This window comes from Phocoena phocoena, chromosome 4 (assembly GCF_963924675.1).
Source record: "Phocoena phocoena chromosome 4, mPhoPho1.1, whole genome shotgun sequence".
Taxonomy (NCBI): domain Eukaryota; kingdom Metazoa; phylum Chordata; class Mammalia; order Artiodactyla; family Phocoenidae; genus Phocoena; species Phocoena phocoena.
Genome location: NC_089222.1, coordinates 47,209,043 through 47,353,221, shown reverse-complemented (window position 1 = coordinate 47,353,221; position 144,179 = coordinate 47,209,043). Strand labels below are relative to the sequence as shown.

The window sequence follows — 144,179 nt, the reverse complement described above, 5'->3', positions numbered from 1 at the left end:
CGATTTTGACTAGTATATTTATTTATATACTTATTGTACCAGTAGGTTAGGATAAAAAATATATCAAATTGAAAAATGCTAGAATAGTCCAAATCTGTATGTGGGCATTCAAAGGAAAAAGGTAATGTTAGACTTCTAAGACACTTAATAAAGTAAGTTACTAATTTATTCATTCTATCTATCGGACAATGAAATGCTAACAAACTAGTCCACTATATGGATAGATTATATAAGCTTTTCCAGATTCAATTTAAATTTCACGAAAGTATTTTATGCATTAGCAAATTTATAACAGGAAAGTAATTTTCCCTTCAGAAATTAGTGGTATAAGGTGCCACAAATATGTGAATTTTTTTAGTTTAGTTAAAAGCCAAAACAGAAAGATTTATTTTTTTGTAAAATATTTAATACTTTATTTTTTGATTGTTAGATTAATATTGTGGTTTTATAGTATATGGCAGTACTTTTTGAAGTATGGTCTAGGAACTCTTGAAAGTATCTGAGACTCTATGAGTCTGAACTATTTTCATAATAATATTATGAAGGTATTTGCCCATTTCACTCTCAGTCTCTCATGAGCGTGGACTGGAGTTTCAATAGGCTACATGCAAAATATATGATATTGCAACAAATTGAATGCAGATAGATACGAAACTATAGCTGTCTTCTATTAAACGAGATAAAAAAGGAGATATGAAAAATATAAACACCTACTACTCTTCCCTGTGATTGTTTTAAAATTTGGAAAATGTAGTTTTAAAAAATAAAGATACATAATTTATGTTAACATGTCATAGGTTTATTATTGCTATATTAAAATGAACTAATATAAATATTTTTAGAAATTGCTCAGTTTTATTCTTTAGTATGAAAAATATTTACCTCTCTGGTGTGCTCAGTGATTTTTAAGTGTGGAAAGATACCCTGAGACCAAAATTCTTGTAAACCCCTAGTATATATTTACATAGGCCACATTGATATGAGATGGTTAAAGCTTACAAAAACAAAAACAAAAAAATGAGATGACTGATGGGCGGAAGAAGTAGCAGCATAAGTCTGGGAACCAGGAGTGTATGGTAATGTGAGACAGGCACATCATAGAGATATCTACATAATGTGGGTAACTATTTCAAGTACTACTGTGCCCCAGCCCCCCAATTTTTTCTCATACCAGAAAAAGAAACAGAATAGCTATAAAATCCTTTACATGACTGCAGGACAGATGGACTGCAGAGCATGACTACAGAGCAGAATATAGGCATAGGAAGGGCAACAGACGTTAATGCAATTAAAAAAACTACGTGTGTGTGTGTGTGTGTGTGTGTGTGTGTGTGTTTGTATTTTTTCCTCTGAGGAAATAAAACATCATCGAAATTGTTTTGTAGAGAACATGCATTAAAAGAAGAGCAAGTCTCATCTTTATCTACCCAGTGTTTGCAGAGTTCTTTACAGGGTAAATTAGAAATTCAAGTAATGTTTAGTCAAGGCTCTCTGGCTACAGAAACCTACCATGCTGAAACAGGAAAGAGGTTTTATTTGAGGATGTAGGGATATTTTGATTACCAAGGGAGAAACTGCAGCCAAGTTTCAGGAAGGACAAGAAACTGGAAGTAACCAACATCAAGTGTTCAGGAGGTTATTAAAGCATTATCCTCTTTTTTTTGGAACACTATGGTTTCTCATCTTTGCTTCTCATTGGGATCCTGATAAATTCATTTGTCTCTGTAGATCAGCTTTTTTGCTGCTTTATGCATATGGTTAAGTATGAAGTAAGTTCCCACGTAAGTTTCCACATTTACAAGCCAACCCACCAGCAGAGGCTGGCTAGCATCACTGAATTCCGATTCCAGGTTATTCCAGCTGGCAATAATCTGATTAGCCCAATTTGGGTTATATGTTCAGCCCTGATTAACATAGTTATTGCTTACAGGTATTTAGGGGCTGATGTTCATGACGGAATATAAATTAGGTCTCAGAGGAGTGCCTTGAGAGCTGGACAAACACTGCCTTTTACTAGAAATAAGAGATATGTAATTATATGCTACAGATTTCTACTTATATCTAAGTAACTTAGTTACCATACCCAGAGTCTCAGTCAATCATGATATCAGCACGTAATCACTGCAGTTTTAGTAACTGGCATAAACCGCATTCTTTACACATCATTGTAGGTATCTGTTTTGGTGTTAAGTCCCCTGGACAGTTCTCTTTATGAAGTTTGGGCCTCCCTAAGCAATTGCTATGTTATAACGAACTTTCTCTCTTTGGGCACCAGACTCTCACTTAAATTAATCAGAACCTATATATAAATGCGGGCTGATGCAACCTGAGAAAATAACTGGTGATATCTGTAAGTCTGAAATGGAAGCCTGCGGTTGACTTTTAGCATTGGGATCCAATGCTAAAACGCTGTTTGTCAGAGTGCCTCATCACTGTTGGTGATGTTAGAATTACACCCAATTGCACTCATAAAATGGAAGGCCTAAACGCCATCCCACCCTTACAGCCTAAGTCAGCAGGACACGAACAATTTGGTCTGACATGCAACCATGGGCTTCTCCTGGAAGAGCCAAAACACTGTTTACGAATGCGACCTACTCCTCTTCAATCCTGCCTAGAGAATGCTGAAAAAATGTAACACCCAAATCTCTTCCTTGGCCATGCACTGTCCTTGATTCCTGTAGTTAAAGGGAGAAATTGGAAGTGGTATTCAGGCTTGCCTGTGTCTTATCAGTACCTGTCTTACACATGTCCCTGTGTAAGTACCCACTTAATTAAAGGGGAAAAAATCATTTCTATAGCTCTACACTTGGGACTAGAGAGTTAGATCTTAATTAGACTAATTTAGTAACTAGGGCAATATGACATATGCTGTAGTAATAGTTCTTTTTGTAAACAATTCTAAAATTCTCATTTCCAATGCTTATCCTAGCTCTGCCCCAAATTATTTCTTCCTAGTCTTTCACCAATCTTGGGAACCTGATTTGATGTGATCAATCCCCATGCCCTTGTATAACACAGCTCACAACTGATATACTCAAAAAGGATCCTTCCCCAAATGTTGAAATCAGGTGGCTGTATTAGGAAACAGGACCAGAACCCAACTTGCAAATCTTCTCCTGACTGCCTACCGCTGTCCTAGATTCACAATTAGTCCCAGGCAAGAGAGTTTGGGTCCCCTGTTATAAACCTCCTTTGATCAAGGAGCTAAAAATCTGCAAAACCAAGGGAATTAGTCCATCCAGAGCTTGGAACTCTCTCTTTTAGATCTTTTAGATCATGCTTTGGTTACCTGAATCCTAGAATTCACTTCCCAAACAGTCCCAAGCCTTCTTTCAACATTAGTGTAGGGCACTCCCAAGAGTCTGTTCTCTCTAGGAATTGTTGCACAGCTAGAGGGACCATCTTGAGACCCAAGAAAGGGCCAAAGGACTGGTATTTGCAGGGTGGTAGATGGAGCTTGGACTTACAGGTTGGGATGGGCATGCAACCACCCTCCTTCCAGAGTGAGCCAGAGGCAGGTTGAAAGCGAAAAGAGTGGGTTACTTCCTTCTGGGGATGAGGGGCTGGCTATCTTTATGCTGCCCTATTTTGCTAAAGGAACCCAATTAATTCAAGAATTCTAAATTCAAATCTGGCCTTCCAGGTTATTTTGAAGTTTTATTTATTAAAGTAAGAGAATAGACATATTTCCTTTAAATTTTTGGCTGGATTTATAACTTTAAAATACTTGGACATATGGTATGTGGGCCTCCATTTGACTCTTCCCAAGGACTTGCAAATATTAGCGGTCAGCATGCCCAGATTCTTAGGAGTTTCCAGACCAGGAAAATGCAAACGCTTTATTAATAATGACCTTTAGCCTTAACTCTAAAGTATTTTTTTCATAGGCTCAACTGGACAGAAAGAGACAAAAATGAAATCCTCTGGTTTATGACAGGGCAGCTTCAAATGGAATCAGATCAGGGAGAGCAGCTTGTTTATATCTCTCCCAAGCCCAGAGCTACCTATCATCCCGTTTATATTCAATCGTCCAAAGCAAGGGAAGGTGAATCTAAAAAGATGCCTGACAAAGAAGAGTGAAGGACTCTAAGACTCAGAGAACAGTAGACTAAGACCATCCTGTATCTTAGACTTATCCCTTGTCCTGAGAGACATTTTCTCTGTCTACACTTGGCTCTGATTTTAGTGAAGAGGCATTGAAAATTACCATCAAGATATTATTTGTATTTCTTGGGCATATAATAAGTCAAAAAACTGTAGGTTGAGTACGTTCTTCCATGACTTATTTTGCTGTTATTATCAAGTCCGGAACAAAAATCACTTTCCAGGGTTGTTATAGATGGATACCCAGACTTGGCAGACCAAATATACAACGGAAGCTAAGATTATTGTGTAGAGCAGATTAAGAAATGCTCTTAAGCAGTGTCCTTTAGAGAATAATGCTTAAATGAGGTCAGTGTTGCCCAGGTGTGCCCTAACTTATCGAAACACAGCCTTTGATGAGGCACCAGGGAGAGCCATGATTGCTTTAATACAGCATCCAAACAGTGACATGAATGTTAAAGATTCAAATTTCTTATTATCTTTCATCTGGTAAATTAATTCCACAGTATTTTTTTAATTAAGCCTATAGGTATCTCACCATTCCTGTAATTTTATGACACCTAATATTAAAGCACAGTTCAGAGGTCAGTAAAGTTAGTAATGTCAATGTTACTGCTGATCTTCTGATGAGCTGCCACATTTTCTGGCAGGTCAAAATGTGGATGCATTAGCCATATGGTCTTTTTTCTGGCTTGATATTATATCCATCAATGTAGCAGTAGTAGTTCTCATAAAGCCTAACCTTTGCAGGACTCACCCTGTGTGTAAGTAGGGTAAGTGGCTGCTAATGTGGCAGGATTTTAGAGGCTGTAAACCTTTCCTATTCCCAATATTTTAAAACATCTATTCTATGCAAACATCTATCCTATACCTACCATTGTACTAAAACCTGTGCTAAATGCTAAAGCTAGAAAGACATAGTTTTTTCCTTCAAATCATTAGTGCTGGGAGAGTAGCGGACATGGTTGACTTGCTAGGTGTGGAGAATTCTTGTAGTAGAGGTGCTATTTGTCATTAAGTAAATAGGTCTCTGGGCCACCTGTGTCAAAAATGCAAACGTGGGAGATGAAACTAACTGCTCTATTAACATCTGTATTAGTTAAGTAACGGCTAAATTGCTATTTAAAAAATGTAGGTCCTAAATACAATGACTTTAAAAGATCTGTCATTTCCTAGGAAATGTGTTCATCTCTGCAATAAAAGTTGAATTGCCGACAAGTCCATGTTCTGGCTGAAGGCAAGGGAAAAGGGCAGATGTCTAAGACAGGCAATTTTCTTTTAAACCAGTGAGGTAGAAATTGCACTTATCACTTCCATGCACAGTCCTTTGATGATAACTAAGTCACATCCCAGCTGTAAAGGAATCTGGAAAACATAGTCTCTAGCTAGATAGCCACATATCCAGTTTGAACCCTATTACTGTGGAAAAACAGGAATATGGATTTTGATAGACCAGTAGTAGTATCTATCATAGAATCATTCAGAACATTTTCTGCATAATTAATTCAATAAAGTAACTATTGCTTTAGTGAAAACTTGAAAGTATGGGACATACGACAAGAATATTTTTAATGGGGAGAGAGTGAATAAGCCCTCTGTAGGCTACCTGGGCCTGATTATGAGTTGGGTATGGAGTTGAGTTTACAGTTGCCTAAAATAAGCTTGGAGGAGAATATGGTAGCCAAAGATAAACGTGGAGGCACTATGAGGGACTGGGGCACAGTGGAGATGTTACACTGAGCTGGTGGTAAGACCAGGTCAAGATCTTCCCAGAACCGTCTGAGAGCATATCAGTAATTATAACACTCGGATATTGTTTTCATAAACCATATTGCACCTCTATTTGCCTCTCTGATTGGAAAAGTCATGTAGATACAGACATTACCTTTGGGCATTCCTTCTATATAAAAATGTTTTAGCATTAACTTTAGAAAAAAACTATTTTAAATTAATGTATTACACTTGAGAGATTTCATACTCTTTCTTTCTGGTATCGTTATTTGGGTTTTGTTAGAAAATTTTAAAAAATATAGTGAAAGTTGTACATTTATACTTATGCATTTGAAGTTTTTGAAATGCTTGATGCTGCTGGGATTCTGTAGTTATGTGGTGATCTGGCGCCACCCAGCAGACCAAGTAAACATTGACGTAGTGGCCACTTAAGGCAGAGAGTGGAGCAAACAGGCAGAAGGCGCTCCTAGTGGTGGACTGAATGGGAAAGCTTCCAGCTTCGCAAGCAATAGCCTGTCCTCCCCGTTCCTGTGTCAGTAGGCATACAGGCCGTTGAGGAGCTACTAGGAGAAAACTGATCTCTTGAGTTTGATTATTATTTTTCAAATGCTAAGTTCTACCCACAAAATGAAAACTTTTCCATCTTGCACAGTTTCCATTCCTTGCCTTCTTTTCAGGAATAATGTTAGGGCTTAGTTCTTGGTTGCCACTCCTCAAGGGCCTTCCCTCTCCCTTCCCCTTCCTTCCTAGAGTGGAAAAACTGAGAGAGCTCACTAATCTGCAGTGAAATCTGAAGTGTAAAACATTTTCCTAGATATATCCATGGTGCTCACATTGAGGACTATCCTAAGAAACATCTTATTAATGGGCCTACAGCTTAGTTTTCCCTTAACATTTACATCTTTTCCATACACACTTTCAATCTCATGAGCTCCCTGGAAAGTTTCTCCACTGTATAAATTACTAAGAAAGATGTGTTAAACTTTTCCACTGTTGGGAAAAATGTAAATTGGCTTTTGACCGAATTGCCTTTAAGCGTTTATTGATATTCTTCTTTATAAATGTATGCCTTACCTAGACCCTTCACACAGAAGTGGTGCTCATAAAAGCATATTATTAAGGGCTAATTATCTCTGAAGATGTCACTTAGGTTGCAAATCAACATAACATAAAGGGAGCTATGATAATCTCTTTTCCAGTTGGGAAGAATTTATTGGTTGCTTAAGTTGGAGAAAGCGCTTACTGCATCTTTCTCATCAGAGGCTTTTTCCTTTTTAACATCTTTATTGGAGTGTAATTGCTTTACAATGGTGTGTTAGTTTCTGCTGTATAACAAAGTGAACCAGCTATAAGTAAACATATATCTCCATATCTCCTCCCTCTTGTGTCTCCCTCCCACCCTCCCTATCTCACCCCTCTAGGTGGGCAAAAAGCACCGAGCTGATCTCCCTGTGCTACATCATAGGCTTTTTAATTGTTGGTGACAACGACTCACTGGAATGTCCTCTTCAATTACTAATTTCAGGTCAGGAGTTCCCATTCAGTTTAGAAGTTCAGGAAAGAAAAACCTATATTAATTTTTTCTTCACCTTCATCTCTCATTCTGTCTGCAATTCAGTGCAGTCAGTTTTCCATCCCACCTCTTCATGAAAATATCCTATTAGAGTTCGGGAGCAATCTTCTATTCCCCAAGTGCAATGAATGTGCTTCAGTCTTCATTCTCTTGCAGCATTTAGCTCCCTTGGACACTATCCTCATCTCGAATCAATCTCTTTCCTTGTTTTCTTTTTTTTGTGACATAGATTTTCTGGTCATCGTCTCATTCTTTCCTTCTCAGTCTCCCTCTCAGGGTCCTTATCCTTTGTCTACCTTTTCTATGACAGAGTTCAAGATTTCTGTATCATCTACCTTTTCTCATTGGGTTATTTCAACAATTCCAATGACTTCAGTCTCTGCCATTGTGTCTAACTTGATCTTTTTCCTGTTCTCCAGTACTCTATAAATGGCAGTTACTGTCCCTGTGCTGTATTAACAAAATAGTTGTTGTGATGAAGTATTCACAAGAGACTTAATGAGTGAGTGACTGAATGAATGAGTTCATGAGTGAGTGAATGAACAACAGCTGTCGTGATTTAATCAAACTTTCAGCAGCTTTAGCCTTTGCGTGGATTATCTCTGTAAGTTACCTTTTCTTGTATCTGATATTTGCTCATTTTCCTCAGTTTAACAATGGCTCTTAATTATCTACTCCTGTACAAGGTTTGGAATGAAGCCACATTGGCCTACGATAATACCCTGACTATTTAAGAACAATGTATTTCTGGTGTCTCACATGTCCTTAAATTTTGCTAAAAGGTTGCAAATATCAAAAACTAAACTTTCTTTCATGTGCTATCATAATTCTTTAGACAAAAAAGAGAAGGTTTTAGAGTAAATACCAACCAGCAGTGATTATAAACACTCATTAAAATTTTATATATTTGATTTGTACATATTACATAATAAATTCACTAGATATAGAAAATATTTCTTAGCTAATACAACATACATATCACAATTTGTGGCCTGTAATTTTAAAGTTCATAAAAATCCAGACAATATTTTTCTGAAGGAGGGGGGTTTTTATTTTCCACAGTAAAAGCATATTATTGACTATGTTATCCAGTCCTTAGAGAATCTTATTCCTTTTTATGTTTGTTGTAGATTGACAGTAGTATATCTGACATTTCAAGATAAAATAAATTTGCATTTCACAGTGATAGTCAAATTGTCCCTTTTTGCTGTGATAAAATATTGAAAAGGGAAAAAAAAAAACCTAGTAAGACATCCTTACGCATCTATACATTTCTGAAACATAAACAAAATGAAGAATTTGAGAGCCCACATTGTAGAGGTCCATTATCTGTTATCTTGCTTGACTGAAAGGCTGTATGACTGAGCAAGAATTAGAACTCATTCATTTTTTTATCTTGTAGCACACCCATGAAACAAAGTGCAAGGGTGAAATGGGCCCACTCTCAACTATGTGGATTTTTCTGTTGTACGTCAGGATGCCACCAGCCCAAAAGTGCTTTGTTTCTTTTCTCCCCAACCCTTCTGCTTGATTGTCCTCATCTGAAACTTGGAATTTGCCAAGCTTAAACTAATTCTCATTTTACATACAAACACAGCCTTCTTTTTTGCCAGTGAGTTTAAGTTTAGTATTTAGAAAAATTTCCCCCCCAAAGGCTGCTGATTCAGCAGGGCATTTTTCCTTTTGAAAGGCAAAACCATTTTGAGTGAAAGTTCTCCTAAAAATGATTGTTTTTTCTTAGCCTTATGAGTTCTGTCATCGTCTGCATTTTTCTCAGCATAAAGGCTCCCTCTTGCCTTTCCCTTTTATTTATTGTCTACTGTACTAACAATAGTTTTTCTGGTAGCAGGGCAATTTCTTACCTTCTGACTTCTTGCTGGTCAACACAACTCTCCACTTTGACATGTTATATTTGGGAATGAAATATTAATATATGAGACTAAGCAGTGTTTCAAGGAAGATAAAGTAAGGAAATAACACGTATCTGATAATTTTCTCATGACATGGAAGAGGAAAAGTGTGTGTGTGTGTGCACGCGTGCGCGTGTGTACTTATGTTGAAATGGGATAGGGAGTAATTTATTTATTTTCATGTCTCATCCATACAGTGTCTATGAGGTGACTTGTATACCTTTGCAAGCCTAGGGCAGTGTTCTTCCTTAGTCAAATGAAACTTAGCAATTCAACTGGTGGCTGAAGAAAAAACCTGAAAAGTGCAAAGAAATTGAAATGAGGGAAGTCAAGTGAGATGTAGAAAAAGAGTTTGTGGAAAGGAGCCAGATTTCTACCACGAAGAATCTCTGTGCTTAACGAATATCTCAACAATTCTGCAGGCGAGTAGCTGAGTTCTTCATGTTTATAAATGAGATACTCAAAGGATTTAATGATTAAGAAAGAGAAAAAAACAGGTAGGCAGTGTCATGATTACCATATGAGACTAGGGCACATCGCCTTTCTCCCTGGTCTTTCCTCTCCAGTGACAACAACCAAATCCGACATTGTGGTGGTATTTTATTTAAGTCCTGCGAAAAGCAGAGACAAATCGTGATTGTTTAAGTTCTCTGAGGTCATTTTGATATATCTCAGTCTTCCTTACCCTTTGCTCTTCGAAAGAAAAGGACACAAAAAATTTGCTAATGCAGTTTTTCCAATTAAAGTGTTCATTGACAAAACCTTTAGACTTCAGTGTATCATGATCGTTGTGTTTATTTTGCAAGGACTTTGTCATTTGCACACTCTCAGTCATATATCATAAATATTTATAACATGCCCAGGCATTCATGACCTGTTTCAACAAAAAAAAAGAAAACAAAATGAGCTGCTACTTCTTAAGATAGGTCACATCTAGGTATAAAGATATAACAAAAATCTCTAGGTTTGTGAATCTCAATTTTACCTACCTTTTGAAAGTTATGAGTCCATTTGGATACCACTTGGATATATAAGTAAATAAATACACACACACACACACACAATATTTCTTTTCTATACACATAAAATACATTTCAAATGTGACCGAATTAAGATTTTCATGGAACTTCCTAATGGCATATTTTTTTCAAATTTTGATTCGTGATCTATCTGCATCAGAATTATCTAGATCAGGGCTTCCTAAACTGTGTGTGATGAAGGTCCTTTTTTTCCTTAATCTGTGGAGGACTGACACTTTTGTTCTATGCTCTGTGCAATGAGACAAGTTCACTAATCGTGGGGATTGGATGTTGCAGCAATGTCGGATGGTTCAGAAAGCAATAAGCCTCCTTATATACCAAGTAAGCCAAACCCTCAAACCAAAGCAGGCCACATGGCTTTCTCTCTTAATTCCATACTTTTGCCTTCGCGCCTCCAAACTGGTAATTTATGATGTGTGTGGGCAGAAAGGCAAAATGGGCCAGAATCAAATAGAGAGAGATATAAGGAAAAGGAAAAAAAGTGTGCACCCTGATAATGGTGAATCTGGTTTAAGTGGCCTCTTAGGTGAGCCTCAGGCTGGGCCAGTACATGTAAACTTCACAATTATGTCGGCAAGGCAGGGTGAGAAGGATGGCAGGGTCATGGTGAGGGGGCAGGCGCTGGTGCTTTCCTCGTCCAGCCTGTACTGAGTGGAGGAGAAGGGAGAAGGTGGGAGCACGTAAAGCAAGGTGTTGACGTCTTAGCCATTTCAAAGCCTTTTAAAACATGACCCAAGTTGGTCTTCTATATGCTGGAGTTGGGAAAGGTGGTGCAGCTCTTTCTCTGTCCCAGAGCAAAGGGGGCCGGGAGAAAAATGAGGCATGGTGCCTGCTCTGAGGAAGCTCAGGGCCACATGTGAATGGAGGAAACCAACATGTAATTTTTCCTATTTCCTTCTACAGTGTCTGGCATGGGTGTGGTATGAGCTCTAAAGATGTCACTCGTAGGTTAATTGATGTTGTCATAAAAATAAGAAAGTAAAAACCTTACTCCTTTTGAATATTTATTACTGTAGAAGCACATATGTCATGCTCTCCAGACCAAATTAAATGCTTTTATTTTTTAGGTATGTCTTTGTCCACATTACTTCGAGCAAAGGTGTCCAGCACATAGCATCAGTGTGTATCATCACAAAACTCACCACTTACAGTGCTTGCTGCTGTTTCATGTATGTGATCTTGTCTTTCCAACTCTTTGACTGAAAGACTAATGATAGAATACATTACCCTTTGAAACCGAGAAATGAAATATTTCCTGCCATATCAATAAACAAAGCATATCACAGTCATCAATGATTGCAACCCTCCAACATGAGGCGAGGAAACTCAGGGCTGAAAAGAATCCCTGCCATCTAACAGCCATCAGACTGCAGCCACTCCCTGTAGTGAGCCCTGAGGAAATTCAGGATGTGCCAGGATACTGGCCCCAGAGAGCTGAGGTGCACATCAGAGGAATGATTTCAGTGAGCCCAGACTCTTGCATCTTCCCATACATAGAGAAGCGCTAAATTCCTTAACTTGAGATATCTGGTTTTCTTCAATTAACAATAATTTTTGACGTTCCCGACTACCTGTCCTTTGTTGAAAAACTCCTATATATCCCGGCTCGACTGCTCACCTTGAGCAGTTTTTCAGAGTTATCTGAAACGTGCTCTCCAGGGCTGCAGTCTTCATTTTGCCCCCAAAAAACTTAACTCGCAGCTCTCACGTAGTGCATGTATTTTTTTTTAAGTCAACAAAATGTTAAAGGGTATTGTCTCAGCAATACTTAACATTGTATAGGAGTTTGGAGAAAAGTGGCTTAGAAACGGTTTCCCAGGTTTCTATTTCTGATCATAACAATATCCTTGTATTTATTACAGAATACAGATTATCAGGTCTCCTGGAGATTCTGATTCACCTGGACCATGAGGAATATATCTTTTTTTTTTTTTTAGAATAGGTTCTTATTTATTTATGGCTGTGTTGGGTGTTCGTTTCTGTGTGTGGGCTTTCTCTAGTTGTGGCGAGCGGGGGCCACTCTTCATCACGGTGCGCGGGTCTCTCACTGTCGCGGCTTCTCTTGTTGCGGAGCACAGGCTCCAGACGCGCATGCTCAGTAGTTGTGGCTCACGGGGCTAGTTGCTCCGCGGCATGTGGGATCCTCCCAGACCAGGGCTCGAACCTGTGTCCCCTGCATTGGCAAGCTGACTCTCAACCAGTGCGCCACCAGGAAAGCCCATGAGGAATATATCTTTAATGGCTATATCAGAGTTGACATTGCACTGAAAACAGAAAGGGTGCTCAGTGTTGATTTACTTGTTCATTGATGAACATTTTGACAGACTCCCAGCCTTCAATTCATATGCATAGTTTACAGCCAGTGGTCTTTTGGATAATGACTTGGAAGTGTGAATATGTTGTTAGAAACAAGGTTATTGTGATTTACAAAACATTTCACAGCTTACAAAGTATTTTTATTATTTGCTCTCTTGAGAACTTCATCACAACCATCATGACGAAGTTGTTAAAGCACTATTATTGATATTTTACAAATCTGAAACTCATGGATGTCAAGAACCTACCCCTGTTTTACTCAGCTACTACGTATGGAATTAAGATTCAAATTCAGTTCTCAGGATTCTTTATGATCTTTCCATGGTGCCAGGCTGCTTTCTAACACTAGTAATCCTGCCTATACTTACTGCATACCCAGCAAAAGAAAATTCACAACCTTATTCCCGCATAAAAAGACCAGTACTACTTGTGAAATCAGCTAAGACCAAAATTGATAACCATTATATACAAACTGTGAGAAAAAAAAGCAGAATATTCAAGAACATTATCTTTTCCTAAGAAAGAATTTTAGTAATTCCTAACGAATCAAAGAAAATGCTTATCTAGAACAATCTGTAAATTCCTATATCTCATCATTTTCCCACTACAATCTTGGCCTTCATTCTTCTAAATGACATAAGTAGCTGGTGCATTTTTGAGAGGGTTGGGGAATGAACCCTAGGGAGCAAGTGAGAAAATTTTATTTCTTCCTTCAGAAGATGAATGAACGGAATTGGAGGGTTAATTGAGTCACAGGCCAGTTTTAATATGCCTCTATTTCCTCCCATGGCTCAAGACTGAGAACTAACTGAGGCCAAGTCCCCATCTTCTTTGTTCTTCCCTCAGGGTGGTGCTTTCACATGTGATCCTTGGACTATTGCAGGTACCTGTGAAATTCTTGAGATCCACCTCTTATGGCTAAATCAGAATTTCTAAGATTGGGTCCTTGATATTAATGCACAATTAAGTCCGAAATTCTGCCAGAGAGTGATTAACCTGATTGTGTATGCAGGTACAAAACTTTTTTTGAGAGCTTGTTCCTCAAGAATATGTAAAACTTTTGGCAACTTTCTGTAGCATGTATTAGAATGGATGAACATTAATGAAACCTTGCCTATTTGGTGTATGTAGTATTTTGTCTCAGAGGAGCTGCAATATCAGATGTTTACCTGTCTTTTTTTTTTTTTTTTGCTGTACGCGGGCCTCTCACTGTTGTGGCCTCTCCCGTTGCGGAGCACAGGCTCCGGACATGCAGGCTCAGCGGCCATGGCTCACAGGCCCAGCCGCTCCGCGGCATGTAGGATCCTCCCAGACCGGGGCACGAACCCGTGTCCCCTGCATCGGCAGGCGGACTCTCAACCACTGCGCCACCAGGGAAGCCCCTACCTGTCTTTTTTGATGGCAGAAAAAACATGAGTTTGAGAGGTGAAAAGACAGAGCAGCATTTTTTTTTTTTTTTTTTACCAAGCCAGTTGTTATTTTCTATTTAATCTCATTAATCTGCATATTTTTTGGAAAATAAGCAACTATATTCTTTGACAGGATTATTAAATTCTAAATTGCATGTGACTTGTATTAGACACAATCAGAAAAGAGAATAATGCCTAAACCAATAATCTCCAAACAATTTCTAGTTGGAATAAAATATTTTTTAGGTCTTCAAATAGCAACTATTGCTTAGCCATAAGCTATATAAAGACTGGAGAAAAAGTTAAAAAGACACAGTTGAGAAATACTTCGAAATGTTAAGCTATAGTACAACTCCACCCAATGGATTTCTGTTGAATTTCACTTGTGCTGAGAAACGCTATGTTTTTTAGATGCCATTCTGAATTTATATTTGATCACAATTATGTGAAAATTAAATGATTAGTGATATGGATGGAGAAAGGGCTGGAAAAAATACATCCAGATACAAACAGATTTGATAAGTGTGGAAAATTTGGAGTGAGTATATTTTCTATTTTAAAAATAGTTTCTACATCTTCACCTATCTGTCTATATCTATGTATATTTATGTAAACTTAATAGTGAAAAAGGTCAAGAAAATTCACTAAAAGAAACATTTTACAAACTGCTAATGGGCAGGTTTTTGGGGCCCATAGTTTACATGATAAACAGGTTATAATGCTTAGCTCTTACATCATGTTTTTAATTGGTTGTGACTTGTAATTCAATAGTTCAATAAAGACAGAAGTGAGGTAATTGCATTTTACTTCCACCTTCTCCATTAATTTGGTTTTCTTATAGGCAAATTATATCTCTACTTCAGTCTCCTCTTCAGTGAAATGAGGACAACCACGTTAGCTACCTTTTTTTAAACTAATTGCCTTTGACAAATTTTAATACTATTTATTAAACTTTAGCATCAAAAATTAATTGAGGCAATGACTGGAAAGAATTGCAGGTATATGAAGAAAATATTCATTAATATTCTGTAAGGTAGTATCTTTATTTCTTGGAGCAGTTTAGAAATACTAGCAACCTGATACTTTTTGAAAACTAAACCCAAATAAATAATGCTAAAAAAAAATCCCAAGATTGTGATAAAATCAATAAGAATGAATAAAATGAGTGGCAGTGGAGATTCATTTAGTTGAGCATAAGAAATAATTGGATATACTTCTTGAATCAGTTAAAACTTAAGCTGCTACAGTAATCTGATAGACCAGTTCCTGGCTATTGTTACAGTAAAATAAATTTTCTACCCCAAGGACAAATCCTTACTACAAAGTTAGATTTAATTTACTTGAGGAGGGAGGAAAATAGTGCTCTAATGTCCTTCTATAAAGTTGATTTTCAAAAATTTTATATCAAGTCAGTTATGGAACTTATTAAAATGAAGATTCTAGGAGACAGATTCAGTAAATCCAAGGTGAAGCCCCAAAATCTGTATTGGAAAAAATAAGAAGGATCTGTGGTGATCCTGATGGAAAAGCTCCTCAGAACTTAATAAAAGAAACACCAGGTCTACAACTTCCTGACTTCATAGTGAATTTTTGTCAGTATCCCAATTGTTTTACTCTTTGCCTTTGACAAATTTTAATATTATTTATTAAATCTGGCCATCTGATCCTGAAAATAAAAACTTAAGCTGCTAAAAATAAATTCAAATATAGTGGCTTTAAATAGGAAAGAAGTCAGTTTTTCCTTTTATAGAAGAGTCTGTCTGGGGATGGGCATCCAGACTGGAGATTCACTCACATTCTGTTGGTAAGAATTTAGTCATACAGCCACACCTACCTTTTAGAGAGTCTGGGAAATGTAATCCTTAAGTAGTTTACTATATTACCAGGTAAAAGGATTTTTTGTTTTGTTTTGTTTTAGGCTAACTAGCATTCTGCTAGCGATAGTTATATTTAGCTTGGGCTCTGAAAGCAGTTGGTGAAATCATTGCATCATCAGATAGAAACCATATCTTACACTTACTCCCTAGGGACTCTTATCTCATCCTATTGCTTTAAATTCCATCCATATGTTGATGATGCCCAAATTTATATTCTCAGCTTTGATCAGTGCTGGAAATATATCAGAGTGTTATAGTGAACAGTTTACTCATCCATCCACTTAAATGTCAAATCAGATAATGGCACCAACACCCATCCAAAATCTAGAAGCCAGATTAGACTTCTCCCCTTCGCATGAAGACAATCCCTGACATTTCCATCTTGACTTTCTTCCGTTGTAATAGAAACCCTGAGTTTTAGACAGATACCTGGTCTCCCAGATACAGACTATATTTCCAGCTTCCCTCACAGCCAAGTGTTGTCACATGACCAAGCCCTGTTTAATGGAATATAGATGGAAGGCATACATGCAATTTCCAGGTCATGCCCATAAAAGAAGTGGTGGCAAATTGAACTCTCATACTTTCACATAAGTATTTATAGCAACTTTATTTGTAAGAGACAAAAACTAGATACACTTAAATATCCATTAAAAGGTGAGTGTATAAACAGATTGTTGTATATCTATCCAGAAATACTTCTCAGCAACAGAAGGGAACAAATTGCTGATATACACATCAACATGGAAAAATTTCAAAAACATTATGCTGAGTGAAAGAAGATTTACACAAAAGAGAACAAACTTTATGTTTATAATAAATTTTAGAACAGGAAAAATTATTCCACAGTGGAAGATAGCAGATCAGCGGTTGTTTGGGGGTATTAACTGCAAAGAGGCAAGCAGGAACTTTTTGGGGATGGTATATATTTTCTCTATCTTGATTTTAGTGGTAGTTACATGTACACATTTGTTAAAACTCATTGGCTGTAAACTTAAAATGTGTGTAATCTATTGTATTACATTTTAAGTATATATCTCAATAATTTGGGTGAAAGAAAAGATGACCTTATTTACAGTAGAGACCAAATGGTAGCAATTAAAAATCAATCATGTTGAAAAGAAGCACTTTGCAGAACTAGAAATACAAATGGCCATTAGAAAATGTTTAAACTCACTATGAAGTAAATGCAAGTTTAAGATTTGAAAATTTTTATGATTGTCTCATATGAACTATTAAAAAAACAAACAGAGGATTCTGGTTTCTGGTCTGGTGAGCTTCTACTGGCAAGAAGGTTGGAAGTCACCATTCAGTCCTAACAACAAGTAAAAAGCTGAATAAACTGAAAAAATCAACAGTGCTTCTTAGATCCACAAGAGAAATGAGGTCACAGGGCCAACCACTGCCTCCAAATTATAGAGACCCGTAGGCAAATACAGAGAATTACAACTTTCTGGACCAGAAACATCCTGGGGAACCAGTGCCAGGGCCAAGAAACCTGAACTGTAATTGAAGAATTGAAGGAGGTGCAGTGTAGACAACTCAGAAAATTAAAAACTCCAGAAGGATCCAGTCATTGGAGGGACCACACACTTTTGTGTGTTTTGCCTCCTGAAATTCTACCAGGTTCTCACAGTGAATATTGGAGGAAAACCCTTTATGCTTTTGGCAAGGGGAGGGGAAAAAGTTGTTTTTAAATATACCAGAGCTTTCTGTTCTTCTTCAGAAGATTCACGCTTAGGAAAAATTATTTAATCAGAGTCTAACCTGCTGGGGTTTTAGCAGAGCCTAACTGACCTGGGGGAAGGGAAATACCCAACTCCAGCTTGCTTCAGTCATTCTGTCCCAGCTGAAGGGGAGGTGGAACAACTGAGAAGCATATGGGAAGATCACAGTCCAGAGGCTCAGGCTCACTAAAGGACTGAGACCTAGTCATAAAATGAACATTTCCGCTCTTCCCACACCTTTCAGTACATTACTAAAGGCCTACTTACACCAGTTCCTTTTACCGAGTGCATCATGCCCTGCTATCAGGAAGAACATTACAAGACATACTAAAAGGCAAAAAGCATAGTTCAAGGAGACAAAGCAAGCATCAGAACCAGACCCAGATATGTCAGGGATGTTGGAATTATCAGTTCAGAGGATATAAAGCATGACTGATATGCTGAGAGCTTTAATGAATAAAGAAGACATCATGCAAGAACAGATGGGCAATGTAAGCAGAGAGATGGATATTCTAAGAAAGAATCAAGGAGAAATGCTAGGAATCAAAAACATTGGGACAGAAATGAAGAATGCCTTTGATAGACTTATTAGTGGACAGTACATGGCTGAAGAAGGAGTCTCTGAACAGGAGGATATCTCAATAGGAACCTCCAAAACTGAAAAACAAATAGATTAAAGCCTAAAAAACCCCAGGATATCCAAGTGCTATGGGACAACTACAGAAGGTGTAACATACATGCACTGGGAATACCAAAAGGAGAAGAAAGAGAGAAATATTTGAAACAATAATGACTGAGAATTTGCCCAAATAAATGTCAGACACCAAACTACAGATCTAGGAAGGTCAGAGAGGATGAAGCAGAATAAATGCCAAAAACTTTACCTAGGCATATCATTCTCAAATTATAAAAAAATCAAAGATAAAGAAGCCAGAGGGCGAAACACCTTACCTAGAGGGGAAAAAAGACTGATTTCTGCTTAGAAACCATGTGAGCCAGGAGACAGTGGAATGAAATATTTAAAGTGTTGAGAAAAACATCCCACTGACCTAGAATTCTGTAATTTAAGAGTTAACATAGAATTATCCTTCAGGAGGGAAGGAGGAGTAAAGAATGTTTCAGATAAACAAAAATTGAGGAATTTGTTTATAGTAGACTTTCTTGAAATAAATGTTTTAAAAAAGTTCTTTAGAGAGAAGGAAAAAGGTATAGGTCAGAAGCAGATCTACACAAAGAAAGGAAGAAAACTGGAGAAGGAATAAGTGAAGATAAAAGAAAAACTTTTATGTTTCTTATTCTCAATTGAGCTAACAGACAACAGTTTGTTCAAAATGATAATAGCAACAATGTATTCAATGTTGTATATATATATATTCATATGTATATATAATGACGTGAATGATAGCAGTGATATAATAGAGGTGAGGGGAGAATTAGGATTATTTTGTTATTATAAGGTACTCATACTATCTGTGAAGCAGTTTAGTGTTATTTGAAGGTGGACTTGGATTAATTCTAAATGTATATGATAAATACTAGGACAACAACTAAAAAGCATTTTAAGAAAGGTAAACTAACATACTAAGAGAAGAGAGAAAATGGAATCATGTAAAGTGCTCAATTAAAACCAGAAAAAGTAGAAAAAAGTGGAAGATAAAAATAACAAAGAACAAGAGCAAAAAAAAAAAAGAAAAAAGTAACAAAGTTGTAGACATTAATTTAACTATATCAATAATTACTTTGAATACCAATGGACTAAATGGACCAATTAAAAGAGTGTCAGCGTGGATCAAAAACCAAAATCCAACTATACATTGTCTAAAAGAAACTCACTTTAAAATAAAGACCCATATACAAAAAAGTAAAAGGATGGAGAAATATAAACCATGCTAACACTAATCAAAAGAAAGCAGAAGTAATATTAATTTCAGACAGAGCAGACTTCAGAGCAAGGAAAGTTATCAGGAATAAAGAGGGACATTGTCTTATGATAAAGGGATCAGTTCTCCAAGAAGACATAACAATTCTTAATATTTATATATTATATTTAACAAGTGTTTAAATATGTGAGGCAAAAACTGGAAGAATGGCAAGCAGAAATATATAAGTTCATTATTATAGTTGCAGACTTCAACACTCCTCTATTGGAAATGGACAAGTCCAACAGGCAGAAAATCAGTAAGGACAGAGTTGAAGTCATCAATGCCATCAATCAACTGGATATAAAGTACATCAATAGACTACTTTATCCAACAAGAGCAGAATATACATTCTTATAAAGCTCACATGCATTTTCACCAAGATAGACCACATTCTAGGCCATAAAAAACACAGTAACAAAAATAATAGAAATCATATAGTGTCTGCTCTCAGGTCATAATGAAACTAAACTAGAAATCAATAACAGGATGATTGCTGGAAAGTCTCCAAATACTTGAAAATTAAACAACACACTTCTAAATAACACAAGGGTCAAAGAAGAAATATAAGAGAAATGAAAAAATGTTTTGAACGAAATAAAAAAGAAGACACAATTTATCAATATTTGTGGGACACAGTGAAAGCAGTGCTAAGGTGAGAAATTTATAGTATTGAATACATACATTAGGAGAAAAGATCTAAAATCAATCACCTAAGTTTCTACCTTAGAAAACTAGAAAAATAAGATAAAATTAAATCCAAAGTTAGCAGAAGAAAAGAAATAAGAATTAGAGCAGAAATCAATAATATTGAAAACAGGAAATCAATAGAGAAAATAAATGAAACCAATAGCTGGTTCTTTGAAATGATCAATAAAATCAATAAGCCTCTATCCAAGCCACCTAAGGCAAAATGAGAGAACAACTCTATGTCCACAGATCTGATAACCTAGATGAAACTGACTGATTTCTTGAAAGACACAATTTGCCAACACTTATGAAGAGATAGACTATCTGAACAGGCCTATATCTATTAAATAAACTGAACCAATAATTAATAAGCTTTTAAAACAGAAAGCACCAGGCCCAAATGGATACACTGGTGAATTCCACAAAACATTTAAGGAAGGAATTATACCAATCATGTACAGTTATTTTCAGAAGATAGAAGCAGAGGGAATACTTCCTAATTCATTCTATGAGGTCAGCATTGTCCTTATAACAAAACCAGAAAAAGACATTACAGGAAAAGAAAACTACAGACCAATATTTCTCATGAACATAAATACAAAAGTCCTGTCTTCAGGTCCATAGATACTAGGGATCACCCTTTATTCCTCAGCCTCTCATCTAATCAATTCCAAGTCCACTGATGAATTTTTCATATAAATATTGAATCCTTAAACTTTCTTTTAATCGTGCTATCTTGTCCTAGGCCACTAGTATCTGCCTGACTGTAGCAATGGGCTTTTATTCTCCCCTTTGTCAGAGTTGTGTGACTGTCACTACTTTTCTCCCTCTTCCCCACTTCTGCTAAGTCCCTTTCAAGTTTCAGTAATGCTGGACATTTTTAGATTCTCTAAACTTAGCCATATTCTAACTCATCGTGGGGATGTTTGCCTATGCTTTTTTTTCTACCCAGAATACCCCCTAATTTCACCCATTCCCCCAAACCAGTCTGGAGCTTCTACTCAACAACTGGGCCAAAACCAGATAGGGCATCACTTAGGCTAAGAAGTCTTTCTTGAACCTCAGCTGTTGGGTTAGGTTCCTTCCTCTTTGCTTCTAGACTGTTATTTCTCATACAGTTTTAGTAGTTAATATTCTGAGTTTCTTGTCTGTACCTCCCATCTAAACTGTCTTTTCTGCAAGGACAGAATACAAATCTGTCTTGTTCATCATTGTAGCCATTATTTATCCAAGTAACTGGGACATAATAGGTCCTCAAGAAGTATTTGGTGAATGTCTACACCTTCATGAAAGCTGGCTACATTAGATGCATATGGTTTTCTGAATTAATGTGAAGATGGATACATAGGTCATGTTAACTCACAGTGGGCATAAGAATGGTAAATCTAGTTTGTTCTGTAGTGGAGAGAGTTGTAACAGCTCTTCTGGAATGTTTTGGGAGCAACTTCTGTAAAAGGTAAGGCTGTTATAAAATATTTCACAAAATATGCTGAAAAATCTGCCCTTGGGGATCAGAGCTGTAGAATAAAGTTGATGAAAGAAATTTACTGTTAGATATCTCATGTCAAACAAACCTTATAACTCTTGTTTTGTGCCTCCCAGCTTGAGTGCATAAGAGAAAAAATGCAAATTTTCCAAATGAACTACAGCTAACAGTGCATAAATCTCAAGAAGACAGTACGGTACACTTATTAAAACTTGTCAAGGATCAAAATGAATGCCTTTTTCTCTGAAATGCCAGCCTTTTTCTTTTTAAGGTTAGCTTTTCCCTAAAGCTACATCAATTATAAATAACTGTCTGCTAGCAAAACTAGCGCAGCTACACTTAAAGTAAATAAACTAAGGAATTAAGCTGATTAAAAAATAAACAAGAGATTTTACCTTTTTTTTGATAGAATGGCTTCAAAAGAATGCCAAATGACCTTCCTATCTTTGTATATGTAGGAATATTAATTTAAAATTATGAGAGACATAGATTAATGTTCAACCATTGTTTAAAATAATTCTCTGGGAATCTAACTTTGGACTTGCCTTATAAAGGAAGTTACTTTAGTATTACAATTCTGACAGTCATCTTAGTCAAGATTCTTTTTTCTGTACAACTGAAATCAAGCCATGCCAGTTTAAGTAACAAAGGGAAATTTATTTTAAGGATATAAGAGTGTATCATGGAACCCAAAGGCTAGAATGTAGCTAGTCCTCAGGAAAGGGAAAGCTTCCATAAAATTCTCTCCCTTCTTCCTTTTTAAAATTACTTTTGTCCTTTCTTCCATTTTTTTTTTTGTTTTTCTTTTTCTAGTCGACATGGCAGAATATTGTTAACCCAAGAATCACTCTCAGAGTCTCAAATATACATTCTCATGAGAAAAAATGTTGTTTGAATGTATTCACTTATTTATGGACTCTGTCCACTACATCATTACAAGGGTGGGCTGGGTAGTGCAGGAAAACATGGCTGCCAAAGCTCACAGATTGTTGCCAGGCAAAGGGAGGGAAAAGAGGGTCAGATTATTGGTGCACTATAGGTGTTTATTCATCTCTGGATGGAACCAAGAAATACTAACCTCATATTAAATTAGAGGATATAGTAAAAAAAAAAAAAAAGAACATAATGTTATGTTCAAATAAAGTGCCTTTCTAGTTCACCTGAGTTCTATCTTCATCTACTCTGAACCTGTTTACCTAAGTTGTATGTAGGTGTAGGTGTATTTGTATTGGCAACACATGTTTCAGGGACCAATGCCTGTTCTTTTTTTTTTTACCACTTATGTAGTCCATGCTTCTCAGGGGTAAATATATGAATGACAGGATAACTGAGGATCACATTAATAAATTCATTCAGGGTGTCATGCTCATTTGTGAGGACCTTGCAATGAACACTGCTGGATAAAAAAGGCCAAGTATGAGTTTCATACCCATCTGTTTTAGCAATGTCGGATGAATGTCTCTCTCAAAACCACCTCCTCCATAGTTTTTTTCTTTTTTCCCCCTTTTTTTTGCGGTACGCGGGCCTCTCACTGTTGTGGCCTCTCCCGTTGCGGAGCACAGGCTCCAGACGTGCAGGCTCAGAGGCAATGTCTCACGGGCCCAGCCGCTCCGCGGCATGTGGGATCTTCCCCGACCGGGGCACGAACCCGTGTCCCCTGCATCGGCAGGTGGACTCTCAACCACTGCGCCACCAGGGAAGCCCTCCTCCATAGTTTTTTGAAGGCTCCTGGGACGTTTTCAAAACTCCTCCTTTAGCTTTGGTTACTCTATATATGCTGATGCCACTCTAATATACATGGCCGACCCCATCACTTTCCCAACAACTTGACCTATATTTTACTTTTTATTATTTCCAATTGCTATCTCAAAAGTAAAAACTTCAAAACTGAACTCATTTCTGTGCCATCTCTTCAATCCGCACTCTGAACTGTTCCCTGTTCTTCGACAACCACGTTTCTTCAGTCTTCAAATCCAGTTGGAGTTTATGAAATCCCCTTGAATCTATTATCTTTGGCCTGTGCCCTCTGCGTTGATTTATTCCAGACTCATCATTTCTATGTCAGACTAATATAACCACATTTTAAGCGTGTCACTTTGTCTCCATTTTCTCCTTTGGCTCTATTTTTACATTACCACCAGAATTATCTTTAAAAGATGCTGTTATAAGCATACTGAGATGATTAATTTCTGTTTTAAAAACAATTTTGTAATTTCCATTGTGAACAGTGTAATGTCTGAGGTGCTTTTAAATTTGACCCCAGCACAGCTTTTTATCCTATCTCCCTGCCACACATGGTATGTTTGAACCACCCAGAACTTCTGGCCATGCCACACACGTCTTGCTCCCATACTTTGTGAATATAATACTTGCTACATTACATATTAATTATTTGTTATCTCTCACCTCCCTCAATAGACAATGGGTTCCTCAAGGGCAGAGATACAGTCTTTGTTCCTATTTGTGTCCCTCTTAAGGGCAGCGTCTGCAATAGACGTGGTGTTGAATAAATGCTGGTTAAAAACACTATGCCCATCCAAAAAGCTTATACATTTATTTTTCAACTGGGAAACGACTGCACATTGCAGGAAGCAGGAATTTAGTATATGCCCTGATGATTTTCCTCCACTTTTGAAACATCAGTGATCATTGCCTTGTGTTATGGAAATTTATTTGCTGAAGAATTCTGTGTCATAGGTGACAGCCAGAAATTACAATGCTGAGAAAAATTATAAAAGGACAATCTCACCTCCTAACTACAAGTTTCTTCTTTTTCCTTTTTAAGTTTAGTCCTTAAGATATATTTAAATATATTTATATCATACTAATTTACATTTTTGAGAAATCTTTTTGTAATTTTATGTTGCGTCTAAAGCTTGGCTACCCTTGACAATATGAAAAATCCCATACATATGTAATAGGACACATAGTCAGTGTCTGCCAGGGCATGAAGAAAGTAGATGCTCCATTTCAAAGTAAAGCTAAATTTCAGGACGTGTAAAAGGGAGATGGTGGAAAACATGTTTTACAATCCTGAACTGACCATCAACTTCTAACTATAAAAAAGTTTGAGAAGCCAAGAGTGGAGTGAAGATTGAAAGAGTGCTTTTGGCCAGTTTCTGGTCTGCCTTGTGTCCCATCTCCCTTCAGAAGAGGAAGGCTTGGTACCTACTATCAAAATATAACTTCAAGAGTTAAGAACATGATGTTCTATGACTATAGAATTTACATGTTTCTTTTATTCATTGAGGACGGAACTACTAGGACGGTTCAAAAATCTAGATGCAAATGATGTGAAAATTGTAGATGAAAAAAACCCTACCGATTAACATGTAACTTCACAGAAACAGAGCTTTATGATTAGTAAAAGATGATCACACAAAGGTACATTTTCCTAGAGGATAAGATAACCTTTGAGTGGGCTCTTAGAGTGTATCTGAAAAGACATGTAATTGTTCCTTTAACTTATTTCCAGGTTTTGGATAATGTCTGTTGACAGTCCCTGACTATCATTTCAAGCCTGGTAAGATGTACATCAATGGGTCCCTGCAGCTGGGGACACAGTTGGCTGGGTTGTTACTCCATCTGAGGAGTCAGAAGTGCAATTGTTAGGCCGGTGGGTTGCTGGTGTCTGAGCCAAAGAGAGGCTGTCCTGCGTTCCCACAGCCTGGCAGGGCAAAGGATGAAAGAGCGTTTCTGTAGGTCTGACATGGGACATGCAAAAACGTAAGAGAAAATGGGTCATTTATAACTCTCTCCAGGAGGACCACTGATATCCTGCAGAGAGAAGTGAAAATGATCATTTGATGCCTAGGGGCTCATAAGCAAAAGTCTGAGGAGAATGTGCCACCTGCATCCAGAGCAATGCAGGTAAGAAGTCCCCACTGGATGGAGTGGAGTGGTCTTTGGAGAATGGGCTGCTTTAAACACCTGGGAGGCTCATACCAGGCAAGTTAAGACTGTCCTGTTTTAACCCTCATCCTTTCCTGCGATCCTAACATAGGCAATCAATAAGACTGAAACATGAGTGGATGATGAGGAATGAAAACGCAAGCTTTTCTTAATGGTTGCTTGACTCCGGGCTTCCCTGCATTCAGGAGGCCCAACCACTGTGAAACAGAACAGCCTTAATGTTAAGTCACATGCAGAGTTTTGACAATTATGCGGGACTGGACATTTTTATTACTCATCTAAGAACTTTTATTACCTGTGAGTGACTAAAAAGTCCTGAGACCAGCCACAGTTTCCCTCCAGGTAGTGTCTACCAAGTACAAAATAAGGTTACTTGATGAGCTGGGCTTACTTAATGGAAGTGTGTGTGTGTGTGTGTGTGTGTGTGTGTGTGTGTGTGTATGAGAGAAAGAATGTGTCTTTTTAAGCATGACCTTGCAGTTATTTTTTTGAATTCAGTAAGTCTGTGCTCTCAATTTCTTCATGGTTAGTTTTTATCTCTTTAAATTAAATTTCTAGTTCAGAAAACTTGCATTCAGATCTTGTCTTCAGACTGACACAATGAAGCATGGATTTGCCCAAACTCTCAGGAATACTGTCCTCCTGATACAGATGTGGTAACCTGTTTGCACAGTTGCTGGTGTGCCAGTTAAATGCATTCTGCTTCAGCAGAAAGGATATTTTATCTCTAGAGGTGTTACTGTTTCTACATGTTTCATTTTATTTTGTCACTAATCATGGTTTTGAAAAACAAGCACTTCATATTTTTCACTTTAGTATGTAACTTGGCATGGGATTATTTTTTGGCTCTGCTTTGTTTTGTATAAGTATGCATAAACTATTTCCCTAAATATAAGTATGATAATGTCCATTTAAGGCTTCTGAAAAGTGCCAGAATAATTTATACAATATTTTTATGAGTTTAATTTTCTATTGCGCCAGTCAATGCATTGTAAAAATTCTTTTCTGAAGTAAAAAAAGTGCTGTACAGAAGTCATCAGAGTTTTTATGCAACATACTGCTCTTGATTGAGTCAGAATTGAAGTTTGTTTACTGTTCCCTCTGTCTGGAATGTTCCTTGCTCTGACTGCCCCACGTCTTCCTCTATCCCTGCATTCAGAGACCTCTCTGATCATCTAACCTAAATTTGGGCTCAATTATTTTCTATTTCTTGATCCTTATTCTTCAAAGCCCCTGACCTATAATTATATGTTTGTTTATTGTCTTTCTGCTGGCAGTAAAATATAAGATGGACAGCAGGAGGGGCTATGTTTTCTTCACCGCAGTATTTTCAGAACCTGGAACAGTGGACTCTCAATAAATATTTGTTGAATAAATGAATCAAGGGATGCATACTGGAAATACCATTCCTGATCATTCAAAGAGCACAGCTGTCTGAGAAACACAGTCTTGCACAAGAAACTTCTAGTAGTATTACACATCCACTTGAAAGTTGTCATTGTATTAGATTTAAAAGAAAGACTTGGTGAATTTATACCATGAGCAGTAAGATAACCACCATAGCCTCAAAACCACCATATTTTTCAAATATTTAGCACCTACTGTTGGCCTGGCTTAGTGCCAAAGACTTAACATACATTGTTTCATTTACTCTTCCATGTTACACCATGTGTGAACTAAACGTATCCTTACCTCATTTAACCAATTAAACTGGGTCTTACAGCTTACCCAAGGTCGCACAGTAGGTGAGTTGTGGCAGGACCAGGACTCAAACTCAGGTCTGCCTTCATTTCAAAGCTCAGTCATAGCCACATGGCTATCATTGTCTTTCTTATCCATGCTGGTTATAATCTTATATAGCTGACTGCCAAGGGAAAATATTTGATGTGTTCTTAAATGAGTATTGGCAGGCACATTAATGTGGAAAGCAGTGGTGCAAGAGTTAGTGTCATAACTATAATACTTGAGATTATTAGTCCAGTAGAAGATAGATTCAGTGTGGAGAAGCATAGGAATTTTTTTGACTGACTGACTGCAGAACCAACCAGACATCCTACTTGCAGCATATATATAAACAGAGATTAAAAACGACAGCATATTTAGGAAGCCAAAAATAAGTTCACCACAGGTGACACTCTGGAAAAGTTGGAGAAGTGTGAGTTGATATTCTCTCTCTCTCTCCCCCCTCTCTTTATCTCTCTCTCTCTCAACTCTTAAACTCACATACCCCCATGGGTCCTGTATTTGATATAAGGAAAAGAGAGTTCTAGGCTTGTCAAAGACTTAGATTCTAGTCCTGACTTTGCCTATTGTGACCTTTGATGAGTGACTGAACAGTATGTATGTGGGAGTTCTGAACTACTTGGGTTAATTCTACTTGCGTCTGCCATTTGCTAGCTTTGTAATTTTGGGTTGTTATTCAAACTTTCTGAAATATGGTAGGGGCTCAGTAAGTGTTAGCCAAGTGTTACCCACTCCAGCACAATGCTCCGGCACCTTCCCTTTCCTTCTCTTCCTCTCTTCCTCTCCCTCTTCCTGCTTCTCTGCAGGGCTCCCTTGCTCCCTCTGCGGGCCGAGCGCCGCAGTACCAAGCCTTCTGGTTGCTATGGGTACTGAGGTAACGCGGTAACCAAGGAGACCAAGGCGGAAGCTCCAGACAGCTCTATGCGGCGGCGATGGTGACGCACACGTCTGGGGGCTCTAGGTGGGTCGGCTGGCTGCGGTGGCGGCGGGCCTCGCAGCCGGCGTAGCGGGCAGCACGCCGGGTCTGGGTGGTGCGGGGAGCGGGCCGGAAGGCGGGAAAGTGTACTGGGCCCCAGGGGAGCTGGGGGCGCCGGCCCAGCGGGTGTTTGTTGAGCTCCTGCCTTGTGCCGGACACAGTACCAGGCCCGCGGGCTGCAGGAAGCGGCCTAGACTGCCGGAGTTGGGAGTCTTATTTTATTACAAAGCAAAGACTTCCCAGCCCTTAATGCTAATGGAGACATGAACGAGGGTGAACCCTAAACAGTGAAACCAGGCCTTCGTCACATCACTTGTACCTCTTCTACAAGCCAGCCTTTTCGAATTAAGTATTTTTTTTTTTTTTTTTTTGCGGTACGCGGGCCTCTCACTGCTCTGGCCTCTCCCGTTGCGGAGCACAGGCTCCGGACGCGCAGGCCCGCAGGCCCAGCGGCCATGGCTCACAGGCCCAGAGTGTACGTTTAGTGAGGGTTCTGGTTTAGTGAGGTTTAGTGAGGGTTTAGTGAGGGTGAACCTGTGTGGTTCACCTTGTTCCTCATTGCTTAACCTGATACCTGGCACATGGAAAAAAGAAAACAAAAAGGTTTGTTGAAGTGGGTGTGTTTGTTTTAAATTCTTTTTTCATGGAGTTGATTATACAGTAAATTCAAAGCAGTAGAAAACTATTAAATGCTAAAACCTAGAACACTATTATTGACAGTACACTATGTGTAGACACTCTACTAATTGCTAGGGATTCAAAGATCAATGGTAGGACTACCCTCAAATATCTGGGATACTTGGGGAAATAACATCTATATAAGCAAAGCAGCAAAAATAACACAAGACAGAATATAGTAGCAAGTGGGTGTAATACACGTTATGTCCTTAAAGGAGAGAAGCTCGTTTCTGATGGAAGAAACCTTCATGGTAGAGGTGGCCTTTGAACTGGGCACTGAATAGAATAAAACTTGGTGAGCTGAGAATTGGAAAATAAAGCATAATGGATAATGGAGAATCTTAAGTACCAAGCTGAGTAGCTGGGTATTTTTTTTTCCTGTGTTTATGGGGAACTATTTAGAGGCAAAATACAGAGCAATCTGACACTCAAAAGGGTTTCAATGGTGTTTAAATAAATTGCTGTAAAATTTAGAAAATAGTTTTGGTAAAAGAGTTCTTACTCTAAATTTCCTTTTTATGATAGGTTAAGAGTATGAAAGCGGGGGAGAATCTGAATGATATGAATTAGTTATTTTAAGTATGTAGAACAATTTAGATTTTAAATCCTAAGAGGAGCTAACAGGACTGAGAATAAAATTGTAATTTCTGGCTTTGTCACCAATCTTGGATGGGTGCCTTAATTTTCCCATGCCTAAAATAGTCACAAGAGAGCACCTAGGATAACAGTAGATTGTATGAGAATGGATGGGAGAAATAAACTATAAATATATAAAAGGACTTAGGTTTCTAAAAGGTATGATTTATAAATTTAAAACTTGTATTTTTATAATCATATAAAGTTTTTAGTTGATAGAGAATAATAATTATATATTACTTTATTATTGTGCCTTTCAAACTTTTTTAAGCTCTAGAATTTCTTTAAGTCTGACCCAGAGGCTCATTATGTAAAAATAGATGAAATCAGGGCAGCTGTGGGTAAATCAGAGCCTTGATGCTCCCCTCATTTGCTTCTCAAGGTAGTTTCTAAGGCTGCCCCCTTCTCTAACCCTGAACTCTCTGAAGCCCTTTATAGGCCACGAATCAGAGACCTTTTGTTCAGTATTCTGCAAATTAGGGAGGGGGAGATCCCTACCTTTTTATACTGGATAAACAAACTGAAGTTCAGAGACCCTGTAACACAAAGGTCTTCTGAACTTAAACCCAGCATCTTTTAATATCACTTATCATTTTTATTTTATTTAAAACAATTTTTATTGAAATATAGATCATTCAAAATGTTGTATTGGTTTCAGGTGTACAGCAAAGTAATTCAGTTATATATATATATATATATATATATTCTTTTCCATTATAGGTTATTACAAGATATTGAGTATAGTTCCCTGTGCTATACGGTAGATCCTTGTTGGTTATCTATTTTGTATATAGTAGTGTGTATATTTTAATCCCAAACTCCTAATTTATCCCTTCCCCCACCCTTCCCCCTTTGGTAAACACAAGTTTGTTTTCAATGTCTGTGAGTCTATTTCTGTTTTGTAAATAAGTTCATTTGTGTCATTTTTTTAGATTCCATATATAAGCGGTATCATATGATATTTGTCTTTCTCTGACTTACTTCACTTAGAATGATAATCTCTGTCGATCCGTGTTGCTACAAATGGCCTTATTTCATTCTTTTTTCAGGGCTGAGTAATATTCCATTGTTATTCTTCATGGAACTGCTTATCATTTTTAGTCAGAAACTATCTTAAAAGGATATCTTGCCCCTTGATATTTAAAGCCAAACTTTTTCAGTTGTTCTCAAGGGAACTGGCACATAGAAGGTAAAAAGTGGGTGACTTGGGTACCATTTAGTGCCCTGAAGCAGTGTTTAATTATCAGATATTTTGGTTGGTTGAAAGATTGAATGCAGCCTGGATGTTAATCTCTGATTTACTTTCAGGGTCTATGGTAGGAGAAAATGACATATATTTATTTAGTAGGGCACTCAAGCATAAGATGTTATGCTAAGGACCACGTGTCCTTAGATTAGTCCTTTCCTTAGATTAAAAAAAATATATATATATACACATATATATTTAAAATAAGGATTATATCAGGCAGAGAAACTGTTAAAATTCTTTTATCAATTTAACTATTTTTAATTAAATGCATTTTCATTTAACATTTCTTGCTTAGGCCTTTGATTTCTAAATACTATGGTAAATACCCATCCCCAAAAGTTTGCTTATTAGACCCCTTGAAAGTATGTGCTAAAGTAAGGAAAAATCCTTATTTATTGGCTTTTAAGTTTTCAGCTCTAAGATGATCTGGGTTGTTAGAAGAATCAACTAACCTTAGATAAGTTTTCAGTTATATGAAAACAGTGGTTTCCCAAATATCCCATTCTGCCAATGGTGTGATGATAAATTCTCTGAGTCTAGGGCAGCTCTTGAATACTCTGAGTTTGTAGATTTATAGAGCATAAATTCCTTGTTTCCATTCTGTCGCAGCAGACCTTGATGCTTGGGTTGCTTTCGCAAAATGGGAACTTATATAGAAGGATCTTTCAAACCATCATGGGCAGTTCTGGGTCATATTGTGTGTATGTGTCTGGGGAAGAAGAAGGTTGGGGACAAAAATGATGCAGTCTAATAAATCAGGTAACTAGAAAATTTTCCAAATAACTACTGAACTTTTGGTATTCAATTATAAGAAGAAATTTATTGATCAAGGGACACATGGAATTATGAGGTTTGCATAACAGAGAGTATATCTGTATTTCCATGGTTCCATTAAGTGACTAAAGTTTTGTGCCTTGCTATTTTTCCTGCTGACATTGTTATATCCTTGCTGTCCCAAGAACGGTGACTAATTCTCTGTTGGTTTCAGGAAAGGAAACAGGCAGAAGAGCGCGACTCACAATTATAATCTTCCTTTTTTTCTTCATGCAAGAAAATTGGCCTTTGTTTGTGGCTTGATAAAACATTTAATTGAGAAGAAGCCTTACTAATTGCATTCAGTGAAGTGAAATGCCCCCTGAATAAGGCTATTTATTGGCTAAATCACATTATCATCAGAGCTATAAATCTGAATCATCTCATCCTAATGAAATTTACGGATTTTTCTTTCATTCATTTCAGTCCTTGTGTATCAGTTCAGCTTTATGCATAATGTACACACACATATAAAACTGTATATCTCAATGCATAAATGAAGTTAAGGCAATTTAAGTTATTTTAATTAATCAGACATATTAACTTTGGGGATTCTTTTATTTTAATTTTTGATGATAATGGTAATGATAACATTATGGAACTTTCCACGAAAAACTTACTGACAGTAGATGAGTGTCCAGCTGTTGGATTTCCTGATATAGGTCAAAAAGGGATACATAGACTCTCTGTTACTCTATGTCCTAGAAGTTTTTAAAAGGTGCCTTTTGTAGTCTCTGATAGAAATGAGACAAAGGTTTTACCTACAAAGAAGGGGCAGAAGCAAACCAAATTTTTTCATTCCTGTGGTATCTTTGGTTTTCTTTGACACTGATTTTAGCTTTGAGAGACAGGACTTGGTGGTTGAGAAATGAGTCTGAGTTAGACGTCTCCCCTAAGTACTTTCTTCTTTCAGAATGTCGCACGGTATTGTCTTTATTTGTGTGTTTTCCCCTTGACTGTGAGTCCTTTGAGGGAAGACACCATGTCTTATTTACCATTGTAACTTCAGTACCCACAATAGGGCTCACAAAGGAGCAGCTAAATAACTTGATTGAAGGCACAAATACACTTTGTCCTATGATGCAGCCATTACATTACTTACAGTATAAAATCCATTTTGGAATTCTCTTCAGAGAATAAATTCCCTTAGAATTTCCTCTAAGGAATTAAAAATCTACCCTTTCAGGCTAAATCTGATTTCTGGAGGTAGAGTAATTTGAAACTAGATTTGAGTAAACAAAGTAGTTGCTTCTGCTGGCCACCATCATTTTTAGTTTTGAATGAGGTATAGCAAAGTAGATTTGTGTGTTTGTTGGATATATGATGGACTCTGCAGACAGTCTCAAAAGAGGCATTCCAAAAATGTTTTGATCAGTGGTTGCATCGTTGGAATTGTAAAATAATCTCCCAGAGATTCGATTCATTCGATCGTGTTGACTTTAATGTCACAGTAGACTTATACTTGATTGCTCCTGTTCTGATGTCTTCTCTGCTTAAGTCTTTGAGCATACCTTCTAGGCTTATTTCCTGTTCTTCCTTCTAAAAGTTTCAGTGATTCTCATTAGCTACAGAACACAGTACAAATACTTTAACTTGGGATTTAACGTCACCCATTATTGGGCCTCAGCCTACATTTCCGAGTTTACACCTACTTTTCCCCCTCCATTCAAGAGCTGTTTTCTTCTAGCGGTGAGGAAAGTTCATCCCATCCATATCTTTATATATATTAGCCCCCTTCACCTTAAAGCCCCACTTTAAATGCTGTCCAGCTTGAATTCTCTTCTTTTGCTCCCCTCCTATATCTGTAAGTTTTATAGCCTTTGTAATTCCTACCTTGATTTATGGCTTTGATATATAGGTCTTATATGCCCTATTTGACTCCACACTATTTGAGCCCAGAGAACAGATCTCCTTGGGCCTGGACTCCTTCATGTCTCTCAGTACAGTGCTGTGCATATAGCAGAACCTTAATAAATATTTATAGGGGTTATGAGCACATGGGAGCACATACATAAAATGACGGTGTCAAATGGTTTGGGCATTTATGACTATGGACTCTATTATATTGCCTCATATTTAAGAGTGTTTGGAATTTGGAAATTTTGATTCATATAAAAACCTAATAGTTGTGCATGTGATTCAGCAGTTCAGCATTGCAGAGTAAATTATTGTAGAACCGTGAGTAACTGGGATACTCAGGAAAGAGGGTGTTCTGAATAATTTAATTTTCTGGCTAACTTGGAGTTAGGCAAAAAATCTTTTTTGTTTCATTTCTTGTTGAAAAATCCTTTCTAAATATGCTAATTTTTGATCTTAGGCAAAGAGCGTCATTAAATTTTTCTTTGATAAATGAGTATACTTGAATGCCTTTGGGTAATTATTGCATACCTTAGTTCTCATTTTACATTACCGTATATGTAAAAAAAAAAAAAGGTTTTCCAGTTTGGATTGTGTTTCTAAGGTTCTTTTCACTACCTACCTAGCTTTGGATATTATTTTTGGCTGGGAACAAATACCTGATATATATTGTTATAATCTTAATCATAGAAAGAGCCAGATTATGTGCTCTATTTGTCTTAAGGAATTCATTCTTCACTTTCAGTTTCCACAGTCTTTTGCTATATAATTATTGGTAAAATTTTAGTTCCGTCAGATATGTTATAGTTATAACTATATTAGCATATAAATATTTGTATAACATAATACATTTATCATTTATAATAATTTCTTGTTGTTTAACCATTGATTCGATTTTTTTCCCTCATAATGTTTTCTTGTTTAAAAATTTTCCTGAGTTATATGTATTTTCAAATTTGTAACGTTAACCACTTTATGTTGACGTAATTCTTTTGCCTTTGTTACTTTTTCAGAAGTTTCCGCCAATCACAATAATTTTTAGGCAATACTAAGACAGTAATCATGAACACCAAAGATTTTGTGGTTCTTCCATGGGGAAAAGCTGGAAATTCTGTAAAGCTAAAATATAAGTAAGTGCATATGTGTTTATTACTTAAATAGAATAGTTGCTAAAGTTTCTGTATTTTATAATTTAAAGTATTCTTTTCATATGAGGCTGTTTAGAGTTGAAATAAAATTTTGTGAATTCTCATCTCCATTTTCTTCACGTTGCTCTATTTTAAGAGAGTAGGTTTGAAATATTGTAAATCTATAATGGTTTAAAAATGAGGACTAAAATTACTTATGACACAAGAATCTATGCGAATTGGGTTCATCAACTATTGAAGCAATACAACAGAAAGTTACAAATATTTTTGTAACACTTATACAAAATTAGAAAAGAATCACCCTGAAGAAACTGAAATTTAGGGAGACTGTTAAAGTGAGAGACAAGACCTTTAAACAGGGAAGAGAAATCACTAACTACCCTTGCACTTTGCATCGTTAAAGGACTTTATGTTGAATTCACCTCTCCCAGGACAGGTATCTTCTGTCCTAGATTGCCTTGGAGATGCATTTGGACTGAGTCAGGCAATTCTGGGTATCCTAGAAATTTCAGGACATGGTAGGGGTACCAGAAGGTTCAATATACCATTTCCCTTTGAGATCATCTAGAGTCACTGGGAATTCCCAAGGCCTTCCTCTCAAATACGATTCAGGGCCAGCCATCATGGGCTGGGGGCAGACTGTCAATGTTTAATTTTAGTTTCTGAGTTCCCTGATCCAGATAAATAGTCCTGTGGGTACTCAGTGTCTTCAGAGCTTTTCTAATTCTCCCTTTGCTTTTGAGATACTGTGTGGAAAAGCATTTTGTCAACTGGAAAAAGTTATATGGCATTATCATTATTAGGTTTACTAGTTTTTGGTAGGGAGGGGAGCTATCCAATTGCTAGTATTACTAATTTTACTTTTTTAATGCAAAAAGAGAAGGGACAATGCATTTTGGTGATACGTTTTAAGTCTGTGTGTATATATCTATAAACATTCATCCAACAAACATTTGTTAAGTACACATAGTCTATACACTGTGCTAAGGAACAATGGGTACAAAAGAAGAAAGTCACAATCTTTGCCCTCAGGTAGCTTGTGGAGGATGTGAATAAGTAAATTTACATTTACAAAGTAGTGTGAAACATGGTGTGATATTAAAGCACAGGTAGCTATGAGAACATGGCCCAAACTGCTAGGCCAGGGGTGAGGAGGTCTCCAAGCTTTGCCTGAAAGATGCAGTTAGTTGGGTAGTTACTGGGTGAAACTTGTTCAAAGGCACACAGACACATAGTCTGGGGACTTTCAGACATATCCAGTTCACTAAGATTTATAGAACAAAATTGGTGAGAATGGCAAGTCATGTAGCTAATAAATTAACTTGTATGCCACACTAAGGAGTTTGGGATTTATCTTGGAGGTGAGGGGTAATCACTGTTCCCTGGCCTGCATGTCTCCCTGGTCCAGCCATGAACCACAACCCATAGAAACTAGGGCGGGAACACCCATTCTATGGTAATTGCTCTGGAGTTTCTTTTCTTGCCCTTTACTTCTTCCAAGTCTACCTTATTTGACATTGTCTCAGCAATTGTCTTAATGTTGTCTTATGTTTTGGTGTTCTCCAATTCCTCTCTACTCTTTTCCAGCCTCCACACCATTTCTGTGGGCTGTTTCTGCCTCTTGGATTTGTTGTGTTGACACGGTCCCTGTGGGATCAACTTTAGTTGCCCTTCTGGCTCTGTGTCTAAGGATGTCTCCAGGAGGAATCTTTTGTCTTGCTCCAGACCCATGGAATTGCACCATCAACTTGACCACTTGGTCAGTAGGCCAGTTGCTTTTCTTCAGTCGCACCCCCTTCCTCTACCGTAGTGGGGACTTTCAGAACATCAAAAGTTTTGTAAGCAAACAAATGACACAATCACATGTGTGCTTTTGAACTCTTCCTCTGGAGGCGATGTGGAAAGTGTTGTGGGCCACTGAGACTTTGGGCCACTAATCCTGAACTGTGTCCCCAGCCCACCCCAGAGTGAATTAGTTCAGGAAATGGCGTCACTGGTCTCCTGGTTGCTCTTGAGATTATCTCAGGTTCCTTCCTTGTCCCTTCCTTGGTCAGTTACCTACTTCTGGTCAGTCTCCAACTCCAGTTAATTCTATTTTCTTATATTTCTCAAATGTTCCCATTTTTCTCTCCAGTGTCTCTGTCCAGTCAGACCAGCACAGTCTCTCTGTTATTAGGATTACTGAGATAGTCTCCTAACTGGCTGCCTTGCTCTCAGCCTTACACCCTCTGATTAATATTCCATTATACAGCCAGAGTGAACTTTCTAAAGTGCAAGTATTATCAAGTCTCAATTCTCTCAAAACCTTTTAAAAATTCTTATTGCTAATAGAATACAAATCCCAATTCCTCATTATGGCCTACACAGCTCTTCATAATCTGGCCACTGTCCACCTCAGCAGTTCCATTTCTTGCCACTCTCCCCGTCCTGCACTTAATGCCTGGGCACATGAAACTTCTAGTTCCTGGACCCACAAATCACTCTTTTCTACTTGTACCCACACTTTTCTTTCTTCCTGGAACACTGCTCTCACCACTTCCCTTTGGCCGGCTAAGTCCTTTCATCCCTTGGGACTCAGCTTAGTCTTCACTTCCACCAGGTACTGTTCCTATGGCCCCAGGGGCTGGGTATGTGCCCTTTCTCTGTGCTCAGGTATCTCCCTGTACTTCTCCAATGAAAACACCATTATACTATACTTCAGTTACCTTCACGTTTGTCTACGTTCCTGTCTATAATGGAAGCTCCATTGGGTCTCACATCCTATCACTTACGACAGTGCTTGTTTGTAGTAGGGGCTGAATTACTCCTTGGGGAACAGATATAATGAAAATAATGCCTCTCTTTCTCAATATCTTCACCAGCTTCTCTGAACGCTCTAGACAGTTTTCGCCTCCTGTCACTTTCCATATATCTTCCTGGACTGTCCACTTGGGGACATATCTTTGGCCCGCTTGCTCTTTGGTGGATTGCTCACCACCTCTCAATTATTTCCCTCTCTTATCTTCATTATTCTTATTCTGGTTCCTTGCCATGGCACACATACCCAAGTAGCCCACACTACTTGATTATAATAAGACACTAATGAAATAACGAAAGAAGAGATTTAAACTCATGATAGAGAGTGAAAGCTAGAGAACTAGGTTGGTTTGCTTCTTGAAAGAGAGACTCAGTGACTGAGGCTGACAAGGGACCAGAATTGTAGAATGGAGAAAATAGCTTGTGTCAAAAGCTTGATGAACTTCAGATATTGTTACGAAAGCTCTTGTACAGGAATCTGTTAGGGGGCTCTGCTCTGTCCTCTGAAACTTTTCTTCTTGTTGCTTTCCTTCAGTGGAAACAATAGGTGATGCTTGGCTCAGTTCCCATTTATCCCTTTGATGGCTCCTGTTCCAAGACCCTTGACAGGGGTTTTCTTCCTAATAGGCTCCAAGCAGGCCCTTCTCTCTCTCTCTTTCTCTTTTTGTATTATACATACATGGCATAAAGGTAGAAATTTATCGAAGTTTTCCAAGATGATTAATTTAGCAAAAATGTGTATTCTGCCCATACAGAATAGTTATTTTAAACACTATGATTCAAAGTATTAATACTTGAATCCTTTAAGGACAGTATGAAAATTAGAAAATAATTTTTATTTTATTTTCTATTTGTGTGTCATGGATATTTGTACATATATAAAGACATAGCTCATGTATAACATGAATTATGATTTGAGACCTCTAACAATGTAATAAAACAAAAGTCTAAGATTTGGAGCGATACCTTGCTTCAGGAGAATATTAATTGAAGGCAAATGCTAACTTTAGAAACCATATTTCAAAGACTACAAAGGAAGTAGTTAAAATAGTTTTTCACATATTTATTATTCATAATTTTAATTAAGGGCAAACCATAATATAAACTTAGTTTGCCTTTTTTTTTTCTTTTTGGGGGGTTTGTTTGTTTACCCCAAATGAACATTTTGCATTTAAATCTTATTCAGAAATGCTCAAGAACTGAGAATGGAGAAAGTACAGTTAGAGTTGGAGAACCAAGAGATGGAAAAGAAACTACAAGAATTCCAAGCGACAAGGAGCAAAGAAAAGGAAGAAAGAGGGTGGGTGACATTTGTAGAGGATTTTAGAGGAATAAGATGAATTTTATTATAAACTGAAGTCCTTATGTCAAGAACTATTTTGTATATTATTGTCACTCCAATGACTGTCCGTCCTGAATGAATCATTTCTGGCTTTTCCTGATGAGCAAGCAATATTAAATTTCCCCTACTTTTTCTCTTTGTGTCCCTTTCCTCTGAACCTTATTTGGTCTTACATGTTCTTATTTCTCTTCTTACATTCCTCTTCTGAACCAGTTATAGTCTGGAATGTTGAGGACAGCAATGCAGAACTTGCCCTTTGCTCCCATAAAATTGCCATGAATAGGAGATTGCCAGTTTATGTGTAGGGCATTTTTATTTATTAAAAGACTTTTGGGGGGCAGGGGTTAACATGCACATAGATAAGAATCATTCAGACCCTCACGTATGTTTGAAATATTTTTAGCAAATGTGCTTTAGCTGAAATTTTATTAATGAGACTTCTCTAATATTATGCTTGCATATCTGTACTAATTTTACCGAGCATTTTGCTTTGTTGTAAAAATAATACATAAATATAATTAAAATCAAGTATAACTGATAGTTATATAATGAAAATTATCTCTTCTTCACTTTAGGCTGACTCCCAGCCCATTGTGTAGTACCACTTTTAACAATTAAAATGTTTCTTCCCACAAATGTCTTGTCTTTGTACAAGCCTATGTATATATAAGTGTTTGAATGTGTGTGTGTGTGTGTGTAGGTTTGTATCTGACATGTCTTTTACATTTTTCAAATGAGTTCATCTATAAAAGTCTGTGGATGGAGTCACATTCTACTTTTCTACTTGATATATCTTAGTGCTCTTGCCACATCAGTGCACAGGGATCTCATTCTTTTAGTGGCTGCATAGTATTTCTTTGTGTGGCTATAATAGCATTTATTTTTCATATCTTTATTAAGTTTTCAGTATTTTGTGATTATATATGCTGCCATGAATATGCTTCTACATATATTTTTGCTTACATCTATAAGAGTATCTATGGGATAAATTTCCACCCATGTAATTTTAGGTCAAAGTATATGGCAGTTTACATTTTGGTAGACATTGGAGAACTCCTTTCAAATAGGCTTCAAAAGTGCATAACTTTCTCCTACAGAGAATGAGTGGGCATATTTCATATGCTTTTGGTGGTACTAAGTATTACCAGACTCTTTGTGTATTAAATTTGCTTTTGTTTAGTATTCAAAATGATGATTCTCAAATATCTATAAAGTACCTTCTGAACCATTAAAGAAAATTCAAAGGTTTATTATAGTTTTAGTAGTGTTTGTCTTTAGAGATTAACTCTGTGAAAGAGTATTCATGAGCTATACACACAACCTTTCTAATAACCAGAGTATTGGTTTAATCAAAGTCATCTCAATGTAGTACATCCCAGGTGACAAAGTTTATTCTGTATCTTGCTGCTCTTATCCTAATGATCCAATGGCCAGTTCTCTTTTTTTATTGTGTTTTTTTTGGTTTTTTGTTTTCTTTCTTATTTTTTTAAAGATTTTTTTTTTTGTGTGGCATGCGGGCCTCTCACTGCTGTGGCCTCTCCCGCCGCGGAGCACAGGCTCCGGACGTGCAGGCTCAGCGGCCATGGCTCACGGGCCCAGTGGCTCCGCGGCATGTGGGACCCTCCTGGACCGGGGCACGAACCCGCGTCTCCTGCATCGGCAGGCAGACCCCCAACCACTGCGCCACCAGGGAAGCCCTCTTTCTTATTTTTTTAAACCTTCACTAATTTGGATTTAGTTTGGGCTTCTCAGTGGATCATGAATATATCTGTGAATCAGAGTTCCTGAAAGCAGCCCCCAAGAGTAAATGTTCATTAGTTGAGGAACCTTTTCTAGATGTTTTCAAAAATGTTCTAAAGCTTGACTGGGTTTTCAGAATAGTTAAATGCTTTTCTAAGGTCACACAGATAGTAAATGTCACAGCCGGAATGAGAACCTGCTAGTCACTGGTCAGGAAGACGGAAAGTCTGGTTATCCAATCTTGGTTTTATGATTTATTATTTCTGTGGCTTTGGGCAAGTTTTTCTCTCATTATTATTTAAAATGGGAATTGGCCTCCCTGCTCTGTTGACTTCAAAAGATTTTGTGAGGCTCAAATAAAAGTACTTTGAAAACTGTAAAGCGAAACAGTTTGCCTTCTTTGAAAGCTCTGTTACCTTTTGCTGTGGGAGCTAATTTGAAGTCTTAATAGGAATTCATCACATAGTAGATCTGCTGAATTTTGGGGGGTCTTGTTTTGCTTCCTTTTTCTCTTTGCATTTGTGAACACTTAGCTTTTAAAACTGCATGACAATCTGTAACATTTCCTATAAATCAGTAAAGCTATCTTTAGTCATTGTAAATGTCTAAAAAATGAAATTCTTCATCTGTGTTTGGACATTTCACTTTTATTCATTTCTTCTCAAAAATTCCAAATATAACAGAGCTATATTTTAGAATTACTGAGGATATTGTGGCATTCTTGATATTTCATTTTCATTTTGTGGTGGTCTGTTAAATGTTAACAACTGAATTTCCATTTTCTGAAACAGGGAAAATATATTTGTTTTCATTAAAAGGAGAAATATATTTAGTAATTACATTTTGTCTTCTGTTCATATATATTGAAGGTCAAGTGGATGTCGCTGGAAATCTGCACAAGTGGGCAGATTGGGTAATCAATCATGCATGATGTCACAAAATAAAGGAAATGTTATTAAGGTAAGAAAATACCATTTGATTCTTAGGCAGTTTGCTGAGAAGATATAAATTATTTTTTCAGATCTTGCATTCCCTTCCATACTTAAGAACCTCCTATTCTTGTTTTAACAAGTTTGCATGTTATTGGATTTCAATTGTATTTTATGGGCTAATATGCAACTTTCACTATTCAGATATGTTTTTGTTTTTCATCTGAAAGTTGATTTTTAAAAATTCATCTTCAGGTGAATTTTCTAAACTGAATTTTTCCATTCAGTTCAGTTCTGGTTTTTAGTATGTGAAATAGAACTATGTAGTTCTATATTAAGGTGAAAGCAAAATTATTAGATATAACAAAGGACAGACTTTTTTCTGCCTTTTTGTTATATCACATTTATTTAATGTATTTATGTTCTGCTGGAATAATAATTATTCATAAACTGTTGATTCCATATGTGAAGATACCCAAGGGAAAATGCTTTAAAATTCCCCAGCCATAGAATTGCTTTATCTTTACTGTGTATTGTAAAATATAACATTACATAATATTTAAGGTTAAAGGCAAATGAGTGTCCTTATGTAAAGAAAACTGTTTTGCTTCTGGATTCTTTAGTACAAAATCTGTGACTTTGTAAGTTTTAACTTCTATAGCTTTTTCTTTTTTATATACCTATCATTAAACTTTCATTGGGTCGGTTGGCATCTACAGACATCTTGGCACTTCTAACATTTTTGGCTTAGAAAAGGCATTTTATTCTTTAGTGTCATTCTCTTACTGAGATATGTTTCTTTAATTTTTGCATTAAAAGTTTTATAATCCACTTTGCATTTTTCATTATCTTTCTGAGACAGTGTTCCATACTTTAGATGTTGTTGTAAATATATTAAAAGTGCTGACTCTGTGATTATTGATTTATTTATTCAATAGCATTTATTAATGCTATTTATTTATTTATTTTTGCGGTACGCGGGCCTCTTACTGTTGTTGGCCTCTCCCGTTGTGGAGCAGCAGGCTCCGGACACGCAGGCTCAGCGGCCATGGCTCACGGGCCCAGCTGCTCTGCGACATGTGAGATCTTCCCGGACCGGGGCACAAACCCGTGTCCCCTGCATCGGCAGGTGGACTCTCAACCACTGCGCCACCAGGGAAGCCCTGCTATTTATTAATAGCATTTATTAATGCTTCTTTGTCTTATACTGAATTATCCTTGTTCTCAAGGATATCCTTACCTAATGTAAAAGATGATGCACATATGTAAATATTTATAGGAAAACTCACTATGTAATTTTTGCCCGGTAGTGTATTTGTGCTTGGGAAATACTAGTTTAGCTCTACAAATATTTGAGAGTGTACTAGATATATTTGTAAGGAAAAGTGATGAATAAGTCATAATGCCCATTCCCATAAACCTCATAATTGATGATGAAAGCATGAGGGGTTGGGGAGTTACAGAAGGTGGGAGTAGAAATAAGATTGGGCAGGAGGGTAGGAGGCCTGAATACCAGACTCAGGAGTGTTGACTTTTTCACTGGGTGAATAGAATTCCCTGACAACTTTGAAGCAGGAGAGTAGCAAGTTTAAGGTAATGATGTATGATGGTTGATCTTGTTAATATCCAGTGCATTTGAAGTTTATATAAGTAGAGTTTAGAGCAAATGATATTCAAACTCTTTTGATCATGTACCACAGCAATAAAGAATATATTTTGAGGGCTCCCCTGGTGGTGCAGTGGTTGAGAGTCCACCTGCTGATGCAGGGGACACGGGTTCGTGCCCCGGTCTGGGAAGATCCCATATGCCGCGGAGCGGCTGGGCCTGTGAGCCATGGCCGCTGAGCCTGTGCTCCGCAACAGGAGAGGCCACAACAGTGAGAGGCCTGCGTACCACAAAAAAAAAAAAAAAAAAAAAGAGAATATATTTTGAGAATGGACTTTCTATCCATGAATTTTTTATCTACTTATAAATATAATTTATTTATATACATACTAATATGTCATGTTCATTGTAAAACAAAATATGGAAATTAATCAAGGATGATATAAACATGAATAGATGCTTCTTTTCTTCTCTTTGATCTTTTCCGAGCTCCCTCAGGCATGCATACATGCTACTTTGGAGGCCACTGATATAGAAGCAGAGAGACTATTTATAAGTCTATTAAAAGGTCAGATGAGAAGAGTCTGAATGAGAACGTAGCAGAAGAAATATAAAGGAAACATGGACCCAAAACACAGTGAGAAAGGAAAAGAAGAAGTCAAATATATAACTGGTATTCCAGGATGAATTGCCTAGGAGATAGAAAAATAAAGGAGCTGGAAAGAAAAGTTCTGGTGTTTAGATTTAGAGCTAGATAGTTGGCTTCCTCCTTCTCTCCCTCCCTTCTACCCTCCTTCTCTTACTTTCTTTTCCCAGCTTTATTGTATAATTGACAAGTAAAGTTGTAAGATATTTAAAGTGTACAACACGGTGATTTGATATACATATACATTGTAAGTGAATTCCTTCTATCGAGTTAATTAACACATCCATATTTACCTTGTTTTTTTTTTAATAAAAACATTTAAGTTCTACTCTCTTAGCAAATTTCAAAGATTTCAGAGTTTTGTTTGCATTCTCATGTGTTAGTTGAAGCTGAGAGGGTAAATGTGCTCTCTAAGAATTTATAAAAAGGATAAGAAAGGTGTAAAGGATAAAGGGCAGGTATGAAGGATAAAGCCCAGAGAATATGGAGGCAAAGAGAACTTGAATATTTATTCACTATCTGTTTTATACCAGTCAACAGTGCTTTTCCTGTTACATCTCATTAAGTGCTTATATCACTCTTAAGAGGCAGTTGTTATTTTTTCCAGTTCCACAAATGAAGTAATTTAACATCAAAAAAGTTAAATAACTTGCTCACGTCAAGGGTCAGGGCCAAGATTTGAAATGCAGGCTTTCAGGCTAGTTCTAAGATAATTTGCCAGCTCTCCAGTAAAGGGAGCCTGAGAAGAGAAATAATGGGAGAAATAGAGTCAAAGTAATGTAATTTCATAGGAGATGAAAGTAAAGGAGGACATTTTTAGAAAAAAAAATGGAGAAGTCAACCTTGATTGATGTATTCGTAATGAAAAAGTTGGGTTTAGTTTTAGCAGTGTTTCTCAACAGGTGGCAGTTTTGTCCCCCAGGAGACATTTGGCAATGTCTGGACACATTTTTAGTTATCACCACTGAGAGGGATTTTTTTGGTTAATGGTGTGTAGTGGCTACAAGCCAGGGGTGCTGCTGAGCATTCTACAATGCACTGGGGAGACCTCACGACAAAGAATTATTTGGCCTAAAATGTCAGTGGTACCAAGAACAAGAAACCCTTTGGTAGACTATATAGATTAAAATCCTGACTCATCTCATTAGCTTTGTGATTTTAAACAAATGATGTAACCTTTCTTGGGCTACTGTTACCATATTTGTAAACATGCATAACAGTACTTGCTGACTACTCCACAGAGTTTTGAGCAAGGTGTGAGATAATATGTGTGAAACCAATTGTAATATTAACTGAAAATCACATTAAAATGTTTATTTACGGAGAATGAGAATTTTTAAAAACAATAAATTTGATTTGATGGTTGGATTGTTATCAGATGTAAAAATATATTTCAAGTGGTTGAAAAAGAAAGGCAGGTGGCAATGAGTAAAGGCTAAAGTTTCAGTAAACATGAGGACAGAGGGTGATCTCTCAAGGCTTTAATAGGATCAAGGAGACTTTATATATATAATACAAAAATATATAAACAAATACTATATATATAAATACTGTGTGTGTATATATATATATATATATATATGTGCATATATATATATATATATATATATATATTTAGAATCATGGGGAAGATGTGAGCCACTCTGTAGCTGAGGGATAGATTCACTAGTGGAAGAAAGATTGAAGATTCAAATGAGAGAGGTGCCAGTTGCTGAGGGCTTTGAAGAGGTAGCTCCTTGAGGAGAGCCTGGCCAGGGGAAGGAGGGCACATTTTCTCTGAGACAAGAAAAATGGAAGAGAAAACAGGTGGCAGTAAAGGTACATTTTTAGAGGTTGTTTTTGACAGGCGGTAAGGCAGGAAGCTGTGGAAAAATACTAATAGGAAGACCTTGACATTCTTAGTAAATTTGAAGGCAAGATCATCTGTTCAGATTAAGGAAAGGAAACGGGGTGGATCTGAGGTTTTTGGAATGGAGAAGATTTGGAGTAGCCAAATCATGTGAGAATCATGTTTGAGGTTTAGTAGCAAATGGATGAATGGATTGCTGAAGAGCCATAAGAACCCACAGGGCTTATTCAGCATGGATTTGTGGGGGACCCAGTTGTTATTATTTCATCACAATGGTTGGTAGATAATGGGAGGTCTAAGAGGAAGGAGGTAAGGAGATTGCAGTTTGCACTGAGAAACTCTGAGTTTGGGATTTTGAAAGTATGGCCATTCAGATTGCTGCTTAGGTCCAAGGTTTGGTCATAATGGTCAGGTGGCTGAGGAGGCACTTAGATGTTCATAGTAGTCAGCATGTCGGAGGGTTTTCAGCATCAGGATATCAGGTGAACATGGACAGTAAAGTCTCCACGATCATCACCCAGAAATGTGCTGGAGAGAAATACTGAACAGACTGCTGAGGTTTCAGGTGGAAGAGGATCCTGGGTATTGATAAAGGTGGTAAGTGGATGGTGGGGACCTTCAGTAGAGGCAACTTCATGTATTGGTGAAAGCGGACCAGTATTCTGGAAGCAGCACTGGGGAGCAAACAGGGAGAACATTTTCCTTCTCTCCTGGTGAGTGAAAGGGGGTAGAAATGGAGCTCTTTCCTCTGGAGAGTTCTGTGGAGAAGGTTGAGTGTGAGGAAAGGTGGGTCCAGTTACTGTGAACTTTTGGAAGAGATATTTTAAGGAAATTTTTAAGGCATAAGATAAAGGACTCTTTAATAAGGGCTTCATGGAAGGGCAGAGCAGCCTGGACGGAAGGACAAGTAGTGGAGAATGGCAAAGGTTGAGTAGCTAATTGGATTAAGAATGAGGATATTTGAAAAGGTGGCTTGTGGAAGGAGTGTGGGCCCAGCATGGTGGATTAGGACATTAGTGGCAGGATGGAGGCATTTGTGAATGCCAGGGAGGCCGATGAATACAACGTAGTCTGACCCCAAGGGCCCAGATGATATGTCTGCGTGGTAGAGACACTAAGCTGCCCTGACTCCTGATAGGACCCCTTCAGCATCTCCTTGTGGAGTCATAAGTGGGTTAATAAGGTATAGGCTTCAGTATATTGAATTCCTGGTGTTTTATATATACACACATATGCATATCCATATATCTTTATGGTGTTTGCCTGTGTGTGTGTGTATCCCTGGTCCAACCCTACTCCACCCTCATCTCTTTCCCCAACAGATAAAAATCAGACTTAGGAGGAAATTCTATTTGCCTAAAAATAGTAAGCTAGCAGTTTGTTCATTGAAATATTTGTATACAGTTTGATTCATATGAAGTAAATATGGCTATATTCATAGAGCAGAAAAATATTATTCACAGTAACAAGAACAAAGTATAACATGTCTCTAGTAATGAATTCATTTTGCTTTGGTATATGCATTCTGCCCAGGTAGCCTATAAACACATAGATCATGTTGCAATTCAGATGTATCATTAAGGTAATAGTATTGGATAATTTGGTTATAAAAAATAGGATTAAATTATCTGTAACTTGTACAACACTGCCAGTTTAAAAATAAAAGTGTGGTTCACATAAAAATTGATTATTTCAATTCTATTCTCTTGTCTGCTGTGTTTGGAACATAGTATTTCAGCAGCTCCTTAAAGAATGGGAACAAACAAATGCCCTTTTGAAGCAAAAGCACTAGATTCACTGAAAATAATTAGGCCTAAATTTTCAAAGATGACTGCAGTTGGTACAGCCATAGACATAGAGGCAACCATTATTCTCATATTCTCATGTACAAATTGGGCAATTGAGCATGCAAATTGAAAATTGAAAATGAGGCATGAATTGACAGTGTGTGTATAAGTGTGCGCCACGCTCCGTGAATGTCTGTGTACTTCAGACGTTGGTTTTAATAAGACCAAGGCAAGTATGTGCAATTGGAGAGTCTGTTTTGTTTCTTAAACTCTTAAGATCCAAGGATTTTAAGTGATTATTTATTTGAAATACCTATCCATAATTGTTACTTACTCAATTTTTTTGGCTACAACTTGGGAAAGTCAGGGATCACAAATAATATATTTGAAGGTTATGCCTATGATGCTTAAACATGTGGTTCTCTGATTTGGGCAATTAAGATAATAATATTAGCTTCTACAGTTATGTGAGCAGAATAGCTTAGTCAGAATTCAGCTTAGATTCAGTCTACACAAATATTAGGCTTTGTGTGTTTCAGAAAGATCAGAGATAGAAAAGGCTTACTGAGCCTTTACAATATCTGAATTCCAATGCTTTCCTAAAATCATTTCATGGTGATATGTAATTTTTGTTTAAAGATAATTTGTGACATTAAAAAAAAACTGGTTTATATATATTTCCAAAATATATTTTTCTTTTATGAATTTTCTCTTGATTTAATTAAAATTCCTATATATGCATTAAAGATCTCATATTATTCTTTCAAAATGTTTGTTTTGTTCAAGATGCACCAAAATGTTATGGCTTTATAATATTTTTATTAGTAACTTAAACTTTATTTGAGTTTGTATACCTGACATACAATATCTATTTTATGAATACAGCTTTCTGCTGGAAAAGTGAAATTAAAATTACTGAAGGAGCAGCTTCAAGGTAAACAGTTTACCATTGTATTATTAGATGCTGAAGGTATAATTTCTTTTTTTTACATTTGAATTACATAGAAAATTTAAGTGCTAGAACTGTTCATGCAGCATAAAGATTCTAAACCCCAAAATGGTGACTCTTTATCTTTGATACTCAAAATATATTTTATCTGTATTTTGGGGAGGGGTGCTTATTTTATGTCAAAAATCAACTTAGGATATGATCATAATAATAGTATTTTTGAAAAGTGAGGACTTTCATAGCATTGTTCCTTAAACTCTAGGAAGAAAATTTTAGCAGTATAAAATCATAGATTGAAATTTTACTCTGGGAAATTAAATGAATATTGAAAATTGCTTTATATTTTAATACATTATTTGAAAATAGCAAAAACCAAAAATAAAATTTGAATTTACAGTACTTCTAAAAGAAATAAGATTTTTAAAATAGAGGATAAACATTTAATTTGGATAGTTAAGATAATTTGATAGAACAAATTATAGAAATATATATAACATTTATTATAGAAGTTGTTCTGTGTGGGCTTTAGTTTGATCCAGAGATGGGGCAGAAGACTATGGGAATTCTATCCAAAGCATAGTTTTTAACATCTGTAATTTTACATGTCCAGTTCAACTGAGTTTACAGCAGAATGGATATGGGTGGATATGTGTGGCCCTGTGGTCACAGTGGGTGGGAGGGGGACTGTGGGCTCCCTAGTCTACTGGGAAGATTAGACTTGGCTACATGCCATTCTTATTGGGCAACTAATATTTATATACTGTTTGAGAATTTAGAAATGTGCATAATTTCCTTTATCAATCAGAAAACTGAACATTGTATTTTAATGTGATTGGTCTTTTTTTTCCCTTTCAGAGCCAGTGAAACAACCATCTAATTATAAAATGGCAAATTCTTCTGAACATGAAAAACCCAAGATAAAAGGGAAGGTTTGTGGGCAGTGTGAGAACAAAGCCGCTCTGCTAGTATGTACACTGGAGTAAGATCAGACTTTCACACGGGCTCATACACCTGTCCCGACTTAACCTGCTTGGTAGCCATGTCTTTTTCTTCATGATCATTACTAAGGGTGAAGTGTGCAGGCTGCCAGGAAAGGCTAATGCTACACGATGCCCTGAATCTCATCCTCTCATTCTTGTTTAAAGACACCACCTAACTTTTGTCCTCTCTCCCTTGGATCGTGCCTATCAGCACGAGAACATGCAGTATTTCTCGAACCAAAACTGGAACAGAAATTCTTCTTTGGTCCCCACATCTCCCCCTGTACCCCTTTTAGTAACATTTCTAGAGTTGTCTACACTTGCTGTCATCACATTATCTCCTCCCATTGTCTCTCTCTCTCTCTCTCTTTTTTTATTGAGGTATAATTTACCTACTGTGAAATGGACAAATCTTAAATGTATACACCCCCATCAAGATAATAGAATACCCCAGAAGGTTCCCTTGTGCCTTTTCCAATTAACTCCCACTACAAAACCAACTACTATTCTGATTTTTAGCAGCATACATGTAGTGGTGCTAAACCTATTGAAATTTATATAAATGGAATCGTATGGTATGTATTTTTCTGTGTAGGGCTTTGTTGTTTTTCTGTATTCTTGACCCCTTAACGTTGGAGTGCCACAGGGCTTAGTCCTCAGGCCTCTTCTCTAGTCTGTTTATACTTGTTCTTTAGGTAGTTTCATCTATTCTCTTGGCTTTAAAGCCCATCTTTAGTTTGATGGTTCCCAAATTTACATCTTTAACTCATATCTCTCCCCTGAACTTTCAACTCAGACTGCCTAATCAACACTTCTACTTGGATTTCTAACCAAAATCACTAATTTAGTGTGTTCAAAATTCAACTCTTAATATTTCCCCATCAAATTTTCTCCCCCCAAGGTCTCCTCATATCAATAAAGGTCAACTCAAACATTGCCTGTCCTAACAGCTCTTTATAAAACAGCAACAGCTGAGATGACTCTATAGTTTTGTGAAGCTGCCTCATTCATCTACATAACATTTATCACCCTTTAGTGTATGTTTATTTGTTTATTTTCCACTCACCCACAATGTAAATTTCATGAGAGTAGGGATTTACTTTTGTTCCCTGCTGTGTGCTTACCACCTTGAATTATGCCTGCAATTTAATAGGTACTCAGCAAATGTTTGTTGAATGAGTCATTTCTTTAAAGCGTTTCTGTTATTGAAAACACTGTTATCATTGAAGCTAACTGAAAGGAAGATATCCAATATATTTTGCAATTAAAATATTATACATACCTAGGAAGCAGTTTTCCCCCAAAGAATTTGATTATAACTAATGTTTGTGGATCACTATAACTAATATTTATTAAATTTCAGAGAATTTAGTTATAATCACTTCTGGTTTAAGATTGTATTACTAGCCTTATTTCATGGCAGTTTTAACTGAGCTCAGAGAGTTAGAGTGCTTTAAGTCTAATAAAGCACTAATAATATTAAATGTAAAACCCTGGCTCTTGGAATAATGCTCTTACTTTTACATCATACATCATACTATTTTTCTCCTTACTTGATATGATGGTGGAATTTTAACAAGTTATACCTATCCAGAAAAGTTAAGAAAATATAAACAAATGCTAATATTCCTGAAGTTTGAAGTATGAAAGCTAAAAGGGTCTTATGGCAGAATTGAATTGTTGGATTCCACTGTTCATGATCTGAAAAAGTATTTGCATAGGAGCTATGAGTTAATATTTCTTATTAATCCTCTTCTATGTTGAGCACTTTTTAAAGGCCATGGAGTTCAAACAATATGGCATATGTAGATAAGATTTGACTTGGAAATAAAGGATCTGTTTTTCCAGAGAGAAGGAAAAGCAAGCAAAGGACATTCCCGGACAGTATAAATGGCATGTGCCTTGGCTGGAAAGCAGATGGGAGTGATGAAGTGTGCAGTGATTACAAAACTGATTTGCCTGAAAACTGTTGTAAATAGAAGTCAGGGTTTAGGCCCTAACCATTCTTAAAGAATTTACTAAGATTTTAAGAAAAGATGTTCTTTGATCTGAAATGAAAATAATATCCCATGATATTTGTTAAAAGCACAAAAATTATTTAAAAACTCAAGCTCGGTAGATGTAATGAACTCTATAGTGTTGAACTCTGAGGTTACCTTGTGTTCTTAGCTTCCATCATTCTAGATGGTCATGCTGACTGGATAATCAGAGTCAAGCTTTCTATATCTTATGACAGGACCTTAATCAGGGAAAATTGTACAGGAATGGGAGGTAGGGAGTAAGAGCTTACATTTTGGGGGTTTGAGTCTCAACTTTACCTGTTGTTAGCTATGTGAACTTCAGCAAATTACTTAATTCTTTTGTTTCTGTCTTCTCCTTTGTAAAATGGGACAAAGCGGGTAACAGTAGTATAATGAACTTAGAGTTATTGAGGATAATGGTTAATGCATGTGAAGTATTTAGCATTGTGCCTAGCACACTGAGAAGAGATAGTAAATTGTATGCCTTTTGTTGTTGGCACATTTTATATATGTTGCATTCATATATGTTGGTGGTAAAAATAAAACCCCAAGTTTGCAGATTTCTTATTTTTAAAAGAAATTCCAGTGGCTTTAGGCTGTTTCTACATAACAAAAGTGAAATGGATAGTTAAAAATTACATATTAATTTGGCAAATGTGGATACTTTAATTAAACTCAAATGGATTCTGAAGGCTTAGCAGAAGTGATCTAACCTTGAACAAATTAAAAAGATATTTGCTAAAACAGCACTTTAGTACTCCATCGTCAAAGAAGCATCTGTGGTGGAATGGCGTCCTTATCCTCATTTTTAGTATGTTCCTGCCAGCTATACAAACTACCTAAAAAGATTTTCCAGTTGGTGGTCATTTTAACCCAATTTAAATCCAAATATGCTTGTATAACAAAATATATAAGCTTACTCTGTGACTCCAGCTTTGATCTTCCAGTATAACATCTGTTTGGCTACTTTCATTGAAAGTCTATTGTTAGCAAATATTTGGCTTAGAATTATATGCTGAAACTGACTCTCAGTCCTCTATATTACATTGTAAAAATGGTGCCGAACATTTATGAGAAATTCATTAAAATATTAGCTGGCATGTTGTAGAATACATTTTGAAGTCTACGTTAATACAATAATACTTCCATATGTGTATGTGAAATTATAGCTTTTAATTTTTCACTTAAAAATTATGGATTTAGATAATGTTTGTATCATCATTTCTCTAAGAGACTATAGCTCTTGAAACAGGAGTTGAAAGGCTAGGATTAGTTCCCGTACTAGGGATAGTATTTATTTTTCTTCCACTAAAATTATAAATCCAGTTCTGTGTAGCTGTAATCACATTTGAATAATAATTTGGATTTTGATAAATACCAGACCATGCAATCATTTGACATTTTGGCTTTATTTTGTTGCAGATTTTATGAAGGTTTTCTAATAAATGATTAATACTGAAATTAATGGTCAATGATTATTAGTAATGTGGGTCTTGGGTAAGAGCTTAAGCTTTGAACCAGACTCTGGGGTTGAAATCCTGGCTCCATTAGCTGTATGACTGGACACATTCTCAATCATTATGTTCCTTTGTTGCCTCATCTTCACAATGGAGGTACAATGGTCATGCTAACCTTATGGGGTTATTGTGAGAATTAAATGAGATGGAACATACGAAGCCCTTAGAACAATGAGTAAGTGCTCCCTGAATGTTGTGGATATTGTTATTGTTATTTGACCCTTCCTTTTTAGTTTCATTTTAGTTATATACAACTTCCTACTCTTTTAACCTATTTTTGGAGTGTTGTCCTAATCATTTCATATTTAATAAACATGGCTACATTATTGTAGGTAACTGCATCATCATGTGGGAACTTGCAATACAACTTTAAAAAATTAATGGACTCTTATTGGGTTTTATTTAATTTTTATTGAAATATAGTTGAATTACAATGTTGTGTTAATTTCAGGTATACAGCAAAGTGATAGATATATGTATGTATATATATTCTTTTTTTAAAAAATAATTAAGTTATTTTTGGCTGTGTTGGGTCTTTGTTTCTGTGCGAGGGCTTTCTCTAGTTGCGGTAAGTGGGGGCCACTCTTCATCACGGTGCGCGGGCCTCTCATTATCGCGGCCTCTACCGTTGCGGAGCACAGGCTCCAGACGCGCAGGCTCAGTAGTTGTGGCTCACGGGCCCAGTTGCTCCGTGGCATGTGGGATCTTCCCAGACCAGGGCTCGAACCCGTGTCCCCTGCATTGGCAGGCAGATTCTCAACCACTGCGCCAACCAGGGAAGCCCTGTATATATATTCTTTTTCAGATTCTTTTCCCTTATAGGTTATAAAAAAATATTGAGAATAGTTCTCTGTGCTATACAGTAGGTCCTTGTTGGTTATCTGTTTTATATATAGTAGTGTGTATCTGTTAATCCCAAACTCCTAATTTATACCCCCCTAAATTTAGTCTCCTTTTCTTCATCCAATACACTCTAGTGCATTCTTACTCCCTGTGTGGTCTGCACCCAGCAGCTGCATGGGCGTCACCTGGGATCTTATTAGAATGCAGGATCTTGGGTCCCATTCCAGACTTCCCAAACCAGCGTGTGCACCGTAAGGAAATCCCAGGAGATTTGTATGCATGGTACAGTTTGAGAAGTGTCACTGAATTGAGCATCAGGTCACCAGTGACCCGTACAAGGCAGAAGAACCTGGTCTGTCTCTCCCCAGTCTGCCCCAGCTGCTTTATGCTTATTATACCCTGAGAGAGGGGAGAGGAAGGAGGGGGAGAAGGGTGGTGGGCACCCTAAAGGGAGAGGAAATGAAAGAGAGCTAAAGGGAGTGTGAGCTCCCTGGCACAGACTTTCTGACACTGTCTCTCCAGGCCTCATGCTTTCTTATTTGTACTACTGGATGTTCTCAACCTAGGCCAAACTCAAGAAAAGGGGGGCTACTAGCCATTTGCACTATTTTTTTTTTATCATACTGTAAAGGGTGTTAGAGTGGCTGTACGTCTGCACAGTAGTAATTACTCTTGCAGTAAAAATTCCATTTCCTTTTCTCACTTTCACCCTTGCTTGGCACCATCATAGGTAGAGATATATCACATTTTCCAACTTATCCGCAAATTTAAAGAATGACATTTTAGCACCATAGAGAACTTGCAAGACAAATATACACTTGTCTGTAATCATTTCACCAATCATAAACATTGCTGACATGTTGATGAAGATCCATCCAGTTTTTTTTCTTACACTTTTTTTCCTTTGAGTAATCTCCTAAGAATGCTTTAAAACAACATTTTGAGAATCACCAGTGAAGTAGTGCCGTTCAAAGAAGACTGTGGGGAATTTTGGAGACAAATAGTATACACATCCTTTGAAACTAATTTTGTCATGTAAATCAATACAGAAAGATAAAAGAACTCATAATGAAATAGTTTTGACCCAGAGATATTGCTGTTAATTTTTACCAGGTTAAGAAGTTTGATCTGAGGGTGCCGTTTTTTTAGTGATTTATTCAGAAATTGTACATACATACATGCACCTAACACATATATCTAAAACCTACTTACAGCTATTATATTTATTTTGCTATGAGAGTAGTTGAAGTTTATAAGTTAATTTTTCTCAAAGTTACATCTTAACTGAGACAAACTCAGTTACATCTCTTAACTGAGAAGCCCGTTTCCTTGGGCTTCTCAATTCGGCTGACATCTAGGTGTGTAATTGGAGAAGTAAAGATGAGAGCAATGAATTTTTTATGCAAGTATTTTCTCAAAGTCATATTTTATAAGACTGTATGATTTTTCAATATCTTTTAAGGTATGCCTTGAATGTGGAGAAGATTATTGTTCAGGATGCTTTGCTAAAATTCATCAAAAGGGGGCACTGAAACTCCATAGAACAACTCTTTTGCAGGTATGACTGTTTAAAACTCTTTACTTGTAGTGTATTTGTAAAATGTTTCCACACAAAGACATATAAAACATGTTTAATTATCTAGAATTTAGGATGATTTGCATTAATTTGTAAAATTCTATTATCTACAGTCTTTACATATAACTTAAAATTATTTTACTGAATGCTAATCTGGATTTTATTTTATTGTTTAAACTGTGCTTTAATATAGCTCCTGGAACACTTAGCTTGATTAGAGTTTTTACATTACACATTCTATCTGTGAACTTGACATTTAAAAATTAGACAATATTTTTATCTATTGTGGTTTCAAATGAACACATGATTTGTTTTAAGTATTACTTCTATCTAGTTTATAAATAGAAGTCTCTTGTTTTCTTCTCATGTTTATTTTTTTTAAATTTGTCTTTTATTTGTCCTCCCCCACTATTTTTAATTTTATTTTATTTATTTATTTATTTATTTTTTTTGCGGTACGTGGGCCTCTCACTGCTGTGGCCTCTCCCACTGCAGAGCACAGGCTCCGGACACGCAGGCTCAGCGGCCATGGCTCACGGGCCCAGCCGCTCTGTGGCATGTGGGATCCTCCCGGACCGGGGCATGAACCCACATCCCCTGCATCGGCAGGCGGACTCTCAACCACTGTGCCACCAGGGAAGCCCCCCACTATTTTTTAAATAAGCTTATCTCTCAGGTTTCTACTTTTCCTCCTACATATCACAAACTTTTATTTATCCTCATATAGTTGTTTTTTGAAATGCCTAAACTCAAATGCTGTCAGATGGCTTTAAGATTCTAATACTTAAACAATAATTATGGTTAAATATTGATATAACATTATACCAGTTATGTTTGATGATGCATTGTTTTGTCATAGATTTCATTCATTGTGCAGGGTCAGTGCTAGGCAGTGACCCTACACAGATGAATAACACTAGGATCCTCCTCTTAAGGACCTGGAAATAAAAGTGAGAGTCGAGTACCTTGTATAATGGATTGAAGGGTTAAATATTATCTTGTAAATTTTAATATTGATATCTGTATTTAGAAAGGTCACTGGTAGACTTCAATCTTTACATGTTGCTTCAACATATATAAATAAATATTGGTAGCTCTCACAGATGCTAATGACCCACGTCATGATAACCACAAAGCATAAAACTGACCTTACTTTTTTATCAGTATTTACCGAAGTCTGTTAACTTTTGAGTGGCTAGTCAGTGTTGAGAGCCTTCTAGAGGCAGAAGTGATGGAGGGAAAACAAAAGGAAATCCACCAACTACTCCCCTGCCTCAGGAAGTATCCTAAGACTGGACAGTCACAGGAAATGAAAATTAATGTATACAAAAGTGAGTGTAATTGTTAATATGCAAATAATACAGAATTTAACTAAAGGTACTCCACTGTAAGGGTAAGGAGTGTAATTTCCCACTGTGAATTCTTGTTAGAGTTTTCCATTCAATGATTTATTCAGCACATTTTCTGAATTACCGCTCAGTGATTTTAGGCACTGTGCTAGCTGGTGTGGAGGATACAAAGAAGAATCAGACATGGCTCCTTCCCTCAACTTCAGTATTTGACCTTCAAGGTTTATCTAAGTCTGATTCTCTTTTCTCTCTCCCTTCCTTCCCCTCTCTTTTCCAGACCTCTGTCCCTTTCTGCTTCTCTCTCTCAGTCCTCCCCCACCCCCCACATTCAATTTCAAAACACAGTCAGACTTTGCCATGATATGGTTTATTGTAATCCAGAGGCAGATATGACATGGGTCAAATCATGCTTACTAAAAGTTATGTGACATAGCATATGTATAGTAAACATTGAGTATTTTTCTATTCCATGTTATTGTCATTAAAATGGATATATTAGATATCTTAACATAGAAGATGATTTTTGTAAATTATATTCTTATAAAATTCTAAATGTGGAATTGATGCTGAAGTGAGAGAATTAATACTTACTGAGTATAAGCTTCATCTCATCCCAGCATCACATTTTCTAGTTTTGGTTGCAGGGAAGGAAAGGTTGGTAAGCCAGAAATAGCAGAATGGTATTTAAGTTCCTAGTGAATTTCTAATTGTAGAAGATGCATTCATCTCTAGAAATTAACATAAATGAATTTCATAATATGTATACAAATCAAAGAACATAGCAAGTAATAATGAATCCTTGAGAGTTTTTTTCAAACACAGGGATTCTCTTATGTATATATTTTAAAGTTAAATAATGATAAATAGCTATATATCTTCTATATTTATGTTACTCTTCTGGATTGCCCTCTAGTCTGTGGAGACCAAAGTTGCTACTTGATGCTATCTTGAGGATTTTCCTGGGAAGTTCATTGTCTGCTGGGGAAGTCAGATTGTGAGGCTGACCCTTAGAAAAGAGCAGACAGAGACCACCTGTATTGGGAGCTAAACATACATGGTTACTACTCTCTTTGTATATAGCATCATTTTATGTACCCGGATTGCTAAGTAATGAAATACTTTGAAGGAGCTATCGTTTTTTAGGTAATTCAAGTAAATTTGAGCCTTTATTTTATTCAACTAAAATTTTAAAATTGAAAAAAGTTTTTTTTAAAGGAAGCTATTTCAAAATATATAACCTACGCCCTCCGATCTTAGTAAAGTGTACAGTGGACAGAGTCTCACTATATATTGGTGACTCCTGCCCATTATGTTGACCAGTAGCTGTTATAACAGTTAATAGGAGGTCTCAACTAGCTGATGTAATATGTGTCACTACACATTCATCCTCAGAGATTTGCTTTTCCGGTTAGTACTTTATTTTTGCTCCTCTATCATGGCCTTACCCATTCTGTTATCCCATCTTGAATTTAATCCATTGTCCCGTTATCTATCTGCCATTTTCTTATTATTTCTGTGCACTGTTTAGCCCTTTGTTGTTGTTGTTTTTTTCAGTCATCTTGCTTTTTTTCTTCTTGTTTCCATCATTCTTCCCTGTGCATTAAGGTAAGGTTCTTGATGCTGTTGTGTCTTGGCCTGATGGCCATTGTTCAGCAGCGAGTGGATACCTCTTTCTGTTTAGCCCTCATTAACCAGCCATAGCATTTTTAGTTTTCCACCACTTTGGTAACTGTCAAAGTCATGAGATTTTCTTTTGTACACCTGTAACTTATATAATATTGTACAGCAGCTGTATCTCAATTTTAAAAATATGCAAACTGTGAAGACAAAGAAAAAGAAGTCATGAGATTTTTTTTGTTGACTGTTGAATTCATACCTAATCTGAGAAGTTAGAGCAGACATCTTATATCTGAATATTAAGCATTACTATATAAAAAGCAAGCATTCTAGGCTAATGACTGCTATACTTTATATTATTTAACCTATGTTGGCATTTCTGGTTATTATGAAGAATAGCTTATTTTGAGTGTTGTTAATCATTTCAGCCCCCAGCCTACATACCAGTGAGTCTTTACAAAGTTCACAGTCAGTAGGGACTATTTTGTCCTGGCATATTTTGTTTCACTTAAGAGATAAATCCCTGAAAGATTGAAGACAAACTATTACCATTTCCATGTTGACTAACATAATTTCAAAGGGTCTTTCTTTTGATTTACAATTAATACTTGGAAGTGATTTCAGCACAAGTTTTTTTTTTTTTTTTTTTTAACCTTCTCTAACCTCTGTGAAATAGTTAATTATCTGCAAAATGATGTGTAAATTCATGAGGGGAATTACCAAGGATGAAAATTCTACTTCTGTATTTAGAATGATTTTCAACACTAAGGGTTAAAACAAAAGGTTTTTTCACTTGGTAAGCCTCACATTGGTGAGAAATAAGGCCTCAATATATCAGGAATTCCTATTTCCTTTTAACAACAAAAGATCAAAGAAGAGACAAGGTTAATCAGAGATAAGGGATAACGGGGGGTGGGGGGGTGGGGGGGTGGGGGGCGGGGGGTGGACAAACAAAAGGCATTTCGTTGTGAGGTGTGACATGCGCAAGGGGAGGCTGGATTAAGAAAATCATTAATAGATTCTGGTAAATATATTTTCTTAATTAGAATGGAGATTTTCTTAACTGGAAAGGAGAGACCTTGGGAAGAGGGGTGGTTAGTAATGAGAGAAGAGATAACTGAGGTAGACTTTCTATGTTTTCTAATATGAGGCATCTATATGCAGCCTCTTCACTTTTTTAACTATGAAGTAAGGTATACCTACATAAATATGGATTATAAGTGGGAGTATTTGTTTGCTTGAACATACCTACAGGAAAATAATTACCAGGCAGAACCTCAGTTATCATAATACTATTTATGCTTTCCGACTTCGGTAGAAAAATGGTCGATTTTTTTTCTTTCATTTGACAATGACCAGTATCAGCTTTTAGGCTCACACTACCATTATCCTGTTAATGTTCAGGATAATACAGTAATTTTAGGCCATAGCTGGTCCTTTGGATAATATCGTGGTTGCTTACTTGGATGATCCTAATGTACCCGTTTTAAATGCTGTGTACACACATAATGTAGATGCTATGTGTGCCACCCAGATCTTCCTCTTTAGAAATGAGACACTCACTACCCTAGCTGCCTGGAATGTTGCCTGCATTTGTATCATAGTTGAGTCTCTCCCCTGGAATTGCCTTTGTCCAAAGAGAACTGCCACCTCCAAGCTTACACTCCATCCCTGGAGGCAGCCCATCCTCTGGGCCAATAACTGCTCTATGTTAGGGTACAAATTCCCAGCTACTTCTTGCCTCAATTGGGGACAACTCCGATGGGCCATCACAGCTCCTCCCTTGGGATTGGCAGTTGCATAAAATTCAACTCTCTTCTTTGCCCAATTCTGCTTCCTTCACTCGCCCACAGGTGTTCTTCTCAGAGAACTCCCCAGTAAAAGTCAGGCAGGCAAATCTCAGAATTGGTTTCTTGGCCAACCTGACTTGTGACAATATGTAATTCAGAATGAGATTACAGTATAGATAATTGTTGGCCAGTTTCAGAGTGTACTGCAATTTTTGAAGAGCAATATATAACATCTCTTTCTTCACTTTCCATGTTCTAAACCAATTGAGAAATAGGTATTAGAGTCAGAAGGTAGAAATCAAAATATCAGTTTTATTATCGATACAATCAGAATTGGTGGTTGTAGCATGGGTGTTCAGACAGATCAGCTTCCTGCTATTTCCTGGAACTGAACTTTTTGCCCTCCCCGCCGCCCCAGTGTTATAGACAGGGCAGGACCTACCCAGAAAAACTCCTTAATGGAGATCTAGACTGGAATACATCCCTCTCTGGACAGGTAGCCCTTGAAGAACCCAGAAAGGGCAGAGGTCAGCACACTCACTTTCTTCTCCCAAAGTCTCACAAATAAGATAGAAATATAAGGATGGGGAGTAAATGTTCCCTCAAAAAGGAATTATCATAAATTCCCATGATTTTAGAGTCCAGGTAATGTCAATATCCTAAAAAATTTATAAATTTGCTATTTATAAATATTAGTGTTACACATAAGAAAAAATAAAATATTTAAAAAATATATAAACAACTGAGTATTGGCATGCTTTTCTTTCTTAAATATAAATAATTCTGTATGATTCAATATGATTATAACTTTGAACTTCTGTCAAGGGATTTTTTTAAACTATATTGTTATTGACTTTTTACTCTTTTATCTCTTCTGATAAATTTCAAATCTTGTAAGGAGAGGAACTATTTCTGTCATGTTCATCACTGTATTCTTAGTGCTTAACATTGTACCTGGCATGTAAAAATCTCATTTTTGAATGAGTGAAAGCATGAATAAATCCTGAATGATATGAGCAAGCTCGTGAAATAATTTAAAATTACATTTTAAATGGCAAAGTTTATTTCTCTCTAAATTTTGAAAACCAAAGATTGGACAATTAAAAGAACGTATGGTATGTTAATATGTTGGTGAAGGGTTAAGAAAAGCTTTTCCTCTTGTGTCTGAGAATTTGACCTTTAGTTAACTTTCTAGCTCTTTTCCTGGGAAACAGATAAAGGTCCTAATGTCACCTATGTTCCTAGACAACATATTCATGGTAAACGTGACTCCTCATTGGCAAATTGCGTCTAATGGGAGGACTATAAATACTTGGGGTAAGCCACAGCTCCCTGAACGTGGTGAGCTTTGTAGCTGGCACGTGGGCTGTGGGGCTCTGGAAACCTGCAGATGGGGATTGACTCTGGTGGGAAATAAGGCTTCTAAAACAGGTCTGTCCCTCATCTATCTGAGCTGTACTTTTGCGTGAACTATTGCAAGACTCCCAAGAATAACAACTGATGCTGTCCCATTGGTAAACTGTTGTTCCTGTTCTTACCCTTGTGAGCAGACTGTTGCCAAGAGTGGTTTGCTGACAGCCTGGTGAGTCTGAAAGTTTAGTTTACCCAGGTAGACTCCTTGGAGGGCATTGCAATTAAGTCTTTGATTAACCAAAATTTCTAAAGACAGAATGATGGCTTACCCAAAAGATAGATCAAGAGCACTTATAGAGGCATCATAGACAAGAATTTTTTAAAAACAGTTTTATTAAGATATAACTCACATACTATACAACTTATCCATTTAAAGTTTATAATTCAATAGATTTTAGTACATTCACAGGTATGTGCAACTATCACCACAGTTAATTGTAGAACATTTTTATCACTTCAAAACGAAATCCTGTACCATTTTGCTACTATTCCCATCCCCCCTACCATCCTCCCTGTAATCCCCTGGCAACGACTTATCTACTTTCTGTCACTATGGATTAGCCCATTCTAGATGTTTAATATAAATTGAATCATACAATATGTGGTCTTTTTGAGTAGCTGCCTTTACTTAGTATAATGTTTTCAAGTTTCATCCATGTTGTGGCATGTATCTGTGCTTCATTTATTTATGGCCAAATAACATTCCATTGTATGGATATATCACATTTTATTTATCCATTCATTGTCTGATGGACATTTGGCTGTTTCCACCTTTTGGCCATTATGAATAATGCTGCTGTGAATATTTATGGACAGGTTTTTGTGGGCATATGTTTTAATTTTTCGTTGCTATACCTCTAGTAGTGGACTTGCTGGGTTGTATGGTAACTCTAGTATTTAATTGTTTGAGGAACTGCCAGAGTGTTTTCCAAAGTGGCTGCTCCATTTCACACCTATCAACAGAATATGAAAGTTCTGGTTTCTCTGTGCCCTAGCCAACAGTTATTAATCTCACTTTTTGACCTAGTGGGTGTGAAGTAGTATCTCATTACGGTTTTCATTTGCATTTTCCCGATTACTAATTATGTTGAGCATCTTTTCATGTGCTTATGGCCATTTTGCAGTGCTAGGGTTTAATGCAGAGGTGGCCTGAATTCATCTCAAAGGGAAAAGAGGGTGTTTCTGTAATATTTATGCTAAAAGAATCTTTAAGATAAAACTCATATATGCAAGCTCAGAAGCTTGCAGAGATGTTGTGAGGATCTGATTAAATGACAACAAATATAAAAGTATTCTGCTCATAGCAGGTGCTCCATGCATTAGGTTTTATTATTCAGGATATAGTATTTGTAAAAATTCAATGCAGTTCTTAGACCATCTAAATTTAGAATCTAGAAAGCAAAGTATTTTAATGATAATGACTCTAAAGAATTAATGAAATTGTTACTTTTGGTTTTAGGGATTTTTAAAAAGTGTTATAGTAATACATATTTTGGAAGACTTTTGTGAAAATACAGTGAGGTAAAATTTTAGAAAAATACAGACCTCTTCCTTATCCAAATAGGAAATAATAGAAGGTCAATATTAGAGGGGACCATAAAGATCATTAGTCTGAGAACCTGTGACTTGCCAATAGAATGTGACAAAGGTCAAGGGGTTTTGCAGATGTAATTATGGTTCCAAATAAGTTGATTTTGAGTTATCAAAAAGGAGTTTATTCTGGGTGGACCTGGCTTAATCACATGAAAGCTCTTAAAAGGGAGACCGAGGCCCTCCCTGAGGTCAGAGAGATCCTCTAGTTGGCTTTAAAGAAGTAACCTGCTCTGTAGTGAGAGGACCTGGGAGAGGGAGAGGGCCACATAGCAAGAAAGTGTGGGCAGCCTCTAGGAACTGAGAGCAGCCTCAGGCTGGCAGCAAGCAAGAAAACCGGAACTTCAGTCCTGTAGCCTCAGGAACTGAATTCCGTCAACAACCTTGTGAGCTTGGAAGAGAACCCCAAACTCAGGAAGGAATGCAGCCTGGCCCACACCTTGCCTGCAGCCTTCTAAGATCTTGAGCAGAGCATCCAGTTAAGCTGGAACTAGACTCTGACTCATGGAACTCATGAGATAATAAATGTGTGTTGTTTTAAAAAAAATCATTAGTCTAACCACATGTCTGACCCTTTAATCAATCACATTGATGCTGATTATTTGAGGAGTCTTTATAATTTACAGGTGCTACCCATATTATCTTACAGGTTTCTCATGGAGTCTGACAAATTTTACAGTAGTTTTTTCTTTTTTTTTTTTTTTACTATATTTTATGTTCATTGGTATTTATGGGATAAAAATTGTCAATTGTGATGTACTACTTATACATAGTAGTAGCGTTACTATGTATAAGAAAACGAATGAAAAACTCTTGATTGTTATTTATTAGTGAGTTTATTCTGCTATGCCTAAAAATCTGTAATTCAAATCATTGCATATTAAATCATTTGTTCTTCATGTATCTCAAATATGTATAATTGCTAAAAGCAGCTAAGTCATCTGGATACATTATACATGTAATATTAGTTGAAAACAGTAGTAAGTACTTGCTAAGATAATTAATATAGTGTATAATTATATGGCATCAAAACTGCAAATAGAAAGCAGATTGCAGGTGTGAATTTCCTAGGTGGTTTTCTTGTTGCTATTCTGGCTCACTTTTAAGATTGCTCTCTAAATAGAATTTTTAATGTTGCAATAAAATTTGAAAGGCTGAGATCACATTTTGTTATTTTTCTTAATAGCAAGTGATTTAAAAATTTTGACAATATATAATTTTTTAGTTATTACATTTATATTGTCTTATTTTTAAATAGTTTAATGGCATTAAGTGTGTTTTATTTTGTTACTCTCACGTTACTTTATGATAGTACTAAATATTGAGTCCAGATTACTTTTATTTGACATTTACTGTCTATTGAATAGTAAATTGCATTTATTATCTGAGGCCTGTGTCCAGGTACTTGCTTATTTTTTTATCCCTTATGTGTCAAGGAGGAATAGTAACACATAAATCTTTGATTAATAAAACCTGTGGTTTCCATTAGATGTTTAGAGGAAAGGTAAATCTAAGGGTCCTTTAAGTTCTACTTAAAGTTATATTGAAATGATGCTGGAATAAGCAATAAACTTCAGTCAAATGAATTTCACACTTCCAGGATTTGATTCCTAACTAGCTTGCAATAAGTAGTTCTTTATACCATTGACATTTTTGTACTACTCATGCAAATTTCGTATCTGTTTTTAGAAATGATGAGCAGAACTGGATTTGAAACATGATTCTGTTGTGAGTTTCTCTGTTGCAATTTTCTTTCATCCTATAAATATTTAGTTTTCTCCTGTTTCTTCATGTATTTATATGGGGACTTTTAGTCAAACTCTGTTTTTCTTTCTGGTGTCTGCTATATGGAAATTCCTGTCCTTTTTTCTTTACCTTTCAGCTGGCCTGAAGTTGACATTTTTCTTTCTTTCTTTTTTTTTTTTTTTTTGTGGTACGCGGGCCTCTCACTGTTGTGGCCTCTCCCGTTGCGGAGCACAGGCTCCGGATGCGCAGGCTCAGCGGCCATGGCTCACGGGCCCAGCCGCTCCGCGGCATGTGGGATCCTCCCAGACCGGGGCACGAACCCGTGTCCCCCGCATCGGCAGGCGGACCCCCAACCACTGCGCCACCAGTTAAGCCCTCTTTCTTTCTTTTGATCCTAACAGTAGACGAAAACTTTGGTCAAGTCCTTTATTTATGGATACCTTTTACTTTGATTTTCATGGAAAATTCAGAGTTGACCCTATGGTAAAGCCTCTTTTTAGGGAATAAATTTGTACTAAGACTATCTGTAAAGGTGGATTCATCAGAAAAGCAAAATAACAATTTGCTTTAAGAATAGAGTATATATTTTAATAATGTGAAAAAATTGAGAGATGAAGCTCCATCTTGATCTCAGAGAGACAGCAGCAGGGTCTTAGTTCCCTGCCCAGGAATCGAACCTGGGTAGCCTGAATGAAAACCAGGAATCCTAGCTACCAGGGGCTAGAGGCTAGAAGCAAAGTTCCCCCGGCTCCTGCCTCATTTGAAAAATCAATTTCTTAAGGAGGCAAAGACTGTAAAAACAGGTACAAAGTTTATTATTAGAGACACAGTGCAACATGTGGGGGAGAACACAGAGAAACTGTTTTTTAATTTAAGACAGAAGCAAGGCAGAAATACACACCTGGAGAGAAAGGGTGTGGGCATCCTCCCTAATGAGGAAGAGTGTAGTAAAGAGATGGTTAAATCATTTGTACAGGGCAGTTAGTCCAGGTCATTGTTTACCTTTGACCAATGATCTCACTTCTCTTCCCACATCTGACCTGTTCTAGGACACTCCCCAACATGCCTGCACATGTTGCGTTTTACCAAGATGGATTCCAGCACAGAGGCTAGTGGGAGGTTTGACAGCACCTATTATGGGGTGGCGCCCCTCCCTTTTGACCCCCAAGGAGCCTTTCTGCACATGTGCAGTCGGGGAGGTCTCCTTGACCTCAAGAGTGGTCATCTTATCTCTTTACTCCAGCAGAGCTCAGCTCCTGTCATTAACTTGGTCCTTGAAGTGTCTAGGGAAAACAAAGCTCCAATTTTACTCCGCTTGACAAATACCATCTGTCCAGCCCAGGGGTCCGTCCACCTCTTACCTCAGTCTTTTTCATTCTTGTTTATTGGGTTAGGATGTTCATAGTTATGTATTTTTATAAATAATTTTTACTCTGCAAAGATAGTTTTACTAGGTGGAAATTTCATGGGCTTATTGCATCTTATCATAGATACATGATAATTTGAGAAAATTTATCTGCTCGGTATGTTTAGTATTCCTTCTTTTCTATGTAGCTTCCAACTCAGAGAGATTTAGTATGGTTTGTTATTGTTGATTTTAGTTAACAGGTTTATCATCATGTACTGTATTTAATATATATATATGTATATATATAAATATATAAATAGAAATACGCTAGCAAAATAATCTGTGGAGGTTTCTTTGGATAAATATACCTTTAGCAAATGTTTTGATGAGTTTTAATAAAAAAGTCTATTTTACTATAAATTAAAGCACAGTTCTTTAGTGTACATGTATTACTGCCGTAACAATATACAATTTCTGAAAAACTTCCCATTCTGGATAATCCCCTACCTATCTAATAGGGCTCCAGGAAAAATTAGGGTTAGGGGAAGGCCACTCAAATCCCATGGCACTTTGTAATCAGAGCCCTAACAAAAACAGTTAACCATCCTTATAAAACCACTGGCACATGTTCCTTGAGGACTTGTGTTTCCTTCTCTGTGATACAGGTCCTGGTAGTAATTCACTTCTAATGACATCATTTTTGTCAAAAACGAAAACTCTGAATCAAACTGTTGCCTCCTTTCTTAATCCATTGTTTTAAATCAGAGAGTATCTTTATTACTTCTTTATCTGCACTCACATTTTTTCCAGATAGCTTAACTTAGTGGAATGCATGGTCATTAAAGTCATTAAAGTAGTCTGTACTTGCACTGTGGGGAGGCATTTTTATAGATTTTCAGCTTTTTTTCCCCCTAAGATCTTTATAAATTGCTAAGATTTTGGCTTTAATTGTGAGACAGCTTGCCCCCGATTGCCTTAAAACAGTAATGTGCCGGAAAAGAAAAACTTAAGAATCAATAAAACTCCATAGTTTTATGCTGACATCATCCCCTTATTTACCAATTGCATATGAGTTAATTCACATCAAAGAAACCAGAAAAAACTGTACTTGGGAAAATATTCTCTATATGGGAGGGAAGTGTTTTCTCAAAAGTAAGGCCAAAAAACCCTATATACCTATACATATATATATACATATATATATATATATATATATATATATATATATTCCTTTTTAAAAAATTCCATTAGTGCATAATTTCATCTTCCTGAAATGACTTTTATAGTTAAAAGCTATCCAAATTCCAACTGTGTTCAACAGTCATTGTAACCAGTGAATTCATAATGTTTCTTGGGTTCTGTGTATATGTAACACAATTTTTTCTGTGTATGTGTATATGTGTACACCTCTGTCTCTACCTCTATTATCTATTTGCCTAGCAAGTACCAATAAAATAACAAAACTCTTCTACGGGAATTAGAGTTTTCCATTTTTTAAATGTTTATCTATTTATTAGTCATCCATTTTATACACATCAGTAGAGTTTTCCATTTTTAATACAAGGCTGTGGTTGCAGTAAATCTCTTCTAAAATTTTGCAGCTGGAAAATCAGTGAAAGTTAGGACCATGAAAAGAGACATTTCAACATTTTGTTTCAAACTTAGGAAGTAACCGTCGGTCTAAATCACATGTGAACTTCTTTGAGCTGGAACTTCTGGATCATATAAGGATGCATGGTTATGTCAACATGATTATTAATGTTGCTGGATAGCCAGGGTTTGGGATGATGGTGCTAGAGTTTTGAAACACTGACACTACCATAAAGTGTATCATTTTTCTAACTAAACTAGAACTTTTACTGTTGGATCTTAACTTCTATAAGGTGCCATCCATTCCAAAATGCTATAAAATATCAACCCTCTTTACTTTGATTAATGATACATTGTCAGAGTGATGAATTCTTCTAGAGTGTAATTTGAAAGATAATATCATTCTAGGGAGAAAAAAAAAGTTCAGGCGAGAAGTTAGAACAGTTATCCGACGAAATCCTACCATCATGCAGTGTAGTGAAGGCTGTGGGGAACTCTGGAAATGCTGGTAGTAAATCACATTCTTTGACTTTAGTTTAAGCCTCTCTCTTACAGTGAGATATATGATTTACTATGTGCCCTGAAGGCTGTCTTGTCTTGATTTTTAAACATTTTTGGCATGTAGAGAAGTTACACAGGTCATTTTATTCAATTTTAGTCCCCTCTGCCTCCTATTAGTTGCTACCTATGAGTACTGCTATATGTAAATTTTTATGAAGATGGAAATGAAATTCTCTTCGAGTTTAAAAAATTTTTTTTTATTGTGGTAAAAGTCACATAATATAAAACATACTATTTTAACCATATTTAACTGTGTAGTTCAGTGGCACTAAGTACATTTACATTGTTGTGCAACTCTCGCCATCATCCATCTCCCGAATTTTTAACCTTCCTGAAAGTGAAACTCTGTCCCCTTTAAACACTAACTTCCCATTCTTCCTCCCCAACCCCTCCCCACCCCTGCCCTTCGGCCCCTGGCATCGACCAGTGTACTTTCTGACTCTATGAATCTGACTATTCTAGGTACCTCGTATAAGTGGAATCAACAGTATTTGTCTGCCCCTAATGTATATTGAAATGTATTTCTAAGGTTAACTTAATAAATGTCCTGCAAACAGATTGTACCTTCTTTTTTTTTTCCTGTGCTATACACATTTACCATTGCAACCAAAGAATAAAATACCTAGGAATAAACATACCTAAGGAGGCAAAAGACCTATATGCAGAAAACTACAAGACACTGATGAAAGAAATCAAATATGACACAAATAGATGGAGAGATATACCATGTTCTTGGATTGGAAGAATCAGCATTGTGAAAATGAGTATACTACCCAAAGCAATCTACAGATTCAGTGCAATCCCTATCTAATTACCAATGGCATTCTTTACAGAACTAGAACAAAAAGTTTTACAATTTGTATGGAAACACAAAAGACCCCAAATGGCCAAAGCAATCTGGAGAAAGAAAAATGGAGCTGGAGGAATAAGGCTCCCTGACTTCAGACTATACTACAAAGCTACAGTAATCAAGACAGTATGGTACTGGCACAAAAACAGAAATATAGATCAATGGAACAGGATAGAAAGCCCAGAGATAAACCCATGCACCTACGGTCACCCAATCTATGACAAAGGAAGCAAGAATAAACAAGGAGAAAAGACAGTCTCTTCAGTAAGTGGTGCTGGGAAAACTGGACAACTACATGTGAAAGAATGAAATTAGGACACTCCCTAACACCATACACAAAAATAAACTCAAAATGGATTAAAGACCTAAATGTAAGGCTGGACAATATAAAACTCTTAGAGGAAAACATAGGCAGAACAGTATTTGACATAAATATTTAAGTTTTAAAATTTGAAAATATCTTATAATACATATTAGACAGTGTTATGACACAACATTTATAGTTATCTATTTTAAATGTTTTATAACAATAACCTTTACATTCTTGTTCATTGGTTACTTATTACTTAAAATGATAGTTGATATATTTTTAAGTGAAAGATAATGTGTTTTGTGTTGAAAATCTACATGTGTTCTTCTAAGGAAAGACAAAAGCTGCAGGGATACACACCAAACTGTTAATAGTGGTTACCCTTGAGAAGTAGTATTCATGAATTGGAAGGAACCTCTGTTTCTTACTTTTTAGTGTGATGGCATGATGATTTATTTTCACTGGGTTTCTGTAATTTTTTTTTAAATGTTGCTAGTGTAAGTCTAGGTCTGTGTTACTATTCCTCAATGGGAATCTCTTGAGTGTTTGGGGCAGGAACTTTTCTTGAGGTGGACCATTCCTCACAGTTCAGAATATGTATTAAACCTGGTTATCATCCATTAAATGTTAGTAATGCTCGTGAAAACCCAAAACACCTCCCCACTCTTCAGATTTCCTTGCCTCAATTGGGAAGCACTGATCCTTGCATTAGTTAGGACTTTTTACACTAACTTAGTCAAAAAGAATTTTTTCTTGTTATTAAAGACCTCACAGATGTCTCATTGTATGAGAGTAGGGGTCATGTAGCTGAATCATGGTAAGAACCAGGACTGGATTTTGGAAATTGTTGAAAGACTAGGCAGACTTCTTCTTCCACTTTTATTATTTTTTCCTGTATATCTACTTTTTTTTCTTGTAATTAACAAATTATTAACAAATTATAATAGAGGATCAATGACAGAGAGATCAATGTTGCTTTCTTGATTTCTAATCTAAATCTTCATGAGCTCAACCTGGTGCCCACTTATTGTCCAGTGAACCGTGGCCCAGAGGGCAGAAATATGTTGAGCAGTTGTATTTTCCATGGTGGGGCTGGTGAGGATGAGCACTGCTGTGGGTCAGGAAGAAATTACGATAGAAGAGGACATGACAAGAGACTGAACATTCACCCTAATACAAGTTTCTGCTGCAGTCAGCCCAGTCTTGTCTATTGTTTTATTGTTTAGTCTAAATTCCTTTTATTGAGGTTTAATTTACATACTCTGAAATTCACATTATAACTGTACAATTTGATGACTTAAAAAAAAAAGATTTATTTTTTTGGCTGCGCTGGGTTTGTTTTTCATTGCTGCACACGGACTTTCTCTAGTTGCCGTTAGCGAGGGCTACTCTTCATTGCAGTGCACAGGCTTCTCATTGCGGTGGCTTCTCTTGCTGTGGAGCACAGGCTCTAGGCACACGGACTTCAGTAGTTGTGGCATTCAGGCTCAGTAGTTGTGGCTAGTGGGCTCTAGACCGCAGGCTCAGTAGTTGTGGTGCACGGGTTTAGTTGCTCCGCGGCATGTGGGATCTTCCTGGACCAGGGCTCGAACCCGTGTCCCCTGCATTGGCAGGCGGATTCTTAACCGCTGCGCCACCAGGGAAATACCAATTCAATGATTTTTAAAGTAAATTTACAAACCTGTGCAATAATCACTACAATTGAGTTTTAGAACATTTCTATCACACCAAAAATTTCCTAGTACTTTTTTGCATTCAATCCTTGCTACCACTTCCAGCCCTGGGCAACCACTGGTCCGTTATCTGTTGCTATAGATTTGTCTTTTCTAGAAATTTCATTTAAATGGAATCATTCCTATGCAATCTTTTGTGTCTGACTTATTTCACTTAGCATAAGATTCCTGAGGTTCTTCCACAGTGTTGCATGTTCATTGTAGTGGTTCATTGCTTTCCAGTGATGAATAATATTCCATTGTATGGATATATCATATTTTGTTTATTCAGTCATCAATTGATGGACATATAGATTTTTCTTTAGACTTTTGGCTGTTAGGATAATGATGCTAGGGGTATTTCTTTGTGTACAGGCGCTTGTGAAGACATATCTTTACTGCTCTTGTGTAGGTACCTAGGGGTGGAATTGTTGAGTCCCAAGGTTAGTACTTGTTAACTTTTCAAGAAACTATCAAACTATTTTCCAAAGTGTCTGTGCCATTTAACATTTCCTTTTTGTTTTTTGGGGGGTGCTGTGTTGGGTTTTCATTGCTGCGCACGGGCTTTCTCTAGTTGCGGCGAGCGGGGGCTACTCTTCATTGCGGTGTGCGGGCTTCTCATTGCAGTGGCTTTTCTTGTTGTGGAGCACGGGCTCTAGGGCACGCAGGCTTCAGTAGTTGTGGGACGTGGGCTCAGTAATTGTGGCTTGCGGGCTTTATAGCACAGGCTTAGTAGTTGTGGTGTATGGGCTTAGTTGCTCCGTGGCATGTGGGATCTTCCCTGACCAGGGCTCAAACAGTGTCCCCTGCATTGGCAGGTGGATTCTTAATCACTGCACAACAGGGGAAGTCTGCCATTTTACATTTCTCACCAGTAACATGTGAAGGTTTTATTTTCTCCACATTTTTGCCAAAGCTTGGTACTGTCAGTATTTTGCATTATAGCTGTTCTACTATGTGTGTAATGATGTCTTATTGTGGTTTTAATTTGCATTTCTCTAATGACTAATGAAGTTGAACATCTTTTTATTTTCTTATTAGCCATTTATATATCTTTGGTGAAATGTTTATTCATATCTTTTGACCATTTTAAAATTGGGTTATTTGTCTTTGTTTATTGAGGTTTGAGTTCTTTATGTATTCTAGATATATGTCTTTATCAGATATATGATTTTCAAATATATTCTCCTAGTCTATGGCTCAACTTTATTTTTTAATACAAATTGAAAAATTCAAATTCTAGGTCTTTTACATTTCCATATACATTTTAGAATAAGTTTGTCAATTTTAGGATAAGGTTGTCAATTACTACAAAAACAAACAAACACAAAACTCGATAGAATTTTGGTATAGAATATATGACATTCTCAGATCAAGTTTCATTGATCAAATTTCATAACAAAGCCTCTATTTATCTTTCTTTCATGGGTCATGTTTTTTTTTTTTGTTTTTTTTGTGGTATGCGGGCCTCTCACTGTTGTGGCCTCTCCTGTTGCGGAGCACAGGCTCCAGATGTGCAGGCCCAGCGGCCACGGCTCACGGGCCCAGCTGCTCCGCGGCACGTGGGATCCTGCCTGACCAGGGCATGAACTCGTGTCCCCTGCATCGGCAGGCGGACTCTCAACCACTGCGCCACCAGGGAAACCCCGTGGGTCATGTTTTAAGTGTCATCTTTAAAAATTTTGCCTGATCCAAGGTCCTTAAACTTGCCCCCTATATTTTATTTCATAAGATTTATAATTTTAGCCCTTGGATTTAGAGCTACAATGCATTTTATTTTGTATACGGTGTGAGGTAAGTGTTTGTAAGTTCATATTTATGCATATTGCACTCTAATTGGCCCAGTACTATTTGTTACAAAGGCTATCATTTCCCATTGAATTTCCTTGGCATCTTTGTTAAAAGTCATTTGAACATAAGGTCTTATTCCTGGACTCTGTATTCTGTTCTTTTGATCTATTTACCTAGCCTTATGCCAGTACTACACTGTCTTGATTACTGTAGCTTTATAAGAAGTTTCGAGATCAGGTGGTATAAGTTCTCCAATTTTTTTCTTCTGTTTAAAATTATTTTGGCTCTTCCAGATCTTCTACATTCCATATACATTTAAAATTTTTAAATTGTGGTAAATCATACATAACATAAATTCTACCATCTTACTCATTTTTAAGTGTATAACTCAGTATGTTCACATTATTGTGCAATCAATCTCCAGAACTTTATCTTGCAAAACTAAAACTTCATCCCCATTAAACAACATTGTACTTTGTTTCTATGACTTTGACTATTCTAGATACCTAATATAAGTGGAATCATACAATATTTGTCTTTTGGTGACTGACTTATTTCGTTTAGCATAATTTTCTCAAGTTCATCCATGTTGTGGCATATCAGTTTTCCTTCTTTTCTAAGGTTGAATAATATTTCACTGTATCTATATACCACATTTTATTTATCCATTCATGCACTGATGGACATTTGCATTATTTCTACCTCTTGGCTACTGCCAAGAGGTAGAAACAATGCTGCTATAAACATGGGTATGAAAATATCTCTTCAAGATATTTTGGATATATACCAAGAAACGGAATTGCTGGATCATATGGTAATTCTATACTTAATTTTTTGAGAAACCCCCATTTTCCATAGCTGCTGAACCATTTTACATTCCAATTAATAGTGCATGAGTGTTCCAATTTCTCCACATCCTCACCAACACTTGCTATCCTCTGTTGTTTTGATAGTAGCTATCCTAATGGGTATGAGATGATATCTCACTGTGTCCATATACATAATAGGATAAGTTTGTCAATTACTACAAAGAAAAATCTTGATGGGATTTTTTTTTTTTTTTTTTTTGCGGTACGCGGGCCTCTCACTGTTGTGGCCTCTCCCATTGTGGAGCACAGGCTCCAGACGCGCAGGCTCAGCGGCCATGGCTCACGGGCCCAGCCGCTTCGCGGCATGTGGGATTTTCCCGGACTGGGGCACGAACCCGTGTCCCCTGCATTGGCAGGCGGACTCTCAACCACTGCGCTACCAGGGAAGCCCCTTCATGGGATTTTGCGGAGTCCGTAAATCAATTTGGGGAAAATTGCCACTTAACAATATTGTCTTTCAGTCTATGAACATGATTTTGTTTCATTTATTTAGATCTCATTTTATTTCCTTTGTCAATGTTTTGTGGTTTTTAGTCTTAAGTTCTTGTGCTTTTCTGTTAAATGTTTTCCCAAGTATTTTATTCGTTTTGAAGTTACTGTGTATGTAATTCTTTTCTTAATTTTATTTTCAGGTTGTTCATTGCTAGTATATAGAAATAAAATAGATTTTTGAATGTTGATCCTGAGTTCTGTGACCTTGATGAACTCACTTATTATAATAGTTTTTTTTTTTAGGTACCTTGGGATTTTCTACATAAAGGATTGTATCCTCTACAAATAAAAGTAGTTTTACTTTTTCCTTTCCAACCTAGATGCCTTTTATTTCTTTTGCTTGTCTTAATGTGTTACCTAGAGCTGCCAGTAAATGTTAAAAAGAAGTAGTGAGTGTTTACTTCCTGGCTTTTTTTCTGATTAAGGGCAAAGCATATAGTCTTTCACCATTAATTCTGATGTTAGTTATAGGTTTTATTGTAGATGCTCTTATCAGTTTGAGGAAGTTCCTTTGTATTTCCTGTTTGTTGTGTGTGTTTCCTGCTCTTACTGAAATAATCATGCTGTTTGTCCTTTATTAACATGGCTTATTACAGTACTTGATCTTCAGATGTTATGATTGCATTAGTGGGGTATAATTTCACTTGGTCATGCTGCATAAGTTACATGTTGGTGGATGGAATTTGTTAATATTTTGGGAAGGAACTTTGTATCTACATTCATGTGGCATATTAAGCTGTAGATTTGTTTTCCTGAAATGTGGTTATCTACTTTGGTATCAGGGTTGTATTAGCCTTATAAAATTCATTTAGAGGTATTTCCTTGTCTATTTTCTGTAAGTGTTTGTATTGGATTGGTTTAATTTCTTCCTTAAATGTTGGATAGAATTTGCCAGTGAAGCAATCTGAGTCTGGGATATTTTTCATGGGAAAATGTTCAGTTACTAATTCAATTCCTTTACCTTATTATTCTACTTTTCTTCTTTTTCTTGAGTCAATTTTGGTAATTTGTGTCTTCATTGAATTTGTCCATTCAATCTAAGTTGTCCATTTGTTGGCGTAAATGTTTCAAATTCCACTATAATCCAGAAATTACTGTAGGTCTATAGCGATGTTTTTTATTTCATTATTGATTTGTTAATTTGTATTTTACTCTGTTTTTTTTCTTGGTCAGTTTAGCTAAAAGTTTATAAATTTTTAAGTCTTTCCAATTTTAGTTGCCTTGATTTTTTTGCAGTTGTTTTTATTTGATTGATTCTACTCTGATCCTTATTTTGTGAATTCTACCTCCTTTTGAACTTTTTTCTTTTCTTTTCTGCCTTCTTGAAGTGAAGCTTAGATTATGATTTTAGATTTTTCTTCTTTTCCAAAATAGCACTGAAAGCTATAACTGTCACTTTAACCACTGCTTTTACTGTATACCATTCATTTCTATATGTTGTGTTTTTATTTCCAGTCAATTTTCTAATTTTCTTTGTGACTTATTTTTCATCCAAACATGATTTAGAAATGGGTTGTTCAACTTCTAAATATTTTATTATTTCCCAAAACTATTTGTTCCTGATTTATATATTTTTGTTGAGATCAGAGAGCATACTTTCTATGATTTCAATTCTTATGAATTTATTAATACTTATTTTATGTGGAGCATATGTCTGTCTTGGAGAATGTTCCATGTAATCTTGAAAAGAATTTGTAATCTGATGTTGTGAGGTTGAGGATTCTTTAAATGTTATTTAGGTCAAGTTACTTGATGTCGTTAAAGTTTTCCATGGCCTTACTGATTTTCTGCCTAGCTGTTTCATTAATTTCTGAGAAGGAGGTATTGAAATTTCTAATGGAACAGCTAGGCAGAAAATCAGTAAGGCCATAGTGTTAATGATAATGCTAATGATGTTGCTATATATGATTTTATGCTTCTGAAAGAAATTAAGAAAATAAAAGAGAAAATAAATACTTAAGCATCTTTTCTATTTACTCATGTATTTATGCTTCCAGGCCTCTATCTTTCTTCTGGTAGATTTAATACCTTTCAGCCTTAAAACCTTTCTTTAGTATTTCTTGTAAGGCTGATATGCTAGAAATGAATGATCCTCTTTCTGAATATAAAATTATCTTTGGCAGTTTTTCCTTTCAGCACTTTGTATCATTCCATTACCTTCTGGGTCTCCATTTTCTCAGATGTGAAATCAGCTTGTTATTCATACTGATGTAGCCTTATATGTAGTGAGTCATTTTCCCCTTTTTCCTTTCAAATTTTTCTATTTGTCTTTGGCTTTCAGTAATTTGATTATGCTATGTTTTGGTGTGGATCGCTCTATGTTTATCTTTCTTGGGACCTGTTGAGCTTTGTGGATTTTTTTTTTTTATTTTTTTTTTATGCGTTACGCGGGCCTCTCACCGTTGTGGCCTCTCCCGCTGCGGAGGACAGGCTCCGGACGCGCAGGCTCAGCGGCCATGGCTCACGGGCCCAGCCGCTCCGCGGCACGCGGGATCCCCCCAGACCGGGGCACGAACCCGCGTCCCCTGCATCGGCAGGCGGACTCCCAACCACTGCGCCACCAGGGAAGCCCGCTTTGTGGATTTTTGAAGTGATAATTTTTCATCAAATATGAATATTTGGGGCCCTCATTTCTTATAATTTTTATGCTCATTTCTCTCCCTCTGATATTCCCACTAAATGTATGTTGGATGCTTGATGCTGTCCCATAAGTCTTTAAAGCTGTGTTCTTTTTCTTTAATCTTTTACATTTTTCTTTTCAATTTAGATGATTTATCTTGGTCTGTCATCAAGTTGATTGAATCTTCTTCCTTTCATATCAAATCTATTGTTAGTTTATAGAAGTCATACTCAAGAATTTTCACTTGGGTTTTTTCTGTGATTTCCATTTATAATCAGCGCTTATATAGATCTCATTTTCAGGATCATTCCATTAAGTGTTTGTCTGGTCCACTGCTCTTCCCAACTGGGACCAAAACCTCAGGCTGTCAGAACCGAAGGTTTTCCCCATTCATTTATAACCAAATTTTCTAGTTCACTGATAATGCCAATGTAACTTCAAGACTCTGTCCTCCCCTGGCAATCAGGCACACTCCCTGTTCAGCAAGGCCAGTCTTGCCTTAGTAATTGACAGACTTGGGAAGGGACATTTAATATAGGAATAGCCCCATGCAGGGAAGCCTTACACTTTTACTGTTCTTCATTAATTTCAGCGTAGTTTTTCTTGAATAAATATTTCTTAATTTGTTTGCTTTTGGTTGGTTTCCAGAGTTCTGAAATGGTTTTTAACAAATTTATCCAGTTTAGCATTTGTTGTATGGTGATAGAATTATTTACTGACCTCTTCATTATACCGTCGTCAGAGGTCTATTGAATTTGGCAGGAATTCTATTTTCTGGATATCTAAACTGTTTATCTTATTTACAGAGAAGTAGTATGCTATCATGATGTAGATAAAATGATAGCAGTCATTTGAATGCATTTCTTTATGTCATCACTCTGCTAGGTGTTTTTCTTAAAAGATATGTATTCACAACAGCCCTGCAAGGTAGAGATTGTCTTCATTTTACAGGTGTAAACATTTAGGCTTAGAGAGGTAAATGATTTGCCCTTTTGTGCTGTTATTAATAGTGCCACTTATTTTGTCTGTGTTGACATTGACTCAGCTTGGGTATAAGGAATGAATATTCAAATGGAATTTTTAGTTATTTTTATCTCAGTAAGTCAATTAAATTAGATTCAACCAATATTTCTCAAGTACTTACCCTCATCAAACAATGTTCTAGTTGCAAAGCATGAAGGACAGGGCTGCAGGGAGGAGAATTTTATATATATATGTGTGTGTACACATTTATATATATGACGTCGTCCCCCCTCTCAAGGAATCAAGGAATTCATCATCACAAAAGAGAAGATAGATATTTTCAAACAACTGTAACACATGACTAGGTGTTCTGACATAGTGATTCTCAAACCTTAATGTATGTTAAATTACATATTAAACTGCAGATTCTGATTCCGTGAGTCTGAGTGGGACATAGATTTCATATTTTTAGCAAGCTTTCAGGTGATGATAATACTATTGATATATGGATCACACTGAAAAGCAAAGCTCCAGCATAGATGTAAGCTGGGAGTTATAAGAGCACCCAGAAGACATGAGGTTTTTTTGCTGTGGTTAGTTAAGGAAGAAAACATCATCTCAAAAGGATAAACAGTTTGCTCTTGGAGTGATGTCAACATCATGGTAACATGAGATGCTCTGTCTCTCTCCTTCAGTCTACAACTAGTAAAACATCCATAACTCAGCAAAGCTTCCTCTGTCCAACACACTAGGATGCCAGAGAGTTCTACACGTCTGTACATCTGGAAGTGAGTGGACTGGAGCACAAAGAGGAGGCAGAACTGTTGGAGCATTGGAGGTGGTACCCATGATCCCAGCCTGCTGACCATGGCAGGTGATCCCACAGCCCCAGAGAACCCAGTAGCAGAGCACATAACTCCAGAATCCCAACTGCAGTGGCACCCATGGTCACAGGGGACCAGGCAGCAGTGCTGGCGGCAAGGGCCCACAACCATGGTCCCTCTATCCATGGTGGGTGCCTGTGCTTCTGGCCTCCCCCTACCTTTGGCAGTGGCATCCTTGAACCTGACAACCCCAGATGCAGCAGGGGTACTCTTGACCCATGCTACTCTCCCCACAATCCGGGTGACCTTGGATGCGGTGGGGTGTCTATTACCCTGGTGTCCCCAGTGGCAAAATGCTAGCAACAGCAGTGACACTGGCACAGCAAGGCACCAGCAACCCCGGAGACCCAAAGAGTGACAACTTGGATACTGAGGACACCTCTGACAGAGGCAGTGGAAGGTGGAAAGTGCCCATTCTCAAACATAGCCAGAGGCAGCTCAGGTAAGAGAAACCAAAAACTTGTGCTGTAGTGCCACCTACTGAAAAACAAAAGAAAGGCTTCTAATATATACCAACTTGTTTAACTGTTAGAATCAAAGCTAAAAAGCTTTATCTAAATAAGACAGGTGTTTGCTACTTCAAATGCGCTGGCAGAGGAACAACTCCTCAAGCACCATGAAAAACCACGATAACACAGTATCATAAAAAGAAAATGACAATTCTCTAGAAATCAAACTTAAAGTCATAGAATCATGCAATCTAACTGATAGAGAATTCAAAATAGCTGTCATGAGGAAACTCAGTGAGTTACAAGAAAACTCAGAAAGACCGTTCAAATGAGCTCAGGAATAAAATTAATGAACAGAGGGAATACTTTAGCAAAACTGAAACTCTGAAAAACAGAACAAACAGAAAATCTAGAGCTGAAGAACTCAATAAATGAGATGAAGAAGGTATTAGAAAGCACTGGAAATAGAGACAATATGGAAAAAAGAATTAGTGAACGCAAAGATATAAATATAGAAGTGATTCAGGTAGAAGAGAAGAGAGAACTAAGATCTTTTAAAAATGAAGAAATTCTATGAGAACTATCCACCTCCATTAGGAAAGGCAGCATAAGGATAATGGGTATCCCAGAAGGAGAAAAGAGGGAGAAGGGAGCAGAGAGTTTATTTAAAGAAGTAATAGCTGAGAACTTCCCAAATCTGAAGGATCTGGAGATACCAGTCCAGGAAATTAAGAGAACATATTATTATCTCAGTGCAAAAAGACCTTCTCTAAGACACATTATATTAAAACTGTCAAAAGGCAATGATAAAGAATTTCTAAGGCAACCAGGAGAAAAAAGATAGTAACTTACAAAGGAACCCTCATTAGGCTATCAGCAGAAACTCTACATGCCAGATGAGAGTGGAATGACATTCTCAAAATATTGAAAGATAAAAACTATCAGCAAAGAATACTCTACCCAGCAAAGTTATTTTTCAGATATGAAGGAGAAATAAAGCATTTACCAGACAAACAAAAGCTGAGGAAGTTCATCACCATTAGACCTGCCTTACCAAAAATGATAAATTAATTAGGTTGTTAAACAATTATAGCATAGAGGTTAAAGGGGAAAAAGCAGTAAAAATAAGTATAGACACTTCAATTTGGTTACAAACTCACAACATAAAAATGGATAATTTGAGACAACAAAAACATATAAAGGGGAAGAGGACAAGAATGGAACTTGAATAGGCAAATGAAGATAATATGCTATCAGCAGAAAAAGGACTATTTTATCTATGAGACTTTTATATAAACCTCATGGTAACCACAACACATAAATCTAGAGCAGAGGCATAAAATATAAAACAAGAGGAAACTGTGAAAAACATTGTAGGAAACTACCAAAGTAAAGTGGCAGATAGAAACACAAGGAAAAAGAAACAATGGAGATATAGAGCAACCAGAAAACAAGATAAAATGGCAGTACTAAGTCCTTATCTGTCATTAATCATCCTAAATGTGAATAGATTGAACTCACCAGTCAAAAGACACAGAATGGCTGGATGGATTAAAAAACAAGAACCAACTCCATGTTGCCTCAGGAGACTCATGTCAGCTCTAAAAGCAGACATAAGCTTAAAGTAAAGGGATGGGAGATGATATTCTAAGAAAATGGTAGCCACAGGAAAGTGATTGTAAACATACTCATATCAGTTAAAATAAACCTCAAGCTAAAAAAGTAACAAGAGACAAATATGGACATTATATAATGATAAAGGGAACAATTTATCAAGAATATATAACATTTATTAATATATTTGCACCTAACATAGGAGCACCAAAATATATAAAGCAATTATTAACAGACCTAAAGGGAGGAATTGACAGCAACACAAAAATAGTTAATAGTAGGGAACTTTAATACCCTGCTTACATCAGTGAATAGATCATCCCAGTCAGAAAGTCAACAAGGAAACAGCAACCTTAAATGAAACATTAGACCAGACAAATTTGATAAATTTGTACAGAACATTCCATCCAAATGCAGCAGAGTACACATTCTTCTCAAATGCACATGGAACTTTCTCAAGAATAGACCATACGTTTCGGCACAAAACAAATATCAATAAATTTAAGACAAGTGAAATCATGTCAAGCACCTTTTCTGGTGACAGTGATATGAAAATAGAAATTAATTATAAGAAGAAAGCTGGAAAAGTCACAAGTGTATGAAGACTAAACAGCTTGCCAATGAACAACTGTTGGGTCAATGAAGAAGTCAAAGGAAAAATAAAAAAATACCTGAAGACAAAAATGAAAATACAACCTACGAAAATCTATGGGATGCAGCAAAAGTGGTACTATGAGAGAAGTTTGTAGCATTACAGGCCTGACTCGAGAAACAAAAAACCTCTCAAACATTCTAACCTTACACCTAAAGGAACTAGCAAAAGAAGAACAAATGAAGCCCAAAGTCAGTAGAAGAAAGGAAATAATAAAAATCAGAGTGGAAATAAATGAAATAGAGACTTTAGGCAATAGAAAAGATCAATTAAACAGAGGTCATTCTTTGAAAGGATACAGTTGACACACTTTTAGCTAGATTCACTAAGAAAAGAGGAGGTTCAGATAAATAAAATTAGAAACAAAAGACTAAAAATTAGAATGGATACTACAGAAATACAAAGGATCGTAAGAGAATGTTACAAATAGATATACACCAACAATAGGACAACCTAGCAGAAATGGACAAATTCTTAGAATCAATCTTCCAAGACTGAATCATGAAAAAATAGAAAATGTGAATAGACCAATCACTAGTAAGGAGATTGTAACAGTAATCACAAACCCTTCAGAAAGCAAAAGTCCAGGCCTAGACAGCTTCATGAGTGAATTCTACCAAACATTCAGAGAAGATTTAATACCTATCCTTCTCAAACTCTTCCAAATATTTGAAGAGGTGGGAATGTTTATTTTACAAGACCAACATTACCTCGTTACCAAAAACCAAACAAGGACAGCACAAAAAAATAAAATTACAGGCCAATATCGCTGATGAACGTAGATGTGAAAATTCACAACAAAATATTAGCAAACCAGATATAATACATTTAAAGGATCATGTACAATGATCAGGTGGAATTTATTCCAGGGATGCAAAAATGATTCAACATTCACAAATCAATCAACATGATATACCACATTAACAAAATGAAGGAGAAAATCAAGTAATCATCTCAAAAGACGCAGAAAAAGGACTTGACAATATTCAACACCCATTTATGATAAAAACTCTCAATAAAATATGTAGATAAGTAATATACTTCAAAGTAATAAAGGCCATATATGACAGATTCACAGCTAACATCATACTCAATGATGAAAACCTGAAAGCTATCCCTCTAAGATCAGGAACAAGACAAGGATGCCCACTCTTACTACTCTTATTTAATATAGTATTGAAAGTTCTAGCCAGAACAATTAGGTAAGAAAAAGAAATAAAAAGCATCTAAATTGGAAAGGAAGAAGTTAAATTGTCACTATTTGTGGATGACATGATTTTATTTACAGAAAACCATAAAGACTTCATTGAAAAGCTATTAGAATAATAAACAAAAACCATAAATTTGCAATCAATATGAAAAAGGTTGTGTTTCTATACACTAGCAACAAATTAGAAGAGAGAGATATTAAGGAAAAAATTCATTTACCATTGCAATAAAAAAATAAAATATCTAGGAATAAATTTAACCAAGGAGGTGAAAGGCCTGTGCATGAAAACTATTAACAATATTGCTGAAAGAAATTGAAGAAGACACAAACAAATGGAAAGATATTCTGCAATCATTGGAAGAATTAACATTGTTAAAAATAACATATGAGTGATATATTTTTCACATATGTAGGAACTTTTAAGTATTATAAAATAGCATGTAATAGTATTGTGAATTTCTAATCTTAATGATTCTGTTAAATTTTATACCTCTTAGTTAGGGGATAGATGGCTTAAGTTTGTTGTATAATTCTACTCTTAAAGAATACTTTTAACTTTGTTGCTCAAAAGTTTTGTTTTTTCAAAGTTCATGTAGCCCTCCAATTCCCCTCTCTCCTGCAATATGTAGGTGAGATGAGTGAAAGGAGTATCTCTATTCCTCCCTTCAATGTGCTAGTGCTTGGTCAAACATGAAAATAAATAAGCACAATAAATGTAATTAAAAACAAGGACTTAACAATCTAATCTCTGCACAAGCAGTTGTATATATCAATGTTATATATGAAAGTTGTTAAGAGAGTAAATCATAAGAGTTCTCATCATAAGGAAAATTTTTTTTCCTATTTCTTTAATTTTGTATCTATATGAGATAATGGATGTTCACTAAACTTATTGTGGTAAACATTTCATGATATATGTAGTTTTGTTTTGTTAAATGGAAGGAACAATGTTCATATCCATTATTAGAGATACAATTGAATAATTTTAAGTTTCAGAAAGTCAAAAGTAAAACACATTTCCTGTGTTAACATAATTTGTTAGGGAAAAGGGATTAGGCTGGAAGAAGGAAGACCTTGATTCTAACTCAGGCCGCAGCGTTTTGTATCCACTTGGCTTTGACCTAAGCTTTATGAGCTTGGGTTTTCTTGTCTAAGTAATGGGGATCACAATTCTGTTCACTTTCCTTGTAAAATTCTTTTAAGAATGAGAAAAATGAGTATACATATACACTCTAACAACCAAGAAGAGTAATATTTAAATGTAAGGTGTCATGGGAAAAAAAATTCACATTTATTGGCATTTTATTTATGTTGAATTAATGGAATCTTAAGACATTTAGATATAGGATTCCAATTTATCAGTTATTCATGATATTTATCTTATTTTTTAGCACTAAATTTATTTATTTGTTTGTTTTTATTTTTGGCTGTGTTGGGTCTTTGTTGCTGAGCGCAGGCCTTCTCTAGTTGTGGTGAGCGGGGGCTACTCTTCCTTGTGGTGCGCGGGCTTCTCATTATCATGGCTTCTCGTTGCAGAGCACGGGTTCTAGGTGCTCAGACTTCAGTAGTTGTGGCATGTGGGCTCAGTAGTTGTGGCTTGCAGGCTCTTGAGCACAGGCTCAGTAGTTGTAGCGCATGGGCTTAGTTGCTCTGCGACATGTGGGATTTTCCCGGGCCAGGGCTCGAACCCGTGTCCCTTGCATTGGCAGGCAGATTCTTAACCACTGCACCACCAGGGAAGCCCACTAAATTTAACTTAAGAATAAAAATCATTTTTTTGGCCATTTAAGGGTCTCTTAATATGCTACCTAAAACTGTTATAAAAATTACGGAATCATTGATAGCAAGATTCATTTTAGGACAGAAATAATCTTTGTTCTATGCTATTTAAATATATATATATATTTGAATGTTAATTCTATCTTGATAATTTTATATAAAATACTATTGTTTTTTGATATTTTTTAAAATATAAACTAGAAATTTTAACCACCTTTGAAGTCAATAGTACTTTATTCTAGGCAATTTAAAATCAGGTTAAATTGGATTACTTCTCTTAAAAAAATATTTGTTAAAATGCAGATGTTTCTGGAAAAATGAAACATTACCATTGGCTTAATTTCCTTTTTTTCTTGATAAATCAAGTTTATTCAGGTTTAATTTATGAACAATATAATCACACGTTATTTCTGTGTCCACATTGTTTAAAAATTGTGGTAAAATACAAAAAATGTAAACATAATCATCTTAACCATTTTTAAGTTCAGCAGTGATAAGTATGTTCACATTGTTGTATAAAATGCACTCCTTTGAAGTGTGCAGCTTGATTAGTTCTGAAAATACATTACAATACACGTGTGTAATCTTCAGTATAAATAAATACACAGTATTTCTATCACTCCCCAAATGTTCCTTTGTGCCTCTTTATAATCTCCACTAACCCCAAACCAAGTAATGTCCTCAAGAAGACAACAGGTGCTGGCAAGGATGTGGTGGAAAGGGAACCCTCGTACACTGTTGGTGGGGGTGTAAATTGGTGCAGCCACTATGGAAAATAATATGGAGTTTCCTCAAGAAATTAAAAATAGATCTACCATACGATTCAGCAGTTCCAGTTCTGGATATATAGCCAAAGGAAATTAAAACAGGATTTTGAAGAGATAGATACACTCCTATATAGCATCATTCACAATATCTAAGATATAGAAACAACCTAAATGCCCACCAATAGGTGAATGGATAAAAAAGATGTGGTATATATGCACAATGAAATATCATTCAGCCATGAGAAAGGAGGATATCCTTTTGCTATTTGTGACAACATGGATCGACCTTGAACACATTATGCTAAGTGAGATATGTCAGACAGAGAAAGACAAATACTGTATGATATCCCTTCTATGTGGAATCCAAAAAGTCAGACTAATAAAAAACAGCAAAATGGTGTTTACAGGGGACGGGGCCATGAAGGGGATAAGACTGGTGTTTAAGGGTACACACTTGCAACAAGTAGTAAATAAGCCATGGAGATCTAATGCACAGTATGAGTATAGACAACAATTTTGTATTATAAATATGAATTTCTTTTAAAAATAAGGACTGCTTAGGTCTGTAAAGGCTTTTTGATGATCTTTGGGAAAATTTGGAGCAGATGCCATAGGTTTGTATATGGACAGCAATATGTGTGCATAGGTCATTTTAGTCACTTTTCCTAGATAAATTTATTAATTCAGTATGAAGTAACACTAGTTAATTTGATGTTCACTGATTTATTCCAGAATCAGATTGCAGTGAATCTTAATAGATTTACTAAAGATCATAACTGGAAAGTAGTCTTAGCTATTTAAATAGGTAGCTAGATGAAAATTTTAAAATAGGCACATTTTCATGGGAGAGTATAAAATAATCATTTCTGACCCCTGCTGAAGTTTTCCTCTATCTTGAGAACATTTGCTAAGAAGTAAGACCTATTACTTGTGTTCCTAATGTCAGGTTTTCAGAGAGTCTCCGAAGTGCCTGCATCTTCCCTCTGGAGTTTGTTTGGTTCAAGCTCAGATGGGATCCAGAATCCTGCAGGGTCTCCTTGGGCAAACCAGGCTTATTGCCGATGGGAAGTCCTTTAGAGAATAGGGCCTTCCTGAGATTTGCCTGTTCTTTTCCGGCCACTCTGAAGGCACTTGAAAAGGCTTTTTGAATTCTTGTTTCCCAGTTATTTATTTTAATTCTGTAATTCTCCCTCTCCCTCCCCCAGCACCTTATTTTTATGTTATTTTGCCATATGCTATTTACCAGGCACTGTGGTAACCACACAAAGATCGAAGAAGACATGATGTTTTTCTTCTGTGAACTTTTATGGTGTAGACAGACATCAAAAGATGATATAAAATCAATACTGTGTGGGCTGGTAGGAATCTCCACAGTGTAGGAAGAGGGTGCAGAGAATGGGCGCCTCATGCATCTGTGGGAGGGCGGCAGGGAGAGATGCCTAGACCCATGGGAGTAACTTGGGGTGAATCTAGCAGGAGAGGTAGGAGTGTGCCCAGCAAAGAAGATAATAGAGGAGGGAGGGCCTTCCTGGTAAGTGAAACTCATGAACAAAGACATGGCGAGAAGAACAACTTGGAGTTTGCCAGGGCACTTCTGGATGTGCACTTTTGAGTAGTTGATATTTCCTAAAGATGTTTTATCACCAACAAAATACTCATTACGGCTTATTCAGGCTCCCGCTAGATTATACTTAGTTCTTTAGCCATGATGTGCGCAAAATAGCACAGCTACCTATTTAGGGTCGATATGGTGGAAAGGCTAGGAGTCATTAGAATTATACACACCTGGGGTCACTTCCCAGCTCTGCCACCCACTCACCATGTGACCAAGGGCAAGTTATTTAAACCCTCAAAACTTTCCTTTCTTTATCCCTAAAACAATGATAAAAATAGTTATGCTTTAGAGCTGAGGATTAAATAACATGTTTTTAAGATACTTAGGATAGTATGAGCTCAAACTAGCCCTTCAGTAGATGGCAGCTGTCACTATTATATGGTTGATGTAAATGGCAATTTGTATTATTAAATATTAAATAAAATGCATTGAATTTTATTTATTAGTCATAGAATAATGAAAACAGGATTTAATATATCTAAATTAGTTAAGATGACATATTAGGCTTTTTATTCCTATTTTGTTTACTTATAGGCAAAATCTCAAATATTATCCAATCTATTGGATGTTGCCCATCAGTTTATAAAGAAAGTTAATCCGGATGAACCCAAAGGGGAGAATCATTCTACAAAAGGGATTAGTGAAAGTCAGCATAAAAACAAATCTCTTCTTCTTCAGGGGAGCAGCTCTGAGGTAAGCTGAGGAAAATATAGTAGACATTTTCTGTCATACATGATCATGGAAACTGTCATTCATATACTCAAGTAGAGCTGTAGAGTTTTGGAGATTATTTGATCACATTGTTGGTTCATATGAATTTGTTTTTTTATTAATCAGAAACACTTTCACTGTAAAAATCCTTTTAAAGAGATTGCTTTGAGTTCTCTGGCTACTAGTTTTTTGATGAATGATCCTTTGATCATATTGCTTTCCAGGCATTTTCACCACATCAGGAAATGAATATTTGGGAGAAATATAAAAAAAAAAAAACCACAATGCAATATAACAATTTTATATTAATCAGGATCTCAGAGAGGCTAAAAATACAAAACCTTGCCAAGTGTTTTAGGTGAGAGGCAATTTCACAGTTATTTAAAATCAGATTTATACCAAATTGTGTGGTCATTCAGATTGATTACTGACCCTATGATATACTAGATAAGCTTTCATCAGCTCATGTTTGTGTTTTAATAATAGACTTGTTGTATTGATTCTTTAGCAAGAAAGAAACTTCCTCAAATTTTGATCCTTGTAATTAATAATCCTCATTCTTTTAGATGCCACTAGCCTTTTCACTGTAGTTCAGAAATAGTAACTTGGCCAGAGTCACACAGCTTGTTACTTTGTGACAGAATCAGACTTGAACTTCAGTCCCGTGAGTTCCTAACCTTTGCTCAGAGAACATAAAAGAAAACATGCACTATGGTAGTAGGCCCTCTTTACAGCGGAGAAACTATACTTGAATTGTCCAGGAAGGTTAGCAGTTTGGCATGAATTTCACTAATAGACCTGCCAAGGGTGCTTGTGAATAATCACTGAATGAGTTACAGTCTTATTAGAATATTAATGTACTGAGGACCGACTATGTGCCAGACACCATCCTACATATTTCACGTGTATTATCTCATTTTCCCCTTTTAAAATTTTTTTCTTTTTTTTCAGATGAGAAAATAGTGGCAAAGCGTTTTTTTTAATTGCCCAAGATATCATTGATAGTGGAACTTCAGTTTGAACCCAGGCCTTATGACCCCAAATTACCTGCTTTTAACCATTACCCAGAGGCTATGGTTTTAAGGGTTTCTCCTTCATGCCTGCCATTTTATCTAATTTATCCTACCAATAAAAGTAGTGATAAATCAACAGCTAACATTTATTAAACACTGTATGCTAGGCTTAATCCTTTAATTGCTTTATCTTATCCAATAATCAAAATAACCATATAAGTTTTACAATATTATCTCACTTAACAGATGAGAAAGCCAGAGAGGATTTAAGTAACTAGCTCTACTAGAAAGCTACAGAGCTACTCTTTTGCCTGCTCTTTTAATCCCTAAAATAAATGCTGCCTCTTGTCCCCATCGGTAACTGTGTATGCTGTATAGACCCTCCACCCTCCACCCCTGGTCTTAACTTAAAGCCGTTAATTCAGTGGTTTCATCCAGGAATGCACATTATAATCAACTGGAGAAACATTAGAGAAACACACATGACTGAGTTTAGCATCTCTCTGGGTGGGTCCAGATGTGTGGTTTTAACACCTGCTCAGTCATTCTGGTGAGTAGTCCTGCCTGGGCATCCCTGCTGTCGACCCTCAGGTGTGCACCTGTACACAGTGCACACACTAAAGAAATATCCCCCTCATATGCTTGGTACTACTCTGTGCTGAAGAGCAGAGGTTCTCCAACTGCAATAAGCATCAGAATCACTGGGTAAGTTTGTAAAAAATGTGCATTCCTGGCCTGCCACTCAAACTTCGATTTTTTTTACATCTAGGTTGGGCCCAGGAATCTGATTTTTAATTGGCTTACCAAGCAGTTTGAATGCCTGGAAGAGTCAAAATGTTGCTAAAGCCTGATATCTGTCTTAGGACTTTTCTTATGGATTCAAGCCAGTGGATATCCTTGGGAATGGGTGCAGTTCATGAAAGAACTTTCATTTTAGAGACTGAAACCTGGGTTTGAAATCCTGACTCTGGCTTTCTAGCTTTGTAACATCGGGCAGTTTACTTTAGCCTTTTGATCCTCTGTTTCCTTTTCTGGAAAGTGGGGATATTAAAACGTATTTTGTGGGGTATCATGTAGCCTACGGGGTAATGGATGCACAGCATTGGATTCCATGTGCTTCTTCAAATTTCCTAGCCCCTGTAGAATCGGGCAGGGTCCTGATGTGCTCTGAGTGGAAGTGAAATATGACAGTTCTGAGCTGAAACATTTAAGAGCCAATGCACTATCCTCTGGCTTTTTCCTATCCTGCCACCGCTGCGTGGAAGCCAAGTATTCCATAGGCATAGCTGTAAAATGCAAATGTCTCTGATTCATTGCTTGGAAAGGAGCTGCCCTGGAAAGCTGCTAGAATCACCAGAATACTTGACTCATTTTGTATTAAGCACTGAGTTTTCAGTGCATCTTCATGAGTGCAGCATACATACACACACGCATTCACCTGTTGCTTACTGAGTACCTGTAAATACCTTCCCACATACTTCTAAGACTCGGTATTTCCAAACGAAATTCATCATGTCTTCTCCAAAACCTATGGATGTTACAGTTGGTGGCAGCCTCTCTTCTAGCTTTCCAAGCCAGCAGGAACATTTCTTTTCTTTCTTTCTTTTTTTTTTTTTGCGGTACGCGGGCCTCTCACTGTTGTGGCCTCTCCCGTTGCGGAGCAGAGGCTCCGGACGCGCAGGCTCAGTGGCCATGGCTCACGGGCCCAGCCGCTCCGCGGCATGTAGGATCTTCCCAGACCGGGGCACGAACCCATGTCCCCTGCATCGGCAGGCGGACTCTCAACCACTGCGCCACCAGGGAAGCCCAGGAACATTTATTTTCTATAGTCATTTCTCTTTCTCCTTTGCATATCCAGTCAGTTACCACATCTCATCTTAAAACCATCTGAAAACTCTTGAATATTTGGTCACTTCTATTCTTATTGTTATTCCAAATACTGAAATTAGCTTTTGCTTAAAGTGCAAAAAGGTCTATAAAGTGAAAAGTGCATTTTCTTCTCTCGCCTTCTAGAAGTTAATAATTATTCTACTTTTGTATGTATGTATTTCTTAACACAAATATTAGTATGTTGCATACTGCTCTGCAAACATGCTTTTTACACTAAACAGTAGTTTTGCTGTCCATATAAGTGTATTCCACAGCCTTCTCATTCTATATAGTGGTTGTAAAATACTCCATGTATTGGATATAAAATAACTTTTAAACTATGTTTTCTCTGATCAGCATTTATATTGTTTTGTCTTTTGCCAGTATAAACTATAGTATAAAAATAATTTTGAAAAATATTGTTTTGCATATATATGAGTATATCCATATGCTAAAATCCTAAAATTCTTAGGTGAAGAGGGTTATGCATTTGTAATGTTGATAGATATTGAGAAATGGATGTAAATTTTAATTGGTTTCCTTGCATCCAAACTCACTGTTCTCCAAATTCTTTCTCTCCCACACTACTGTGTGGGACTCTTCAGTAGCTACTGGGTGGGGCTCTTCAGTAGGTTTGCATTTCCAATATGTTTAAGTGTAATTTTCTCTGGATGGCAGGCAGGATCCTTTACAATCTGCCCCTACTTGTCTTTCCACCCTTTATATTTTCTCATATCCCACTTTTTGCTATAGCAACACAACTGCATACAGTTCCATGCCACTGTGTTCTTTAACTCCATGCCTTAACATATATACCATTCTCTCACTCCGGAATACTGCCCCTGCCACTTTTTTGTCCATAGGATTCTTGTTTATCTGAGTTAAATTCCTGCTCTTTGCTTCTATTTCTATTTCTGTGTTTCTGTGTCAACGACTAGCATAGTGTCTGTAGGTTCCAGATGCTTTTTGTTTATACTGAATTTTATATATGCATATATTTAACGATTTTCTCTCAGTTGTCCTCTGACAATCTGCTTGGTTTTTTGCAATTAAGGGCTGAACACAGAGGATTCTACTGTTGTATCTAGAAGATACACATGGAGATTTAGCAATTTCATCAGTGTAGGTAATCCACATTTGATAATTCAGCATTGGCGTGGAACTTATAAATAAATAAAGCTGAAATAAAGTTTCCTAATTTGGCTGTTTTCTCTGATTCACTGGATAACTGCCAAATCCTACCTTTATTTTCTTCTGTGTGTTCACAGTGGATCTATATTTTGTATGGAATTCATCTTTTCCCCCCGTCATTACATTGAGAAGCAGGCAGTGTTTCATCTGCATTCATTAATTTGTCCATTCATTCAGCTAACTTTTAATGAGCACCTACTTTGTGCCAGGCACTACTCTTGGCACTGAGGAAACAGACAACATTCCTGATCCTATTAACATTCTAATGGGGAGAGACCAGCAATAAACAAACATGTAGAGTAAATTCCCATGGAGATAAGTTATTGAGAGAAAAATAAAGCAGATAAGAGATTGGAAAGTCGGGGAGAAAGGGGCTTTGTCTTTAGGGTCGTCAGTAGCGTCATCACCTATTCTCTGAGTATGTGACATTTGAGCCAAGACCGAGTTAAATGAGTGGAATGGCTGTGTGAAGATATGAAGAGGGACCATTCCAGACATTGGATATAGCTAGCACAAGGCCCTCGAGTGGAATATGCTTGATGAGTTCCTAGAACTGAAAGAAGATAAGTTTAGCTGGAGCAGAGTGAATGAAGGGGAGAATTAAAGGAAGTGAAGTGAAAGGCAGGGGCGTGCAAGGCTGTGTACAGCCTTGTAAGTCCTAGTAGGAACTGAGGGTTTCACAGGGAGTCATTGGAGGGTTTGGAGCAGAGAAGTGACATCAGATTTACATGTTAAGAAACTGTTCTTTCTGCTGTGGGGAGGTTGCAGGGAACAGGCGACTGGAGAAGTAGGATTAGATACAAGTTTATCACTGCTTTCCAGGGAAAACACTGGTGGATAACTTAATGATAAACCCTCAGTCCTGTAGGCTCTAGTTTTAGTACTTTCTGAAGAGACCGTTTAAAACTGTCTATAGTTTTAAAGAAATCAGTAAAGCACATAAATAAGTACAACTTAAAACCATTCTATTCTAAGTTTAAAAATAATGTGTGATTCACAATGCTCAGTAATTAATGCTACATGTATTGTAAGATACAAAACATTTAGTAAAGCATACTTAGATACACTATTAATTGTTTTAGGTAGAACTTTCAACAACAAAAGAAGAAGAATGTGCAAATACAGGAGATAGGCTCTTGTGTGAAGGGCCATTTGTTGAACAAGCTCCTGCCCAATCCTTTCAAGAAGTTCTAAAGCAATGGAGAACTGGGCATCATGATGACAATGAGAAACAGAAGTTACATGCAGCAAAACCAGGTACCGCTTTTTTTTTTTTTTTAAATAAAATGAATGCTTTAAAATAAAGCTGAATTTATTTTATCTCCATTCTCCATGAATATAAATGCAGTGTTCAGAAACACTGAAACATTGGGATAGTAGTTTGATATAACTCTTCAAAGGAGTAGTCACTCTATGACCATTGGTTTAGTGGTTTAATATTTATAACCCCCTGAATTGGGCATTGGGGATATATTTGCCTTTGTTTCCTACGTAAATTCAAGCTGTCAAATGAATAGAGAATTAGATTCTCTCAGCTCCTCTTCTAGCAGAAAGTTTTGTCAGAACAACTATTCCTTTTTTGAACTGTAATTACAACCCATAAAACAGGGTGATCTATGAGATGAGAGGAATAGAGAATTTTCTTGTATGTGTCTTGAGAAATATATTTCAGGGACTGCTGTGAAGTTCAGGGGGATAATTAATTTGTCTTTTGTTTTTCTTTCTTTTTGAAGAAATATTTGTTTTTATTTTTCCTTGGTAATTTTCACACCCATATTCTAGACATTGAAGATCTGGATGACCGAAGCGTACAGTGTCTTTTCTTTGTTTCCCAGTACCTTTTGAGGGAAATCATACCTTTAGAAGTATTCATTTATTAATTTTATTACTCAGAATCTTGTTGAGGCTTCCAATTGCTTTTCATTAAAAATAAAATATTAGATAATAAACTTAAATCATGTAACTTAATTGACAGCATTCAATTTTATGATTTTTATTTCATTTTTTCCCAGTGAAGGACCTCTCCTGATTAGTCCTCTTTTGTAACATAGTGTAATTCCTAATGTCAAGATATCACACACCTTATTCCCAATTAAAATCTGATTTTTTACTAAATAATATTCTCTCTTTCAAATATTTTTCCTACATTTGTTCATGATACATCAATTTTGTTAATACTTCCAAGACTTTATTTGTATACCCTGTTTTAGCATGTACATCAACATAACTCTCATTGACTATGTTATTTTATGTGCTCTTTTATTTGTGCTTTCACATTTTAATGTATTTTTTACTCTGAAAAGGATTAAGTCTTCTATAGAAATACCTTTTTGATTGTCCACTTTGAAGACATAGTATTTAAAAATAATGGAAGAACTGATATGTTGTAGCTTTCCTCTATAGGCTGAAGATTGTGGATAAAGATGCTTAAATGGAATTGAACTGCCTGATTTCAAAGGAATCATGGAAACCTGGAATAGTAGAGGCCAGATGTTGGCATATAATTATCAAAGTTATAGTGGAAAAATTACCAAAATAAGGGGCAAGGAAGACCAGTAATTAGATTGTTTCAGTTCACAGAGATCTATGGTACTAATTGGAGTACATAAGAATGAAAAAGTTTGTATAGACTCCTGTTTTTCCTATCTGAGTAGAAAATTTCCATCCTGATGCACAGAGACCCAACTTGAGCTACCATACTGGGAATTCAGAGTTTATTATAAAGTTCTCACCCCTAAGCCACACCACAAATCTGAAGCCCCTTGAGGTAGAGGCTGGGTCCTTTTGCAGGATTTTGTAGTGTGGTCACAGGGTACACTATGAATCTTCCTCTAAGCTTTCACTACAGAATTTATGGCTATTTACCAGGATAAACATGCACTGAGGAAAGGCAATGCCCAGACCTTCAGAGGGGTTATTAGATTCTGGGTCTGAACTGACAGTTAGACACCCTGGAGACCCTAAGTGCCACCATAATCCACCAGTCAGTCTTAGAGATTTATGGAAGTGGAATGATAGATAGAATCTTATCTTTATTCTGTCTCATAGTGCCTTGGGACTGTGGGACCATTATGTGGTTATTTTTCCAGTCTTGATTCTTGTGAACGGATGTACTTAGTAACAGGAATAATGCCTATGTTGATGGTCTGACCTGTGGCATGAAGGTTGTTATGGTAGTACGTAAGTAGAAGACCCTAGAACTGTCTCCCTCCCTTGCCAATGTCCATGCTAATAAAATACCATGCCAGAAGCAATACCTGGGTATTGCAAAGATTAATGCCAGCATCAAAGACCTGAAAGATGCAGGAATACTGCTTTTTATTATATTTCCATTTAACTTACTTATTTGGTACAAAAGCCAATGATCTTGGAAAATGACTACAGATTAAACTTGATCTGATGATGATGATACAGGTCACAGTTGCTTTTCTGGATGTAGTGTCTTTGCTGGAGAAAACCAACACATTCTCCATGGTTGGAGGAGGGAGACAGCTATTGACCTAGCCTAGGGGTTGATTTTTCTGTAAAGTGACAGATAGTAAATACGTTAAGCTTTGAGGGCCATTCAGAAGGGCCATACAACTTTGCCACTGTATCATGAAAGACAATATATAAACAAACGAGTGTGACTATTTTCTAATAAAACCTTGTTTATGGATACAAATTTGAATTTTACATAATTTTCACATGTCACAATATATTATCCTTCTTTTGATGTTTTTTCAGCCATTAAAATATGTAGAAACCATTCTTAGCTTGAAAGCCATACAAAAGCAGTGGGCCAGATTTGGCCCAAGGGCTATAGTTTACTGCTCCTTGACATATCAGATGTATTCTTTTCCATTTCTATTAATAAATATAGCCAGAGATCGTTGATATCATATGGGTTACAGTATACCTTCACAGTCTTGCTTCAGACCTACATTAGCTCTCCAGCTTTCTAGCATTATATAGTCCCAAAGAACCTTGATTGTCTTGCTATTGCACAAAAGATAATGTTCGCCCATTAGATTGATGGCATGATGCTAAGTGGATTTTGTGAACAGGGAGTATCTGTTGCAGAATGATTATATTGGACCCTTTCCATCATGGGTAGGGCAGTAATTTGTCCTCATGGGAAAAGCTACATATTTCAGAAAAGGATTTGCCTTCTCTTCCTGTAGTGTATCTGCCAGCAGAAGCTTTATTTGTCACTGTGGTGTCTTACACAATGAGTGTCTTAGATCAAGACACTCATTTTATTATGAAAAAGGTATAGGAATAGGCTCATACTCATGGAATTCACTCATCTTACCATGTGCAGCACTATCCAGCTAGCTTGATAGTTTTGTGGAATGGCCTGCTGAAGGTTCAGTATGGGTTCCAGCTGAGAAACAACATCTTGTGAGTTTGGGTGCTTTTCCTACAAGGGGCTCTATATTACATGAAACTCCGGCAAAACTTCCATTAAACAGGAAGCTGAGACTACCCACTGCCATTTGGGGCTCATCAGCACTGAGTTAATAGTCAGGAAGGGTCGCTGTACTGACCATGTTGTTTGAGCACAAGTATGAAGGAACAATTAGATTGTTATCATACAATAAAGAAAAGATAGACTTCATCTGCAAACCATTCAGTGGCATACTTAATTTTTCTGTGTCCAGTAATAATGTTCATTGGAAAAATGTGGCAAGCCAATGAAAAGAGGGCTTCTACGGTCTTGAATCTTTCGAGAATGAAGATTTTAGTCACTCTACTAGGTAAAAGGGGTTGGCAGACAGTAAGGTAAACAGAATAGGTGGTGAGAGAAGGAAGCTATGGTAAACAAATCAAGGTAGGCTTCAAAACCAGCTACAAAATGAAGAACCGTGGCAGCTAAGTTTTATATTGAGTAATTGTTTTTTTTTCTCCTCTCTTTTTCCTGATACCTAATATGACACATACTACTGGTATCTAACATTTAAATTTAGTTGGGAGTATCACTAAATTGAAATCTCCCTCTGATACATAGTGGCTGTAGAACTTTGTGTTCCCTGTGCTTCAGACATGAGTTAGTTTAGTTTTGTTTTGTTTTGTTTTCAGAGGAAGAGACAGACAGACAAATGGATGCTTAGATGCAAACTAAGTAGACTCTGTCTCTCCAGATCCGTTCTTTCCCATTTCTGCCCTACTCTGTGCCCCTAGAGGTTGATCTTTAGAGGCTGCATCACGTGAACTCCCTTGTTCTCTGGCTTCTGGTTGGGTTTGACCAGTTGGAGACACTAGCAGAACATTGAAGGGTGAGAAGAAGGAGGTAGAGGTATTCACTCTCCCTCTCCTTTATGTGCTGAGATTTTGCAGTTACTGCTTTGTCTGCATATATCATTAGCTCCACTCAGATGACCTTTCATCCACAGCCATTGCCTTCCATGACTACTTACAACACTTGCCTTACTTTGTCCTCTCAAGCCTAGGGTTGGTAACAGCTCTCCACTTTTTTAGTCTCTGAGTGCTTCAACATCACTTGTTCCCTTAACCTTAACATGATTATAAGTTAGTCCCTTCATTTGATCTTCTTCAAATTACCCCTTTGAGTTTTTTCTTTCCTGTCAGAACCCTGACTGATAATTAAAAAGGGATTTCTAAGAAGCCAAGATTCAAGTTGAAGTCTAGAAAATGAGTTGGAGAGTGGAGACACATTAGAATGTACAAAGGCTCCATGATGAAGAGAGCATATCGTGTTAATGGAACAGAAGGTAGATGTGCATGGACCTCAGAGAGCAGTTAAAGTGTTGTGACCTCAGAGAGCAAGGTTGTAGCACAACAAGCTAGAGAGGAATTACATTTAGTGGCTTGGAAAGACAAGGCTACAAACAAGGCAAAGTGTGGCATAGATATAGGAGGAAAGTTGGTAAAGTGTATTATCATAAAAACCCATGGAGGACAGTGTTTTTAAGTAAAGAAATGAGGTCAACAGTGCGGTTGCCATGGAGAAATCATTAAGATGAGGACTTCAGTTGATATAATATGTGATTTTATTTTGCCTCAGAGTATTATAAATGTGATTGTTTATGTGCGTGTGTATTATATGTATGTGTCTGTAAATATTTTCCTTTCCCTAAGATATTAAGCAGATGAAGAGAACATTTATAAAATTTATATACCTTATGGAGAAAAACAAAACAATAAGAACCTGTTCTCTTCCTCTTCCCTCCCCTCTAAGTGATTATCACTAGCCTGGATTTGTATTTTTTCATTCCCTTGATTTCCTTGCAGTTTACTGCATGTGTGTATCTCTAAACAATATATTGTTAAATTTGCATGTATTTAAACATTGTGTAAATGGAAAACTAGTATATGTACTCTTTTTCAACCTGTTTAACTTATTCAACATAATTTACTGAGATTTACCCATAAAGATGTGCATAGTTGTATTTCATTCATTTTCCCTGCTTAAGAGTCTTATGCTTAAAAGTCTTCTTTATATGACTACACCACTGTTTACCTGTGTAAATATTGATGTTTGTTTAGGTTGATTCCCATTTGGGGTAAGAAAGAGGTAGAAGTACTTACTTTTCCTCTCCTTGATATGCTGAGATTTTGCAGTGACTGCATTTTCTACTTATGTTACAGAGCAGCACGTAGATGACCTTTCATCCACAGCCCTTGCTTTCAATGACTTCTTACAAATTTCTCCTACTTTGTCCTCTCAAGCCTAGGGTTGGTAACAGCTTTCCATTATTTTTAGTTTCTGAGTGCTTCAACATCACTTATTCCCTTAACCCTACCCAGCAAACACTGCTGTTTTGAATATTCTTGCACAGGTCTCCTAATACACATGTGTACACATTTCTAGGTGTCTCTTCCTGGGAGCAGAATAGCTGGGTCATAGGGTGTCTGTGTTTTTAACTATACTAGGTTAACCTGAATTTTTTTACCAGAGTATTTGTGTTAGTTTATACTCCTCTCTGCAGTATATAAATGGTTTGGCTGCTTCCCATTATCACCAACACTTTAACTGTCAGTTTTTAAAAATTTTTGCTGGTCTGATAGAGATGAAATTGTATATTTCATTTGTGTACCTCATTACAAATGACATTGAGTATGTTTTCCTGTGTTTCTTGGCCATTAGCTTTGAATTTTCAAGTGTTCTAGTGATTTCTGTTATTGATTTCTAACTTGATTACGTTTCAGTGAACTGTAATTTCATTTCCTTCAGTGTGAAAGGCAAATACTTACAATGGCCTAGAAGGTTCAATGTAATCTGAAGTCCCTATCTCTGTGATCTCACTTCCTATTACTCTCTCCCTGGCTTGTTCTGTTTCAGCCACACTGGCCTCCTGGCTGTTCCTTAAATACCTTGGGCAAATTTACCTTAAGACTTTTAAAAGCATTGTCTATTAAGGAAAATACCCATCATCCCTTACAGAACTTCACACAAAAGGTAGCTAGAGAACCATTAAACAAGGGAGCAAACCAGAACCTCAGTTCCATAGCTTGTGTGGCATTGTTCAGGGAGACATGACTCATGAATCCATGTGTTCTAGATTTGTTTTATGTAAGCAATTTTAAACAAAGCTTATCCTGCTGAATGCATTACGTAGTTAAAGTCTCTCTTTCTAGAAAATATCATTAATCTGTTTGCCAGAAAGTCTAGTTATTAGCATATTCACAAGCAAGTTAACCCAGGCTACTTGCCGTATTTATTTCCTGGGAATGTGCCATTGGTGATGGGAGAAGAGTGAGTCCCAGGTCAGCTGCTTCATCTCCTTCCTCCTCATCACCCTTCTAGACTTGGGGGTTATCTCTCAAGCCAAGAGACTCTTCTCCATGACCTGGACAGAAAAAAAAGTGAGTCCTCATTTTTTTTCTCTTTCAGCTTCCCTGCCGGGAAATATTTTGTTTTCTTATGAAAAGGAGGACTCACGGTGGAGGGCTCTCCTTTTTTCTATGACTTGCTCTTGTCCTTGACTCCTACTCTTTCAGTTCCTGCATTCTGATGGTGGTTCCCAGAACATCCTCCAGTTGCTTTCTTCAGCACTGCTCTACACTTTGGGAGGAATAGGAGTGGATGACTTACATTCTTTTGGTTTATTTCTATTGCTGGCATTTGGCTGTTTCTAAAAGCTATTTATTAAAGGCTGCAGTATGAGCTTGGGATTATTCTCTAGTTTCAGTCTATAAAAAAATAATTGTTTCCCTCTTTACTACTTCTCTATCTTCTCCCACATTTTTCCTCCTGTTGTGGTCATTATGGAAAGAGGGCTAATATCTAGGAGGGTGGAGAGACTAGTAACTCTGTATTTATGCTGCTTTCTTTCCCAGAAATCTCCATCAGTTCTAAATATCTTTGAATGGTGGTTTTAATTTAGTAGTACTTCAGAAACATCTTAAGCATCTGGAAGTAAGTTGCCATGTAGATATAAATTCATGAGGACAATTGTCTCCTCCAGGTGCCATTTTGAGTTATTTATTTTCTGTTTCCCATAATGTGTAAATATTATTGTCAGTGGCTCTAACACGTACCTTTATGTGTGTGTGCATTTATAGAATATATAATGAATCCATTTGTATTTATCTTTATCGTGTAAAATAATTAGTTGCTTTAAAAAACCTTGTGAATCATAAGATTTTTTTTCATTTCAAGAAATTATTGAAGAAAACTATACAGTAATATAATAAATCACCAATATTTAACACTTTTGCATCATTTAAACCTAGAACTATTGATTATACAGACAAATATCAAAGCACATTTGCCTCAAAAATGGTGAGTTCTATATCTTGAGAGAAGATGTGCTAATTTGTAGACTAGGTTACCTTAATTATGCATATTATGTTTATTTTTATAGAGTCATTGGAAGAATGTGAAGTACAAACTAATCTGAGAATTTGGACAGAACCACTTACGATTGAATTTAAAGAAGACAGTCTATCCTACATGGAAAAATTATGGCTTAAAAAACACAGAAGGTATTTTCTGATTTTTTGCATTATTAGTAAGAAATGTAAAAGCTATTTACGATCCGTGTGTGACATGCTTTTTTGTAGCACTGTTATTTTTGCACTTCACATTTGCATAAATAATTTTAAAGCAATATTAAATCCCTGTGAAGCTTCTACCGTTCTGATAAGAATTTTAATTCTATTTATGTATGTAATGTGTGATTGATTTAGGGTTTGCCTTGAGAAGTGGAAATGTGTATGTGGGAAACAAGGCACAAATATGGTATAGAATTTAAACATAATAGCAAAAATAATGTGATAAATGAAAGCTTACTTTGAAGAGGTAATTTTTGAGCTGTACTCTTCAGAAACTTTTAAGTTACTTTTAAAGTTACTTTTAAGTTAAGCAGACCTTTGATTTTATAGTTTTATTAATAGTATTCAAATATATTTTATTCAAAGCCTATATCAATAGATGTAGCATTTCATAAGTGGTTTAAAAGTTAAATATCAAACCAAATCGATGACTGAGTACATGTTGGAGTCATGCATAATTTTACCATGATATAAGAGCCTTTAAAGGTACCTTTAAAGGCCATGGTCTCAGTTTCCCCTATAGCAGTGCTACTCACACTTCATTGTGCCTATGAATCAGCTAGAGACCATGGCAAAATACAGATTCTTCTTCAGTAGGTATGGGTGGAGCCTGAGATTTTGCATTTCTGAATTTCTGATAGCTCCCATGTGATACTGCCGTGGGTAATGCTAGTCTCTGAACCACATTTTGAGGAGCAGGGTGTTAGAAAACCTGTCTAGAATGTACCTGAGGAGTGGTTTTCGAGCCCTTGCTTCATTCACTTCCAGTCATACAAAGCCATCTCCCGAGATGACCCACTCCATCCTTGGAACATTCTGTCTCCTGTGATATCTCCTAGTGAGCTGCAATTTTTTCTGACTAGTTGCTAACTTGGCCCTAATTCTACCAATTAAACCAATACTGAGCCAATTGAATCTCTCCTCTTCATGGTATCCCTTCATATTTTTAAAAATCAGCCCTCATGACTTCCTTGAAGCTTCTGTTTGACAGGTTACCATCTGCCCCCACACCCCTTCAGCTGTTTTTCATGGGCAGATTTCTTTTCTTTTAATTTTTTTTTAAAATTTTGAAATAAGACATGCAGTCAAGAGTTACAAAACAACACGAAGAATTTCCACTTGCCATTCATTCAGCTTTTCTAATGGTAACATCTTACATAATCATAGTGCATGTATCAACACCAAGAAATTAACATTAGTACAATATAAATCACTAAACTACACACTTTATTTGGATTTCACCAGTTTTTGTCACTAACGTCCTTATTCTGTTTCAGGATTCAATTCAGGATCTCACATTGCAGTTTTGTCCTATCTCCTTATCCATTGCAATTCCTCAGTCTTCCCTTGTTTTCATGACCTGGACATGAGCACTTGCTGGATATTTCATAGAATATACTCAGTGTGGGTCTATCTGGTGTTTTTTCATAATTAGATTGAGGTTGTGCATTTTGAGGAAGAATGCCACAGAGAGGACGCACCCTTCTCAGTGCATGATATCACCCGATCATACTATCAGTATATCTCGTCACCTGGATGTTAACCTTGAACACATGGTTAATGTGGTACTCACCAAGGTTCCCTGCTGCAAAACCACTCTTTTCCTTTCGTAATTAACATTGTGGTCTGTTCAAGCTGTCAGAATACCATAGACTGGGTGGCTTATAAACAGCACACATTTATTTTTCACAATTCTTAAGGGTGGGAAGTTCAAGATCAAGGTGCCAGCAGACTTGGTGACTGGAGAGACCCAGCTTCGTGGTTCATAGAGGGCTGTCTTCTCACTGTGTCCTCACAGGGCAGAAGGGGTGAGAGGTCTCTCTTGGGGAGAGACTAATCCCATTCATGGGGGTGCTACCCTCTTGACCTAATCACCTCCCAAAGGCTCACCACCTAATACCATCACCTGGGAGGTTAGAATTTCAACATACGAATTTTGTGGGGACACAAACATTCAGAAGAGAGCTTTCTGCTCCTTGCCCTCCACCAGTTTATGTCCTGCTCGCATGCAAAATATGTTCATTCTATACCAATAGCTCCAAAAGTCTTAACTCCTTCCATCATCAACTCAAAATTCTGAAGTCTTAATTCTAAAGTCTTATCTAAGTATCATCTAAATCAGATATGGGTGAGATTCAATGTCTGATTCATTCTGAGACAAATTGCTCTCTAACTGTGAACGTACGAAATCAAACACGTTCTGTGCTTCCAAAATACAAAAGTGGGACAGGCATAGGATAGATATTCCCATTCTAAAAGGGATAAATTGGAAATAAAAAAGAAGTAACAGGTCCTGAGCAAGTCTGAAACCTAACGGCGCAAATGCTATTAGACCTTAAATCTTGAGAGTATCCTCTGCTGTCCAGGCCCACTGGGATAGAAGCCCCACTTCCGGACACACTGAGGCAGCAGTTCTGCCCCGAGCTTTGCCTGGCAGGGGCTGGGCCCCCAAGGCTCTGGTTGGCTCTGCCCTGTGGCTTTGAGTGGCCCCATTCCTAAGATGGCTCTGAGCTCGGTGACATGCCTGTGACTTCCCTGGGTTTGAATTGTGTGGCTGGTCTAGTCTGGGGTCACAAGGGCAGCCTTGCCCCCAGGGATTTACTGGGCTGTTGCTCTAACGGGGCTCTCTGTGATGGGAGAGATAGCCCTGATGATTTCTGAATTGCCTTTGGGATCATTCTTCCATTGTCTTGGATAATAGGTCATATCTTCTGTTTAGATGGCTGACTGATCTCCCTGTGAGATGATCCTTTGGCCATATACTTCCTATTCTCTCCTGTATAGGTTGTGTCATACTTTTCAATATAAATATAAATAGGCTGAGAATGTTCCAAATCTTTAAGTTTTGCTTCTCTTTTGATTAATTCTGTCTTTAATTCATTTTTCTCTTCCTTGCATTTTGTTATGAGCAGTCATGAGAAACCAGGCCTCTCCTTCAACACTTTGCTTAGAAATTGCCTCGGCCATATGTCTAATTTCATTACTCACAAGTTCTACCTTCCATAAAACACTAGGACATGAATGCAATTCAGCTAAGCTCTTTGCCACTTTGTTAGCAAGGATTGCCTTTCCTCCACTGTATGATAAATTGTTCCTTACTTCCATCTGATACCTCATCAAAATGGCATTTACCATCCATATTACTACTGACATTCTTTTCAGGATTACTTCGGTATTCTTTAAGACTATTGAAGCTTTTTCTACAGCTCTCTCTTTTTTTTGAGCCCTTACCAGTATTGTCTTTAAAGGTCTATTAATAGCGATGTAGCCTTTTCCTAGCATGAACTTCAGACCTCTTCCAGCCTTTACTAATTAGCCAGCTCCAAAGCTGCTTTCACATTTTAAGGAATTTTATAGCAGCACCCCACTTCTGGTACCCATTTCTGTCTTTGTCCATTTGGGATGTTATAACAGAATACCATAGACTGGGTGGCTTATAAAAAACAAACATTTATTTCTTAATGTTCCTGCGGTTAGGAAGTCCCAGATCAAGATACCAGCAGATTCAGAGTCTGGTGATGGCCTGCTTCCTGGTTCATAGGAGAAATCTTTTCATGGTGTCTTCGCAGGGCTCTCATGAGCCTCTTCTATAAAGGTGCTAATCCCATGTGGGGACTCTGCCTTCATGACTTAATCACCTCCCAAAGGCCTCATCTCTTAATGCCATCACACTGAGTGTTAGAATTTCAACATATGAATTGGGTGGGGGGGGACTTAATCACATCACAGTAATAAATATTTTAGGGGAGATACTTTGAGATGATGCAAAATTCTGTTTTTCTTTAAACTTTCATCTACTAATTTTAGCATTTGTCAGTGGATTTTGCCTGTAGCAGTTATTACTCTGCTGCTCTAGTGGGGATTTTCTATTTCCTCTATTCCTTCTACATTTATTAATTGGAATTCTTCAAGGAAGAATATCTCTTTTCCCACTTTGGTTTATTTATTCAATTGTTTATTTATGTGGACTCATGGATATTTATTTTATTTTGGATTAATAGCCAATAAGATTGTCATTTATTTTTTGACTCAAGTTCCTGCTTTGATCACTGAGAACTCCTTCAGGTTGACTTCTCGCTCCTTTCAATACGTTCTTGCCATTTTTTGTTTGTTGGTTGGTTTGCGTTGAACATCTCTTTATTTTTCTAGCACCTGAGATGCATTTTCCTGTCCTAACCCGGGAATCATTTTTCCAAGGAACCCTGATTCCTTTTACTGGAGACTGTTATTCAGAAACCAAGATCTCAACTTAGGTGTGCACTTTGCTACTCAGGAGTCATAGATCCTAGGTTTTCTCAGAGAACATCTAGGAGATACATGTATATATACTAACCCAGGATACACACACAACTAAATTTACTTCTGTACCTGTCTACCTATTAAAGTAAACATGAGTTCATATTCATACATCCAAGCCAACATCAACTGGTTCATTTACCTTCTCCCTTTGCTTATTTGTGGTTTCTTTCACCTGCAGTGAGAATCCTGGCTCTCAGTTTCTATAATATATTTATTAATTTATCACCCTTAGTATATGTGTAAAGTAGTTTCAGAATCTCTAACTAATTTCACTGTGAGAAACAAATTTACCAATTAGAGTACACTGTGTATAGTGCTTTCTACAGTATCCAGTCAAAATCTTGTTTTCCAAAGTTGCTTAGGCCATGGCACTCATTACTTTCCCATCTCCTTTAGAGTGGTTCTACCATTCTTTGGGGTATGCCCATATCCTGAGTACTTTTTAAAATTTGAATAAACTTGTGTACAGTTCTGTGGGCTTTTGCCAGTGCCTAGAGCCATGTGTTCACCACAGTACTGAAGAATACAGTTCCATCACCCCATAATCCCTCATGCTTCCTCTTTCTTTAGTCAACCCTTCTTCCTCAACCCATGACAACTATTGGTCTGTTTCCATCCTTATACATTTGCCTTTTTCTGAATGTCATGTAAATTAAATCATAAAATATGTAGCTTTTTGCATCCTTCATTTAGCAAAATGCATTTAAGATTCAACCATGTTCTTGAGTGAATCAAAGTCTGTTCCTTTTTATGGTAGAGTAGTATTTCATAATCATGGTATATATTTTATCCATTCATCTGTTAAATAACATCCTGCTGGTTTCTAGTTTGGGGCAATTATGACTAAATCTATTATAAACAGTTGCATATAGGTTTTTATTTGAATATAAGTTTTTAATTCCCTGGGTAAATACCTGGACCAGGATGGCTGAGTTATATGGTAAATGTAGGTTTATCTTGATGAGAAACTGCCAAACTGTTTCCGAAGTGACTGAATAGTTTTGCATTTTTTTCTGTAATGTGTGAGAGTTCCAGTTGCTCCACATCCTTGCCAGTGCCTGGTATTCTCAGGTTATTTTTTCTTTTGATGGTTGTTTTAACAGGTGTGTAGTTATATCCCATTGTGGTTTACGTGGCAGGGTTTTAAGTTCGTACATAGACTATTCTGGTTATTCCTATGTAACTATTGTCCAAGTTGTCTGTATCTCTTTTAAAGTATTATGTCCATAACAGTCTTTCAGGTGTGAAAATTAGTAGTGTATATCTGTCAATTGCCTCTTTTTAGCTTAGGAATTAGTACATAAAAGTAATCCCAAGGTCACTTATCTTTTTTAGTAGCTGCCTTTCAAGGCCCTTCACACTGAGTTTCCTATACAGTAAAAGAACACTTTTGTTAAATGACTGACTTCATTTCTGCCTGTAATTTTCATATTTTATAAAAGGCTTAACAGGCTTATAAATATATGTTCTATTGCATTTTGTTTTTATATCACTTTTCTATTTGGATAGTAATGATTTTTGTATATTACCTGCCAATACGTAAGTGTTGATACACCTTAATAGCAATCTTAATATGTCCAGTGGTTCTTTCTGTTGTAGTTGAGATAACATTGGTTTATAACATTATATATATGTTTCATGTGTGCAGATTATATTTCACACTGCAACCTGCTCACGACCAAAAGTTTAGTTTCCATTCGTGACTGTGCAGTTGACCACCTTTACTCATTTTGCCCTCTTCTACTCCCCTCCCCCTCTGGTAACCACTAATCTGTTCTCTGTATTAATGTGTTTGTTTTTGTTTTGTTTTGTTTGTTTGTTTTTGATTTTTTTATATTTCACTTACGAGTGGAATCATTTGTCTTTCTCTGACATTTTTCACTTATGCTATCAAGGTCTATCTATGTTGTCACAAATGTCAAGATTTTATGTTTGCTTATAGCTAAGTAGTATTCCATAGTGTGTGTGTGTGTGTGTGTGTGTGTGTGTGTGCGTGTGTGTGTGTATAACCACATTTTTATCCATGCATCTGTTGCTGGGCACTTAGGTTGTTTCCATATCCTGGCTACTGTAAATAAAGCTGCAAAGGGATACATATATCTTTTCAAATTATTATTTTCATTTTCTTCAGATAAATACCTAGAAATGGAATAGCTAGATCATATGGTAGTTCTATTCTTAATTTTTTGAGGAATCTCCATACTGTTTTCCATAGCGGCTACACCAAATTACATTCCCACCAACAGTGTATAAAGTTCCCTTTTCTCCGTATCTTCTCCAACATTTGCTATTCCTTTGTGATGATGGCCATTCTAGCAGGTGTGAGGTGATATCTCATTGTGGTTTTCATTTACATTTCCATGATGATTAGTGATGTTGAGTATCTTTTCATGAGCCTGTTGGCCATCTGTATGTCTTCTTTGGAAAAATGTCTATTCAGATCCTCTGCCGATTTTTAATTGGGTTCTTTGGTTTTTTTGTTGTTGATTTATATATCTTAGATATTACTTAGATATTAGTTCCTTATTAAATATATGATTTGCAAATATCTTCTCATTTGGTAGGCTGTCTTTTCATTTTGTTGATGGTCCCCTTTGCTGTGCAGACGCTTTTTAGTTTGATGTAGTCCCACTGGTTTATTTTCTCTTTTGTTTCTAGTGGATCTTTTAAATGCTAGGAAAGTTTCATGAAAGAGATCATACAATTTGGATTTAGAGTATTTTAAGGGTGGATATTAAAAATTAGCTGGTATTTCTACTCCAGTTCCCCTACTCTTTTTATTATATGTACTTCTCAGTTCTAGCTGATCATCAGAAGCATGGGGGGAGGTTTTTAGAATGCTGATTTCTCCTCCCGGCCCCAGACAGACCTAAAAATCAGTGTTTTTAAGGATGGGTATGAGACTCTGCATTCAAAAAGATCTTCTCTGGTGATTCTGATGCAAACAGCCTAACACTGATTCACAGTGTTAGAACCATTCATCACAAGAATGATTTGGTCAATTTGGTTTCCCCAAATGAATTGGTCAATGCTCAATACATATTTGTTTAAATTTTAAAAAAGGAAAATCTGGTGAAGTAATCCTATTCTAAAGCATATGTCATCTTTTATTTATGTGGCATGATATTTTGACAAAGCAATTGTGTTAGGGTCCCAATCCAGAATGTAGAGTTAATTTATTGACTAACTAGTTGTTTGTTCATGGGCAAATCACTTTAATTCTCTTGGTCCAAATTTTATCACCTGAAAAACATTGAGTTTGGAATAAATAATCTAAGGGACCCCTTCAGCTCCAGTGCTCTATTAACTAGACTCTCTAAGTCTTTGGTTCAGGGCTTTCCTCCTAAAATTAGGTAAGTTTTCACTTCATGAAGGAGTATCTGGATATTAGTACAGTTATGTGTATCAGTGATTGAATTTTTAGTACAGTATATCTATGTCAAACTGGAAAGAGGCTGGTGACCAGATGCCAGTTTGTCTTTGAACTTTACTCTTTAATATTTTCCATCATTTAATTAAATTTTGGATGTAAGATGACATGCTTTTCAAAGCTGGATAATATATAAATATTTTGGAGTGTTCTGATATATACATTACATATACTGGGGAAATGCACATAGTCACAGTTTGCCAGGAGATCATTAAATTTTTAGTACCTTTGCAAATTGTGAGAGAGGCAATATAGAGTAATGATTAAGAACATGGGCTCAGGGAGGCAGACTGCTTGAGTTCAAATTGTCTTTGCTGCATTTACTACCTGAATGACTGAACAAGTTGGTTTACTTCTTTGTGCTTTAATTTTCTCATCAAACTTAGATAATATTAGCACCTATTTAATATTCCTGTTAAGATTCAGTACCCCAAATTGTTTAGAACATAGCCTGGTACATTTTTTGCATTATTGTCACCAGCTAATATTATTAAGAAGGCCCTGACTTTTATATGGGGACTCAATGAGCATGCATAATCTAGAAGAGCTGTGCGGTTTAAGGGCAGTTAAAAAGTGACTCCCTTCCTCATTGTTTGGGACTATCCTTTGGAACCAAATGCACAAGGCCTCTAAGAATTCCTGTGCTTCATTGCCTTGTTTGTGAGACAGACCTCACCAGACCTCATTGTTAATTAGATAATAGATGCTACAGCCGGAACACCTAACATTCTTATCGTGGACGCCTATTTTATTACGCGACTGGCTTGGTGGAAGTTCAGAAAAATGTCTTCAGTTCTCTTAGAACTTATCAACATAATGCCAAGTCTGTGAGATACAACACACATTTGTAAATTAGCGTTTTAAACAGTGTGATATGTTTCATGGATTCCATGTGTTTTTTTGCAAAAATACCGAGTTCTATCATAACTTTGATTTTCATCCTAAAGGAAAAACAATAAGATATGAAATTAAAAACTTGTGTGATGTTCATTTGATTTACAAAATTATTTTAGTGGATTAAGATTATGTTATACAGTTGTACTTTTCTTCTGTGAGTTAGAGGTATGGCTATGGTTTTCATTATTAATTTTGTAGACTCACTTGTTTGTGAAATAAATCAAGATCTTGTCTGGAGAAATTTCAGATAATGTACTTCAGGCTTTTAATTGCTTCTTTCTTGTTTTGTAGAACTCCACAGGAGCAACTTCAAAACATGCTAGTGGACACCTTTATACCTCAGTGTAAAACCGGTAGTGAGGCACAGTGTTCTCAGAATGAAAATGATGAAGATAGTGATGGTTAGTTCAGCCTTAATTAGATATTTTCAAATTTACTATTTCAAATTATATACACTGAGCATGAATCAGCGTCTGCTTTTCATTTCCTTTACTGTATCGTTCTCAGCTGCACTGTGTACACTTTGTCTCCAGATCAAAGTCATGCACACTCTCCTTGCCATTCTCTAGATTTACTTTGCCTTAGTTTAAATAGTTTCATTTAAAAATCGAATGTTAAGTAAATGTGTATTTTTCTTGAACTGGGAAAATTGACAGTATTTATTCCTTTGTGTGGGTGCACAGGAGAACATTCTTCTTCTATTGTTGCCTATGTTATTTGACGATGAATTATCAGGTAAGGTATATGCTTTGATGATATTATTTTTAATCTTATTTTCTAGTTGAAGATATCAAAATACAACCCCCAGCCCTTTTTCTGCCAGTAGAAGAATTAAACATAGAGAGACCTGAACCATCTCTAAAAATAGTCGAACTGGATGATGTAAGTTCATAATGCCCGCTCATATTACTTAACAAACAGGAAATTCATAACATACAGTTACAACTACATGTTATTTTCAACAAGATTTCTTGTTGAAATAAATTTACAAGTATATAACAAGTATTATAAATTTACAAGTATTTGAATTTAAATATGCTGACAGGAATACAACAGACTGTTATTTTAATGTAGACAGTAAATTTGTGAGCTAAATTGGTATTGTGTCATAGTATGGGAGATGAGAAGACGTTTCACTCTTTTAACTTGTAGAAATGTAGTTTAGTGTTTGTTTTATTTAGTTCTCTGTGTTATCAGGCTTTTTAACAAAGACTATTCTCATTATATGATATTTATTTAATAAAATTTGTATAAATTTAGTTTGTTGAATGTCATTTAATATTTTCTATTTAAAGGAAAGATAGTATTAAGATTTAAGGGATTTAGTATAATAATAAATTGAATACAAACCTCTAGAAGACACCAGGTAGAATAAGCTGGAGCTAGAGCCAGTCAGAGCTAGAGCTCCAGGCTGAAGGGTTAAGTTGTGATAAACTCAGTGCCTTTCTGACTTTCTAGTCCTCTAGTAGCTGAGTTACCCACTGTCCTCAGCGTTGCTCTTACTATGGTTGTCACAGAGAAGGACTACAACGAGGAAGTACCTTTTTAAGTACTACTTTCTTCTCGAGGTTAATAGCTTCTGCTGTGTGTGTGTGTGTGTGTGTGTGTGTGTGTGTGTGTGTGTGTGTATGCCTGGCAACATTTTTATTTCTGCTCTGGATAAATAGAAGATTCTGAACAAATAAATACAAACATGCATGTGTATTTGTGTGTGCCCTTCATTAAATTGTTGATGCATATGGTATGACATGCTGGCCAGAGAATGAAAAACATCTTAATCACTGATCTACTTGGCGCTTAGTAGTTACAAAATAAAACCTATGTTGTTATATTTGGTTCTGGGTGTGATAGTAGTGATAAATGTACTGACACAGCAAAAGCCCTCAGCAAATATCTGTTGAATTTGTTTAGTTCTCCTAGAACTAATGCTCTATGGCATATAGTCAGAGAGCTCATGACATTTCTTTGTGAGAAAAAAAATTCTCTAAATATTATGCACAAATTAGCTGGTTAATGTATTATAAATTTGTTGAACATACTAATATTATACAACATGCGTTTAATAAGACTGATGAAGCAGAATTTGAAGAACCGGGAAATGTCGTGCCTTATAAAGTTGAGTTAGCAGTTGCAGACAGTCAACAAAGGTAAGATCTTTCTAATTCACTTTTGATACTTATTAAAAACTCGTAAAACATTAACTATCTCTTGAGAAATTCACAACATTAAAAAAATGTGACTTTAATGTTAGAATATATTTTATTTAAGCCATGTTTAAATTTGGGTACAATATTGCTAATATTTATCAGCATTCAGTAATTAGAAAATTATCTATAATGATATGTTTATACTCTTACCTAATATCTGGATTATTTAATAGATGCTTCTGTATTTAGGAATTGTTATTATTTGAAATGGCCTCCCAAGTCATATATTTCATATGAACTTCCTTACTTTCTCCAAAGATACTCTTTGGATTTTTCTTCAGTTTGTTATGAACCCTAAATAAAAACAGGTACGTTAATAAGTTGAGAGACAAGAAAATCCCCCAAACTATAGATTACTTCCTAGGTAGATTTTACTGTGTGATAAATTAAATAATGAATCATAATGATTCAGCTTGTAAATTTTTTTTAGAATTTTGTCATTTCCAAATGAAAAATAATATCTAGCTGTATCTGTTAGTAATGCTAAAAATTATTCTAAGTCCTCTTTGCTGTTGAAACTTTAGCTAGGATTTCACGTTTTGACTACAAAGCATTAAGTTGGGTAAACAGCAGAATGAAGTTCCTATTAAGTAGCCCCTACACCGATTCTTTGTTTATATGTTCAGATCACCTTAGGCCCCTGTCAGCATTTTGGAGCAGCAGTGGGCCTAAGTGATGCCCTCAGACCCAAAAAGCCCCACGTTTGGACACATAGACCCAGATATTTAGCAGCAAATGTGCTTTTGGCAGGAGACAACCTTCTGGTCAGTATATAAGAGGTTTATATGCACTACTATATCCCTAAGGAAATGGATTTCTACTCTCAAACTTGATTCTTTTATATATCTTATCACAAGTCTTTGACCTCCATGTTAGACAAGGCAGAGAAAGTTACTGATTACAGTTTGGCAATAGTTTTGCATCTTGGGTTTGGAGGTGCCCATAGAGCGTGTCTTTTCTAAGAGTCATAAAGCATCATTAGTGACACAAGAGGACCTTTTTGGTTAAGCATAATCCATGAGTTTTTATGATGGTACTATGTAGAGCTTACATAAGGCTATGTAAGGCTTTTGAACCTACAGCACGTAAGGCTTTTGAACTCATATAGTTCATGATGAACAAATAAAAAGTTTATTTAAGCAATAAAACCTTGATTTCATGAGCTTGATGAGATTGAAAGATAACTCTCCAGTTTTAGAAGAAAGACCATGAGAAACCAAACTTATTTCAGAATATTTTTTTTTTTTTGGTGGTACGCGGGCCTCTCACAGTTGTGGCCTCTCCCGTTGCGGAGCACAGGCTCCGGATGCGCAGGCTCAGTGGCCATGGCTCACGGACCAGCCACTCGCGGCATGTGGGATCCTCCCGGACCGGGGCATGAACCCGTGTCCCCTGCATCGGCAGGCAGACTCTCAACCACTGCACCACCAGGGGAACCCCTATTTCAGAATATTTTTAACAAGAAACTGTCAATTAAAAATTTGTAGTTAAATCAGGTTTGTCCCAGTTGCCTATTTCCTTTAAATTCATAATACTGTTTAGTTACTTGTAGTTCAGAATTGTCCACAGTACGTTGAAGCAGATATTAAATTAATGTGAATAACCCTATTCCCTTAAGGTTTTACTGTATTTATTTTAATAAGCTGGGTCTTTTAACTTTTTTATATATAATTTCTTTCAACTCTTTTCTTTTGCTTGTCCCTAAACATGAAAGTTGCACATTTCCTGATTATCAGAATACTTTTCTATATGAAAATGACATCCATCAACATCATATTTTCACCAAGGGAAAAACACACCTCTTACATCTTCATCTGAGCAACAACACTTCTTATTGTAAAGATGACTCAAAAGGTAACTTTTTTTGTTGTTGCTTAATATTATTAATGGTGAATGTTAGTAACTTAATAAAACCAATAGGTATTGCAGTATGTAAAAGCTTTGCCTATTTTGCTGTTCATTTTAAACCCAGAAGATTTAGTCCTCAGGAGAAAATTGGTTGAAAATACATAATTTTCTATCAAATACTCTTTTTGGTCAATGGACAATGGTATTTGTATCCAGAGGAAAAAGCAGCCAGTATAGGACTACTCTAAAAGTTATTATGGACTGAGCTAGCATTTAAAGGATTACATAGATGGGTTTTTAGTGACAAAAGTCTGATTGACACTTTTGTCCTCCCTCCCTTGCACTAAATCTTTTCCTAAAATATTTAAGTTTGTGTAAAGTTTCACATTAGTGGTAAAACCAAAACAAATCATCTGTTTATATATCTACATTGTTATTACTAGTAGTACCCTTGGGATCTATAGATTAGAATACTGTGTGCTAATGTCTGGTTTTAATTTCTAGATGCTGAGATCATCATTTAAAGACAGTCATAGCAAAGTATCCTGGCCTGCGAGTCAGGTTTTGTTTTCATTTCTGCCTTAAGTTGCTGTGTGACCTTGAACATGTCACTTCCTTTCTTAGATCTCACTTTCCGAAACTAAAATATGGGAACTAGATTGTTTCTAATCTGCTTTTATCTACTTAGGATTTTATATTATCTACTTAGGATTTTCAGAAAAACCAATAAATATATCTTATGTGAAGAATTTTAGAGATGCCAGAGATCATTATTTAAAGTGACTAGTTGTAAAACTGATGATTACCTTTTCATTGGGAAACAGATGGTAGAGAACAGTGATTTGTAGTCATCATGCTGGTTTTAACATTTTCAGCTACGAAGCCTCTAAATCATATGACAATGAACTATACCCACATGGGAATTTAGGACTTTACAGGGCTCCAGGTCTAAGCCAGAAGGTATTTTTAACCTACCTGGAGCATGGAGTTCCAATTGCCTTTGGGAAAATGCTGAATACAAATGCCCATTAAGTGTTACTTTAAAGATACTTAATTTATTTGAATAGACTTTATTTTTTAGAGCAGTTTTAGGTTCATAGGAAAATTGAGCATAAAGTACAGGGTTCCCATATACCCTCAGACTCCACAAACTCATATCTTCTTCCACTATCAGCATCCCAAACCAGAGTAGTACAAATTACTTAACAATACTTTGTTAAAATCAATGAACATAGACACATCATTTTTACCCAGAATCCACAGTTTACATTAGGGTTCACTCTTGGTGTTGTACATTCTCTGGGTTTGGACAAATGTATAATGACTTGTATCCAACATTATAGAATAATACAAAGTAGGTTCAGTGCCCGAAAAATCCTCTGTGCTCTGCCTTTTCACACAAACTTCCCTGCTAACCCTTGGCAATCACCGATCTTTTTACTGTCTCCAGTTATGCCTTTTCCAGAATGCCATACAGCTGAAATCATACAATAGTCTTTTCAGATTGGCTTCTTTTACTTAATAATATGTATTTAAAGGTGCCCCATGTGTTTTCATGGCTTGGATAGCTCACTTCTTTTTAGTGCTGAATAATATTCCATTGTCTGAATGTACCACAATTTATTTATACATTCACTTATTAAAGAACATCGTGGTTGCTTTCAAGTTTTGGCAATTATGAATAAAGCTGTTATAAAAATCCATGTTTGAGTTTTTGTTTGGACATAAGTTTTTAACTCATTTCGGTAAATACCAAGGAGCACAATTGTTGGTAAGAGTATGTTTAATTTTGTAAGAAACCACCAAACTGTCTTTCAAATTGACTTTACCACTTTTCATTCCCACCAACAGCAAATGAGTCTTCCTGTTTTTCAAACCCTTGCCAATATTTGGCATTGTCAGTGTTTTGGATTTTTGCCATCCTAATAATTGTATAGTGGTATCTCGTTTTAATTTGAAATTCTCTAATGATGTATGATGTTGAGCATCTTTTCATATGCTTATTTGCCATATATATCTTCTTTGATTAGGTGTCTGTTAAGGCCTTTTGCCCATTTTTTAATTGGGTTGTCTGTTTTCTTACTGTTGAAAATTTTAGAGTTCTTTTGTATATTTTGGATAATAGTATTTTATGTATGTGTTTTGCAAATATTTTCTCCAAGTATTTGGCTTGTCTTCTCATTCTCTTAGCAGTGTCTTTCACAGAACAGAGGTCTTTAATTTTAATGAAGTCCAGCTTATCAATTTTTTCTTCCATGGATCCTGCCTTTTGTGTTGTATTTTAAAATGTCATTACCATAACCAAGATTGTCTGGATTTTCTCCTATCTTCTAGGAGTTTTATAGTTTTGCATTTTACATTTAGGTTTATCATTCATTTTGAGTTAATTTTTGTGAAGAGTGTAAGGTCTGTGTCCAGATTTATTTGGGGATGTGTGGATGTCCACTTGTTCCAACACCATTTGTTGAAAAGACTATCTTTTCTCCACTGTATTGCTTTTACTCTTTTGTCAAGGATCAGTTGCCTATATTTAAGTGAATCTGTTTATGGATTCTCCATTCTGTTCCATTGATCTATTTTTATATTTTTGCTAATACCACTTTGTCTTGATTACTATAGCTGTGTGATAATTTTCAAAGTTGGATAGTGTCAATCATTCAACATTGCGTTGCCTATTCTGGGTGTTTGCCTCTCCATATAAATTTTAAAATCACTTTGTCAATATATACAAAGTAACTTGCTGGCATTTTGATAGAGATTGCATTGAATCTTTAGATGAAATTGGGAAGAACTGACATCTTGACAAATTGAGTCTTCTTATCCATGAATATGAACTAGCCCTTCACTTACTTAGTTTTTTGATTTCTTTCATCAGAGGTTTCTAGTTTTCCTCATGTAGATCTTACTTTTTTTTAAGATTTATACCTAAGTATTTCAATTTTTTGTGTGCTAATGTAAATGGTATTGTGTTATTAATTTTAAATTCCACTTGTTCATGTTGGTGTGTAGGAAAGCAATTGACTTTTGTATGTTGACCTTATATCCTGCAACCATTCAATAATCACTTAGTAATTCCAGAAGTTTTTGGTCAACTCTTTTGGAGCTATACATAGACAATCATCTGATCTGTGAACAAAATCAGATTTATTTCTTCCTTCCCAATCTTGTACACCTTTTACTTCCTTTTCTTGTCTTACTGAATTAGCTAGGGCTTCCAGTACAATGTTGAAAAGAAGTGGTAAGAGTGGGCATCTTTATCTCGTTCCTGATCTTAGAGATAAAGCTTTTAGTTTCTTATCATAGATTATGATATTAACTGTAGTTTTTTTTTTTAGGTAATCTTTATTAAGTTGAGGAAATTCCCCTTTATTTATAGTATGCTGAGAGGTTTTATCATGAATGAGTGTTGGATTTTGTTGAATGCTTTTTCTGCATCTATTGATATGATCCTGTGATTTTTCTTCTTTATCCTGTTGATGTGACAGGTTAGAATAATTGATTTTTGAATGTTGAACCAAGACATCTATTTTTTATGACTTAAAAGGGCTTCTAATGAGACTAAATTAAATCATATCTGTACTTTCTGTATTGCATTTTAAACATTATTAAGAGGCTGTGTTCTCACCTTTTTAGCAGCAATAAATCCTAATAATGGAATTTTACAATCTTGCAAAAATATTGTAGAGGTTCGTTGTAGACATTTATACGTAGGAAATGGCAGCTCTGTCTGCAACAATATGAGATTCAGATAATTTCTTTTCAAGTTTAGTAGGAAAGTACAGCATTACCATGAAAGTTTCATTAAATTGAATAGCTTTTATAAAGTTTTTCTATAAAATATTTCTCTGACATACAACTTATTGCATTTCTCACAGTACTTGTGCAATTTAAGAGGTGATATTGGAAGTGGAAGTTCTAAGTACTGTATGTAATTGCTGAATTGTATAAACATTTGATTGCAACAAGTAAGTCCTTTGGGCTGTAAGGCAGAGTTTGTATCACTGGAGACTATTTTAGTCATAGCCTTTACTATTTTCACTGTCTGTTTATAGAGGTAAGACATGTATATTGGAAAGAGAATACGGGATAATCAGATGAAGCTGTATTCAGTCTGGATAAATGTGTGTGTGTGTGTGTGTGTGTGTGTGTGTGTGTGTGTGTGTGTGTGTGAGAGAGAGAGAGAGAGAGAGAGAGAGAGAGAGAGAGAGATAATGAAAGCAATATGGTACAAAGCTTTTTAAAGAATTTTTATTCTTAAGAAAATCTAGAACAATGTTTCATAATCCTGGTTGCACATTATAATCACCTGGAGAACTTGGTGGAGGGGGAAAAAAACAAAAAACAGTGCTTAAGTCCCACTGTCAGTATTTGATTTAATAGGTTTGGGGTCAGGCCCATACGCTGACGGTTTTAAAGAGTACCTTCAGATGATTCCATTGTGCAGCCAGGTTGAAAACCAGTGATCTAAACCAAGTGATTTTTTAAAGCAGACATAATGAGGTGGGTGACTAATATAATTTTGCTCATTTTGTAGTTTTTCAGAGGCAGGTGTCCCAGCTTAAACATTTCTATGCCCCTAAATGCTGCTGTTCTTTCATCTGGCAGATTTCCCTTTGCCCTCTCCTCATTACTAGTCATGCTAAGCAAAAGAGGTAAAATGTGGGAAATAGGGTTCCCTCTGTATTATGTCTCATAAATTGCTGATATAAAACTTGAGTGGGAGAGAGGGTAGGAAAGTGGGAATTGAACCACAGGCTGAAATGAAAATTTGCATCAATTTCAAGATTGCATTACAAACAATATCTTGTCCCCCTCCATTACTTTAAATAATTTAAGCTTGAATATATATATAATTATCATTTATGAACATAAGCCATGTAAAAGTATTTTAACACTGAGAACTCAGTAAAGAAACATTGGTTAAAAAAATAGTGTTTAATGATAAAAGTTTATAGCATAGAACTTTTGGTTAGTGAACAGTTTAATCAATTTATTTGTTTATATTTATTTATTTAACTTTTGTAAATATGTGTTTTCAACAGCAGGAACTTCAAGTGCAGATTTTGGTGACATTGTGAATCCTGATGCTTACTCTCCTGCTGCTGAAAAATTAGAGGAAAACAGCTGTTTTGAGAGAAATTTCAAAGAGGACAGCATAGATATAGAAAGTAGTCAAAAGTATGACGATTCCTGCATATCACTTGAGAGCAAGGATTCTTTGCCAAGTACAGATTTAGAAAAAGCCTCCTTTAAGGGGAAATTATCTCAAGAGGACAAGGAATCCTTGGAATTTAGCAATCTGCATGAGAGGCCAAACTCTGAAGATTCTAAAACTACAGAGTCACCACTGGTAAATATCAATTATGTTTATTGTATTAAAAATTTTATAATAAACATAAAAAATTCATATTGACACAATATATTCTTAAATGTTACTTCCTATTGAATTTAAAATGTGTGACCTTATAGTTGAAGAGTAACTCACATGGGAAAGAATATAAATGACTTGCAGAACAAATTCTAATATGGTAAATGCCATTATAACAAATGATTTTCTATGACAAATAATTTAAGGCCCACCTCATGCACCATAGTAAGAGTGCTGTTACTTTTCTAAATGAAATTCATTATTATGAATAATTTACTGTAATAAATCCTTTCTAGCTTTCTACTCTATAGTCACTGGTTAAAATGAAAAAAAAATGCAGTTTTGTAGATAAAACCAGTTTTTGTGCCTTAATGTAAATATAAGGTTGAAAGGGTAATTCTTCAGGAATATGGCTAATAAAGAAATAGGGGTGTAGTTTTTGTTTCTTAGAGAAAAAAAGATAAAGTAGTTCATTATTGCATTATTGCCAAATTTAAAAACTATATTTGAATCTCTGTTCTATGTACTAAAAATCTTAAGTAATTATGATTATTAATAATAAGTTATTTAGAAATTGGACAAGTCAAATGTTAAATTATTTGGAAATTGAGGAAGTCAAGCACTTTAACAAGACTTTACAGTCATTTGTAATGAATCTTCATGGTGCCTAAACTGAAGGAGGGACCAAAAAAGTTGAAGAATGAATATTGAGTTGCTGCTACTTCTGCTTAGGGGTTTGGATTTCTATGCCCACTTAGTGACAGGTCTTTTTCCTTTTCAAAGTGAGAAATTAGAATTGAGACCTCTGCAAAAACCTTAGATCCCTAAAAGTCTGCTCAGTCTCTGAAGGAATACACAAGGAGACATACTCACAGGTACAACAAGATGAAAGGAAACTGATTTTTGCAGGGGATCTGGCCCAAGTCAATAAATACCTTATCTGAAAAATGGAAATCTTGGACTTTAATCCAGCTTTGGTTTAGAGTTTGAATGTACATTTCTTACTTGGAACCTGCAAGCCAATAAATTAACACTAATGTTGATCCTTGTCTATTGATGCCGTGATGTATCTGGCAAAAGTAAACCCCAGTCCCTTCTAGGAAGACATTCCCACAATTTAGCCAATAACAGATTCCCCAAATCAACGCCCACGGCAGCTGAGCTTCTCCCTTTCCCCCAGTGAAGAAAACAATTAATCATAGAATGAATTTCTGCAAAGAGAACAAACAAGGACTCTGGTTTTCCAGTTTCCACAGGGCATCATATGGAGGGCTAGGTGACACCTGCCCAGGCTGTGTGCTGTGTTATAAGAGAGGAATTCTGAGCATATAGAACCCAATTCTTTTATACTGGGCGTCAGCCTGCCTGACCTCTGCCCTGGGGGGGACATTATTTTCTGTAACCTAATAAAAGACATTTGGCAAAACTCACAGATACATTATCTGTGGTAATTCACATAATGGAAAGCAATGTAACAATTAAAATGAATGAAACATAGCTACTTTTATTAATGTGGATACATCTCAAAAATGTGATGTTAAAATTTAAATATGAAAGGATACATAGAGTAAATATAAGTCTGATAGCATTTTTGGAAACATTTAAGATAATTGGAACTTTTTATGGATACACTCAGATGAAATAATAGTCAAAAACTTACATTGTAATAGTGTATGTCAACTTCAATACAATAATATAATAAATTCTACTTATAAAGTCTAATATATATATTTTTGGTATAGATATTTGAAGCAAGTCTTTTAAATTACTGATATTGTGTGAGAAAGTTATATTATGTGTTGTACATATCTATATATTTCATCATTAAAATTGAAATGTTAAAAAACTACTAATTTTGATCTCTTATACTACTATTGTAAAAAAAATAAGTGGCAAATGATTATATCATAGAACCACAGTGCTTTACACTTAGTGGTAGAATCTACTTTCTTTTCATCCCTAATGACTCTACATGAACTGCTTTTACTCTTCCCCTGCCCTAGTAGAAACCATTTCCTGAGCAGAAACTATTTAGAAATCAGTTCTGCTCCAGTAGAAAATTCAGGAGTGGACAGTAGGGGCAATTTTAAGCAGTGGCATTACTTGACTTCAAAATGGAGTATAAGACAGTACATTTTGCACTTCAGTTTCCAGAAATTGAGTTCTTCATAAAGGTGTGGAATTGAGTACTAAGTTGTAAAGCAGCAGCAGTGAGGTAGGGGCAAGTGCCAGGAAGAACATGGACTAGTCGGGGGCTCTTGGTTTTGAATCTGAAACCTCCAATAGTTAACTTGGTGACTTTGGGCAAACAAGCAAATTCACTCTCATTGTTCTCTGTTAGCCTAGGCTTTAAAAGAAACTTCCATATTTTCAATTGTCTAATCCAAATATGAGCTCCACTAGAGCTGAAGGGGTCCTGTGAATTTTTTTTTTTTTTCTTTTTTTTTGCGGTACGCGGGCCTCTCACTGTTGTGGCCTCTCCCGTTGCGGAGCATAGGCTCCGGACGCGCAGGCTCAGCGGCCACGGCTCACGGGCCCAGCCACTCTGCGGCATGTGGGATCTTCCCGGACCGGGGCACGAACCCGTGTCCCCCGCATCGGCAGGAGGACTCCCAGCCACTTCGCCACCAGGGAAGCCCATTCCTGTGAATTTTTGATCAGTGTCTGGGAGAGCCAGTGAAGGCGTCATGAGTAGGGTGGACTTGGACTTGTCTTTGAAGGAAGTGCGTTATTGGTCACTAGCTTGGTTTTGTAATATCATTTATATGATTTATACATTTGAGTAGAGTTATCATAATTTTCTTTGTGTGATTACCACCTTGAAACAGACGGCATCTGGGCATTAGTTAGATACATTAGGGAACTGTTAAATACTGATAGCCACTCTGATTGTATTTTAAGTCCATCCAGAGCTCTCACTGGTACGTCTCCAATCTGTTTCCTACTAGACCCATGTACTTTTTAAATCCCATATTTATATTCTTCCCTAGGATGAAAGCATAACAAAATATGAATTCATAGGGTGGTGGAGTAAGCCTAGGCTTCAGATCAGCCAGATCTATATATTCAAAATCTAGGTCTGCTAGTTTCTACCTGTATGAACTTCACAAATTACTTAGCTCACCCTTGCCTCAGTTTCCTACTGGTATATTTTATTCATGGTGAATGTTTTGTTAACTTGGATTTTCTCTGTGACCATGATCAGATCAGATATGTTTCCATCAGTATTTTACTTTCGTCTCTGAATTTATTTTATGTATAGACAAAGACACTACTAATACAAAAGCACAGCATATGAGAGAGACTCTATTTTCCAGAGTAATTTATGTGCAAAGACACTGAGGGAAGAAAATAAAGGAAAGGAAAGAGATAGGAAAACTTTACTTTTTTTTTCATGAACTTCTGTCCTCCTTAGATTTGATGGCAACTTTCAGATTATTACTGTAATTGTGGTTTATGCATTTTTCCAAATTTACTCTATATAAATGTTGTGTTATTACTTATGTCCTTATGTCTCCACAACTAGAACCTAAACTTGATGTGGGCAGAATCCATGCCAAGAACATAGTAGGTGCTCAGTGAATGAACGTGTTGGTTTGTGTGGATGAGATAAAATAAACTTAACTTTGTTGAATATTTTGTTTCCTAGTTATTACAAGAAATAGCCCTCAGAAGTAAGCCCATAACTGAACAATATCAAGGACTTGAAAGATTCTTTGTTTTCGATAAAAATGAAAGACTCAACTTACTTCCTTCTCACAGCTTAGAATGCAGCTACTCCAGTACTAGGATTACAATTGCAGGTAAATTCAGACATAAAATCAGACAGCCTGTGGACCAAGCTAATAGTTTTCTGACACCTTTTTTTAAAACAGTTTGTCAACATCTTAGGAAATACTGGGCAATTCTGTTCAACAAATAAATCATTTTCTTCTTTTCTGGCTGGAATTATTAACCCTGTGTGAGTTGCCATATATTTATATTTAAGGCTACTGTCAGAAAACATGGCTATAATGAGACTGAGAGAGATTATTTTCGTATTTTAGAAGTGTGGCCCTTAATAAATTAATAGTAATTCTTCAAATCACTTGATTGACTATCAATCAATCAACGTTAAGTATTGTACGATAATTCTTAAATGCCATCTTAAAATCTTAGGATCTGTGAGATTTCTGAGACATATCCATAATTTTCTTTTAAAGCCATGTCTTGGTGTCGCCTGTATTCTTAAATTTCCTATGTATTCAAATATATTTTTTCACATACAAATGATTATATTTTATGTTATATTGCTGTATACTTTTAAAAATATTTGTTTCTGTTCAAACTTGTATGTGTGTGTGTGTGCAATATCTTTGCAATTTAGAATTTTTCCTTTTGTATAATTATGAGATTTTCTTTCATAACATATACCTCACTGTTATAAATGTTTTTTATTTAGCTAAATATTATCCAGTAAGGCAATACATATAATAAAGCAACAATATGGATGTCTCCTCTTTGTCAACTTTATATAATTTTACCACTTTTCCATTTTTAGGAGACAGAGAATGGATCCCAGACCATAGCGTAAGTGCCTATGCTGATAATGCAGTTGCCTTGGGTGTTCTGAAGAGAGCCCAGAATGCATCATCAAGGAGAACACAGCAAAAGACTGGTAAGATTGGCTGTAAGGCTGCAGTGCCATATTGGTGGCTCACTTCATTTATTAGTTTGTCTCTTAGCAGTTTACTAGGCACCTGAAAATTAGTTTTTGCAGTTACTTAATTTAAACTTACTCATTTAAACTGTCCTGGACTTTTATTCCAAAACCAAAAAACCAAGAGTAGTCTTTATTCTTCTCAAAAACATAAATTTTACAGTCTTAGCTCCTTTCTGTAACAATGTATTAGAGATTAATATTTTTAAAATGTAGCTCAGGATATGGCATATATTTTGAACAACCCTTATAAAATACATGCTGGGTTTCATTACACTTTCAGGAAAGAGTATATCTATACTAGATTTTGCATACTCCTCTTCTCGATTCGTATTATGATCACACAAAGCCATAAGGTTGCTACTTGCTGCAGTGGTTAAGAAACCTCTGCTTTAAACCTGATGCTTAATATGTTGACCCTGGAATCTTGATTTCAGTTCATTAACTCTATCTTCTAGCCAAAATAATTTCAAGATTTTCTATAGGATAACTCTTTCGACATATTGAATGCTCATTGCAGTATTTTCCTAGTGAAGGCATGCAGAGAATTTTGGCATGATTAAAATCAATAGTATTATTAGATCATTATTGTTACCCTAAAATACCTTCTGAAGTAGGTTTGCTTTGTGCTGAATTTCATATGAAGTTGTAATAGATGACTGAGGAATTAAGGCAATTCAATACACGTGTTGAGTATGACAGCACTGTGCCGGGCCCTGGGAGAAAATGGTTGCATAAGGCACGTTCCCTGATCTTTGGGAGAAACACTTGACAAAGGGGACTGTTTGCCTTCGTCTGAAGGCCATCTTCAAGCTAGAAATTTAATTACATATGATTTGTCCAAATATGTAAGGTTTATATGTCTCTCTTGCCCTAAATCCTATGATTAAAACTACTTGGCTAGCTTAGATTCTTTCCATGTGCATTTATGTTGAGAACCTGTCAGATTTTAAAAGGTATTTTTTTTAGTGGAAAATCCATTCATTTATGATAAATGTTTTTTGGCTCTATAATTAGAAACCTATTCTCACATCAAAGTCTAGGGCAGCTTTAAATATTCTGGCTGCTTCCTTCTGAGGCAGTCAAAGATACTTCTTAAAGTCACTATATATTGATTAAAAACAAGTTCACATGCATGCTATGAGAATTTGTTACTAAGACAAATGTTTTTTTTTTGAAGATGTTGGGGGTAGGAGTTCATTAATTAATTAATTTATTTTTGCTGTGTTGGGTCTTTGTTTCTGTGCGAGGGCTTTCTCTAGTTGTGGCAAGCGGGGGCCACTCTTCATCGCTGTGCGCAGGCCTCTAACTGTCACAGCCTTTCTTGTTGTGGAGCACAGGCTCCAGACATGCAGGCTCAGTAGTTGTGGCTCACGGGCCTAGTTGCTCCACGGCATGTGGGATCTTCCCAGACCAGGGCTCGAACCCGTGTCCCCTGCATTGGCAGGCAGATTCTCAACCACTGCGCCACCAGCGAAGCCCAAGACAAATCTTTATATGTAAGTAGGCAAATGCCTTTAAGTATCAACTTAGAGTGATCAGTTGAAATCAATAATTTACTATAAAAAACATTTGAGGGAGCACCTACTTGAGGCCTGGTGCTGGTGATATAAAATAAGCCTTCTTCCCAGAAGCCCGAAAGCTTAGAGTCCAGTTCAAAGGCTCTCGAATGTGAGCGTGAACATAATCACCTGGGAAACCTGTTGCAATGAGGATTTTTCATTGTCACTCTTAGAGATTCTGATTCATTAAGGCTGAGATAAGGTCCAGGAATTTGCATTTATTTTATCAACAATTCCATGTCATGCTGATGTAGATAGTCCAAAAATCATACTTGGAGAAAACTGCTGTTTAGACATGTAAATACATAAATTGTACCATATGTATTAATAATAAAAGGTTTATGAAAGAACCACGAGTAACATGCTTCTGGAGACTGATAGGTAACTAATAATAGTACATATGATCAGTTATAATAGAGGTAGATGCATGTGCAGTCTTTTAGGAATGGAGATAGTAAAATAATTGCTTTGCCATTGAAACATGTTGATATTTAAGATGTTAGAGAGTAGGTGACATTTCAGCCAAATCTTAAAGCATTATTAAGACTTCCCAGTTAGAGGTGGAAAGAGATGGCTTTCTGGACAGAGATAGTGGCCTGAAATAAAAATGAAATTTTCCTGACTGTGCCACAAGTTACAGAAATCTTATGTTCTGAACCGATGCCAGTATATAAAGGAATTCCTCTTTCTGTAAGATGTTTACGTTTGTGAATGTAAAAACATGATAGCTATGAAATACATGTGTGTTGAGCAGGAAGTCCATGGCTTCTCCCCACCCGCTGCCCAAACCTACTGCTCCCCGACTCCGACTTCCTATCTCTGTAATCTGAGGAAATTATAGATTAACACTGATCACAGTTATACTATAAATATAACAGAAGAAATTGTCCTTGGTATTAGCTCAATAATATAGGCTATGATTACTAGTAAGACCAGTGAAATATTGGGAAAATAATGTAAAATGGTGCTTTGGGTTACATTAATGGGCATAAGGATGCCGATATATAAAAAATATTAATAACTCACTGAAGAGTCTTTAATACAATAGTAATTATTACTATTCTAAATAAAACATTAGAAGTGGATGAAACATAAGCAGAGCAACATGCTTTTTGCATACTGTTTCAATAACAAGTGGCATCCTGACCAAAGGACTCAATATTTTTTCCCTGGATAAAGGTCGCAAAACATTATTGTCTCTTGATATTCTTGCTCCACTGTGTAAATTACTGAGAATTTATACATTAAAAAAATGTATTTTCTAAGAGTTCCTGAAACATATATGGGAATATTATTTACATTGCCAATGATAGCATAAGTTACTTCCAAAAGGAATTTCTTATGTTTTATAATCTACAAATTGGACTTTAAAAAAAAATATGGGATGATCCCTTTAGTTGTGGCATTTTTCATTAGTGCCCGTCTTAACTGGTTCTCTAATCTTAACCCTAGCAATAACACTAATAAGCTTATACAGGAAACACCAGAAGAAATGACATACCTAAATGAACAAAATAAAATCAAGGACCAACCTGAAGCCTCACTGTCTTTCTATGTTTTAGGTACTTTAAATTACACTTTGAGTACATGTCCAGTAAGAAAGATGGTCTGTCTCTTTGCTGTGTGCTAAGCATAAGTCTGATCCAACCCCAGTGTACTTGTTTTTTCTCAGCTGGGATCAATTAACCTCTAATACTGTAGCAGCCAGATGTTGTTATAAGAGTTCAGCAAGCGTTTGTACTCTCCTGAATTTTCTGAAGGGCATCTACATTATGTTAAATTTTTCTCACCTCATGTTTGCCTGTGTTGGCAGAAGTCCAGTTCTTCCTAATAATTTCTTTTGTTTGTTTATTTTTTAATATTTATTTTTTCTTATTAGTCATCCATGTTATACACATCAGTGTATACATGTCAATCCCAATCTCCCAATTCATCCCACCACCACCACCCCCTGCCGATTTTCCCCCTTGGTGTCCTTGTTTGTTTATTTTAACGAGTTTTAAATTCCTTTTAATTTTGACTGAGACATAGCACAATACAAATAGAAGGGTGTGGTTTTCTCCATAGATCTAGAAGTTTCCATTTATATAGCTGAATTACTGTTATACTCTCTGACCTTTACTTCCACCATAACTGTTCCTACGTCACTCTTGGGAATGGCAAGTTTGTTTTTCTTGATGGCTATAAATAAAATATTGATTCCTTACATATTACAGGTAAAATCATTTCCAAATTCTAGTCATTAAAATAAATCTTAGGGATATTTACATTTATTTTTTTAAAAACATAGGCACGTTTTTGTCAGTTATTTTTCTTCAGAATTGTCTCTGAGCACAAATAGACACAAAAAGGTCAGAATCTTAATTTATTCACAATTTCACTCCCACAAAAATTGTTTTCAAAATTGATTTCTGAAATGTTCGTTAAAATTGGTGCCCTTTGGGACTTACCTTAGTTTTAATCGCTTAAATAATTACATACTGCATTAAGATTCTTCTTAGGGTAGTAGCTACCTTCAAAATAGATCTTTTAAGTTAAAAATAAAAGACAAACTCAATAATCATTAACCGTTTAATACATGACAATTGCCTGTAGCCAGGCAAAGCATATAATTGCTTTATATATACTTTATATAAAGTATATATTGGAGTATAATTATACTCCAATATGTACTTTATTGGGGTATAATTGCTTTACAATGGTGTGTTAGTTTCTGCTTTATAACAAAGTGAATCAGTTATACATATACATATGTTCCCATATCTCTTCCCTCTTGCGTCTCCCTCCCTCCCACCCTCCCTATCCCACCCCTCCAGGCGGTCACAAAGCACCGAGCTGATCTCCCTTTGCTATGCGGCTGCTTCCCACTAGCTAGCTATATTTATCTAAATCAGAACAATGATTCAGGATATTAAAAATATACCTGCACTATGCATTTCCAAATTTATGCCTTGAATATTCATTCCCTTGGCCTTTTTTAAAGAACCTTGTGAGCAGTACCAAATGATATATAGTTATGTTCTGTTAGTATGTTTTGAACGGATTATGTTTTCCTACTATGAAAGAAACACACATATTGAAGAAACCAACTAAGTCAACCTTTGAAATAGATCAAGATAAAGTGGTCACTACCCTACTGGAACAAAGTGATAACCTGACTCAGATCTGTGCTTCTGGAACTTTTCCACTGAAGCGCCCTATAAAGTGGCTGAGAGTGAACTCATATTTAGCAAAATTAGAGATGTGTTCTCAATTTCTTTAAAGCCTGTGTTTCTCTAAAAGATTTTGCATACTGGTCTATTTTGTCTCCATATCTGTTTTAATAGAAGAATGTTACACACCATCAAATAAAATTGGTTCACTAGGAAGTGGTACCATGTTTATCCTATCCTCTTACAAGACACAGTGTGGCATTGTCCTAGAATTGAAGATACAGGGCACAGTGGTTGGCTATGGGGTAGATGATAAGACTGGGGTGTTGAATTGTTGTGGAATTGACTGGGTTTACAGATGTTTTGTTTTAGTTAATATTAAAATTAGCTTGCCTTTCTCTGAATGTAGAAAAAATTTGGGAAGAATAACCCAGAAGTGTTCTTTATGACATAGGGAAAGTAATTCGGGATTCACAAATTGAGGCAAACCAAAATGGATGATAATCTAAAGTTCATTTTCTCATAAACTCTGTTGCATGAATTTAACAGTTCTAAGTTCAGGGGACTGGTCTTTTGTATCTTTAAGCACTCATTCAGAATTTTAAAAACAGTTGATTTAAATTTTTTTAATTTTAGGCTGGACATCACAGAGACCTTCAACAGCAAATTTACCACTTTGCAACTCTGTGAAAAGAAGTTCCAGCTGCCTTTCCTCTTCTCATCCCCAGTCAAGAAATACAGCTGCTCGATCACTCTCTAGAGCTGCTTCTGAAATTTCAGAAATTGAATATATTGATGATACTGTCCATGACGAGCCTTTCTTAGACGACACTGCTGATCAACAAACCTTAGACAGTTTGGAAAAAGAATTAAATGCACTGAGAAATCCTGCAGGTAATGCTATTTTTTCACCATAGACAACATTAACTCTGCCTTCCACCTGATTCTTCATATCATGCTCCAAGAAAACAAGCCTTTCCCTTCTCTTTTAACCATCAACCTTTGTGTCTATTTTCTTGGCTATCCCTCGATGTCACCCTGAAAATGTTATAAAACATATGAGTGCCCAGCCATATCAGAGATAGTCCCCTTAGCTCACATAACACACAGTTAAATTGTGGCTTAAGGACCTTCATTCCTTCATGCGGACATAAAAAAATTTTTTTTCTCCTTCCTACAAACTCAGTGAGTGGCTAATCTCTGTTGCTTTATAAAAGCCGTTGCCCAACACACTTTTGAGAAGTGAGCTGTTCGATCTTTTTTTTTTCATTTTCCCCCGGTACGCGGGCCTCTCACTGTTGTGGCCTCTCCCGTTGCGGAGCACAGGCTCCGGAGGCGCAGGCTCAGCGGCCATGGCTCACGGGCCCAGCCGCTCCGCGGCACGTGGGATCTTCCCGGACCGGGGCACGAACCCGTGTCCCCTGCATCGGCAGGTGGACTCTCAACCACTGTGCCACCAGGGAAGCCCTGTTCGGTCTTTTGAAGCACTGTTCCTCAAGTTTCAGTGTGTACGCAGATCCCCCGGGGGTCTTGTTAAAATGCAGATTCTGATTCTTATGTCTGGGGTAGGGCCTGAGATTCTGCATTTTTATAAGACTTCCCAATTTTGAACCTTTTATTTTGATTCATTTTTAGAAGTTTTGATTGTGGTATTCTGGAGAATGTCTGAGTCTTTATGGTCAATTGGCAAGTTAGCTAGATTAATTTAGTGGATCACAGTTTTTTTCCTCTGCGCTCAGTAGACATTTCTCCAGTGTCGTCTGTCCTTGGATATGGTGCTAGTTATTTGGCGTGGTTTTTCCATTTAACTTTTGTTTGGTTGAATTTAATTGTCAAATACTGCTTTCCCTCAGGTAGAGCTCATGGTAGCTCTATTACTGGAGTCCTGTCATGTTTGAGAATGCTTGCTACCTTTGTATTTGAATGGCAAATTGACTGCGGGTAATTTCCTTGGGTCACTTTTCTCTTCAACCTTGAACATACTGATTCATTGTCTCCTGGGTGTGAATTTGCTGTGAAATAGTCTGAGGTCTCCAATTTTTTACTTCACCCTCTCTCTTGCATGTGACTTGCTTCTTTCCTGACTGGATGTTAGAAGAATTTCTTAATCTTTGAAATTCAGTTACTGGACTAGGATTATGTTTCAGTGTCAGTAATTCAGTATTCTTCTTTTTTTTTTTTTTTTTTTTTGTGGTATATGGGCCTCTCACTGTTGTGGCCTCTCCCATTGCAGAGCACAGGCTCCGGACGCGCAGGCTCAGTGGCCATGGTTCACGGGCCCAGCCGCTCTGTGGCATGTGGGATCTTCCCGGACCGGGGCACAAACCCATGTCCCCTGCATCGGCAGGCGGACTCTCAACCACTGCGCCACCAGGGAAGCCCAGTAATTTACCATTCTTAAAGTGCTTAAGTTCCTCCTTATTTTCAGAGAAATTGTCTGCTGTTGTATATTTGAGTTGCTTTTCTGTTCCATTTGGCTTTCTCCTGCTGAGACCTGTTTTGTTTATGTTGGATCTTCTTACATTTTCTTCAACTGTTTTAACCTGTTTTTATCTTCCTTTGCATTTACTGACATCTTCTATGTCAGAATTTCAAATTTCAGCTGATTTTAGTCCATTCGTTATTGATTGACTTAATAAACTAGCCCTTTACAGGTATTGCTTTGACTTTTTTTGGTAATTTTTACTTTGATATAATTTTTACTTTGATATAATTTGATATTTACAGGTAATTTCTAAGAACACAAGAATAGTACAAGGAACTGCCAGTTCACCACCTGTTTGTCTTTTACCTCATTTGCGTATATGTACACACATACACACACACACAAACACAACACTTTTTCTGAACCATTTGAGAAGAAGTTATAAACATCATGACCCTTTTCTAAAAAATACTTCAGTGTATTTTCCACGAACAACAACATTTTCTTATATAACCATGGTACAATGATCAAAATCAGGAAATCTAACAATGATACCCTATAATTCTCTAATCCACAGTGCATATCTAATTTTTAAAAATTGTCTCAGTGATGTTCATTATAGCTTGTTTTTTTCTGGTGCAAGATCTAGTCCAGGAACAAGTGATCATTTAATTTATTATCCTTTTTGATGTCTGACATGTTGTTGTTTGATCTTTGATATTAGTTTTATTCTTTTTAAAAATGTCATTTTCATTATTTCTTCTGTAGCCCAAGGACTTATGGGGGAATTTTGTTATGGTCTTGATCTGTTATCTACCAGATTGGTCTTTCATTTAATCATTCTTTGTGTGCTATGGATTCTTGGATTCCAGTTTGTTTGCATAACTAGTTGCTGTCAGTTCCATGTATCTTACTTGCTCACATGCATTGTGGGTGGCTTTGCTCATATCTTCTGTCTTTTCTGATATAGTGAGGCTGCATTCTCCCTGAAACTCTCTCCACCTGTACTGAGATGTGTTAATCTTCTCTTTGGAGCTACTATTTGGGGGTTGGCTGTTGCACTCTTTTCTGTATCCTGCTGGCTCAAAGGCACAGGAAGGATACATGAAGGACTGGGGAGTTTAACCTCTTTTGTTGGAGGATCTGGGCTCTTTTGTCTTTTTTTCTGGATTTTATTAAAAACCAAACTTTACTGGACCTGATTTCAAGTGTGTTCTGTCCCTGGGGGGACACCTGCAAGTTTGCAATTTTCTTGCCTCTGCTGAGATCTTCTGGTGGATGTTTTAGGGCTTAAAAATATTTATAATGTTTTCTCCTTACTTCCCCTTCACCCACTTTTCTCTAAATCCGTGTGGTATTAGTGAGACTTGTCAGCACCTTAGATGGCTCTCCTTTTCCTGTTAACTAGTTTGTGTACTTACTGGGTGGGGAGGGGAGAGGGTGGACAGCAGTAGCCCTCAGCTACCTGAATGAATCTTCTGTTTATTCCTTTGGTTGTCCCTTGTCAAAGTTTATTATGTGAACTTATACCTCTTCCTTTGGTTCTTTTTATGATTTTATTTTATTTTTTATTTTTCTGCTTTTTCCATTCATTTCATTAGGGGTTGGGGGAGGAGAGATTGTGATCCATCTTTACCTGTCATTCATTTGCCTGACTCCACATTACTAAAAATCAAATGGAAATATCCTTGGAGGTAATTCTCACATTAAAAGCCAATTCTAAAATGAAGCATGTCAGGTCTGAACTGGATCAAAAGGATAATCATACAATTTTAAATCAGAAGGTGAAAGGTTTTTTATTTTGATAAATTGATAAGTTCCATTATTTACAAATGAAATATTTTAAAAACAGTAGTCTTTCTTTGTTTCTAACCTCTCAGCTTTTCCATTTCCTCTGTCAGGTTTGTCCTTACATGCTTCACTTTTTCTCCGTGTCACTCATTTCCTCGTACTCCAACACCAATATTTTCACTAGAATACATAACTTTTCATATATAAAAGGAAGCACCCACTATGTAGGCTGTGAACCGCCAGGGCTTTCTGATAGTTCAGGAGCAGAATGCAATCACCCAGGAACAGCTCTCTTTCTATCTGGGAAGATTGGCCTTGGATGAGTGCACAGCTTTGGAGACACTCACCTGGAGCTGAGGAAGGAAGAGGACAGCACATCAGTTGAATCGTCCCAACAGTCAGTGAGGGGACAGATGCTATGGTGCAATCAGGCCTTACTCTAGAAAATTCACTGATCCAGCACAGGCTTTTGTGTTCTGTTCAGCATCACTGGGCAGAAAAATTCCACCTACATGTCACTACCCATGGTGCATTCTGGAAAAACTTCATGAGGTCTGGTGTCACACAGACACAGCTACACAATTGGACTCTTAAGCAAATATATATGAGTTCGCACCCCGGTGAAACCTGCCTTTTTGTGAGCAGCAAACCTTCTGACTTGTTTTCTGTTAGCTCTAGGATAGATACATCCACTTCCTCTAAGCTCTAGGAAAAGAGCCAAGGAGCCTGGAGAAGAAAAGACAGAAAATAACTATAATACATTGAGTAGTTTCTCCTTTGACTCTGATTGCTGAAGCTGACAGTAGAGCCATTTCAAAAGGAGGTGGGGCCAGCAGGGGGCTAGGGATGTGCGCGCGCACGTGCACGTGTGTGTGTGTGTGTGTGTTTGCGCGCACGTGTATGCAGGTTGCAGATACAGCTTCCTGCTGAATCAGGAGACAAGGGGCAGCAAGGCAGGGTGGTTGAGAATCAGGCTCTGGGGCCAGGGGTCCAGCTCTGAAACTTAGAACCACCAATTCCTACCTTCTTGACATTGGGCAAATTACTTTCTTAAACTCACGCTGCATCAGTTTCCACGTATGAAAGATGAGTATGATAATAGGCCCTATCATAAAATTGTTCAATGATTGAATTTGAGTACAGGTATATATTAGATATTATATTTATAAATATTTTCTCTCTCCGCACGTACACATCCACACACACACATGCACACACACATGCATTTTAACATTTAAGTGCCTAGCACATAGTCTGTCCTGAAAATACTGTTAAATTATATAAGAAACCAATGGGTGGCGCTTTTGACATACAGTAAGGTATGGTGCACTTGACAAGTCCAGTTTTTAGTCAAAAACATATAAAAGCTGTTTCTATTCTAGAACTATGTTTTTTTCTGGACACTTTGAGGATTATAGTTAGCTATAGTTCAGGCCGTATTTTTACTCCCTCCACAAATATCTTTGTAAATAACACTATAGTCACTCCCTTAATGAACTCAACATACCAGTATAATTTACTTACCAAGGTACTTTTTCAGTTTTGGGATATTGTTATAGCCTGAAGAATTTGGAAATATCAGAAGATATGCATTACGAGAAAGTATCAGTAATAATACACAGTAAAGCATTCATCTTTTCAATAGTTAAAAATGATTCATTTGTTTTAAACTCATTCTGATTTGTGGTTTAAGGGTTTTTGTGGGGCTTCCCTGGTGGCACAGTGGTTGAGAGTCCGCCTGCCGATGCAGAGGACACGGGTTCGTGCCCCGGTCTGGGAAGATCCCACATGCCGCGGAGCGGCTGGGCCCGTGAGCCATGGCCGCTGAGCCTGCACGTCCAGAGCCTGTGCTCCGCAACGGGAGAGGCCACGACAGTGAGAGGCCCGCGTAACGCAAAAAAAAAACAAAAAAACAAAACAGTTTTTGTGGTCCTTACATTTCCATGGCAATCGTATGCTTCTACAAGCCCAAAGGTACTGAGCCAAGTAATTAAAGAGAGAGGAAGGAAAAGACTTTTTCTTAAACAAGAAAGAATAAAAATCTACCTGATACTAGCAGATGTAGCCATACTGCCTGTGAAGTAAAAGAGTGAGGCAGTAGTTTCCTGAGTAATTAAAAGGTTGACCATCAAGTAAGATATTAAACTGTAAAAGGGCTAATCAGGATTTATAGTTAGCTAATTAACTAGATAACCCTTGTAAAGACAGTCAGGTTAAGTTGGGTTAGAATGGCAATCTGTTTGCTTTAGGGCATCTGAATTTCGGGAAAAAAAAATTGAGTGACACATAAAAGTGAAAGTCAACATATTAAATACATTCTGATGTAAGGAATATGAAACCATTCAGTGAGTAGTAATAATCACTGTTTATTCTTCCATAAAATGTTGCTCCATTTGATATTCACAGCTACCCCGTGAGGTAGATGGGGCCGGTGCTGCTTTTAGTCCCCCCTGTGTGGCTACAGTAACTGAGGCTCTGGATGGCGCAGTAACTGCCTCCCCTGGGTGCTCAGAAGCCCCCAGGCACAAACCCAGGCAAGTCTGCCCCACATTCCTTTGTCTTACCACCAGACCACAGTGCCACTTAAACAGTGTGAAATCCTTCCTTCAAATCACTATTATGGTCACTTGAGAGGGAGAGGGTGTGGGCAAAGTGAAGGCAAAGGAGAGAAGGGGTGGAGGATAAAGAAAGCAAGACAGTGGGTGAGGAGGAAGACGCTGGCGGGCTGGGCACAGGCTCACAGGTTACAGGGCGAGGGTGCTGGTTGTCACACCTCCCGAACATTGGGGTGTCCTTTGTATGTGTATCTAGTTCTTGTTTTTGTTGTTGGTGGTCAATTCCTTATTGGGAAATAGCCTGTCTGCTTTGTTTTTGTTCTTTGAAGTTTTTAACCTGTTTCTTTGGTCCTGCCTTTCTTCTTTACTTCATTTCTTTTTTTTTTTTTTTAACAGCTTTATTGGAGTATAATTGCTTTACATTGTTGTGTTAGTTGCTGCTGTATAACAAAGTGAATCAGCTATACGTATACATATATCCCCATATTCATATGTGTTTATTTCCCCGTAGAATAAAGTTTTATGTACATGTTTTAAATGACCTGAGTTTTAGAAATACACTGTAGAACTTTGTATTTAGTCAATTTTCCTCCTTGGCCATTCTTTATTATTGCCTTTAAGAGATTCTTCAGTGATCAGAGAACATACACTCTTACTCCAGGGATAGAAAAGATTTAATTTCAGTACACTCCTCAACAATCAGCTGACTTGACAGTTATAAAGTAAAATCTCCAATGTAAACATCAATGCATCTTCCTTGGTCCTGTATGAGGAAAATCAGAAGACTTAGGTTTTTGTACGGTTGACCTCTTAGGTTTTAACGCGAACCTGCAGTAGGGTTTTTGTTAGCAGTTTTATTTTTCTCTGCCTTGAAAGTCAAGTGATGTCACCTTTGTTCCTGCTAACGTCACAAGGTATTCTGAAATATAATTTTGAGAATGAATAATTTTACAAAAATAGTCCCATCCTATTTGCACAATTTGAATTAGCTCTGTACTCATTCAGTTAGGACTCAGATGCCTAACAGAGGTTGAATATCTCTCCTGGTGGGATTCCTTAGGTCTAAGTATCACCATTGGGTTTTAGCACTGTGGTTCTACCAATGCCAAATTCTGAATTGACTGCTTTCCCACGGGTAACATTCTCTATCACCAGGGTATGTGAAGGGACCTTGCCTGCCTGTTTTTTCATCTTGTGGAAAAACAGGAGAGAAGATAGTAGCCTAATGCTAAAGAATTAGATTCTGGAACATAGTGATTTATTATTTCGGTGAGCTAAAAGAGCTTAGGTTGAGTTCCAGTTCTTCTGTTATGTAGTTACATGACTTTGAATAAGTTATCAATCCCCAGTGGGCCCTCAATTTCCTAATCTCCAGCAAGTGGGGATGGGACAAAAATTTTAGCTGAGGAATCTTTTGTTTTTCTCAAAGTTAATCTTATAGAGAGTTCCCAACCATAAACGAGACCAGGGAAAGCTGTCCTGCTTGCTTTGGGGTGGCGGTGGGAGCAGCAGCCTTATCCCTCAGCCTGCTGAATTTCTCCACGTATCGTAATTTAGAAGTCACTGGGATTTTAAGGACACTTCCAGTCGTAAATGTATTGAGCTCTACCCTGCAGAAGGAATAATCTAAGTTACCTTCTGTAGGGGAAGCTCTGCTTGCTTAAAAACTTCAAGTTGGGCTTCCCTGGTGGCGCAGTGGTTGAGAGTCCGCCTGCCGATGCAGGGGACACGGGCTCGTGCCCCGGTGTGGGAGGATCCCACATGCTGCGGAGCGGCTGGGCCCATGAGCCATGGCCACTGAGCCTGCGCGTCCGGAGCCTGTGCTCCGCAACGGGAGAGGCCACGACAGTGAGAGGCCCGCGTACCACCACCACAACAACAAAAACACAAAAAACTTCAAGTTATTTCTAACCAGCCCCCCACCACAAAAGTATCTTTTGTCAAGTGTATAATACTCGTAGTCTGATGTTTGGTCCTTCTGATCTTGGCGCTGTCATAAGAGTGAAGGGAGGAACAGCAGCCAGTAGTTTTAACAGTTTTAAAAGTCTCCATAACATAACCTCATGTATAAGTTAGATGGCTCTTACAACGTTATCAATGACAAAACAAGGGCATTATGACCTAACATAGCAATTGTATTTATTTCTATACTTGACTTTTTGGTAGTTCATATAAGTATATGTTTGCTTATTTAGCTTGTACTATTTGTCCTTACTCAGGCTGAATCACTGGCCAGATTCATGAAAATGAAGAAGATTTAAGGCTTCACCCCTTTCACATACACATGGCTATTACCTACCCAAACAAAGCAAGGAAGTCTAAAAAGAAAGGATAGCTTTTCCAAGACTAACCATTGACTCAGACTGTGTGTGGGCAAACCTTTTAATTCTTAGAAGATAAAAAGATATAATAAAGTATTTAACATTCAGGCAAGTTTAGGAGTTGCCCAGTATTGTAACTTTAAAGAGGCTCACTTGATTTTCTTTGGAATTTTGGGAATTTTCAGGGCATTTGACACTTAAAATGTCAAAAAATCAAAATTCGTATACTAAAAAATCAATGTGGGTGGGTAAAGTAAGTCAGATAGAGGAAGGCAAATACTGTCTATACTACACTATCCAAAACTATACAAATATCACTTCTATGTGGACCCAGAAAAAGCCAAAATCATAGAAACAGAGAAAAGTGGTGGTTACCAGGAGAGGAGAGTGGGAGAAATGGGGAGATGTTAGTCAAACAGTATAAACTTATAAGATGAATAAGTTATAAGATGAATAACTTCCGGGGATCCAATGTACAGCATAGTGATTATAGTTAGTAATACTGTATTGTATACGTGAAAGTTGCTAGGAGAGAAGATCTTAAATGTTCTCACCACAAAAAAGAAATGGGAGTTATGTGGAATGATGGAGGTATAAGCTAACACTATGGTGGTAATCATTTTACAATATATGTGTCTCTAATCAACACATTGTTGTATACCTTAAACTTACACAATGTTACATGTCAATTGTATCTCAAAAAAGCTGAAAAAATTGGGAAATTTGCTAAAAATAAGTCAGTGTGATTAACGTGACGATACCCATGCCCTCATTTGGAATCGCAGATCAAACATACCTCACATTCAGCCCACCCCACCAACACTGAGAAACTGAGATGATTGAAAATCTGTACTGACCATCTTTGTACTGCTTGTAGTTTACTTTGAGTAAACTTCCAGCACCATATGCTGTACATTTGTTTCTTGAATTTATGTGTTGACAATGCATGAAATAAAATATTTCAGATCCTTCAGAAAAACTTTACAGCCTAACCTCAGAAGAGTTACCAGCCTTCAACAACCATTCGCTGAATACAAGTCAGACTACCCAGAATTTCCGTAAGAGCTCACGTGCGACGGACCCATGTGGAGTTGAGGAACAGAGGTAGGTTAAATCTGCAGCTTATATTTACAGACAGTGCATAATAAAATTTTTGACAAGCCCCACCTAGTTATCTTTACTACAAAAAGAAAGATTGTCCTCATGTGTGTACTTTATATGTCCATTCTTTGTAAAATGTTTAGGTCCTTTGCTGACCTATTATCAGGATTTAGTGAAAGGCTTATGAAGTTTTTACTTTAACGTGAAGATAATTCTCTGCTGTACAATGTGTGTCAGGAAAATGAAAAAACATTTGGAATTTAATAATCCTTCAGCATTTCTTCTTATATTGAAAAACAGTTGCCTTGCTTGCATTCATTAACTTACTGAATTTCAACACTTTGCCTTAATAGCCTCTTACTCAATGTATAGAATGGAATATTGAGAAGTCTCCTTGAAATCAAGCCTAGATCATTAATGATAGCATATTTTAATCTGTATAACTTCGTTGTTTCCTTACATAAGAACATTTATTTAGAGACGGTGATCTGTTTATAAGGAACATGGGTTATACTAATAAATCTTTAGAAAAGTAGTCTGTCATATCAGGCTACTTTTGACATACTGGAATTCCCTGAAAAAGGAAGAGGGATTCTTCTAAAAAGACTGAGATAAATGTAAAATTAAAATCCCTTGAATTGTAAATTCCTTTGATTGGTTGAAGTCTAATATTGCAGTAAAAGGGAATCAAGAGTCCATTACTTTGTCTTTCTGAAGGAGGAAATCATTTAGCTGTGGTCCGAGGATTTTTGCATTTCTAACACCACGAATATATTTTTTTAAGGGATCAATGTAAAGTTGCTATTTTTTCCCTAAAAAAGTCATTAAGAACAAAGTAACTAAACCAACTTCATGCTCTCACCACCGTTTCATAAAAGGAAAAACATTTAGTACTAAATATAAGGAGAATATACTAATAGAATAAAGCACAGTTCTTTAAAATTAAAAATTTCATGAAAAAGTTATTACCTTGTCCTTCTTTTCTCAGACCAGTGAAAACTTTTTTTTTTTAATCACAGTTAGATATGAACTGGTCCACCAACAAGAGTTTAGGAAATGCTGGTTTAGCCTGTGTTGGGCATAAAATCCAAAGAAGAGTTCTATCTGTCACAGGGTGAACTATTATATATTATTTAGTAGCATACATCGGCTGAAATTCTAGATAACTTGGACCAAAATATCTGAACTATGCAGGCTCTTCTCTGTTCCCCCATTCTATGTCTTTCCCCAAACTTCAGACAGCAACACACTAGAGTTTCCACGAGTTCCTTTCCACCATAAAATAAAATAACTATATAATTTCTGTTCTGAATTTTGGCTTTGGCATATCTTGACTGGCTATCCACATAGTCCTAATTTACCATACCCAAAAGAGGTGATTTATCTGGCAGTCTATTCACTGGGATTCTGTTAAAGAGCCAATGTAATGATGAATGTTCTTAATGATGTCCCAGAGGCTCTGTAAGTTTGTGAAGTACCTTCTGAATCATCAATGAACGACACAAGAGACCATAAAATCTTCTCTCCTTGGTTCCACTGTGGCTTTATTTCTTGGGAGAGGGAGAATGATGGGGATCTCTCACTACAAGGAGGCTTGGTGTATTGGGCACATCGAAAATTATGGTCTCAGTCTAAGACAGCCCCCTCACGTCTGCCTGCCTCCGATGACTTCAGTGTGTATAGTATTGATCAGAAGATAAATGAAGAGTTGAAACCTGGTTCTGTATATTGTGTATTGATCTTTTCATGTATTTCCAGCTCTTCTGAAAAAGATACTGAAATCCAGTCCTTGCTGACAGTTTCTGAAAGCAGTACGGATGAGGAGGAAGAAGATTTTCTTGACGAGCAACATGTCATTACACTCTCGTGGTCAAAGAGTACCTAATGATCATTTGTTCATTACTTTTTCCATTTTGCACCCAGAATAAAGCGAACAACTGAAAAAAGTAATCAAGTGATTACGTGTCCAGGTGCTGGATATTTTTTTTTTTTTTTTTTTTTTTTGCCGTACGCAGCCTCTCACTGTAGTGGCCTCTCCCGTTGCGGAGCATAGGCTCCAGACGCGCAGGCTCGTGGCCATGGCTCACGGGCCCAGCCGCTCCACGGCATGTAGGATCTTCCCGGACCGGGGCACGAATCCATGTCCCCTGCATCGGCAGGCGGACTCTCAACCACTGTGCCACCAGGGAAGCCCTGGAGACTTTGATGATTGTCTCTGATACTTCAAGGTTTGCAGACTAATAAAAGTTAGTGAAATTACAAGTTTAAGGGCTTTTTCTTCCAAATGGTATATTGTATGTCAAATACTAATCTATATCGCAGATCATATTAGTAAAATTTAGTGAAATTTAAAAAGTAAGTGGCGGGGGGTGGCGGTGGTGTGATGAATTGGGAGATTGGGGTTGACATATATACACTAATATGTATAAAATAGATAACTAATAACCTGCTGTATAAAAAAATAAATAAAATTAAATTAAAAAAAGGAAATTGATAAAAAGTAAGTTATAATTATGTCTCTAAGAACTTATCATAAGATGATACATGATTATCTTTTTAAAATTAATTAACTATTTTTATTGAAGTACATTTGATGTATAATATTATATAAATTAGTAAATGATTATCTTTAAAGTAACACTAATTGTTAAATTACATTTTAAATAATTATGTCATCAATGTACATTTGATAGCCAAGTTATACTTGGTAGTATCATTAATTGAGCCTGGAATCCAGTTTTTACTTTGGTGATTACAGTTTTTTTTTTTTTTTTGTATTGGTGTTTTTGACATTTATAGAAGTTCTGGTAACATCAAAAGTTTCTGCTGGAGGAGAAAAAGGGGACCTAAAATAAAGTGGACATAATACTTGCCATTCTCTGTTCTAGTAAAACACAGAAAAGATTCCCTAAGTATCTTATTTGGGGAGGGTCGGTGTGAAGGTTAATGTTTTGTGTCAACTTGGCCAGGCTAAGGTACTCAGATATTTGGTCACATTTTATTTTAGATGTTTCTGTGAAGGTATTTTTTAGATGAGATTAACATTTAAATCAATAGATTTTGAGTAAAGCAGGTTACCATCCATAGTGTGTGTGGGTCTCACCCAATCGTTTGAAAGTCTTAAGAGAAAGAAGACTGAAATCCTCTAAGGAAGAGAGAATTCTGCCTTCAGACTGATTTCAGGTTCAAGCTGCGACATCAGCTCTTCCCTGGCCTCCAGCCTGCCAGCCTGCCCTATAGATTTTGAATTTGCTAGCCATCACAATTGGTTCTGTTTCTCTGGAGAACCCTGACTAATTCAAACATAGTCAGTTTGAAGGACTGTTGTGGTAGCCAAAGAAAATAACACATTTGGAAGTGTTTTGCTAGTCTTGAGTGGTAGTGGATCTTGGAGTTGGTAGGTGTTCAAGGTTTTACGTAATTTTATAATGCAAGGGCTTAAAAAAGAGCAGAAGACGACATGGGAGGATTTTTATGGATGTCCCTCTGTGACACTTTAGGACACTTTCCCCTTAAGGAGTCTGTTGACCTATCAGAAAAACATCCCTACAGGTTGGTTATGCTATCACCACAGTATAGTCATATCTCGGGGTTCAAACCCTTCTTCTGAGTAGTACTCCAAGATTCTAAATTCTGAGATTCTGGGTAGAAACCTCTTACACAGGACTGATGTTTGTTTAGTGTAAATTGATCTTGGATACTTTTTTCACAGCATCAAAAAATTGTACTGGCATTCACAAACATCATCTACTGACAGGATAGAAAATGATGGTGAAGAGAACCTATAGCCCTTTCTATGTCTTTTAGCATAAAAATGCCATTTATTAAAAGTGATTAACAAAAGTGAATAATAAGTAATCAGGGAAGCCAATCATAGTATCAGACTAAAATTTTTCAGAAGAAATATCTTAAAATTAAGAGCGTGACTCCTCTGTAATTGTTACTGTTCTCTTAGTACTTCTACTGCAATCCCATAGAGAGACAGCAGTGAGTCACCCTTGAATCTTTGTCATTCGTGTCAAAAGCCCTTCTGGCATCTTATCCTGAGGCTGCTAGCTTTCTGAATTTTAGTATCTAAGTTTAAATGGAGATTTCCTCTTCATCTGTTCAGAAAGGAAAAGGTAGTTTTTCTTTTTAACGTGTCTGCTCAGGTTTAAAGTTTCTTGGCTTCCCCTCTCCTCCTTTGTTCTAAGACATCTTCCTTTTCCCTTTTGATGGAAAAGAAAATTGTTCCTCTGGGTGCAATTTATAAAACTCCAATGTTTTTTCTCAGACAAAAAGACAGGAGATGTTGTCTTATTCTCATTAGGAAAGTAGAACCACTACTATTCCTTCTGTGTATTTGGCCATAGCTTGAGTTTTTTATAAACTAGCTCAGAAGGAGATTTTATAAGATGCCATTACCTTTTACAATATAAGAATTTTGAAATAAAAATTAAGCTGGTAATTGGTTGTCGTCAGTACATTTCTGGCCAGAATTTGAAATAAGGAGTGTACCAATGACTTTTCATTTGACTTTTAATATGACATTGAAATTAAACATGAGGGTCCTCTGGGGCAGAGCAGACCCCCTTCTGCCTTTATTTGCTTCCCATAACCAGACATTTAGAAAAGTTCCTTAATTCATTTGCCATTAGTCTAATGAGGAAATAAAAACTAAATAAGATTAGGGTCTTTGCCCGAAGCAGCTTCAATGTGCTCTCTCATCTGGGAGATCAAGCTTAAAAATCACTGTGAAAGGCATGCACCTAGTTCTGACTGTGGAATTGAGAGAGTGACAGACATTCTAGAAGAATCACAACCATATTCCTAATTCTAGAGTTAGTATAGTGTGCTTCTAGCAACTACTGGACAACTGATCATATGATTTTACATGCATGTTAGGATTTAGCAATTTATATGCAGATTTGCCTCTGGTGTATAGCTATAGGAAATTCTGTAATTTTATAACTCTGGCCATACACATGATAGAAACAAATTGAAATTAAATTATATTTGATAGTTTTAATATGTTGTTTGATATTCACTGAAGTCATTTACATCTGGTGCACTCTGTGTGTCACACAACACAGGCCAGTGGCACACCCCACCTTTAAGACCACCTAATTCTGTGTTTTATATGTGAGGTACACAAAATTTTTCTTAAACACATGAATGTTACACAATGGCTCCATCTCTGAAATAATGTGCTTAAATATTTTAAATAATGCCTTGATTCAGAAAAACCAGTTCTCTTTGTCCCTATGATTCAGTTGTTGGAAAGATCTTGAGCAATGCTTAGCTCATCTTGGTTTTGGGCACATGCAATTTCTCATCTCCAAGGTCTCAGAATGTACCTTCTCAAGAGACTCTCTAACGTCTATCTAAATTAATTCCCCTTGTTCCTTTTATTCTTTCTCACAGCATCCTACTTTTTCCTTGTAACACTTATTAATTTATTTGTGTGGGGTTTTTTTGATGTATGTCTCTCAACTAGATGATACAGTTCTATAGAACATGGATTATATCTGTTTTGTTCACCACTCTATTAGCTTAGCCCCTATCATGTGCCTGGCTGAGATTGGGTGGTCATTAGTAACGAATGAATGAATGAATGAATGTGCAGGATTCAACTGATAAGCTGTCTCACTCCCTAACTTTTCCTGAGGGGAGGCAGCATGATATATGTAGTGTGAGAAACACAGATTATCAGGTTACACTGTTTACTAGACGGCAGATTACTTATTTGAACATGTTTCTTCATGAATTGGAGAAAAAGACTGTCTTGACTTAGCTCAAAAG

The 144,179-nt window shown here is 36.6% G+C and overlaps 1 protein-coding gene across 2 annotated transcripts; it reads left to right on the top strand.

Annotated features, from left to right (window-relative positions):
- The first annotated feature begins 34,711 nt into the window (after positions 1-34,711).
- Positions 34,712-140,283, top strand: ZBBX (zinc finger B-box domain containing). 2 transcript variants are annotated; one of them, XM_065876454.1, is made up of 19 exons: positions 34,712-34,779; positions 38,780-38,893; positions 41,545-41,635; positions 48,378-48,426; positions 49,297-49,406; positions 55,265-55,360; positions 87,494-87,652; positions 92,826-93,000; positions 100,554-100,674; positions 109,661-109,770; positions 110,151-110,251; positions 111,437-111,516; positions 113,291-113,430; positions 118,467-118,774; positions 122,442-122,595; positions 123,333-123,449; positions 128,842-129,099; positions 138,263-138,401; positions 140,157-140,283. In XM_065876454.1, the coding sequence occupies exons 1-19, from the start codon at positions 34,712-34,714 to the stop codon at positions 140,281-140,283; spliced, it is 2,517 nt and encodes an 838-aa protein (XP_065732526.1). The 2 variants fall into 2 exon arrangements, with proteins under 2 accessions (XP_065732526.1, XP_065732527.1); XM_065876455.1 differs by lacking the exon at positions 123,333-123,449.
- Positions 140,284-144,179: the final 3,896 nt, after the last annotated feature.

Coding starts and splice junctions, on each gene's coding strand:
- ZBBX (XM_065876454.1), top strand. CDS start 34,712: ATGAACACCAAAGATTTTGTGGTTCTTCCATGGGGAAAAGCTGGAAAT. Junction 38,894..41,544: donor AAAGAAAAGGAAGAAAGAGG/GTGGGTGACATT, acceptor TATATATTGAAG/GTCAAGTGGATGTCGCTGGA. Junction 129,100..138,262: donor TGCACTGAGAAATCCTGCAG/GTAATGCTATTT, acceptor AAAATATTTCAG/ATCCTTCAGAAAAACTTTAC.